General features: G+C 38.3%; 3 protein-coding genes across 4 annotated transcripts; 2 read left to right on the plus strand and 1 right to left on the minus strand.

Annotated features, from left to right (window-relative positions):
* Positions 1 to 23,551: 23,551 nt before the first annotated feature.
* Positions 23,552 to 35,173, plus strand: LOC131920724 (UDP-glucuronosyltransferase 2B1-like). 2 transcript variants are annotated; one of them, XM_059275152.1, is made up of 6 exons: positions 23,552 to 24,275; positions 25,567 to 25,715; positions 29,396 to 29,527; positions 31,264 to 31,351; positions 32,955 to 33,174; positions 34,894 to 35,173. In XM_059275152.1, the coding sequence occupies exons 1-6, from the start codon at positions 23,552 to 23,554 to the stop codon at positions 35,171 to 35,173; spliced, it is 1,593 nt and encodes a 530-aa protein (XP_059131135.1). The 2 variants fall into 2 exon arrangements, with proteins under 2 accessions (XP_059131135.1, XP_059131136.1); XM_059275153.1 differs by having other exon boundaries at positions 23,552 to 24,023.
* A 9,068-nt stretch (positions 35,174 to 44,241) lies between these two features.
* On the plus strand, positions 44,242 to 121,511 carry LOC131920427 (UDP-glucuronosyltransferase 2B15-like). The gene is made up of 5 exons (XM_059274759.1): positions 44,242 to 44,969; positions 52,003 to 52,089; positions 104,474 to 104,734; positions 107,763 to 108,055; positions 121,471 to 121,511. Exons 1-5 carry the CDS (start codon positions 44,242 to 44,244, stop codon positions 121,509 to 121,511), a joined length of 1,410 nt encoding a protein of 469 aa, XP_059130742.1.
* On the minus strand, positions 57,719 to 70,276 carry LOC131920302 (UDP-glucuronosyltransferase 2B31-like). The gene is made up of 6 exons (XM_059274618.1): positions 69,486 to 70,276; positions 67,094 to 67,242; positions 62,359 to 62,490; positions 60,151 to 60,238; positions 59,147 to 59,366; positions 57,719 to 58,104 (listed from the first exon to the last, which is right to left on the minus strand). The coding sequence occupies exons 1-6, from the start codon at positions 70,207 to 70,209 to the stop codon at positions 57,825 to 57,827; spliced, it is 1,593 nt and encodes a 530-aa protein (XP_059130601.1). The 5' UTR covers positions 70,210 to 70,276; the 3' UTR covers positions 57,719 to 57,824.
* Positions 121,512 to 128,307: the final 6,796 nt, after the last annotated feature.

A 128,307-nucleotide genomic window follows, 5' to 3' on the forward strand; every position in this document is an offset into this window, starting at 1 on the left:
ATTTGACTTTGCTGGGTGGGTGTTTTGTTCCACAGATTCTGTTTCCTCTGTAGATTTTAGGAGAGTGTGAGGACTGTGTATTGTCTGATGGGAAACTGTCTATGAATGTAATTGATGTGGTCATCCATGGAAGTTCCAAGTCAAATGTATTTCTGAGTATTGAGAGCTGACACTTAGAATATAGAATAGGCCAGGAGTCTCAAGGGTTTTTTAGAAGGGGGAAGAGCAGGTTGTTCAACCAGGATCTACTTATTTTGTCTCCTTGGAATAGGGATAGAGAATAAGAGAGGTTACTTCAGATGGTTTGATACAGGGCTGGAGATGATCTTTGGATATTTAAGTAGTTCTCATTATATCACCCATCTTATCTACATTTCTTCATAAATTTCCCAGACTTTGAATCTCTACAGAATTTTAATAGATTATAATTTGACATTCTATAGTTCTTTGGAAGTTTGAGAACAAGAAACCAGATTTAACAGGAAACAATACTTACATATGCAAATGGAGGCTTCAAAATGACATTGTTGTAAGACTAGAGAATGAGTAGAGAAAATATGAACATCAATCAATGAGACTAATAATAGTTCAACAATAATACAGTGCACTAATTGAGCATTTGGAAGTGAAATTTCAGAAATAAAATAAAATTTTATTCTATCTTTTCAGCCTTAATAGAAATGAATTATACCACTTGGAATCATTACGATAAAAAAAACCCCAACAATATTTAAGTTTAGCTGTGATTCAAAATTTTCTCTAATTACACGTTAATTCATTCAGTATATTTATCTTTTCTTTCTAAAGTCCAAGTCTCCAAATGCACCGAGAAATAACGTTTTGCTGCATTATGAGTAACTATGTTGTTACTGAAAGAAAGAAACAACCTCTCTTTACACTTGGCCTTTATTGTTCATAAAGGCATCTTTCCAAGTCATTCAGTTTTGCCACACAGCCTTCACTTACTTCTAGGGACTGTAGGTACCTCTTGCTCTGAAGTAACAGAAATTTAAATGAACTTCTATGCTTTTAAAAATATTTATGCAAAAAGTATGGCCCTTGAAGTGCTTTGTATTATGTTACATAACTTCTAACTAATCTTACTGAATTTGTTGAAAATACTGGTTTTTTATCAAATGAGTATATTTGGCACTTTTAAGACACATAATTTCAAAAGTTTAATCTAGGGTTTGTTTGTGACTTTGGCTCACAAATGTGACAGAACATAATGGAGAAAAGCCTGATAGATCACAGTTCTTATCTCATGACAGAAGGATGCATAAAGTAAGGAAAGAAAAAAGACAGGATCTCAATAACAATTTAAAGAGAATGGCTTCATTTCTGCTACTTTAAACCATTTCCTAAATCTCCAAAAGCTTCCAGTAGGTTACCAGTGGCATGCCAAAACCTCTGAACATTGACCACAAGACACCACTATCCAAACAGTAACAGGAGTATATTAGTAATAATAATACAAAGACTTCAACTCCAGGGACAGGCTATCATTTAACAGAGGTGATATGCTTGCATAGTTTTAATGGCAAATCATGGGCAAATTTTTGAGTACGAGTTTATTGGAAATTTCAGATCTTTATCAACTCTGTCCAAACATGTACCTCAACATTACTACATATTTTTTTGTCTGGAAATTATGGTATGTCTTGAACTGTGTGCATCATGACCAATTTTGGACATCATGGTCTTTGACATTGCTTACCGGATAATTCAAGGCCTACATCCATGACATGATAATCTCTGCTGTCTCCATGTTACTGCTGGGGTTCACTGATTACAGTTTCTAGTTTAACTATTTTATTCCTCTAGCTCTTCTCTTTGCATTTCTAAATCCTGTGCTCAAATGTTGCCTGTAGTGAAGTGAAGAGAGGAAATGATTTTATTCCATATTTATTCTCAGTTTTGTCAGCTTTGTGAGAATTCTAAATCTATCATTTCTCCTTAATTTCATAAGTTAATGTCTAGTTTCCTTAAGATATGAAGACAAAGTATATTAGCTGGCAACCCATGAAAAACACCCACGAAGCCCCTTTATAGAGCAATCTTCTGGGACAAGTTTGCCACCAGGAGCCAAACACCTGCTGTCATTTGTCCACTCTCAGTGAAACAACATCGTCTCCGTGTGACTGTGTCCTGTAGGTCTCTATGGAAACCATTATTTTGCTTGCCATAAAATGCCATTTGTTTATCAGAAGATTATGAAGACAGGAAAGAAAAAAATGGAGGTAAAGCCCTTTGATATATAGTGGTGTGATTGAGGAGTGTCAAGGTCATCTTCCACGTTTTACAAGACTTTGAATTCCTGATTTCCCTGTGCACTTTACTCACAGTCAAACATTGAAAATGTACAATTCTAATTAAAGATTTACTCAAATAGTTTATTTAGTGCTGACACATTCACATTATCATTACTGAACATTAGGCTCACTGAAACACCAACGTAGAGGTTAGAGAAGTTCAAGATTAATGTGCCTATTGTTAATTTTCAAAAGAAAATCTATTTGAATAAAACAAAATCAAATGAACTCTTTTGTGTTGTATTGTTTTTATCTATGATTTGTTTATCAAAGAACTCTAGAGCCACATCTTTGTGAATTGTGGCAAGACATGCAAGTGTAGGTAGAGCAATATAAACTGAGCTTAACTCTTACTTACACAAGCTGACTGAGGCTTCAATATGAATGAGCAGTTAGTGAAGAGAATGGAAAAAGTTTGTGCCAAAGAGCATTATCAGGATTTGGAAGTGTAACAGCCCCACAGGCTCATTATCATTTCCCAGTTGGTGGTGCTGTTCTGTTACTTTATGGCCTCTTTGCCACATGAAGTATCCCTGGCAGATGTACAGCCACAGAGGTAAGACTGATTGATCGGTTATAGCCTGCCTCTATTTCCAGCCCATATTTCTGTTTCCTGGGCTTCTGTGATGTGAGAAATCACAACCACAAACCGCTACCACCAGGAACTTTGGTATGTCCTTCTTTCCATGATGAAATGAACCGTCTCAAATTCTGAAGAACAACACAGTCTTCCTCCCTAAATGGCTTCTGTCAGATATCACTCATGGTGATGACCAAAGGAACCACCACAGAAAAGACTTTTGAGCTACGTAGAACTAGAAGATCATGAAAGAAAAGTGGAAACTTAACTGCAAATTTCTGGACCTAAGGATTTGACAATGCTAATTTTATAGTTTCAAACAATTACATTTACAATCACATTTACATGGAGGGTGAGACCTCTTATGAAGACACAGCCCATTAATCAGTATAGGCAGAATCCAGGATAAGTTGGCTCAAGTCTCTCCACACAGTATTAACACATATTCTTTATGTTACTTGACAGATAATATTACATAAGTTTCATGAGATATGTAACATTCCATTATGGGGGCTGGAGAGAAGGTTCAATAGTTAAGAGCACAGGCTGCTCTTCTAGAAGACCTGAGTTTAATTCATCGCACCCACATGGTAGCTTACAAATGCCTGTAACTTCAGTTTCAGGGGATCTGGCATCCTCACACAGACATACATGCAGGCAAACCACCAAATGCACATAAAAATAAATAAATCTCATGGTCTATGTGGATGCCTGAGGCGATGTTGATGTCCATGGTCCATGCTGCCACTGGAAATCATGTTATCCATGCTGCTATGGGTGTGGAAGCTGCTTTTGCAGTGCTTTCGATGACAGAAAACGTATAATTGAGAATGAGAGACTATGAAGGCTTCTGTGACATCCTGCCCTCCAGAGCAACAGAGAGAGAGAGAGAGAGAGAGAGAGAGAGAGAGAGAGAGAGAGAGAGAGAGAGAGAGAGGGAGAGAGAGCAACAATCCAATCAGGAGTCCTTAAAAATATTGATAAGGATGCTGAAATGTACCTCTTTGTAGTTGATGTCTTCTAGCAGGGGTGAGGTGGGGAAGGACTCAGCTATCTTTAATGGGCTGGCCACTGGGAGTTTGACTGTGTTCCAAACATTATATAGGCAACGCAAATTGGACTTGGTGTATTTTTTTTCTTTTGTGGGGGGGAGTGCAAGGATGGGAAGGTGGAACTGGGAGGGATGGGAAGGGAGTGCTATTGGGGTGCATTGCATGAAATTCCCAAATAATTAATAAAAACATTATGTTGGGGAAAAAATCTTTTAAAAAATTATTCCATTTCAGGTATTTCTTATTTCACAAAATCTGTATAGTTCTAACACTTTCCACTCAAAACTATGAAACTGCTGATATTTTTGTCTGAAATACCTTTTGAATGTGAGACCTTAAATACTTTGATTTGCTACTTTTGCTTCACTGAGTGCCTCTATACATTAGACAACAATGTACATAGCATAGTACTTTGAAAATCCATATCTATACATATTAAAATGGTTAAATTAAGCTGATTATTCTCCTTATTTTTATAATTTTATGGTAAAATCCATTCAGAAATTTTCAAACGTATAATAGATTTTAATTATTATAATCACTAGGAAAAGTAGATATTTGGGGTTTATTCCTTGTGTTGAACTAAAAGTTTCTATCTTTAACCAATATCCACCCATCTCATGTCCCACCCCAACACTTAGTGGCCGCCACCATTCTCTATCTATTTGGTTTGGGCTTGCTCAGTGAAATTAGGAGGTATTGATGTCTCTGTACCTGCTTCTTTCATTCACAAAGTGTCCTACATATTCATCTAGGTTGCCACCAATGACAGAATTTTGTGTGTGTGTGTGTGTGTGTGTGTGTGTGTGTGTGTGTGACATGCTCTTTACCCATTCAACTTTTGAATTCTTAGGTTGATTCTGGAATTACCAGAATTATTAATTCATAGTTATTATGAATAATACTTCAGTAAACAAAAAACTGTAAATGTCTTTTGAATTAGTCCTAACTTTTCTTTATAAAAGTGTACCTGCATAATTTCTTAGATGTGTATTGAATTCTTATGTTGTCCCTCCTTCCCTTTCCAAACCCTTCCATGCCACCATTCCCTTTCAAATTCATAGCTTCCTTTTCTCTAGTTGCTAGTGTTACATATGTGTGTGTGTGTATATATATATGAATAAATATATAAATACAATCTATTAGTCCATTAGGTGCTGCACATATATATGCATGTGTGTGTGTGTTTGTACATATGTATGTGTATGTATATACACGTATACGCATGCATGTGTTTTTATTTATTTATTTATTTATTTATTTATTTATTTTTGGTTTTTCGAGACAGGGTTTCTCTGTGTAGCTTTGTGCCTTTCCTGGAACTCACTTGGTAGCCCAGGCTGGCCTCGAACTCACAGAGATCCGCCAGGCTCTGCCTCCCGAGTGCTGGGATTAAAGGCGTGCGCCACCACCGCCGGCGCATGTGTTTTTAGATCTGATCACTTAGATAGCCAGTTGGGAGGTTCCTCTATGCAGAAGACTGAATCTTCTTCAAGGGAATATTTTCAATGAAAAAATTATTTTCAATCGCTTGTTTTTTGTCTCTGAAATCCTTGTCTTTGGACTCAGAATAGTTTGGAAAATAAGCCCTAGAAAACAAAGAATTAAGCAAAGAACAGTCTCCCTACCTAAAAAGAGATACATCAGTTAGTTTAATGGTAGACTTATATTATATCCCTATTAGGTGAAAAAATAATAAATTATTATCAATAAAACTAGTTATAGCACTATGATAATGATGCCCCGAGAAGAAATATACTGTGATTATTTTTGTTAAACTGATTATGCTTATGTGTGGTACCTACTTACACCACAAAGAATAAAAATCTCATGAGAGTAAAGTAATAAAAAGAAAACGTTGTGTGTTACTATTCTTTAACTGTATTTATTAGTAGAAACCTCATGGGTAGTATCACTAAACTTAGCCATCTTTAAGTTTATGATGCATTGTTTCTTTTCCTACACTGACCTCTTGTGGGCAGTTTGTGCTAATGCTCAGTTCAGGGTTGTTAAAACAGCTCGAATACCCAGCAATGATCAGTGTGGCTCAGAGAAACTGACAAACAAATGAACTGAAACAATTGATGACATAAAAAGAAAATAGTTAACTAGAAATCCTAGGTATAGAAAGAAATTTTGAAGTCAAAATCCAATTGTAACTACATGCAGTTTGCAAGAGTAATGATATGATAAAATAAAAATGGACATAAATCACAAATATTTAAATAAAACAAGATGGGTGATTGTGACTGAGAAAACAATCAGAAACAAGAGGATTGGGGATATAAATCCGGGATGAAGGTGGGCCTAATGTAAGGTGCTGTGAAATAATCCTTTTGTACACTGTGAAGATGTTTTGTTAATAAAGAGCTGACTGGTCAATAGCCTGGCAGGAAGAGGTTAGGCAGAGGCGGCAAACTGAGAGATGCTGGGAAGGAGGGGACAGAGTCACCAGCCAGACACAGAGGAAGCAGGAGATGAACATGCTGTGCTGAAAAAAGGTACCTCCATGTGGTAGAGCATAGATAAGAATTATGGGTTAATTTCAGTTGTAAGAGGTAGTAACAAGCCTAAGTTATTGGCTGGGCATTTAGAATTAATAATAAGTCTCTGTGTGGCTATTTGGGAGCTGGCTAGCAGGACAGAAAAACCTGCCAACAGTAAGGTGGTAACGATGCTTTGAATCTGTTTACTGACAATTCCAGGGCACTTAGCTGACTGCTGGGAGCTATTGAAGTTGAGATTCAGTGAGGTAGAAAATTAGTATTTCCTACTATGATCTTGTTCATTCTTTTCCTTTAAGATTTATTTTATTTTTAATTATGTGTTTGGGGTTTGTAAGTGCATGTGAGTGCAGGTGCTCACAGAGGGCAGAGACATCAGGTTCCCTGAAGCCAGAGTTACAGGCAGTTGTGAGCAGCTCAGTACTGGGAATCAAACACAATCCTCTGTAATAGCAGTACATTCTCTTAACTACTAAGCCATCTCTGCAGTTCTTGTTTATTTTTTTTATTATTCTTTCTGTTCCCTTTGAAATCATATATTTTTTACATCCTCTGCAACGGGTGAATGCACTTCTGATAGCAAGAACTTATTTTTTTCTTCTCAGCTCAGTTTTGTTTTCCATAACAATGCATTCCTCTCTGAGCATTTAAATAATAATTACTTTGATTTTATAATTTGATGTTTACTTTTATCTGCAATCTTTAGGTACAAAACTTCCTATTTTATATAGTGGGTGGCGTTTTCTCAGTCACAATCACCCATCTTGTTTTATTTAAGTATTTAAAAACACGCTGACTTATGATTTTATTAGTTCTGTTATCATTATACTGTTACAGTGATCGAAATGAAATTTTGGCTACCCAAATCTGTGTTCCTGTGCTATGTTCACTGTTAGATCCAGAATAAATAACCTTTTGGTGAGCGCTGATTTTTCTTATATTGACAATGGAAACAAACATAATGGAGGAAGGAATTTCAAAAATAAGAACGCGAGTCCACAGAACTAAATAATGAACTTAAGCAGTGGTAAATAGTATGGTTGGCCACAGGAAAAGAAATGTAAATTAAAACTACTCTTACATCCTATCTCACTCCAGTCAGAATGGTTACCATCAGGAACACAAATGATAGTATATGCTGGTGAGGATGTGTGTGTGGAAAGGAGAAGCCTTATATACCATTGTTGGGTTATATATTAGAGAAGCCACTCTGGAAATCAGTTTGGAGATTTCCTAAAACAATAAAAACAAAACTACCGTATGATCCAGCTGTACTGTTCCTGGGCAGACTCCCAAAGGACTTCATGTCCTACTACAGAGATGACTGTTCAGACATGCTCATGCTACTCTGCTCACAATAGCCAGCAAATGCAACTAGACTAGATGTCCTTCCGTGGAATACAGAATCATGAAAATGCGGTGGTGCATATATATCACAGAATTACATTCGGCTGTAAAAAAAAATGAAATTTGCAGTAAAATGTATGGACTAGAAAACATTGAACTGGATGAGATAACCCAGGCTCAGAGACAAATGCCTCACTGCCTTACGCTATCTCTCTTATGCAGAGCATAGCTTCAAGTATTTAGATTTATATTTAACACAGGGTGTCTATAGAAACTGGGAAACTAACATGGAGCCATGAGATGGGAATAATCCTGAAGTAATATTGAAACTGTAGAACATGAGAAATATGAAGGTAGGGGGCTGGAGAAGACCAGACATGGCAATGTTTAGACAAGTAGAGGGACCGAGAGACAGAGAAAAGAAGGGGGTGGAGAGAGATCAAACAAAATTAAGTGTATCTGAAGAAGTCACATGGAAACCTACTACTGTACAAACTACTGGAAAAATATTTTTGAATTGAAGTGTCCTGCCTGAGCTCGTATTATGAGCCATGTGGTTCATGTTACACTTGTTTACTGCGTCATGGTGTAGCTAGAAGACCCTCACCAACTGCCAGTGCAATGCTCTTTGAGCTGGTCACACAATAGAATAATGAGCCTCAGACATTTTGTAGCAATACAAAATAAAGTAAAAACAAGCAAAATACAAAAGGCTTTTACAATCCTGTAAACATGAAACACAGAATTATCAGTTTAACTTAATGTGTTAAGGTATATGTGTTTTTAATCATCAAAGTTTTCAAATACACAATTACTTAATGACATCTAATTAATAATTATGGATTTACTTGCATTTATAATTTTATATAGCTATACACAATACAGACCAGCCAGGAGGGCTTCCAGAGTATGCTATTTTTGACACTGCTCCAAAAATGCTACACACAAATTATATATATAAAACCTATAAATGCAAAGCCATTCTCTTTTGGTTGGAAGATAGCCTTATAGAACTGAAAACGATACAAAACAATTTTTAGAACCTTAAGGTCATTGAAGTTCTGTTTGGCCAACTACATTCCACACCATCAGAAGCTGCCCATTAATAGTGGACTTTGAAGTGTACGAGTTACACATTAATTTCTTGATTGATTTCTTGTTGCGTATAAGCTTGGGTTCATAGGGACAACCAATGTAAAAGAAGCCTTTAAATTGCACTAAGCTACCTACAAATGTTACCTCAGTTCTTCTGCTGATGCCAGTGACATCTTACCTCAACTCTGGAAATTGTGTAAGAGTGCTGATGTGACTGGAAGACAGCCATCAGATCACTATCGCCATATCCTGAATGGACTTGTGCTGAGATCATGAGGTGAATTCGATTGTTACTGATCCCAGCAAACTGGGTTCCTCTAAATTTGATATTTTTCTCTGTATATTTGATGAAATAGGAGTTTGAAGATCACATCATGAAATGGGTCAATTGGTGAATATGTGAGTAATAAAAGTGTTGATTTGGGAACTATCAGTCCCAATAATGAAGAGACTTTGCAGAATATTTGAATATTGTGAACTAGTGATGCAGAGATTCATGATAAAACTACAGGACTCAAACTTTGATGTTATACTTGAAGATGCCACTTGTCAGTGTGGTGAACTGGTGGCTGAGGTTCTTAAAATATGTTTAAAAAAATACCCTCTGCACTTCCTGCTTGGCTGTACAGTAGAAGAGTATAGTGAAGACTTCCCCCTCCTGTGTACCACTGTTCTCTCAGAGCTAAGTGAGCAGATGACATTCATTGAGAAGGTTTAAAAACACAACTTATGTGCTCTGTTTTTGGCTTTTGGTTCCAATCATTTATTGAGAAAAAAACGGAAATAATTTAGAGTGAAGTTCTAGGGATGTTTTAAAATAAGTGTTGCATTATGTTAGTGTTTCTGTCTCTTTGAAGGTGAACCTGTATATTATTTTTATTCAAAAGACTGGATTAGTGTAAATCAATCAGGGAATCTGTTGTAAGATTGTGTCTCCAAGAAATATCAGAAGTTGTACCCATAAAGTCTCACCAACATGGCCACCTAAACATGAGATGAACAAGGACAACAACAAGAGACATGTCAAAGTGGACAGAGAAAAACCAGAAGGGCTCAATGAACTGCATGCAGCTAGCTAAGGAATGCTGAAAGCAGGAGAAATAATCTTCTCCATCGAAGAGCATACCAGTTGATTATCCAAAACCAAATGGTCATCCCTGAAAACATACATACAAGTAACATTATACAGATTTAGGTATAGATTTAGCTGGTTATGTTTAGGTGTGTGTGTGTGTGTGTGTGTGTGTGTGTGTGTGTGTGTGTGTGTGTGTGAAAGAGAGAGGAGAGAGAGAGAGAGAGAGAGAGAGAGAGAGAGAGAGAGAGAGAGAGAGAGATCATACATATATACATGTAACATTTATTGTCACCTGAGAGATAGTTCAGAGGTTAAGAGCACTGGCTGCTCTTCCAGAGGTCCTCAGTTCAATTCCCAGCAACCACATTGTGGCTCACAACTATCTATAATTAGATATGGTGCCTTCATCTGGAGTGCAGGCATACATACAAGCAGAACACTGTATAAATGATAGACAGACAGACAGATAGATAGACAGACAGACAGACAGACAGATAGATAGATAGATAGACCTGTATCTCCATTATTTAAGAGTCCACATAAGAGAGAAAACATGTGATACTGTCTTTCTTAGATTTGCTTAACTACCCTAATACGCATAACTCCAATTGAGTTTATTTTCCTGAAAATGACATAACTTCATCTTTTAAGGCTGAAAAGTCCTGTTGTGTATATAAACCACATTTTCTTTGTTGCCTGTACTGAAACCTAAGTTGGTTCCATAACTTAGCCACAGTGAATAGGGTTCCAACATTGATGCATATACATCTCTGTGATGTGCAACCTTGGAATCTTCAGAGTTCATGCTCAAGAGGGATATAGTTGGGTCATATATAATGTAATTTTAGCTCTGTTACATTGTTTGCTCATTTTCTGTGTGTTTGTATGGTGTGTGTGTGTGTGTGTGTGTGTGTGTGTGTGTGTGTGTAAACAAACACATAAATACAACCTTCTGAAACTCAGGAAACATCATGGTAGAGGGGGTAGAAAAATTGTAAGAGCCAAAATACCAGGAAGCCTGTTGTAAAAACAGTCTCTCCTAGAGATGGCTGTGTAAACAAGACTGGAACAATAGCAGTATCAATGAACATGTTAATATAAAAGGGAGAAATTTTCTAGAGGTCCCTTCCGTAGACAAAAAAAACCCTGCAGGCAACTAATGACTCTTGGGAGAAGAAGAATTAGCCTCTCCCAAGAATGAGTCCCTTTATTGGTTGTCCAGATCAGTGTGGTCAGCACTGAAACCTTAGACACACAAACAACAAGAATATTCCCTTGTTCTGAGAGTGGACTGTTCATTTCATTTGCTCTTTTACTAAGTGGGCTGTCTTGTATTTTCAGTGTTCCATTTTGTGAGTTCTTCATATATTCCGTGGTTTAATCCTCTCTCAGGTATGTAGTTGGCAGGGTTTTCTCTCATTCTTTAGGCTTTTTTCCCTGGATTGTACCCTTCGCTGTGCACAAGCTTTTTAAATATCATGCAATCCCACAGGTCAGTTCCTGATTTCATTTCCTTGTCTCTGAGAATTCTTTTCTGAAAGTTTTTGCTTAACACCATGTCCTGAAACACTTTCCTTGCTTTCTTTAACAGTTCCCTAAGTTCAGGTCTAACATCAAGGTCATTATACATTTTGAATTGTGTTTTGTTCAGGGTGAGGAATATTAATCTAGGTTCAGTATTACACATATTGATGTCAATTTTTCTAGCATTCTTTATTGCAGAATTTTCTTTCCTTCAATGTATGATTTTTGCATCTTTTTTCCAAAAAATAATGGTGGTGGTAGCTGTGCAGGTTCAATTATGAGTCTACTATTCTGTCCCATTGAACTACATGTCTCCTTTGTGCCTGTATCATGTTGCTTTTGCTACTATGAACTGGCAGTGCAATTTCAAATTGGACGTGGTGATACTTTACGAATTATTCTTTTTGCCCAAGATTGCATTGGATATTTGGAATCTTTTGTTCTTCCATGTGAGTTTTATGACATTTTATACTTCTGTATAAAGTATAATTTTTATTTTGATGAGAATTGTACTGGATCTGTAGTTGTGCTAGTAGAGTGATGCTTACACTATTAAATATGTCATGAATATAGTGGGTCTTTCCATTTTCTAGTACCCTCTTACATTTTTTTCTTCAGTGTTTTAAAATGTCTACTGTAGAAATCTTTCCCCTTATCCCTTGGTTGAGTTTATTCCTAGGTTATACTTTGGTGGTAGTGGGTTTTGTTTTAAAGCTGTTTTGCATAGATTTTTTTCTTGATTTCTTTCTCAGAATGCTCATAATTGACATATATAAAGCGTCCTGGATTTTTGCATGTATTTTTGTGTGTAGCATGCATGTGTCTATATATGTGCATTAGTGCATTGTGAGTGTGTCGTGCACATGTGTGTGCATTGTTTGGAAGTCTGAGGTTGGTATTGGGAGTCTTCTTCAATCATTCTCCATGTCTTTCACTGAGCCAGTCTCTCATTTGAACTCAGAGCTCACCAACACGGACTAGTCTAGTTAGCCAGTTTGATCTCAGTTCCTTTGTCCTGAGACCTTTGAAATAATGAAATATAGGTGGGCTACCTTATCCATCTGGGTTTACTCTGGTTCTCATGCTTGAGTGGCAGGTGATTTCACTACTGAGTCATCTCCCTGGCCTACTACTGATGTTTGTATATTGATTTTGTGTCAAAACATTGATGAAATAGTTCATTAGTTCTCAGAATTGTCTGGTGGACTTTAGGTTCTCTTACATGGATCACACAATATGCAAATAGCAGAAAATTTTTTTTCTACTTGTATCCAGTTTTTTTCTTTCTCTTGTGTTATTGCTCTAGCTAAGATTTCAGGGACTATATTAAATACACATGGACAAATTGATCCATGTCTTTATGCCTTATCTCAGTGGTAATGCTTGTTTTTTCCATTTAGTATAATGTTAGCTACAAATTTTTCATATATAGTCTTTCTTACATTCCTTCAATTCACAGTATCTTGAAGGCTTTCATCATGAAGGAATGTTGGATTTGTCAAGAATTTTCTGTATATATTGAGATGAATTAAATCCTTTCTTGACTCTCCAGCCATGGACCTTATGATCATTCTCAAATTTCATTTCTACTGTTCCATTAACAGGACTTAAAATTACTCATTATCACCTTCTCTCTAGGAAAAAAAGTTGTGTTGTCTCCTGACATTGCATTTTCACTCTAGGAAATATTACCCCATACAAAGATTCCAATTATAAACCAATGACCACGTGAAGATCAAAGCGAAACTTCATTACTTGTATGACAAGGCTATGATGTTTGTTTTTTTATTTTTGAGATTATAATATACTTACATTTCTCCCTTCCTCCTTTGAAACCCTCCCATATACCCCTTCCACTTCTCCTTCGAACTCATGGCCTCTTTCTTCAATGATTGTCATTGAATGCATTCATGTATTTGTGTATACATAATTATTCCAAATATAACCTGTTCAGTCCATATAGTGTTACCTGTACTTCTGTCTTCAGGCCTGACTGTTCGGCACTGCACCACCAATGGGTGTGCTCTTCCTGGGGAAGACACTTGTCCTCCTCCCAGCTTCCATCCATTGTCTATAGTTCTCTGTGTAGAGCTGAGGTTCCTGGGCTGCTGTTTGTGTTATTGATTTTAACCATTCTGACAGGTATAAGATGGAACCACAAAGTAGTTTTGGTTTATATTTCCCCTATAGGTAAGGAAGTTGAACATTTTTTTCTCATTTGTTCAGCAAATATTTATTGAACAGCATCTTTGTTGGACATGGTTCTAGGTATCTGGAAAACATCAGTTTCTCACTGGTATCATTGGCAAATCTTTTGACTTTTTAAATTACTTTTTAAAAATATTTTATTTATTTATTGTTCCTTCACAAAACACATCCCAACTGCAGCCTCCTCTTCCACTCCTCCTCCCAGTGCCCCCACCCCACGTCCCCTCTCCCCCAGATCCACTACTCCTCCAGTTTCCTTCAGAAATGAGCAGGCCTCCCAGTATGTTAACCGAAATCAGAATAGTAAGGTGCAATAAAACTAGGCACAAGCCTCATATCAAGGCTGGATGAGGCAACCCATTAGGAGGAAAAGGGTCCCATGCGATGGCAAGAGAATCAGAGACAACACCCACTCCCATTGTTAGGAGTCTAACAAAAACCCTAAGCTAATGAACCACAGCATGTATGTAGAGGACCTGGTGCAGATCCATGAGGTTCTGTGGTTGCTGCTTCAGTCTCTGTGATCCCCTATGAGCCCTGTTTAGTTGATTCTGTGGGACATGTTCTCCTGGCATCCTCAAATCCTTTGTCTCCTACCATCCTTTCTCCCCCTCTTTTGTTGAGTTCTCTGAGCTCTGATTAATATTTGACTGTGGGTCTCTGTATCTGTTCCTATCAGCTACTGGAGGAAGCCTCTCTGATGACAATTAGGCTAGGCATTGATACTATGAGTATAACAGAATATCATTAGAAATCATTTAAGTGTTTCTCAGCCATTTGAATTTCCTCTATTGAGAATTTTCTGTTTAGATCTGTAACCCATTTTTTTAAATTGGAATATTTAGAATTTCCTATATCTAATTTCTTGAGTTCTTTATATATTTTGAATAGTAGTCTATCAGATGTGGAGTTGGTAAAAATCTTTTCCCATTCTGTAGGCTGCCATTTTGTCTCATTGACTATGTCTTTTGCCTTAGAGAAACTTGTCAGTTTCATGTCAAATATCTCCTCTCAGAGCTCTGGAAACCCTGTAAAAGAGAAGGAGGAAAGAGTGTAAGAGAAGAGGGGATGGAGGACACCAAGAAAACAAGGCCCTTTGAATGAACAAAACAAGGCACATAGCAACTCATAGAGACTGAAGCAGCAAGCACAGGGCCTACATGGGTCTGCACCAGTCTTCTGCATATATATTACAGCTTTCAGTTTAGTGCTCTAATGGGACTCCTGAGTGTGAGAATAAGTGGTTCTCTGATTCTTGTGCCTGCTCTTGGGCCTCTTTTCCTGCTGTTGGGCTACCATGTGCAACTTGGATATGATAGTTTTTTCTTTATTTTATTTTATTTTATTTTGTCTTGTTTGGTTGTTATCTCTTAGAAGACTATTCTTTTCCAATGAAAGACAAAAGAGAGTGGATCCAGAGGGAATGTAGGGAGGAACTGGGTGGAGTAAAGTGAGGGGAAACTATAATCAGGATATACATTTGAAAAGAATCTATGTCCAATGAAAGGAAAAAATATTCTGGATAATATATAGTCTACATGGCCATCATTTGGAAACTTTTCTATGTTTCTTTCTTTGAAAATTCTTTTTTGTTGTTGCATTAAACATACATTCTCATGCAAATATTTTGCCATGAATAAATCAATAAATAAGACAATATTGCACGATGTGTTTTTTAAGTGTTTGGCCAATTTAAAAAAAATTTAAACCAATGATTAAAAAGTTTTAGAAAGTCCACATTTCATATACTAAAGAATTGGTAATATTTTTGCAGTGAGAAAATAATGTATAATATGTGGGAACCCGTTTTCAGGTTCCTCGTGGCTTTACCCAGCTGGTCCGCATAGAGAGGATGATTAGGACCATGGGCCTGAGTGCAGGTGTCTGAGATGGTCTGCGCTTGGCTATGCTAGGGGGGAGGTCTTTTGCTCCACCCCTTGGCATCTCTATAAATACCCTGGGGCAGAGACAGACAGGGGCCGTTGGAATAGGTTCCTGGCCCTCTCGAGGCTATCCTTTATTTTCTATCTCTTCATCTCCACAATCTAAATCCTTCTATCTAATATTTCCTGCTGCTCGCACTCAAGAAAACTCTGGGGAGCTGTGGTATTGGTGAGTAAATGCCCCATAATAATGTAAATAAAATAGTTAAAGAGTATTATACAAATTACATGGATTCAATAAAACTTTCGCCACACCTAGTTGTTTCCTTTAGAGCGGTTTGTTTAATTTCTTCTTATTTTGTCTAGACTTTTTTTTTTTGAGACAAGATATTACTGTGGTCTCAGATTCAATATGTAGATGAAATGATCTTGAGTTCCTGGACATCATGCCTTCACCTTTCAAGGACCATTACCTGAAAGGGGAGTGTGTGATGCTTGGACAGGAACTCAGGTCTTTGTGTAAGGGAGACAAAGGCTTTACCAATCAAATTCCAGCCCCATACCAAGATTTGATTTCATAAAATGCTACGAATTGAAGGCTTGGTCTCCAGATCACAGCAATAAACATTTTAAGTGGTGGGGCCCAGTGAAAGGATGTTGTGGCATTTATTCCTAGAGTGAGGTGAGGTGCCTGCTCTGCCCTTCATTCTTCCCATGATGGCCAGAATAAATGCTGTCTCCTCACGAACTAAGTTTGTCAGCTATTGTTCCAGGAAGAGGAAAGTAGCATAAAGGGGAATGGAAATGAGGCAATATAAGATCATTATGTTTGTAGATAACAACTGGATTTTAAAAGGTCAAGGTTGGGACTTGGACATATGAAAAATGCTCAATTTCAAGCACATTTTACCAAGACCAAATGGTCTTCTGTGAATTGCTGATAGACATCTTCCACTGTGGTTTAAGTACTCCCTGTAAGGACAAAGAGAGCTGAGAGAAGGATCTTCCCATGCCAGTTATACAAGGTGCATTCCATGGGGACATTAAATTGATATTAGAGCAAAAGGTGTCTTACACACACAGTTACATAAGAACAGTGAACATAACATTAAAGCAGGTCAATTGGAGTACATACTTCTGGATTACAAATAGGGCTCTTCTACTAAAATTCTAAATTCCAGCAACATTAAACTGAAAGTCAGAATTTCTTCACTTCTTGCCATGAAAGAGTGATTTAGGTGCCAAGACTGGAAAACTTTTACAAACTTAGACAATATATAAAGGAAGACAGAGGCTAAGAGATGAAAATATACTACAATTTTAATTCCAACTACTTCTTACATAGCTCATAATCAAAGAAAAAAGTTATACTCAATGAAATGAGTCCCAGATAACCTAAAAGAATTTTCTAAAAGTATAATGATAAATAAATTTAAAGTAGCTAAAATACCCCTTTCCTTTTGAAAATACATTGTGAGAGCTGAAGAAATGTCTCAGGGTAAGAGTACTTGTTTCTCTTCAGAGGACCAGAGTTTGATTTTAAGCATCTATGTTGGTTGGCTTAAAACTACCTACATAGATTCCTGCTTTGGGGATCTGACATCCTTTTCTGACTGCCATAAGTACAGGCACACTTGTGCACACACGCACACACAGACATCTAATTAATTAATTAATTAATTAATTAATTAATTAAAATGCACACATATCTATAAATGTTAATGGTAAACAATAACATTGTAAATGATAAGTATGAGTAGAACGTTTTCTTAGTGTCCCCAAATAAACATATTCAAAAGAAAATATGCCCAACGCCTGTGAAAATGTTGTGAGGTATCCACCAGAGAAGACTACTTGGATACGAGTTCAAGCCAATAGTAAGCTTTTATTCACTGGCTGGAGAATACACTGGATGTTTGGGACTCCAATGAAGTCCCAAGTCTTTCTCAGGTTGAACTTTGAAGCACAAAAACAACATCCTGGGTTGACACATCTCAGTTAGCAAAACAGTTAGTTGGAAGTAGAACTACAGAAGCCAAAAAGTAATGTTAGTACTTTTAGAGACTTTCCCAGAACTGTAGGCTTTGATGGATTAGGTCTTTGTTCTTGTTTTTTTCTCAGTGTTTCTCAGTTGTTGCTGCCTAAGTGCTGGGTTCCAAGGCCTGAATGACACTTCCACTATGGCGTCAATTCTGCTAAGATCTGAAGGTCTGTTACAAAACACAACAAAGTAACTTTATTTAAGACCATGACAGTTAGTGTCTCTATCACTGCAATCATATTTTCAGTGGGAAGTACTACAGTTTGAATCTGACCTGTCCACACAGGAAATCATGATAAACTTTGGTCATTGTAACAAGGTTGAGAAGCAGTAGAGATTTTTTGACAGATGATTAGGCATTCAAATTATAAAGTTCTCCTGGAAATATCTTAGATCAGTTAGGACTAGAGTAATTACATAATAATAAATTGTTATGAAGTAATCCACATACTTGGCCTCTTTTGCACATACACATTTCACATTTTACTTCTCTGTCATTTTAATATATAGACAAATAGCTGTCATTAGGTATTAACCCCAGGCTGTCTGGACTTTCCAACCACCAGAATCATGAACAAAATATAGCATTTTTCCATGCATTGTAGTATGCCACAAGTATTTTGTTATAGAAACATAAACAGAGGATTTTTTTAATGATAAAAGCTTGATTTGAACAAATGAAATGCAATTTTATAATTCTATGGATTTACTGTGAAACACTGAACTGTAACTTTTGAATTCATGAATTGTATGCTATGTTCATTTTATATTACCAAAATGTTAAGCACATTTTAAACTGGCGATTAAATTTTGACACAGCTGCATTATTTTACCTTTATATTTCTAAGTAAAGGAAAAAATGTAAGCAAAGTGGTTGTGGTTGTGAAAGAGAAAGGAAATGGCAAGCAAACTTTTATGACCTTTGGGTCATCTGAGTTCTATAGTACCCAAGTGTCCACATGATCAAAAGCTAAAAGAGTATTGATTTGTAAGAAGCCATAAAGGTTAGACTTTAACTTTTTTTAATGCTTTGTCCTTAAAGTAAACCAGAGAAGGACAGCAAAATTTGGCAGAAGCACTGGTATTGCAGCAATATTCATGAGCAGTGGATTTCAGTTCTGCTGATATGTACTGGGGCATCTGTACAGAGGTCACAGGACAACTGGAGAGAATTGCTTCTCTCTTTCTACCACGTATTTACATAGGATTAAACGCAGATCATCAGGATTGGCAGCAAATGCCTTCACCAGCACAGCATTCTTTCTGACCGTAGTCATTTTTTTTAAATTGTATCTCTTAATTAAATAAAATGTAAAGTAAGGGTCTAGAAAGATTTTGACAGTCAAAAGAACTGACTGCTCTTCCAGAACCTCGATTTTCCCATAGGGAGGCTCACTCTCTTCTCTAACTCTAATCTCGGAGGGCTCCATTGCCCTCAGCTGGCCTCCCCAAGCACCAGGCACATGAGTGGTATACAAACACACACAGCAGCAAAACACTCACACATACAAATAAATAAACTAAAAATTTAAAGAATATGTGAACTGATTGCAAGCTTCTACACTGGCTATTGGCTAAGTTGCCCAAGCCCACCGGTGGCATCCTTCCTACATTTGTAGGCCTGGCAATGGCCACACAGCTCCCGCACAGACTTTCCCAGGTGAGTGTCACTGAAAGCAAGCCTTCCTGTGTCAGCAGCGAATTCCCATGCCTAATTCCAGTTGTGCAGCTCCTGCACTGGCTTTCCCTAGTAGGTGCCATCAGAAGCCTGCCCAAGCCATCTCGGAACTTCTAGACATAGCTCCTGACATGCAGTGCAGACTTTGTCTGCGAACCTCAACAGAATCTTATGCTTCAATACTGTCCTCAAACTCCAAGGCTCCAGGGGTATATCTCCTACAAAGAGCCCAGGCTGAAGCAGGCCAGAATACTAACTACATCATACAGAAAACAAATGAGAAATGTCTACATGCCCATATCACAATGTGAAACACAAATATGAAAGGTCAAAACAGTATGTCCAACCCTTTAACAGAACAGTCCTATGGAAATGTTCTCCAGTGAAAACTACTTAGATGAGCCACAGGGCACATACAGCTAGGGAAGACTGCTTAATTGCTTTCTCTCTTGGCAGATTTCATAGTATTTTCTGGAACCATTGAAGTTAGACAGTAGGAAGAGGCTTACTGGTCAGATCCAGGTCAAATCCTCTGAGTTCTGTGTCCCAAGTGTGTAATGTCTTCAGAAATGAGGTCCAGGGGCTGCATCAGTAGCCAATATTGTTGGGGAGTCACTTGGACAACCACGACCAACCATTTGAAAGGAGGTTGTCTTAGTTAGGGTTTTTTTTTTTTAAATGGTTCTTAATTTTAATGTCACTATGCATTACTAATAGTTAAAAGCAAATGGTCCACTGTTAAACTCAATACAATTACAGACATGGAGGCATAAGAGAAAACATAACAGCACATTCAAGACATTCATGAATTAACAAGGGTAATGTCTGAAAAAGCATTCATGTTATCTAAACATGTACTGTATACTTTGCTCCCACAGAAACTGAGCCTAACTAGGATTTACATTTCATTAAATGTTTTATTACAATTTTTTAAGAGTCAAAGTCTGAACAACCAAGTTTATATCATGAAATTCATTGCAGATTTATAGGAGTTATGTGTTAGTTACTTTCCTCATTGTTGTGACTAAATATCTAACAAGAAATAATTTGAAGGAGGAAGGTTATTGGGGATTTATTGTTTTAGGGCATAGTCCAACATGGTGGAGTTTGTGTGGCAATAGAGGTCACCCACATCTACACATAAATGAGCAGGGAAAGGGAGATGGCAGAGGCCAGAATGCTTTCTCCTTTCTGTTACTTTATTTAGTCTGAGGCACGAGTCCCTGGGATAGTATCCTTCAGCGTGTATCTTCCCACCACAGTTAAAAACCTCTCAATATTCCCTACAAGAAATATCCAGTAGTGTATCCAGTGTTTCCAAATGCAGTCAAGTTGACAATAAAATGTATTCATGAAGGTGATAAAATGTCTTATACCCTGTGCAAATAGTACTTTTCTTTTTTTTTTTAATTTTTATTTTGCAATACAATTCAGTTCTACATATCAGCCACAGATTCCCTTGTTCTCCCCCCTCCCTTAGTTAGGGTTTTTATTGCTGTGATGAACCACCATGACCAAAAGCAAGTTATGGAGGAAAGGGTTTATCTGGCTTATACTTCCATGTCACTGTTCATCGTTGAAGGAAATCAGGACAGGAACTCAAACACAGCAGGAACCTGGAGGCAGCAGCTGATGCAGAGGCTATGGAGAGGTGCTGCTTACTGGCTTGCTATTCATGGCTTGCTCAGCCTATTTTCTTATAGAACCCAGGACCAGCAGCCCAAGGATGACATGAATCATAATGGGCTCTCCCCCATCAATCACTAATTAAGAAAATGCCTTACATCTGGATATAATGGAGAAATTTTCTCAGTTGAGGTTCCCTCCTTTCAAATAACTCTAGTTTGTGTGTCAAGCTGACATAAGACCAGCCAGCACAGAGGTATAGTGTGCTGGAGAGAAATTATGACTGATACTGGAAACCTAGCCAGCCTCCTGGGGCTAGTGACATTATTGCCCTTAGGGTAAAAAAAAAAAATCATTGAATTCCACTTTGCTAGACCAGCACAATTCCTTACTACATTCTAAATATTATCCTTATACCCATAGGTAAGTGTGTGCCTTAGTCAATGTTCTATTGCTGTGAAGAGACACTGAGATCAAGGCAACTCTTATAAAGGAAAGCATTTAATTGGGGTTGGCTTACAGTTTGGAGGTTTAGATCATTGTCATCATGGCAGAAAGCATGGTGGCATGCAGGCAGACATAGTTGAGAGTTCTATATCCAGATCTGCAGGAAGAGAAAGAGAGACACGGAGCCTGGCTTGAGCATTTGAAACCCCAAAGCCCACTCCCAGGGACACACTTGCTCCAACAAGGCCACAGCTACTTCAAAAAGCCACATCTCCAAATAGTGTCATTCCCTGGTGACCAAGTTTTCAATTATTTGAGCCTATGAGGGCCATTCCTATTCAAACCACCACAATGTGGCTGTCACACTCTACAATAGAGAACTATCACAAAAAAGCACAACTTGGCATAATCAAAATATCAAAATGTCAGAAAGTTCTGCCCCAATAGATACATGTACATCACACCTCCTGTAAATACAGCTCAAGGAATATGATGAAAGAGAGAGCACATGATTGTAAGAGACGGAATGCCAGGAAGTGAAGTCTATGGTGAAACAGGTTTTTTTAGAGCCTGCATAGGCAAGCCTGAAGCCATGGCAATGTCAACAGACATATTAATGTTTAAGGGAGGAAATTTTGTTTGTTCCCCACTGGCTCTAAGAAACAGAAAAACAATTGCATCCCTTTTTTTTCTACTTTCCTTGCCAAATCAGAGACTAGTGAGGAAGCGAGCATCGTCATCTCTCTCTTAAATGCTGTACTACTCTCTGTATAAAAGAAAGTTCTTTATAGATCAGTAGCTGAGTCTCAGTAGCATTTACATCACCCAGAGCAACAGCCATACAAACCACTCTACTAGAGTAATCTTTGATTTTATCTGTATCTGTCCCTCTTTGGGCTACAATTGCATAGATGATTTTTCCTAGAAATATGAGAACAAATGTCTATTAAGATCAGAACAGGCATTGATTCCACTCAGGTATGGCAAGGTGAGCCAAGGAATCTATTTAGTTCTTTACAAGAGCATAGAAGAGTGCATATCTGAAAGGCCCATCCCATCATGGTGAACTCTTAAGAAAGATGCATCTTTGGAATTTCCTATGTTACTTTGTGCTAGTGAGTTTTTAGTCAACTTGACACAAATTAGTGTCATCTGAGAAGAGAGAACCTCAGTAGAGAAAATGCTTTAATCAGATTGTCCTGTGGGTCTATTTTTTGTTTGATGAATGATTAGAAAAGCCCACCCCACTGTGACTGTTGGCATCCCTGGCAAGGTGGTCCTGGATGTAAGAGAGAGCAAACTGAGAGAGCCATCAGGATAAGCCAGTAAATGTTGTTCCTCTATGACCTCTATTTCAGTTCTTCCTTCCAGGTTATGGCCTTGAGTTACTGCCCTAACTTCTCATAATGAATAACAGCTCTAAGCTGAAATAAGCCCCATATTCTCCGGGTTTATTTTAGTCATGATGTTTATCATGGCAATAGAAATCTAAAGAGGACACACTTGTAGATATGTCCACCAAAGAACCTCCAGGATCCAAGTAATTGTGTGTTATATAATCTGGAAGAGATATGTTGTAAATTTTTTTTAGTCCCCTGAGCATTATAGGACTGCATCTTCCTTTCAGGAGGGAATATGGCAATTTGAATATAACATAATGCATCATACATAATCAAAAATTTTGAAAAATACCAAGATCTAAGACATGCTGATCTCCCCATACCCTTGTTTGATCTTTACTGTTATGTAAGAAATAGGAGGTTCTCATTTGTGACTCTTCATATGACTCTAAAATGTTATATTTAAAGCAAGATAATTATACATGGAAAGTGTTTGATCTTAGCTGAGTAGTATCAGGCACCAGAAAGAAAGAAAGAAAGAAAGAAAGAAAGAAAGAAAGAAAGAAAGAAAGAAAGAAAGAAAGAAAAGAAAGAACGAAAGAAAGAGAGAGAGAGAAAGAAAGAAGGAAAGAAAGAAAGAAAAAAGGAGACAAACAAACTTTGTTAACCTTGAGTTCATGTTCCATGTGCATATTTACAGATGATATCACACCACCAGGCTTGTTTACTCATTGATGGTTTTGAAGTTATATGTTAACTTCTTGATTTATTCAAATTTGCATAAAAGCATGAGAACCTGCAAAGAATGATAGATGTCAACAGCATTCCATTTCAGCAAGATGTCTATGAAACAGACTTCAGTTTTGCTGCTGATACAGCTGATATGCTACTTTAGACTTGGAACTTGTGGAAAAGTGCTGGTGTGGCCAATAGAATACAGCCATTGGATCAATATAAAGATGATTCTGGATGAGCTTTTGCAGAGAGGTCATGAAGTCACTGTTCTGACATCTTCAGCTTTCGTCTTTATTGAGTCTAGCAATGAATCTTCTATTAATTTTGAGATTTATCCTGTACCTTTGAGTAAAGATGATCTTCAATATACTTTTGAGAATTGGGTAACTCAATGGACATATGATTTTCAAACACCCTCACTTTGGACATATTATTCAAAAATGCAACAAATCTATAGTGAATATTCTGATATTATTGAAAGCTTCTGCAAAGCTGTAGTTTGGAACAAGAGTCTTATGAAAAAACTCCAAGGATCTAAGTTTGATGTCATCCTTGCAGATGCTGCTGGTCCTTGTGGTGAGCTGTTGGCCGAAGTGCTGAAGATACCTTTAGTGTACAGTCTCCGCTTCTGTCCCGGGTACAAATGTGAAAAGTACAGTGGGGGGCTTCCACTCCCTCCTTCCTACGTGCCTGTGGTTCTCTCAGAATTAAGTGACCACATGACATTTGTGGAAAGGGTGAAGAATATGTTGCATCTGCTATACTTTGACTTTTGGTTTCAACCATTTAATGAGAAGTCTTGGAGTCAGCTTTACAGTGACGTTCTAGGTAAACTGTCTTTCACTGTTACAGTGAAATCCCAACTTGCTGCTTCTTTGAATGTGAGTGTGTGTGGATGAATATACAGTCATAGAATGAGGTTGCTAATTGTGAGCTGATAAAGCAAAAATAGAAAAAAACTAAATAGCCTCAAAACAAGGTAGAACACTGTAGAGTTGTTCAGAACACTCCAGAAATTGCTCTCCATGCAAATTGAGACAAAGATTTATCTTGGTAATCATTTGATGTATTCTATGTTTGTCTTAGTATAAGAAACCCTAGGTTTCAATGAATGCATTAGTGACTGTAGATATGTGCACTAAGGACTTATAATTTGCTACCGTGACTATCTGTATAGCACTAAAGAAAGTATGTTCCCTTCTAAAAGTTTTTTCACTTGCAAATTGAAACATTTATCTAGAATTTCCTGAAAGGTCTTTCACAATTAATCAGTATCTCTAATACCAGAAACAGTCAAGGGAACTTGGTTTTCTTGGAGTTTGAGACGTCTTAGATGCCTAAAACTGATGACTTAAAGCCTAAAATCTTGCTGAAAAAATGCAGGCATTTTTGTTTGTTTGTTTTTGTTTTTGTTTTTTCGAGACAGGGTTTCTCTGTGTAGCTTTGCGCCTTACCTGGAACTCACTTGGTAGCCCAGGCTGGCCTCGAACTCACAGAGATCCGCCTGGCTCTGCCTCCCGAGTGCTGGGATTAAAGGCGTGCGCCACCACCGCCCGGCCACAAATGCAGGCATTTTTATTGGCTAGTTTTTTAAAATACCTTTCCATTAAATAAAATAACACCTAAATTAAGAGTAAGAAAAATTTGAATGTTAAATTTTTTATGGAAAGTATCTAGCTGTAACTTCCACATACACAAATGTTAGTATTACCAATCCCCTTTGATAGACCCAGTACAGCAGTATCTAAAAGGAATTTAGCCATACCTTACAGATTATCATAGTGCATTTGAAGAGTCAAGGATCAAGAAACTAGCTTCAAAAATACATAAACTAGACTAAATATTCTAAGAAAGCTGTTTTTTCAAGATTCTTTGCAGCAGTCAAAAAGCTTTGAAATTATTGGTGTAAGTTTGGAAGACAATGTAGTTTTTACACAAATTATTACTTAATTTTATAATAATATTAATAATATTAAATTTAATATTAGTACATCTATATTATAAACCACGAGTGAAACATTTCAAATTGTTGTCTACATTATTTCAACTCATCACTAGAAATCACATGCTATATGCCAGACAAAATCATTGCATATTTTTATTTGTTTTTGTGGTGCAGGGAGACCCACAACATTATATGAAATGATGGGGAAAGCAGATATGTGGCTCATTCGAACTTACTGGGACTTGGAATTTCCCCACCCACTCTTACCTAACTTTGACTTTGTTGGAGGACTCCACTGCAAACCAGCCAAACCATTGCCTAAGGTAACCCTATATTGTTTCCTTTGATAAATTGCTTTGCCTTTTTCATGGAAACAATTCTTCAACACTTTCAGGATGTTTGGTTTCATGAGAGATATAAAAAGTGGATTAGAATTCTCTGACAACTGACATATGCATTATTTCCATACTGTAACACATCTCTGTGTCTCACTACTGTTAAGCAAAATGTCATATCATTTTAGAATGTGATCAGTGACTTAAGGGCCTTTATGTAACTCATAAAAAGAATTAATATTCTATAAGAACATATAGTAAATGCCAGAGACATATGTTGAAAATCTAAAGAAAGAAGAATAAAATTCTCTAACAAAGAGAACTTATTCTACTTGAACAGATTATAAGAATGAAGAAATGTTGTACATAGTATAATAAATATTGTGTATTGTGTTACCAGAGGAAGACAGATATGTGGCAGACATATCCAACAGAGATCACAGGAGCTGTCCCAGAATACTTGCATAGTTACAATGACCTCACCAGTGTGCAGGATTAGATGAAAGAATGAAAGGGAGAAAGAGGAAAGCAGACAATTCCAAGAACCATTGAGGAAACTCCACACTCAGCCAAGCAGGATGACAAAGCAGGCAGGTCACGTGAGAGCCGCGACTAGGAGCGCTCCACATGGCCTCTTGTTCTTTCCGACTTCCTCGTAGTCTTTCTACAGTTATGTTTTTGCTGGTATTTTGTTTTTGTCTTTGTAGTTTCCACTTATAAAGGAAAACAAAGTTTCTCTTTGTGTGCCTGGCTTATTGCTTAACATGGTGACCTCTAATTAATATCTGGGTAGAACACAATTACGTTTATATACCAACACTTTTTTACACATTTGTCAGTTGAAGACTATCTAAGCTAATTCCATAATTGGGACATTGTGAGTAGTGGCATAATAAACATCGTTATGTGTATTTTTTTCTCTTTGTGACTATTTCTCTCAGATGTCTCATCCAAGAATGGCATAACAGAACTGTATATTTAGAGCTAATGTTATTTGTATGAAGAACCTTCTTTGTGTTTTTCATATTGGTATCATTTCACATTCCTAACTACAAAAAATACATAAATGTTCAATTTCATAATGTCTGTGGGAGTATTTGCTATTCTTTTAATTTTTGTGACATACATGCTAACTGGATTACGATGGAATATCAACATATTTTGAATTGCATTTTCCTAAATGCTAAAACTATTAAAATAATTTTTCATATAATTATAGGTTACTTGTACCTCTACTGAGAATAGTCCCTTCTGGATCATTTATCTATGTTGACTGAATTATTTTTTCTTTTGATATTAGAATTTTTAAAATTCATCTACAGTCTGGACAAGTTCACAGATTTTTCCCCAAGTTTTTAGAGTCTCTTCATTTTGATGATATTTTTCTTTGTTATTCAGAAGTGTCCCACTTGTCAGTTCCCAATTTATTCCCTGGGCTGATGGGATTCTAAGAAATAAATTACTATCTTTTTCAATGTCATTGAGTTCACTTAGAGAGATTTGAACTTTCAGTTTCCATTTGCATGTCTTTTATCCATTTTGAGTAAAATTTTCAGAGCGTGAGAGAGTTCTATTTTCAACCTATATGTGCAGATAAATAGAACTCTCTGCACCATTCTTTAAAAGGTCTGTCTTCAACTTCCATGTGCAATTTGTGCACCTTTGTTAGGATTATAGACAATCTGTAAACTTATTTCTCATACTTAGTCTATGTGTTTCTTTGCTTTTTCCTGGTTCTTTAAGAATTTATAGAGTGTGTTTTCATTATATTCAGCTCTCCCTAACTTCTCCCAAATCCACCTCTGATCCTTACCCACTCTAACTTGTGTTCTCTTTTCTTTTTTCACTCTTTCAGTCAAATTTGTGGAATAAAAAATTTTTAAATAGAAAAAGAAATCAATATAATATGAAATATGATAGATATTGTTGATATACCACTGAGTTTTACTTACAAGTATTTTATTCCATCTGTGTTCACTGGGGGTGTGTGGAAATTCATGTTGTTGTTTTTTTTTTAACCAAATTGTAACAACAGAAAAATACTAGCTTAATAAGAAGGCTTAACAAATATTCTTTCTCTTTCCACTTTATGGAGCTACCTGGGTAGCATTGGTATTATGTATTTATTATAGCTGGACAGCATTCATCATTGAATCTACTTAGTGTGCAGTGTTTGGCTTTGTAACGAATGTTCTTTAAAGTTCATTGTTCGTTACTGTTGTGTGTGTTTACAATGAAGTTCTTATGTCCTCAGTTTTCTTCCATTTCTTCAAGATTTCCAGATGTGTTAGCATATTGATTTACTTTCTTTTTTGAAGCAGAGTTGGAGTTTATTAAAAGACATTTATAACATAGATTTTTTTTTTGAGACAGGGTTTCTGTGTGTAGTTTTGCTGCCTGTCCTGATGTTGCTCTGTAGATCAGGCTGGCCTTGAATTTACAGAGATCCACCTGGCTCTGCCTCTCTAGTGCTGAGATTAAAGGCGTGTGCTGCCACTGCCTGGCCATTAATATAGATTTAAATCACATAGATAAATAGAGAGATGTTTATGCTAAGATGAAGACATATGCAAGTGTGTATATGAACTTTGCAAGGGAGTGTCACAATTGCCTTTACAGTAGCCATACTGGAAAAAATTGGAATTTTTATTCATTCCAAAACTTTTTTCTTTTCTTTCTTTTTTTTTTGGTTTCTCTGTGTAGCTTTGTGCCTTTCCTGGGTCTCACTTGGTAGCCCAGGCTGACCTTGAACTCACAGATCTCCGCCTGGCTCTGTCTCTTGAGTGCTGGGATTAAAGGCCTGCGCCACCACCGCCCGGCCCAAAACTTTTTTCATATAATATATTGTGATTATCTTCTGCCAGATCATACCCACCTCCCCACCCATACTTTATGTTCTCTCTGACTCTCTGTCAGTCTGTGTGTGTGTGTGTGTGTGTGTGTGTGTGTGTGTGTGAGAGAGAGAGAGAGAGAAACTACAAAAATGAAAATCAAAACAATGACCTAAAAATCAATAAGACCAAAAAATGCCCAAGCAAAACAAAGTGAAAGACAAAGCCCACAAAATAAAAAAATCATGAGATTTATTTTGTGTTGACCAAGTACTCCTGGGCATGGGTCCTGCTCTAGGATATGACTGATTTACCCAGTGATATTCCAATAGAGAGAGAATTGATTTTCCCCTTTGCTATCAGGTACCAATTGCAAAAAGCTTCCTATTTAGAAATGGAAGTCCATGTCCATTTTCCACTCTCAGTGCTGGGACCTCATCTGGCTTGGACTGTGCGGGTCTTACGTGTGTTGTCACAGTCTCTGTGAGTTCATATATTCCTCAGTTTTACTGTGTCTGGAAGACACTGGGATGTCACCGTTTCTTCTGGCTTTTACAATCTTTCTGCCTCCTCTTTGTGTTGTTTTTAAAATACCTCCTAATGATCATCTAAATTTCAGTGATATCTCTAGTAACATTACTTTTTATCTCTAATTTACTTATTTTGGTCAGTTGCACTGTAGCACAAATGTACTCTCAATGAATATTGAGTACTGAAGCAATGGAACCACTGATCTTTCTAAAATAATTCCAGTTATTACATGATTTCCTCTCATAAAGTTTGTTGTGGTCCTTCCTATGCTGCCATTCATTTGCGATGTCACATCTCTCTTTGTAGGAAATGGAAGACTTTGTTCAGAGCTCTGGAGAACACGGTGTTGTGGTGTTTTCTCTGGGTTCAATGGTTAGAAATTTAACAGATGAAAAGGCCAATATAGTTGCATCTGCTCTTGCTCAGATTCCACAAAAGGTGAGATAAAGTGTCCACTAGGTGGACAATTGTACTATAAGTTTATTAAACTCTGAAAGGTTTTAAGTAGAGAAAATTCCCGTGTGAAAAGTAAAATGAAGGTCTCTTTTCTATTCATCTCTAACACCGTTTTAAAAAGAAAATTTTAAATTGTTCAGGGTGAAATAGTCTGGTTCTGATTGACCTCATGATCTGAAAGTTTGTAGTTACAGCCATGCATGGTTGTGCATAGCTGTCATCCTGGCTCTTAGAGACCAGAGTGGGTCTTTCTTTCTCACATTTAAAGCCAGTTTATACTTCGTGGTGATTCCCAAGCTTTTCATCTCTCAAAGAAGTGAGAAGAAAAAGAAAGAAAGGATGGGGAGAGAAAGAGGAAATAAAATAATAAGAAATATATTGGAGCAGGTGTGATGACTCAGTGGTTAAGAGCATTGGCTGCTCTTCCAGAGATCCTGGGTTTGATTGCTAACACTTATATACCAACTAGCTCACAACTGTCCCCAACTCAAGTTCCAGGAGATCTAATACATTTTTCAGGCCTCCAGGTGGCATACTTTTAATGCACAGAATTACATGAGGGCAAAACACCCACATACATAAAATGAAACACAAATGTTTGTAAAAAAAAAAAGGGGGAAAATATCTTCTTCCCAATGGCTGATGTAGGAAAACGTAAGAGAAAGGATGATGAAAATAGGTCCTGACCCTGAAGTGAGCCCAGGAGGATAAAATTATGATTGCATCTATAGGAACTCTGCTTCTAGCATATCAAGTGAACATCTTTTTCTGGTTGGTGAAAAAGCATGGAATTTAAGATGGAGTCAGGTGTATGTCAGTATGCCATAGGAAGATTCTAGAAGCTCCTGACTCCATATACTTTTGTATGGTTGACTCACTTTCTAAAAGCATCACTCCTTGGCTGTTTGGGGGCTGAATTTACTCTAGTACTTGATAACAGTTTCTCCTGTTCATGAAGATAATTTTTATATAAACTTATTTTATGAGATAGAGAGCATATAGAAAGTGAAAATGAAAAGTTTGTATTCATTTGTGAGGATTGCTTGTATTTCAGAACTCAGTTTGGCACTAAACATGAATTGTATTTAGAGCAATAGAAACCATGCTTAAAATTTTCCTATTCACATTTTTCCCTTGGGCAGACCTTAAAGTTTCATCTGAAACAAAGTAAATACACTTTCTAGTAAGAAAGAAATTATTTCTCAGAATAGTAAACTATATCAATATGATATTTTTATGCATCAAAAATAAAACTATTATAATGAGTAGACTAGGGAAGATGGGAATATAGGTAAAATTATGTGCCCGTGACTCAAAAAGATATAAATTAATATTGAATTTGTAATATAAGAGCTATAATTTTATATAATATATACATAACCATAAATTGTTACTAGTTGTATATAGTATTCCCATTCAGGATTGCATTAACTGCCTAAAATTTTCATGTATGCTTGAATTTGTCATTAATCATTAGACCTATATAAATTAGCATGATGAAATATCATGCTCAAGTTATTGTAAAACTATGTATAGAAAATGTATTATTTATTTCAGTCTATTAACATCTCATACTATTTTGAAACCCCCTGTCTTAATTTCATTAGCAATCCTTTGGATAATGTTCAACTGAATTATCTCCTTGGTTCTCCAGAATCAAAATATACCAAAGCTTTTGAACTTCTGCAATTGAATAAGGTACTTTCTGTGTGTAACAGGTTCTGTGGAGATTTGATGGTAAGAAACCAGAGACCTTAGGATCCAATACTCGGCTGTACAAGTGGATCCCCCAGAATGACCTTCTTGGTAAGACAGAGGTCAATAAAGTAAGAAAACAAAGGGAGCAGCAGATCCTGAGGACAGTCAAAAATAAAGCAAATTTATTTATATTTATTTTCATAAATACAGAATGGAAAATAGCTACCTATAAATTCTGTCATCCTATTATTAAAAATCATCTTCTCTATGTCTAAAATCTGCATACCTTCAGTTCAGCTGTAATAACTGCTCTAAGAATTGTCCAGAGACTGTATGAATTGCCCCTTTGTCTCTTGTTTCTTAATTTTTCATTATTGTTTATCCTACTACAGGAATATTTCCAATGCCACTGAGAATCTTAATCCCTCCTGTTGCACCAACTCTGTATTTTCTATGCAAACAAGTGTACTATATTTACCACAAAGTGCTAATATATTTCATGACAAATTGTAGCTTGATTGGCCTTAGATTCCACCATCTACTATCCTGGTGACTATACACTACACACCAGACCCAGTGCCACAACCATTTCTATATAAATAGTGTACTTGCCCTCTGGGTTTTAATGTGGTATTTTAATAAATAAATTTCACACAATATATTTTAGTCAAATTAAACCATCAACTCCATTTATCTTAACTCTTCTCATATCTACCCTCTTCCTTCCCACCCACTCCCTTTTTTTCTCTTTCTCATTGGTTATTATTATTGCATCTGTACATATATATGGATATACAATACAATCTGCTCAGTCCATCTAGTATTCCTGCTAGGTTTGTGAACTCACCATTGGTATTGGATAATAAATTTGAATTCATCCCTGGGGAAAACTGACTCTCAGCAGTCATTATGTGTCTGTGCCTCTTCACCTGGGGACAAGGCACTGTAACATTTTCTGCCTTTACATTGGCACATCAACTGGTATATTCATTGTACTGATCTTGTTTAGGCCACCATAAAATCAAGATTCAGTGACTGCAGTCTCCCTGTGCTGTATGAAGACACAATCTCAGAGCAGATTTCCTTGTCCTATGATTCTTACCATATTTCCACCCCCTCATCTGAAATGTTTCTTGAGCTATATATATAGGGGGTTTGTGTTATAGATGTATCATTTGGAGCTTCATACCCAAGGTCAGTTGTTCTCTGTATTTTGACAACTTTGGCTTTTTTTTTTGTCTCTGTGTGCTGCAAAAATAAGATACTCTGATGGGGGATGAAAACTACACATACATGTGGGTATAAGGTAAGGATTTCAAATGCAAGGAGAAATGACATTGGTTTAGAAAAGTGTCAGTTGTGGGTTCTTCTCTATGTTCAGAGCCCCAGGGGAAATTCACAACTGGTACTATAAACCTAACCATGTGGATTCTTTCCCACTGGATCTTTTACCCACAATCTTCCTTTCATTTTCGTATGTTGCAATCTTGTTTCATTTTGCAGTTCTCGAGACACATACTACTTCTTCCAAATACTCTTCTACCTCTCCAGCTCACTTAAGAGCTTCTTGATATAAACTTCCAAAGCAGTTTCGCTGCAAATTTGTGGCTATAGCATGTTTTCTATGAAAACAGTCCCTTTGGAACCCTTATATTTCACTTCTTTTTAAATATTTTAATCAATGATTATGTAAAAATAATTCTAATTGTAGGTCATCCAAAAACCAAAGCTTTTATAGCTCATGGTGGAACCAATGGCATCTATGAAGCAATCTATCATGGCATTCCTATTGTTGGTGTTCCATTGTTTGCTGATCAACCTGATAATATTAACCACATGGTAGCCAAGGGAGCAGCTGTTAGAGTGGACTTCAACACACTGTCAACTACAGACCTTCTCACTGCCTTGAGGACCATCATTAATGACCCTTCGTGAGTACAACTATTTTTTGTTTGAGTTTATTTTTCTTTTTTGAAACAGGGTCTCACTGTATAATCCCATGACTGACCCTGAACTCATAGAGATCTGCCTGCTTCAGCCTACAATGTGCTGGGATTAAAAATTGGTCTCATCATGCTTGATGTATGTAACTACCTCTTTAAAAATATTGATAGAAAGATTATTATCATCATCATATTGATTTTAATCCCATTTGAAGGAGAATAACAGTGAAAAACTTCAAATTATTTTGCATATCTGAAATATGTACTTGTTTTCAAGAATAAAGTTACTCTAAATTCATATTTGACTTCATATGAGAAATGATTAGTCTGAAAATTCTCTGTATATGTGTAAATAATGTTTCAAATATACATCTACTGGTAGCAAGGACATTAAAATATAACAGAATATACATAATGAAGTAATCATGAACTTTAAAATTTATGAAAGAATGTTTAAATGTTTATCCATACTTTCTGAAGCTATAAAACTTTTGGTGAAATTTTATATTATTTCTATCATTTTTTAAACAGGGTCTCATTTTGTAGTACTGAGCTGGCCTCAAATTCAGAAAGATTCTCTTGACTCTGACTCCCAAGTGCTCAGAGAAAAGGCATGTTCTACCAACCCTGCAATAGAAGCTGAAGTGACTAGCTTTGAGAAAATGTGTTCTAGATTCAATTTTATGACATCTCAAAAGCCCTTAGAATAGTTTAGGTCATAAAATTAATATCAAGTCTCACTGAACTCATAGCCAACATCTAAGACTTCTAAGCCAGTGATGGCAACAAAAGAACCCATGTTAGTTGAAATTTATGTTAAGGCCTGGACAATGAGATTAAAACAAGCACACTGGAATGAGAGACAATATTAAATCCATAACATACCCAGGGAACATCATTAGTACTTTCAAGGTTTACCAGAAAACAGATGTACCTAATCAGAAAATCCAGAAGCAAAACAACAGGAGAAAATTATGTTGGTTCTTATAGACACAGTCTCCATGTCTGGGTGCAGAATTGGATTTGTTTTTTCATTATGTTGAGAATTCTGGTGGAAGTTCTGTGCAAGGAAGAATCATACTTCAAAAAGTGTTTTCAAACATAAATCTAGTTTTAGATTGAAATTAGAAAACAGAGGTAGGAGAGGAGATATCCAACATGACACCTTACCCTGTGATGCTTAAGACAATTATATGTCTATTCACTTATTTGTCTTACATCATATGTTACATGTTGCTCACATGAAAAAGATTTAGCTCTCATTATTAATGATTTCTTGCCAATTTGAAAATATAGCTGAACTTCAAAAATTCCAATTAAGAATTAAAATTTTATGGGAATAAAGCAAAAACAGACCCAGCACTTGTAACTGAGATGCCAGTAGATGCTGGTAATCTCATCAGTTGGAAAGTGGATAGAGAGGTTCATTAAGTATTTTTAAGGCCAGTGTAACCTACACGACAAGTTCAGACCAAACTTGTGCTACACGAGGCTGACTCAACTCTCCTCCTTGCCACTCAACTCTTCTCCCTGCCACTAAACTGTCCATCCTGTCCCACAACTATCCTCCATGCCATCTGATAAACACAGCAAATCTATTTGGTTAATTTTGAGTCACTTTGGGGGCTTTTTCCCAAACCAACAAATGTTAGGTAGCTCTGAAAATTAGTTTCATTTTAAATTTAGTTGTACACATTGTCCCTTCAGGTATAAAAAGAATGCCATTCGGCTATCAAGAATCCAACATGATCAACCAATGAAGCCCCTGGACAGAGCCGTCTTCTGGATTGAATATGTCATGCGCAACAAAGGAGCCAAGCACCTTCGTGTGGCAGCACATGACCTCACCTGGTTCCAGTACCACTCTCTGGATGTGCTTGCATTCCTGCTGGCCTGTGTGGTGACTGTGATGCTCATCATCATGAAGTCTTGCCTCTTTTGTTGCCAGAAGTGTGCTAAATCTGGAAAGAAGAAGAAAAGGGAGTAGCTGACGTGGGGAGGACTGCTAACGTGGGTAAAAAGAAGAGAAAAGAGTAGCTGCATTGAAGCCTCATGAGTCCTGAGAGATGAGCATCTCACAGCTGCTCCCAGCAAGAAAAGGTTGAGATGCCAGGTCTTTCCCTCTAAGAGAAGACAGTTTCAGGTCTTCAGTAAAGAAGGCTTTCATGTATTTCATATGTTTAAGATGTGCAAGATTTCATGACAAATAGGCACTCAGTGTTATAAAACAAAAATCATGTGTTCACTTTAGAATGTTTTGATGTAATTGAGGAGCTATCCCCAATAATAATCACTGAGATTAACTGTGGTTCACAAAAGTCACATGGGCATAGAATCTTTGGAAATACCATGTTATGTTATGTAAGGGTAAATATGTCATGTTAGGTAAAGGTAATGTCAGTTACCTTTACAAATATCCAGCCTGTTCTGACTTCATTTGGTGGACTATTTTCTTTCTTGTTTTTACTACTCATAAATAATAGTGTTCAGGAGCCAAACTTCTGAAATAGACTTTCTTTTTCTTTGTATAAGGGAAGCCGTTGTTCTGGTTATTTTCCTGTACACACACCACACATCCTTTATTTATTAAAGGACCTGTGATGAAGGTTCCTCTTCAAAACAGAGGCATTTCTCCATGGCATTCAAACAATTATTTCTACCTGCTTGTGTTAAATTCCATTACTTGGGAGGTTCTACAACTTGACAGGATTATTCATTCACTCTCCATCTTATCCTTTAGTCACAACTGACCTGGACACTATCACTCTTTTTTCAACCTTTTGAAGTAGACATGAGCTTTTAAAAGTTCCATTTCCTCTCACTTATAAAGTACACAGGGTTAGCTACAAGAAGCCGAGTCTCGAGATAAATGCAAGACAAAAGAAAACTGTATCTAGCACATGATGTGGATCCATATGTTATAGATTAAAAAAAATGTGTTGTGCAGTGAAGAATCACAAAAAGATTTACCCCATTGCCACTCTAATCACTGCAATAAAATATCCACACATTCTGAAATGGACTCCTGTAATGGTGAGCACTGAATTTCAGAATGGACATGAGGACTTCTGTTCAAATGTAAGCAGAGCCTCACTGGAGCACCAGGTGAAACTAACACGATTTTATCAACAACAAGAAGGAAGTCCTGAATGAGAAGCACACACACTGAAACTAGAAACCATTCTACTACCAATGCAGAGCTGAGCCCTTCAACCATAAACAGTTCAAAGCTTAGAGTTCAGGAGCATCAGGAATCCTAGTTAGTGAAGATAAAGTGAGCCCTGGGACACCTGTCACACATGTAAAGTATACTGACCCCAAAAGGTTTGGAAATGAATTATGATCAGGTTACCCAGGGAAGGAAGCATCAGTCCTGGACAAGGACAGAAAGGAAGAGTAACTGCAATAGTGCAGAGTGTCCAACAAAAGGAGAGATGAGAAAGCTGGTCAATAAAGAGCCCTTGTTCCTTCTAAACCCAGGAGAGAATGTGACCCCTGTGTCTTAACCCCAGGGCAATACAAACAAGCTGATGCTAGAAATACATGAAATAAGGAAGAGAGCTGAAGCTGGCCAAGAGTGTTCTGTGGATTGAGAAACAGGCTATGTCAATGTGCCCAGGTTACTGGATCTAGCCCTAAAGGCAACACTGGGCAAAAGAAAACTTTGCTTACAAGGCTTAAGAGAACACTGTTCAAAGGGAGAAACATATCTGATAACATGCAGAGGGTCCAGCCTTCTGCAGGTCAGGGAGACTGGGAAATAGATGCAGAGTCGGCGAGAAAAACACACAGACATCTTTTCTGAGGGATTGTAGCATGAATCTTAAAGAGTCTTATTAATAAAATCAAACCTGGAGTCAAGTATTGAGATGAACACTGGAAGATCAGAGAGACAGAATGGGCCACAGCTAACCTCACCTGGCCAACTTCTCAGCTGGTCTTGTTTCCTCAGACTGGAAGCCTCTGTGTCCTCATATCCGAATGGCTCTCAGCTGAATTGTGCTGCTAGAAGCCTGAAAGCTTAACCAGCCAAATGCTTAAGCACCCAAATGCTTCTAGTTTCTGGTCCTCACGCCTTATATATCTTTCTGCTTTCTGCCTCACTCCCTGGGATTAAAGGCTTGCTTTCTGGGATTAAAGGTGTGTGTCACCATGCCTGGCTGTTTCCAATGTGGCCTTGAACTCACAGAGATCCAGAGGGATTTCTACCTCTGAAGTGCTAGGATTAAAGGTGTGAGTGCCACCATTTTCTAGCCTTTGTATCTAGTGCCTGTTCTGTCTCTGACCCCAGGTAAGTTTATTAGGGTGCACAATGTTTTGAGGAACACAATACCACCACAAGGGATAAAAGTTTTTATATTGTTTTCTTCTTCTTCTTCTTCTTCTTCTTCTTCTTCTTCTTCTTCTTCTTCTTCTTCTTCTTCTTCTTCTTCTTCTTTGCTTGTTCTACTCTATTTTTTTGTTCTATTCTTCTACTCTGATATTCCCCTTTCTCTTTCCTGATGACTTCCTTTCATCTACTTCCTGATGTTTTCCTTCCATCTACTTCCTGATGTCTTCCTTCTACATCCTTACTTCTACCTATATCTTTTCTGTTTTTTTCCTTCCATATATCTTTATTTTTTCCCTTACAGTTTATATACCCCAGCAGAACCTTTCAAGCAATATAAGAATTACAATGTGGTTACATTCTATTTTTATGTGAATGATTACAATGAATACAAGTAAAAAAGAGCATATTTTCTATATTCCTTAAATGTTTAAACATTTTATATATTACAAGTGGAAAACAAATTATCCCCAAGAACCCACATACACTTAAACATTTATTTTTTAGACTTCTCAGAGATCAGGAGTCTTTCAGCTATAACTGCTTACATAGGCAATAGTCTTTATAATTGGCAGAAAAACGGATTACTGGTTTCGCTTTTTCATATTTCAGAGTCCAGTCTAATTATCTTAACTAACCATGCAATTCTTTGTTTTCTAGTTACAGAAGTCATTATTTAAAACTTTGTTTTAGCTATGAAGTACACCAAAATTCATGAACACATTTCCCACTATCAAAAAGAGCTAACTTCTGGGACTAGATTGTTTTCGTTAATCATTAACTTAAGCCACTCTCTGTATGGCTCCTCCAGAGAAACTCATAAGTCCTCGCTGTGTGGCATTTCCTTGTTCTTATTTTCTATCCTCTATAGCCCCTAATTATGAGAGGAGAGACAACACTGTATCCTATCTTTACCCATATTAATTTTCCCCATCATAATCCCTTACTATATTTGTTACAAACCCTTAATAATTAAAATTATATTTAAACTAACACCATTATTGCGTATTATATAATAACATATTATTACTTCAGTTAAACAGTACAGCTTAAAATGAAATCATCTGCATAATAATCCACAGGTGAAAATGCCCAGTAGAACAGGATATGTCCATGAGATAATCACACTACACTAAAGGCAGTAAGAATCCCCATGTGCCCATTCACACTGTACCAATAACAGAAAAAAATGGCAGCAGCAAACATGTAAAGGCACAGCAGTAACTAAAGATATTCTGAAGCCAAAGCTGTATCATCTGAGATTGACCCATCAGTGCCCTGCTTCCTGGTGGGCTGAAATTCCTGAATTCAAGTGCCACCTGCTGCTCCTCCGACATGGCCATGAGCAATAACAAAAGCGGGCTCTGGCTCCTGCCAATATTTGGATTCAAAACAATCCTAAGCAGAAACCAAAATTCACCTTAGATGAGATCAAGTGGGTTCAGGGTGATGTGCCCATTCCAAGGTTTACTTTAAACACCATCTTTCTGCCCTGGTTAGCAGTTAATTCCAGTCTCTGCATATCTAGAATTAAAAGGCATATTGCCCCATTAATTTCCATACTTCCGTTTTTATTTTATAAAAATTGCTTTGTAATGGGATTCTAATCCTTCTCCAAGCCTACTTGCTCAGAATTACATTTTAGGTTCCTATTTTTAAATCATATTTATTTAATAAGGATAATAATTTAATAGGATAGCATCAGGATGCTGGGCAGGCCAGGGTATTATCTGCTTGTTGGCCAGGATTCCAAGAAGTAGGTCTGAATGCTAACATTCCTCCCTTTTGATTATTATAAAAAGGTGAGTTATAGATAGCAAGTGGGGGGAGTAGGGGCACTGATTTCTTAAGACTGCTTCCTGCTGACAAGTGGCAAAATGGGAAGGGGAAGTTGGAGGTCGATGTCATGCCTGATGGGAGGTGTGAGTAAAGAAGCTCTTAGTTAGCTGTCATAGTGGAGTCCTCAGGCATCTGTTCCTTGAGAGAGTTGAGAAGGCAGATTGCTAGCAGAAAAAAATGGCATTGGTCCTATGAATGGGGCTAGCCATGGGAAGAGTGAAACCTGCCAGAAAGCATGGAACAGAGAAGTGCCCTGGTTGTACAGAAGAGGCAAGTGTGAATGAGTGAGACACTAGAACAGATATGTTCTTTATTGGGACATCTTGGAAAACTAGGTACCAGTTGCTGGGTTGGTGCCCACTTGAGCCTGGAGAGGGGGTTACCAGCAGTGAATTGAGGGATGATGTGTTTTTCACGAATACTTGAGCCATCCCATCTGCTGTTTCTCTGGAGGTGGAAAACGCCTTTATCCATCCTGGGAAAGTGTCAGAAAATCGGGAGATAACAGAGTTTTTATGAGTGGGCATTTGGGTGACGTTAAACTGGCAGTATTTGCCTGGTTGGTGTCCTCAGTTGCTACAGTGGCTGGTGGTGTATCTGGAAGGTCTTTGAGGGTCTGGCCTTGGCACAAGTCTTGCAGGAAGGGTCAATCTGTGCAGGGACCTGCAAGTGTTTGTAAAACAATTGGCACAGATTTACATCTTGGTGTCATAGCAAAAGCTATGGCTTTGGGTTAAAAAGCATGAACATATCTTTAAATCTATAACCAGAGGAAACTGACTAAATGGAAGTGGTTGAATGAGTGAAGGAGGAGGGCAGATCCCTACCCTCTCCAATACTAACCTGTCTCCTAAAAGCTGGTAACTGTAAAATCCACAGAAGTTTAAGGACTCCCAAGACTGTCTATAGTCAGTGATCTATCAGTTTATCAAAACTGTATTTATCAATGTTAAACTTTTGAACCTCTGAAGTTACATCTGAAACCAGTTTTATCCTGTACCATGGAGTCTGTGAATGAGGTACATCTGCCTGTACTTTTGACAGGAAACTTATTAATGAGCTACCAAGGATTGGGGGAGAGATGTAAAATTGGCAAATCCTGGTCATCAAACACCATCAGATCTGAGAAGGATAAGTAAGTGAACAGAACTGAGACAGCTTTCTAGCTATGTAGGCAGTCCCAGGTTTCTCTTAAATGGGAAGGAGGGGGGGTCCCATCCACCCCTATGACAGGAATTGACAAGGGAACTGTGGGACCCAGGGAAGAGGTTAGAACAGAATAAGTAGCTCCTGAGTCCAGTAGAGGGTCAATGGATTTACGTGCTACCTGCAGTGCCACCACAGGCTTGGAGAGGGAATGGGAGTCACCAAGTCTAGATGCCATCAGTCTTCCACCAGGCTTAGAAGTTCAAAGGCTGGGAGAATCAGATGCCAATGTTGCTGAGGCTGGACTTCCATGGCATGGCATAGAGGATGAGCCAGCATGGGGCATTCAGATCTCCAGTGTCCAGGCTGTCAGTAGACAGGGCATGGCCTCGTGGGTGGCTGAGGGTCAGGGTGATACTGTGACCAGTGGCCCCAGGCTGCATTTGACACAGGCTCCTGGTGGTATTGACTTGGGCTGAGCTCCAGCAGGATGGAGCCTCATGGTCAACTTCCCTTGTCTCCCGTGTGTGGGGGCTGAGGGGTCTAGTGGCCTCAGGGCAGCTGCCAAGGCATGGGCTTGGAGTGTAGGTTTCTGTTGCAGCTGTGCCCATCAGGAAGACTCAGCTGTCTCTTTTTGGGCGTTAAAACAAGCCAATTTTGCCAATTCCTGTATGGGAATTGGGTACCCTCCTCAGCCCCTTTAAAGCTTACAGAAGCATCTGATTTGACCCACCTGGAAACAAGGAGCATTTATATCTGCTGGGTTGGTCCATATCAGCTTTTAGTAAGTCCATGGTTTACAGGTTGAAGTCAGCAGGTAATGGGTATCTAGACTCATACCTTTGAGTCCTAGCAAAATTACAGATTTGGGTTAAAAATATGTACTTTTTTTGTTTAGAGAGTCAGGTACAGATTCGACAGAGATGTCTTTGGCCTGATGAGAAGTTTAGGTTTATATTTAGAAGACAACCAAAACAAAAAAAGTCTAAAATCTTGAGCTTGTGACCCAAACAGTATCAGAATTTTATTAATGTTAAAATCTGAACTTTTGAAATCTTAATATAACAATATAATAGAAGGGGAAAGTAATCTGAAGCATTTAAATCATCTATTTATATCTTTGTAACTGGTATTTATATACTGAATCATTTTCTGAGTCCTTCAAAGCATGCATGTTATATCTTATAACATGTTTTTTATCAAGAGACCTAATAGCTTTAGAACAAGTAAGGCTTGATTTATGATCTATAAAATGACCTGCAAGTTGTCCATAGCCTTATAAATTTAAATATCTTAAAAACTGTTAAGAAAAAAAAAGGTTTAAAATCCCTCAGATGTCTTCCTGTGATATCAAAAATAAAGTACCCTCTTGTTTTTAGAAATAGCTAACTTTCCAACAAGGCAAACAAAAACTTTTTCGCAACCTCTCAAGCATGTTAGTGTTGCTACCCTATCACAGATTGGGAGAAGCCCCACCCACAGGCATGGGAGCTGGGAGGCTGAAGTGGCAGAGCAGGAAAGGTGAGTCCTCTGGGGCTACAGGAGCTGCTGTCCCGCCCATAGAGAAGTGCAAGCTGGTGACACCGGAGAGGGAGAAGACAGTATTGACAAGGCAGCTCAGGACTCACTGCAGGGTCTGGAAGGCAAGCTCTAGCTCAGGGCCTGCCAGGGTCTCAGGGCCCCCTGTTCTTAGGAGCACATTCAGAGCCTCAGTGGAGTGCCAGACTGTGACCAAAGCCTGCAGAGGCCTGCAAGGCTGGAGTCCTCAGCCCTGTAAAATAATGCCTAGCACTGGGCAGAGCTTTCTTGGCCCAGAGCAGATGTCCCACATCCCCAAACAGACGACCTAAGCACTGGGCACCCCACCAATACTTGAGTCATGGACAGGAAGTGACTTTCTGCTGCCGTTAGTAAAGATGGCAATGAGGCCATATGACCTGTCTGGGGGCCTGACCACGTGGTCATATTTTTTTTTTTTTTTTTTTAACAAGACAAACAGTTTTAAATGCAAGCATTAAAAACTCAGACAGAAACACAGTCACATGGCCACATCCATCATACACTTCCATTTGCAAATATGAAATAAACTTTTTTTTTTTTTTAACAGAATGACAGACAAAACTTCCCAGGAAAGGTCAGGTGACAAAAACTCAGAGAGAAGAATTTACAAGATTGCAGGCATACACTGAGAGACAGCAAGGTGGGAGACAGTCAAGGAGAAGAAGGAGATAAGGGAGCCATCAAGCAGTGGCAGCTGGAGCTGCCTAAACGCGGGTGGGTGCCAGAGGCAGGGGCTCAGTTCCTGGAGGCCGCCCTGGTGCCATGAGCGCTGGCAGCAGTGACCACAAGCAGGAGGGAGGGAGGAAGGGATGAGAGTGCAAAGCCCAAGAATCCTTGGATCTGAGTAATTGCCCATGAGTGAGGCAGAAGGTGAAAGCTGCTGAGCAATTCATCAAAAGCAGAGCAGGGGACCGAAGGACACTGAAGTCTGAGAAACAGGACAGCACAGGCTGCTGCAATGTTTCCTCAAACAGAGAACAAGATGCCCAAATAGAGTGCCCCGTACTGGGATTTCAAGGTGAGACAAGTTCTCACTTGTGGGAAATGAACAGAAGCAGGGTAGGGGCTTACCAATTTGAAGGTTCCAGGGATCCTAGGGCGTCTCAGACTGTGTCAGGGGGGCCTCTGCCGAGCCATATAGCACCAATGTTGTGATAGGGTGAAAGAAGCCATATCAATTGTGAAATACAGAAAAAAAAAACTGATTTATTTATCATGATCACTTCAGGAAGAGAGACAGAGAGAGCCAGTCACCCTTAGCCAACTCCATCTTTGGGATTCTGACAAGACATATGCATAGCTAAGCAGTTCAGCCATAATGTGGTCCCTTGCCCAACATTACCTTAGCTCCTAGGCTCTTCAGAAATGTTATCCCACACACACACCTTGTAAATGGCCCTGGAGGACAGATTCTTCTTGAGTACATCCAAGGCATCAGACAATTCTTCTCCCAGCAGGTCACCAGGAAAGTTCAAATTCTTAGTGTCCATTTTTTTCAACAGTCTGATAGTCAAGGGGGGAGGCAGAAGTGTCTCATTAGAATATATTCGCTCCTGCCATGGTGACTACCTGATTGGGTACAGCTGAAACCAATGGAAAGGCTAAAAGAACGGGGCTTCTATCCAGGATAAAATCAGCTCTAAATTTAATTGCAGTGTTTATAATTATAAGGATCTACTCTGGACCTCTGAGTCATATATCTAAAATCATTAAATAGTATGGTAAATTATTGATGTTGCCAACCTCACATGAAAAAACACTAACTATAAAATAAAAAAAAATATGACTCAATAGCTATGTCTTTACTCCAATTTCTTATCAAGGAACCTATATTAGAAGGAGAGAGAGAGATCTCACTTTCTACTGTTCTTCAAGTTCATTATACATTCAAGGTCACTGAGAATCAGAAATCATTTCCCATGTTCATATCTGACACCCCACCCCCATTTTGCATTTGATATCCAGAGGCTGTGACTATCCCATGTAACTGAAGTTTCCTCTGGTCCTGCCCAGCCCCACAGACCCCACAACCGCTTTTAAAATAATCACTTCAGTTATAATCCCATGTGTATTTGCTTTGGTAGGTACAAGTTATACTTTAACTAATTGATTATTACTCTGTCTATATCTGCAAGAGTTGAGCAATCACCATTTGAAAGGCAGCTTTGAATTTAATCAAGATGTCTGTGAAAATGACAGCAGCCCTGCTCCTACTACAGCTGAGTGGCTTCTTTGGATCTGGGAGTGGTGGGAAGGTGCTGGTGTGGCCAATGGAATACAGCCATTGGCTCAACTTAAAGGTAATGCTAGAAGAACTTGTGAAGAAGGGCCATGAAGTGACTGTTCTGAGACCTTCATCTTCCCTTTCTTATGAGGTTGACAACACATCTACTATCGAGTTTGAAACATACCCTTCATCATATTCCATGGCTGATGTAGAGGAACTTTTCATGGAGTCAATCAGGAAACAAATTTATGAGATGCCAAAGAAATCACTTTGGAGATACTTTTTAATGTTGCAAGAAGTGGTTTGGAAGTATTCAGATTATTTTGAAAGTCTCTGCAAAGATGCAGTTTTTAACAAGGAACTCATGACAAAACTACACAATTCAAGCTTTGATGTTATTGTAGCAGATCCTTTCATACCCTGCAGTGACCTGCTGGCTGAGCTTCTCAAGACACCACTTGTGTACAGTCTCCGCTTCTTTCCTGGATCCACATATGAAAAGTACAGTGGAGGACTCCCACTGCCTCCTTCCTATGTGCCTCCTGCTATGTCAGAATTGAGTGATCGAATGACATTCATGGAGCGGGTGCAAAATGTAATCTATGTGCTTTATTTTGACTTTTGGTTCCACACATTTAATGAGAAGAGGTGGAATCAGCTTTACAGTGAAGTATTAGGTAAGTGCCATGATCTGTTTTAGCTACAGCATTCTAAATTTGCTGTGTCATTGAATGTGAATTTGAAACAACAGTGTTGACAGCAGAAGGATTTATCTCTCCTAAGTAAAATGGTAAAATGTCTGGGAAATTCTCTGTCATATTCAAAGCATTGTGGAAAACCTTTTGTCCCAATGTCAAATGCAAAGCCTTGGCTATAAGATGAACAGGAATCTTCAGGAAGGCATACACCACAAACCAAAGCTTTGATAATTTCTCTAAGAAATAACATCCATGGGCCATTTTACCTCATGTTTTAAAACAGTAGGTTTACCTGGGTTGTGGCATGATCATCATCATCATTATATCGATGCCATTACTATTATTATTATGAGTAACATGCAGACTTCTATTACGGGTGTAGTGCTCTGTGTTGTGTATGTGGAAATCAGATTAAACCTTGATGAGTTTTTACCTCCAACTTTATTTGGATTTTCAGGATGAATTCAGGTGTTCAGGCTTGTATGAGGACTGAAAAAGTCGTGCTTTCATGGTAAACACTTTAACCATCTAAAGCATATCACTAGCCCGTAAAACAGTAGCTTTAAACAAATTCAATGTCTTCATGATTTACACATATAGGCTGAGCACTAATATACATTTCTAGATACGTATCTACATAGTATTGAGAAGTTTTCCATTTATATAAATTAGTTTTCTCATTTATAGTTTGAAATATTTTCTTATTTTTACCTACTAAGTTTCTGCACAGCTGTGAATACAATGTTTATGTACCAAGCTCAGAAAATGTGTGAAATCAGGATTTTGGAGAAACTATATTTATTTATTAGGGGTGTTGAAATTGTGTTTAGAATGTTTAACACTGAAGTGTATGAATAATGATTACTAGTTACAGTGTATTAAAATATACCTAATGACCATACATTGCTCTTCCCTTATTTTAAGACTTGCTATCCTTATTATCTGCAAACAAACTTACACATACTTAATTAATACAGTCAATCATGAATCAAGAGCAGCATGAAGACAAGGAACTCAGGCATAATTGAAAATTCTCTTTGAAGTCAGCCAGGGCAATATAGTAAGACCCTGTCTCAAAATGAAATCCTGAAACAAAATTCCCACAAATGTTTACATTGGGCATGGCAGCACACACCTGTAATCCCAGCAGTTGAGACATGGAGGACAAGGATCTGGAGTTCAAGGTCAGTTTTGGCTACATAGTGACATAGGGACCACCCTGGGGTCCATCAAAATATCTCAAAAAAAATAAAACAACACAAAATTCTCAGTTCCCTCAGAGGAGCACACATCAGGAGCACACAGCAGCTAAACAGGGCAAACTAGATGGGGTGTTCCAAGAAAAGCGTTTCCCTGAGCATGACCAATGGGATTCATAGATAATGGCATTGATTATTCTTCACTTCAATGGCATATTTAGATATTTGGTAATCATGAATTTCCAATACCACATCTGGTATTTTCTCCCAAGTTGCTTGCACAGTGACTTTATATATATATATATATATATATATATATATATCAAAGCATAAGAAATATATATATATTATATATAATATATATTAGTATAAGAAATTCATATTGCAAACTTACATCAGACATTATACACAGAGATATAGATAGATAGATAGATAGATGATTGATAGATAGATAGATAGATAGATAGATACAGATATATAGATACATACAAACATGCTTTATAACCCAGCCCCCCCAAAGAAGGAGAAAAACAAAAGAAAATAAAACACATAGCCATTTAAAACTGTGGTATAGAACTAAACAGAGAATTCTCAAAAAAGATGAAACACAAATGCCTGATAAACAATTAAAGAAGCATTAAATAGCCTTAGTCATTGGGGAAAGGGAAATTAAAACTACTTTGAGATTTCATCTAAAACCAGTTAGAATGGCCAAGATTAACAAAAAATTATAGCTCGTGCTGACAAGGATGTGAAGAAAGGGGAATACCCATCCATTGCTAGTCAGAATGCAAACTTGTACAGGAACTATGGGACTTGGTGTGTGGGTTCCTCAGGAAGATGGAAAGCGATATACCTCAAGATTCAAATATATCTCTCTTAGACATATATACAAAGGATTCTATATCCTATTAAGGAAACACTGGCTCATCCATGATGTTGCTACTCTATTCATAATAGCCAAACTGGAAACAGCCTAGACGTTCATCAATAGATGAGTGGATAATGAAAATGTGGTGCGTTTACATAATGGAATATTATGCAGCCTCTAAAAAGAAAAACTAAATTATGAAATTCATAGGTAACTAGATGGAGCTAGAAAATCATGTTGAGAGAGGTAACCCAGATTTAAAAAAAAAAAAGACAATTATTATATTGTTAGCTTTTAAGCCTGCAATAGACATGCTACAATGTGTAAAATCCCTGAAGTTTGGTACAGAGTAAGGGACTGGGGGATGAGAAGATCTCCCAAAGAAGGAGAAATACAATACATAGTTATGGAGAGACAGTGGGAAGAAAGACACAGGATTGAATGATGAAGAGGATCAGAAGTGGAGCATAAGAGATATAATACAGGCAGTTACTACAAATCCAAGGGCCATTTGGTTGTATGGAAACCTTCTACTATAGAAGCCTTTTTAAATATATAGAGATATGAAAGAAATATAAGTAGAATTACAAAATAATTAGGGAGGCTAGACATCTCCCAGCACAAAGAGAAACTCCTGGTGTTACAAATGGATTACATCTAAATGAGTTGTTGGCCAAAGGAGCCCCATGGAAACCCTCAAACAACTCTGACTATTGCCAAGGCTATTGATTTCTCCCCATGAACTGATGGTAAGGCCCTATTGCTGAAGACCACACTTAACTCATGGAAAAATGGAGAAGTTGAGCTAGCACCTACCGAGAGCCTTCCCCTCTACTGTCCAGTGTTCATGGTACTGAAAGGTACTCTGCAACCTATCGGAGGAGAAATACAACCACCAGCTCAGCTATCAACTCTTAAATCTACAGAGGTGACCTGCCTGCATGATACACCAGAGCAACAGTGGCAGAAATGTGGTGGGAGCAACCAACCACTCTGATTGGAGTGATAGTCCACTTTGTAGTATGTAGTCCACATACTACAATTCTGCTAAAGGAACATAGGAATATAATGACATTTTGCTATATCCATAGATCAGTGTCTTGCTCAACCATCATCAGGGAAGCTTTCTCTTTATAGTGGATGGGAACTAATACAGAGACCCATAACTTGGATAATGTGTAGAGAATGAGAGACTTTGGAATACTCAGTCCTGAGTGTGATAAGATTGTAAGACATCAATGAATTTATGCCTCCCAGATACAACAGGAAAGTTATAGCTATGAACTTACAGAGACTGTGGCACCAAGCACCGGGCAGGCACAGGTTCAAGCCATACAGGATCTCAGTGTGGAGAGACGGAAGAGTATAAGCTCCCATCCCTAGTCACGAAGCTAACTCCAACTGATTCAAACTGCTCTCAAAGAAAAAATTACTGTTCTCCATTAGAATGTCTATGGATATATAAACCACAACTAAGGGTAGGCTCCATGCTCAGTAGTAGATGGCCAACACTAAACAAGTTCAATGATGTTTTTGTGGAGAATTTTTGTTTTTTTTGTTTTTGTTTATGTCTCATATTGCTTTATTTGGGCTCTCTTCATCATACTGGTTTTTTTGCTAGTGTGTTATGGTTGCTTTTGTATTTTCATGGTTTTTTTTTGTGTGTGTAGCACACACACTTCTTTTGCCTTATCTTTGTTTTTTCATTTTTAATTTTGGTTTGTTTGTTTGCCTGTTTGTATTCTAAAGAGAGAAAAAGGCATGGAGTTGGATGAGTTGAAAGGTTGGGAGGAGATGGGGAAGAGGAAACTATGATCAGAATATATTGTATGAAAACAATTATTTTCAATAAATAACATCAACATTTATAGGGGACAAATGTGAGGGAACAACAAAGAAATAATCAGTTCAGGAATGAATAAATAAGTGTGGTCTTATATTACAAAATGAGGTTTGATGACTACACAGAACTAATTTGCATGCTTGTTATAACATGAAGAGTCCTCAAAAACTTCAGAAATATTGAAGCCATATGCAAAAAACTACCCATATTATAATATAACTTACGTGATATGCTCAAAATAAGGAAACCATAACATACAGAAGTAGAAAAGAAGTTGGAAAAGACTGAATCAAGTTACAAGTTGATTCAGTAAAAAGACTGTGGTTATATCTGGGATAATAAACATCTCTAAACTTTATTACAGTGGTTTGTTTACAATTAAGAGATTATGTTATGAATTTCAGGAGTATAGATCTAATATGCATGGGTGATATGATACATGATTGCCATGTCAAACACATTCATATGGGAAAAAGTCACTGAACTGTAATAGAAAAAACTCTGCTTCAGCAGTGTTGCCTTTATTTCAGGCCTTATATCAATATATATAATTTTTACTGTTCTAAAACTATTTTAAAATTTCTAGCATACTACTTCACACTATGTGAGCCCCTATGAACCCTGCTTAGTTGATTCTGTGGGCCATGTTCTTGTGGTGTCCTCTACCCCTCGCTCCTACAATCCTTCTCTCCCTCCCCTGTGGGATTCCCTGGCTCCACCTAGTGTCTCTGCATCTGCTCCCATCAGTTGCTGGATGATGCCCTGTCTGATGACACTTAGGCTAGGCACTGATCTATAAATATAACAGAATATCATTAGGAATAATTTTGTGGAGTTTTTTTTCTTGCCACTCATGTTTGGTTCTCTCCTGGGTCTCTAGGCTGCCCTGACTCTAGTTCCTGGCCATCCAGGCAGTGTCAGGTGTGGGATCTCTCTCATGACCCTGTATGTGTCTGAGCTAGGTCCTCTCCATATACCTTATGGTTATGTAGCTTGATATTCTTGTGGGACTCCCAACAGTGGGAATGGGAGGTATCTCTAACTCTTTTGCTTATTCTTGGGACCTTTTTCCTACTACTGGGTTGCCTAGTTGAGCCTTAATATGAGGGTTTGTGCCTTGTCTTATAACTTAGTAGGTCATGTTCAGTGGATATCCCTGAGAGGCCTCCTTTTTCTTTTAAAGGAAAATAGAGGAGGAGTGTATCTGGGGGAGAGGAGAGGTTGGGGGGAGGACTAGGAGGAGTGGAGGAAGGGGAAACTGCTGTTGGGATGTAATATATGGGAGAATAAAAGAAAAAATATCTAACATACCAAAGATAAATTACCCATTTAAGGTCACTAAGAATCAGGAGTCATTTCACATGTTCACATCTGCCTCCTGGAATTACACATGGCATCCAGAAGCTGTGACTATCCCATGTATATTGACTTTGGTGGGTATAAGTTATACTTTAACTAGTTGATTATTACTCTGTCTATATCTGCAAGAACTGAGTGATTGCCATTTGAAAGGCAGCTCTGAACTTAACCAAGATGTCTGTGAAAATCACAGCAGCCCTGCTCCTGCTCCAGCTGAGTGGCTTCTTTGGATCTGGGAGTGGTGGGAAGGTGCTGGTGTGGTCAATGGAATTCAGCCATTGGATCAACTTAAAGACAATCCTAGATGAGCTTGTGAAGAAGGGACATGAAGTGACTGTTCTGATACCCTCAGCTTCCCCTTCTTATGAGGTTGATGACACATCTGCTATTGAGTTTGAGATGTACCCTTCATCCTTTTCCATGGCTAGTATAGAAGAACATGTCCTGGAATCAATCAGTAGATACATTTATGAGATGCTAAAGCAATCATTTCGGAGATACTTTTTAATGTTGCAAGAATTGCTTTGGAAGCATTCAGAATATTGTGAGACTATCTACAAAGATGTAGTTTTTAACAAGGAACTCATGACAAAACTACAAAATTCAAGCTTTGATGTCATGGTAGCAGATCCTTCCTGTCCCTGTGGTGACCTGCTGGCTGAGATTCTCAAAATACCACTTGTGTATAGTCTCTACTTCTTTCCTGGATCTACATATGAAAAGTACAGTGAAGGATTCCCACTGCCTCCTTCCTACATACCTACTGCTCCATCAGAATTAAGTGATAGAATGACTTTTATAGAGAGAGTGCAAAATGTAACCTATGTGCGTTGTTTTGACTTTTGGCTCCAAACATTTAACAAGAAGAGATGGATTCAACTTTACAGTTAAGTATTAGGGAAGTTCCCCATTCAATTCTGATTGTTGCTCTCTCAATTTCTCTTTCAATTTGCTGTGTCATTGAAGGCGAACTTGAAACAACAGGATTGACAGCAGAAAGATTTATCTCTCCTAAGTAATATGGTGAAAAGTCTGTGAAATTATCTGCCAAATTGAAAGCATTGTAGAAAAGCCTATATCCCAGTGTCAAATTGGAAGGCCTTGTCTATAACTTGTACAGGATACTTCAGAATGGCACATACTCACCAAACAATGCTTTGTGGGTTTCTCTAAGCAAGTATATAGCTATTTTATCTCAGCTTTTAAAACAGTTCTACCTCAGTGGTATTTATCATCATCATAATCATCATCATTGTTATCATTATTATTTATTTGTGCACTGACTGTGAGGTTGTATGTCAAGACACACATGTGAAGGAAGTTCAGCAGATAATTTGTAGAGTCTATTCTCTCTTTATACTTTTACACATATTCTAAGGGTTATAGGAAGCTTTTTCATTGGTTGACATCTCACAAGTAAAGACACGTAAGCTTTATAAAGAAGATAGCAGAGTTAACCACAAGAAGACAAGTCTCCAGATAAAAGACAAAAGAAAACTGTATCTAGCACATGATGTGGCTCCATGTGTTATAGATGAAAACTGCTTTGTGCAGTGCAGGATCACAAAAAGATCTACCCCATCTGATTACTTCAATAGAATATCCACACATTCTGAAATGGACTCCTGTAATGGTGAGCCCCAAGTGAAACCAACACGATTTTATTAACAATAAGAAGGAAATCCTGAATGAGAATCATGTGCACTGAAATTGGAAACCATCTTACTACCAATGCCCCGCTGAGACCTTCAACCATAAACAATTCAAAGCTCAGAGTTCAGAAGCAGCAAGAAGAGGAAGTGAGCCCTGGGACACCTGTCATACATGTAAAGTATACTGTATGTGTTACAAAAAGTGTAGCATGAATTCTAATTGGTGTTAATAATAAAATCCTGAAGTCAGATATTGGGGTAAATGCTGAAAGGTCAGAGAAGTAAAGAAGCCAGACACTAGAGAGACTTCTTACCTCTACTGAATCCTCAAACCGAATGGCTGAGCTCCTGTCTCCTAATGCCTTGTATTAATGTCTCCATCTCCCTAGTGCTGGGATTAAAGGTATGAGCTTCCACCACCTGGCTCTGTTTCTCTTTTAGACTGGATAAATATCGTGTAGGCCAGGGTGGCCTTGAACTCCTGATCTTCCTGCTTTCTCCTCCCAAGTGCTGGGATTAAATGTGTGTGCCACCCCTGCCTGGCCTCTATGGTTAACTAGTGGCTAGCTCTGCACTCTGATCTCCCGGCAAGCTTTAGCTGTTAGAGCATAAACAAAATATCACCACAAAAAAAGGTTGGGAAATGAATTATGATCAGGTTACACAGGGAGGGAAGCATCAGTCATGGACAAGGACAGACAGGAAGAGTAACTGCAATAGCGCAGAGTGTCCAACAAAAGGAGAGATGAGAAGCTGGTCAATCACAAGCTCTTGCTCCTTCTGAACCCAGGAGAGAATGTGACCCCCCGTGTCTTAACCCCAGGGAAACACAACCAAGCTGATGCTAGAAATACATGAAATAAAGAAGAGAGCTGAAGCTGGCCAAGAGAGTTCCATGGATGTGGAAGCATTATGCCAATGTGCCCAGGTTAAAGGATCTTTTTTTTCTTATTTGGTTTAGGAGAAAAAACTATAGACCAAGCTGATCTTGAACTCATAGAGATCCCCTTGTATCTGCCTCCAGAGTGCTAAGATTAAAACAGTGTGCCACCACCACCTGGGTACGTAAAATAATTAAAAATAAGAAGTTTAAATTAGCCAGGCAAGATGGTACATACCTTTAATCCCAGCACTGAGGAGGCATATGTAGGTAGATCTCTGTGAGTTCAAGGCTATCCTGGCCTACATAGAGGGTTTGAGGACACCCAGAGATACATAGTAAGAGTCTGTCTCAAGTATAAAAGTCAACAATCAGAAAGAAAAACAAATAAAAGAATAGAAGGAAATAAAAAGAAAGTGATAAACAAATATATGTTTCACTTCAAGCCCTGGTGCTGAAGTGTTGGCTCAGCAGTTAAGAGCTCTGGTTGCTGTTTCAGAGGACCCAGTTAGATTCCCAGCACCCACACGGCTCACAGACATCTATAATCCAGTCTCAGTTTCCTAATCCATCTTCTAGCTTCTGAATGCATCAAGCATACATGTGGTACACACACATACACACTGAGAAAACACTCATGCAGCGTGTATAAATAAATAAGATTTAAAAATAGGGACCTAAAATGTGATTCCAAGCAAGTAGGCTTGTAGAGGAATTAGAATACCTTATAAAGATGTTTCTACAAATTAAAAACTACAGTATGGAAATTAATGGCGTAATACGCCTTTAAATTCTAGATATGCAGAAACTGGAATTAAGTGCTAACCAGGGCAGAAGGAGGGTGTTTAAAGTGAACCTTGGAATGGCCACATCACCCTGAACCTACTTGATCTCATCTAAGTTGAACTTTGGTTTCTGTTCAGGATTGTTTTGAATTCCAAGTATTGGATTCCTATAATTTTCTCCCTGTGAACAGTCAGTGTTCTTTTAATCCTTGCAAGCAAAGTTTTCTTTTGGCCAGTGTTGCCTTTATAGCTCAATCCTGTAATCTAGGCACATTGGCATAATCTGTTTTCCAATCCATGGAACTCTCTTGGCCATCTTCAGATCTCTTCCTTATTTCATGTATTTCTAGCATCAGCTTGGTTGTGCTTCCCTGGGGTTAGGACACAGGGGTCACATTCTCTCCTGAGTTCAGAAGGAGCAAGGGCTTGTGATTGACCAGCTTTCTCACCCCCTTTTGTTGGACACTCTGCACTATTGCAGTTATTGTTCCTTTCTGTCCTTGTCCATGACTGATGCTTCCTTGGGTAACCTGATCATAATTCATTTCCCAACCTTTTTTTGTGGTGCTATTGTGTATATGCTCTAACAAATAAAGCTTGCCTGGAGATCAGAGTGTGGAGCTAGCCACTAGTTAACCATAGAGGCCAGGCAGTGGTAGCACACACTTTTAATCCCAGCACTTGGGAAGAGGAAATAGAAAGATCAGGAGTTCAAGGCCACCCTGGGATACACAAGATTTATCCAGTCTAAAAGAGAAACGGAGCCAGGTGGTGGAAGCTCACACCTTTTATCCCAGCACTAGGGGGAAAGAGACATTAATACAATGCAAGAGGAGACAGGAGCTCAACCATTCGGTTTGAGGATTTGGTAGAGGTAAGAAGTCTGTCTAGTGTCTGGCTCCTTTACCTCTCTGACCTTTCAGCATTTACCCTGATATTTGACTTCAGGCTTTTTATTATTAAGACCAACTAGAACTCGAGCTACATTTTTGTGAAGTATACACTGTATAGTTTACAGGAGTGACAGTTGTCCCAGGGCTCACTTTATCTTCACTAACTAGGGTTTCTGCTGCTTCTGAACTCTGACCTTTAACCGTTTATGGTTGAAGGGCTCAGCTCTGCGTTGGTAGTAAGATGGTTTCTAGTTTCAGTGCATGTGCTTCTCATTCAGGATTTCCTTCTTGTTGATAAAATCGTGTAGCTGGAAGTTTTCCTGTGTCCTGCCTGGCCTGCAGCAGCTCATAAAATAATCACTCAGAGTCTTAATATTAATTACAAGCTGGTCTATGGCTCAGGCTTCTTGCTAGCTAGTGTTTTCATCTTAAATTTACCCATTTCTATTAATCTATGTATCACCACATGTCTTGTGGCTTTACCTGTGTTCCATTATTTCCTGTTCCACTGGTGGCTCTCAGGGTATCCCTAACTCTGCCTTTTTTTCTCCTTGCATCTTTCTTGGATTTCTCGCCTGGCTATAATCTTTCTTGCCATAGTATGGAGCAGCTACTTTATTATCCAATGGTAGCAACACATATTTAAAGCATACAGAGAGACCAACCCACAGCAAAATGTGTTAATTTCACCTGGTTGAGCTTACACTTGAACAGAAGACCTCTTGTATGTTCAATGCTTACCATTACAGGAGTCCATTTCAGAATGTGTGGATATTTTATTGCAGGGTTTAGGGTGTCAATGGCATAGATATTTTTGTGATTCTGCACTGCATAAAGCATTTTTCATCTATAACATATGGAGCCACATCATGTGCAAGATACAGTTTTCTTTTGTCTTGCTCTTATCTGGAGACTTGGCTTCTTGTAGTTAACTCTGCTGTCTATAAAGTGATAACTCTTGTTTTTACTCTTTGCTATTAGAAATTCAAAACTAATTATAGGAACTCTTTTACATCATACAGATAATCTCTGTCTGATGTTCTGGGTCAAAAAATAGAATACCCTGGGTTTTCATAATAAACTCATGTCAACTGCAAACAGAAATCACACTATGCCTTGAAACATTCTTCCCATTTCTTGAATAGCACTATCAAGTTATATCTGAATCAGCTATGATCTCAGGTTAGAATAGTCTTTTTTTACATTTAGAATTTTATCCTACCCATGAGAAACTTAAAGTATATACCCAAATTATAGAACTAGATTCAAAACCATTCACGGAGTGTCCTATTGTGCTTTGAAGTGGGGATACATGAAGAAGACATGGTCTCTGTCCAGGATGAACCTAATATAGAGCTGTTACTGAAAGTAGAAATGAGTGTTACAACTTTTGAAAATGCTGTGACTCGAGTGCCATTGCCTATTTTATTCCTGATGTTTAAGATTCCTGGATTCTTATGAACCAGAACAGAAATGAAATCAGATGGTGGTATGATGACTCATGGCTATATCAGAACAGTAACTGATATGACTTCAAAATAAAGCTGGAGTTGTGTGGCTCCCAGATTCATCCTTAAGTTTCCTTATTCAATCCAGGACCATCATGATATAGAAGGTTCAACCTGCTATGGAGAGGACCGAGGGAGACCAGCTCCCTCTTATTATCCCAGGGTATACTCTTGAGCAGGGAGAAATGAGGGCTTTGTAGATAGAAGTATAGAGAAGAGAGAGATAGTAAGAAAAAAACAGGATATCCTCGGGAAGGCCTGGGTCTGAACCCACTAGAGCTTCTGTCTTTACTAAAGGGCTCTTAAAAGGAATGCCAGGGGGTGGAACAAAAGACCTCCCCCCAGCACAGGCAAGTGTTGAACATTCCAGATATCTGGTGACCATGCACATGGACCAGCCATCCCCTAATGCAGCCCTACTGTGTAAAGCAAGCTCAGATCTCACTAGGAATCCTCTGTGGTCTCCCACAGAGGACCACAGGGGTGGTCCTTCCTGTATCAGGTCATCTCAATCTGCTGTGGGTAGGACCACAAGTTTAGTCCAGTAAATCCAGACTCAAATTCCAGGGTATGGGTTGCGGGGGAAGGCTGGGGGTTGGGAGGAGGTAGGAGAGGGGGATCTGTGGTTGGTATATAAAATGAATAGAAAATATCTTAATAATAATAATAATAATAATAATAATAATAATAATAATAAAAGACCAAGAAAAAGAAGAATCAAAATCCACTCTCACAGACTTGCCTATAGGCCAGAATTTTCTCACAGATGACTCTAGGCTTTGTCAAGTTAGCAACTGGAGCTAAAAAGATGGATCACTAAATATTTTCTAACTGGATTTGAACCACACTCTACTGGGAGGAACCTGACACTATAAACCTGATTAAAGGTCCAGAAAATCCTAGCTTACATCCTACTATTGCTATTTTGCTAAGTGGTCATGTTGGCAAATTACCTTCTAAATGCTTATGGTAACAGCCATAGCCATAGATCTGGCTTGTTTTCAGCTGTTGTCAGAGAAGCTTTTGTTGTAGTGGACACCATTCAATTCAGAAACTTACAGCTGCTCAAAGGGCTGAGAAGGATGAAGTCCATGCCCAGGCTCAGGGAATACTGCAGAAGAACGGGGAAAGAATATAAGATCCCGATGATGAGAAGTGACATGAAACACTTTCTTCTGGATATGCCATGGCTTTTTCATTCATATACACAAAGAACCTGTCAGCTGCACAGGACTTGCGTAAGATCAGGTAGCCAAAATTCCATAGTAAATAGGGAGGATCTCTTAACACTCTACCCATAAATAAAGAGCTTTTGGCAGTCATAGATTCCAGGAGGGGATAAACATTATGATGGGGGTTGGGTGGACACTGGTACATTGGCCATGATCCAGCAATGTCTCCCCATGAATGCACACATGCATCTATAGGCAGAACTAATTGGACTTACTGGGTTATTAAAAATTAGAGGACAGGAAGTTGTGATTTGGACATACTGAGTGATATCCAGTGGGAAGTAGGAATGTGATCATGAGGGATCAATTCAATACTTTCTTGAATCAAAGTAAATTCTAAATGAAGAAATTAAACAAATTAAACATAACAAATTATGAGTCTGTGCGAGACATTACAGAATGGAATATAACTTTGGGACTTAAAGAATTGTGTTTTTCTTTTGCATGTTTGCTTTATAAGTGAGAGGAAAAGGAATGTTTGACCACTCATGTCTACATCAAAAGGCTGAAATAAGAGTGACAGTGTCCAGGTCAGTTGTGACTGAGGGATAAGATGGAAAGCTGGCCTTGCTGGAATGCACTGAGGAGGTCTGTGTGTCCGTCCTCCCCACATCAGCTACTCCCTTTTCTTCTTCTTTCCAGCTTTAGCAAACTTCCGGCAACAAAAGAGGCAACACTTCATGATGATGAGCATCACAGTCACCACACAGGCCAGCAGGAATGCAAGCACATCCAGAGAGTGGTACTGGAACCAGGTGAGGTCATGTGCTGCCACACGAAGGTGCTTGGCTCCTTTGTTGCGCATGACATACTCAATCCAGAAGACGGCTCTGTCCAGGGGCTTCACTGGTTGATCATGGTGGATTCTTGATAGCCTCATGGCATTCTCCTTATAGCTAAAGATAGCAACATGGAAAACAAATTAATTTACCTAAATGCTTCAAGCCTAAGACAGGTTCAGGGAAAACATCATGAGACTCAATAAATGCCATAGATTAGCACTAAGTACAGTGTGCTTTTGATTGGGACCTTTTTGAAAGATTTCCTGAAGCTTGTATTTTCTGAGAAATTCTTTCCAAAACTGAGATGGCAAATCATTTTGGGAAGTAAATCTTTCCAGCAGAGCAAATGTTCATAATCCTTTTCTAGCACTGTCAGTGAGGTGATTCATAGACATTGAGCATGATCACATTGATGCTCTTGAGAAAAAACAGTGTCATAATTCTTTATAATCTCAATAAAAACACTATTGAATAAAAATTGGGAACTGGTATGAATGGGACATACTTTGCACAAGATGACTTGAGGGCTGGGATGCAGCTCATAGATATCTTGCTTAGAAACTATTTCCATCATCAAATTATTCTAAACTAACCTCTCATACAGTACATCTGTAGGGATAGTTTACAGTCTTGATTGACAGTAAAAGCTCATTCCACAGTGCTTATATTGGTTTTATAGTGTTATTGATGTTTACAGACTTAGACTAATGTGCTAGCAAATGTCTTTCTGTGTGCTTTGAATATTTGTTTTTCCCATATTGGTTGATAATTAAAACTCTATTGGCTTAAGGCCAGGCAGTTAGAGGCAGGCATGAAATACAACCAGATAGACAGGAAGAAGAAAAGAGAGGAGAGAGAGACTCCAGCCTGCCACCCAAGGAACAACATGCCAGCAGACTGGTAAACCACAGAACGTGTGGCACAACATAAATTAATTGAAATGGGTTAAGATATAAGAGCTAGCTAGCAAGAGTCCTGCCATAGATTATACAGTTTGTAAGTAATATAATCTGTGTGTTTACTTGCCCAAGAAGCTGCGAGACAGGTGAGACACAGGAAAACTTGTAACTACACTAAAGATCAAATGAATTCTACTGTGACCTTGGAGAGAACCTATCTGGACCAGTACCAACTTGAACAAAATCACTGTACTTACGAAGGGTCATTTGTCACTGTCTTCACTGCATCAGCCAAATCTGCACTGGACATTGTGAGAAAGTCTAGTCTAACACCTGCTCCTTTGGTCTTCATGTGAACAACATTATCAAATTGGTTTCCAAACAAAGGAATGCCAACCACAGGGATCCCGTGGTAGATCGCCTCATAGATACCATTGGTGCCACCATGAGTTATAAAAGCTCTGGTTTTAGGATGACCTAGAAAGGGGAGAAATTAAGGGCAAGAATTAATCATAAGTCTGAGATAGAAAATGAGAGGCAGGAAAAGAGGCACATAAAGTGTATATATTCTCTAGATAACATTATCATAACCATGAGACGGCACTGAATTCCTCCCATGTCTTAGAGCAAGGAACAGTGCAAGTCCACAGAGATTAAGTGAAGGCCACATAGAGGAGGTGCAGTGTGGAAACAGAATGATTTTGTGCAATGGACAAAAAGGGCAGAGCTCCTCCCAAGTGCAGCAAACAGCTTGTGTAAGCACAGGCTGTGGTTCAGAAGAGTGTGTTCTCTTAAAGGAAAAGTGAAGCCACTTCTCATGGTAGGTTGCCTCTGTGTAGTAGGGGGTTGGTTGACCATACTGATGGAATGAGAATTAGGACAAGCAATGCTTCCCCAAATACAGGACTGCCTCATGGTGTGGAGTTTTGGGGGAGCTAGTAACTGAAGAGTCATTAATGAAAGAACATCATTCTCACTGGCATTTGAAATTGACCTGCTGTAGGGGAAAGGGTGTATGTAAAGGTATAGAAATAGGAGGTGAACACAAACATGAAGAAGTGTCTTAAGTGTATCTGAAAGATAATTACAGTGGAGTTAAAAATGGATTCTCCCATCTCCAATGTTACTGTACAGAATATTCACATCAATTGTTTACCCATTTTCTCCAGAAGTAGATCACAGCTGTCCTAAGTACCTTAGCATTGACATTCATTTTCCTGAGCAGTCATTCCTCATGTCTTAGGGATCATCTCATGCTTACCAAGAAGGTCATTCTGGGGGATCCATTCATACAGCCGAGTGTTGGAGCCCAAGGTGTCTGGTTTCTTGCCTTTGAATCGCCAAAGAACCTGTTAAGAGGAAGCTAGCCTCTTATTACTTTGGTCAAATGCAAGTTACTCTTGTTAGAATTTTGGATAGATTAAGAATCAATGGAGACAAATGCCCAGTCTCAAAGAGACAGGAGTTGAGACTGGATGGTGGTAACCGTGAAGAACTACTACGGCAAGGATGCAATACTCTTCACTCTCCTGCATTTATTCTCATGCTTATCCAAGTGTCAGCATGTCACGTTAACATTTAACCAACAGCAACTTAGACAAAGTTAGGTCCAGTAATATCAACCAGGGTTTAAGAAATGTGTCAAGGCTAAAGAGATGGCTCATCACCCACATGAGAGCTCACTACTGCCTATATGTAAGTCCAGGTCCATGGGATCAGACACCCTCACACAAACATACATGCAGGCCAAATACCAATGCACAGTGAAAAAAAAATGTGTGATTGTAATTCCTGTTCAACAATCCACAAATATTACTAATATACACCTTGATTTTTCCAATAAATATTTATAGCAATTTTTACTTTCCAAATTCAATATAAATATTTTTTCAATGATATTTGAGTTAATTCCCTTATTATAAATTTTATCATAGTTATTTTGTTAGATTCGGTCCCTGTAAAATGTCATTGTCTTTGCACAGGGTCACTTCAAGAGCAAGTCCCAGAGTTACCTTCTATTTCAGCATTAAAAGCCACAGTCTACCAGGTGGACTCTGGGTTGGTAAATCCTAGCCTACCTATTGTTTTGAGTATCAAGAAAAACATTTCCATGCACAATCCCATTTTAATATGTAAGTAGTCAAATTTGGCCAAGACCACAAAAAATATTATACTATTATACAAACTCCATTTTAAAAAATTTACATTTTCTTCTTTTTCTATTTCCTTGTTATTGAAAAGAAACTTTTTTTTTACACAATATGTTCTGATTATATTTTCCCCTCCCCTAGATCCTCTCCTTTCATCCAAATCCAAACCCATTTTTTCTCTCTCCTTAGAGCACAAACAGGCCTCTAAATAATAATAATAAAAAATAAGATAAAAGATAAACAAATACACAAGATGGAAAATTTCTACTTTTAAAATAATGATTTATTATTTTTAATGTGTGAGCCATTATGTCTGCATGTGTGAGTATGTGGTAGTTTGAATAGGTAGGAACCTATGGACTCACGTGTTTCAAAGCTTGGCCTATAGGGAGTGGCACTATTTGGATGTGGGATCTTGTTGAAGGTAGTGTGACCTTGTTGGTGGAAATGTGCCACTGTGGGGGCAGGCTTTGAGGGCTCATATGCTCAACCTATGCCCAGTGTGTCACACAGTCATCTCCTTCTGCTGCCTGTGAATAAAGATGTAAGAACTCTGTTGTTTTTCTGGCACCATGTCTACCTGCATGCCACTGGCCATGATGATAATAGACTAAACCTCTGAAATGGTAAGCCAGCCCCAGTTAAATGTTTTCCTTTGTAAGAATTTCCATGGTCATGAGGTGTCTTCACAGCAATAGAAACCCTAACTAAGACAGTATGTGTATACATATGGATGGAAAGTGTGTATGGGTGTCATGACAGGCTGGATGAGGGCATTGGATCCCATGGAGATGCAGTTATGGGCAGTTGTGAGATGACAAATGTGGGGTCTCAGAAGTAAGTTCAGGTCCTCTGGGTGAGCAACACATGCTCTTCAAGGATGAGGCACTTCTGCAGTCCCACAACTGCAAATTTTGATTGCTTTCTTATTGTTACTGGGCCAGTGCACTTACTGGTTATAATTTAAATGCTGTATATTTACACTGTAGTGTGTGGAGAGTCCTTAAATATCCTCCAAGATAATGGAGGAAGTAAGAAGGCACTTTTGTGCCTATAATACTTTCCTAATATGAACTTCACAAACACTTGTTAAGTGTTTTTCTTTCTGAACACAATGATAATAACAAAGTTATTAATCAAAAACACCACACACTATTTGGCAGCTGTCCTTTGTATTTTGATGTCTTAAGTGACTTCAGATATGAACTAGAGCTATCAAGACAGCTTCGGTTTCTCACTAAAGATGGAGGTTTCTACCATCACACCTGAACTGGATATGACAGTCTAAGTAAGGATGCAACACTGAGACACTATCTCACCTTCTGTGGAATCTGGGCAAGGCCTGCTGCAATCATATTGGCCCTTTCTTCTGTTAGGGTACCCACCATAGATCCCAGGGAAAACACCACAACACCATGTTCTCCAGATGACTGGACAAAGTCTTCTATTTCCTGTTAATGGAATATCAGCTCATCACAAACAGCAGCAACTCCAAATATCCTGCATAAAAACTGATACCAACATCCACAGGAAGAAACTGAGCAGCATTAGAAATGACTAGAATACTGGATGCTTTAAAACTATTCACATCCACATATAAGATGTACAGTTGTACTCAGCTATAAGGTTACAGTTCTCTGTGTTACACATCTTCACATTCATTAAAACAGTTCTGGAACATTTTCTTCTTGTAAAGCAAGATTTGTTGATATTAAATTCAAAGTTCTCTTTCTTCCTCCTCGGTCTCTTGGTCACCGAACATCTGCTTTCTGTTTCTATTATTGTGACCAGTCTACAGAGTTTATATAAGGTATACTTATTTTATTTCTGTCTTGTTCATTGGCTAGTTTACTTAGTGTACTGTCATTAAAAGTAATACCATGCATCTCTAGATCATAGATTTTAAAGTTTTAGTGATTTTTTTGTATTGTGTACTATCTAATTTTTATCAACAATTTTAGTGATATCTAGGTTGCTTCTACCTTTCTTAGTTTCTGTTCTAATGTTGTGAGGAGACTCCATGATTAAGGCAATATAAAAAAATCAATTAGTTGGGGTCTGCTTAAAGTTTCAGAGGGTTAGTCTATGAACATCATGGTGGCGAGCACACCTCGCAGGCAGGCAGGCATGGCACTGGAATAGTATTCCAGAACTCTACCTGAACCATAAGTTGCAGACACATAGAAAGAGACCAGACATGGTTGGGTTATTGACACCTTAAAGCCTACCTCCTGTGACACATTTTCTCCAATTAAATCACCCCTTCTAATGCTTCCTAAACAGTTCACCAACTGGGAACCAAACATTCAAGTATATGAGCCTATGGGGGCCACTTTTATTCAACTTACCTGTACTCCTCCCTTCAGAAATAGTGTTGCCATGATAATCCTTGTATTACTATCTCATAGAGGTCCTTCATTTAGTTCTTTTATATACATACTCAGGAGTGGAATTCATGGATCATAAATCTATTTCTAATCTTGTTAAGAATGTCCATTGTCTTTTCATTCATGTTCTTTGTAACAGATATTAGTTTCATTGAAAAAAAATTTAATATATGCTGTTCATTTATGGGCGGGGGAATAATTCTTCTGTGTGCTGTGAATATGTATTCCTTTTATTGGTTAATAAAGAATGAGTATAGACCTTCACCAAAACAAATAAATAAATAATGAAACAGTAGAAGTAATATAAAAAAAGCCACACAAAGATTGGAAATACATAAGAAGTCTGGATCCTGTATGTTGCTGTGTTAAATTTGAATTATTTGATTACTGACAAAGGACAGCTGCTAAGAGACCTGTCACTGAAAGAGGGAATATTGAAATAAACCCACCAAGATACTTTAGGAATGTCTTAACTTTAAAATGGAGTCAAAAATATATTTGTTAAATGGAAATCAAAAATTCTTTTGAGGAGAGGTTATGATTTTGATTCCACAGGAATTGAGAGGCTATGCATTTATTCCAAGTTAACATGGTTTGATTGAAGAAGATCCCCTGAGAAATCTCTGATGGGAATGGATGTCCCAGATGATCCAACATTTCAGAACACCTCTGTTGCAGCTTCCTCTGAGTTCTACATCCAGAACAGCTTGAAAGCTGCTGTCACAAAAGACTCCAGTCAGGATTTGACCATAATTCTAATTTTTCTCAGGGTCCCTCAAAGATTAGCAGCACCCTCCAATCATTGGGAAGTAGTCTAGAAAACTATACCCAAATTCCCAAAATTACCTTTATGAATGTTTGTTTCATTTAACAGTTGTAGCCCACTAGGTTTCCTGGTTGATGCACCCAGCAGGACTGCATAAGAGGTTGATTGGACCATGGGCCTGAGTATCAGGTGTTTGTAAGGGCCTACACTTGACTGTAACTAGCAAGGGGGAGTTCTTTACTCTACCCCTTGGCATTGTTATAAGTAGACCTTTGGAATAACGTTCGGGGCCCATTTGGATGAGGATCCAGGCCCACTTGCATCTATCTTGTGTTTTCTCTGTTTCTCTCCCCTCTATTTCAAACTAAGTCTCTTATCTCCCATTACTCAAGAGTCCCTGGGGTAAATAATAATAGGTGCTGGTCCTCCACAGATGACACCTGAACAGAGACAAGGAAAAGATAAAAAAGAAAAAAATAACCCTAGACTTGGTGAAAGGTGTGGGGGTGAAGCAATGTACGCATGCTGATAAGGAAATGAAAAATGAAGGCAACGGTATTTTATTCATGGGTGTATAGGTTATGCAGTGAAATATCTCAAGGATGCAGCATTAGATTTGTCTCTCTATATTCTCTCTCTGTGTTTTTGTCTCTCTGTCTCTCTTTCTCTCGTCTATCTATAAAAATTAAGGAAGGTAGAAAAGAGAAATATTGGGTTAGGACTATAGAAAAGAAAAGTTTAGGGTAAAGGATAAGATAAGCCTAACTATGTGGCTATGAATGCAAAATCCTGGGGAAGAATCAGAGCAAAAAATCTATCAAAGAGTATAATGGGGAGATATCTAGGAGAGAAGCTCTTTTTTTTTTCTATCAGAGAAAGGAATTTCTGAAACAAATGCTTTCAGTTTGCTTCATTGACCTGGAGTTAAGCCCTAAGGGATTTGACTCTGGCAATAAGCCACAAACTGAGTATGAGGAAAAATAGACACAAAGCTTGGCAACTGGGGCAGGTAAAGTTCTAATTAGAGAGGCATACCTGTTAATGGTGGCACAGGCATTCTAAGGAAGCTTAGGAAAGAAAAATCTCCTGTTGCAAAAGTGAAACCCTGTAAAGGGAACTGGAAAGTTTGCTAGCATACCTGAAAGGCTTTCTGGGAAATGTAGTATTAATGCAGGTTTGAAACAGTGCCTTATGTCATCTAATAGCTGCTCAAAGAGTTTTTGAGCACATGGCATTGAAAATGTTTTAATAAATTAGACTTTTCATGACACTGAGACACATCTGCTCCTGGAAGCACCAATGTACTCCATAAAGTTGGTGGGCATTGAAGAAACTCTGTATGGAGCTTGTTTTCTTTATGGCAAAAAGCTAGACATGTGGACATAAAAACTGTCTTTCCTTCAATAGCTGACTGTTCTTTCCAAACTCTACCAGCAGGACACAAGAAAGGTGACTGCCGAGCTTTGCCAAGACAAGGTACGACAGTCCTTCAAATTTCCCTGCTTCACAGGAACGTCTGTCAGATATGCTAGGCCTATGTCCCAAAGATGGATGCCCCAAAATGACAGAGAAACTTTGGGTGACTTTCCAGGCAGCCAGTTGATTCTGTCATTTGTCACATTTTTGGAAGTAACTTGCCTGCACTTTTTGCTTACTCAGGTAATATTATTTCATTCTCAGTCTTTGATGGAATTGAGAACTAGATAATTATAGGTTTTCTTATTCATGATAAAAAGGTAAGTAAGATATAAAACTTTAAACTCACTAAGACGAGATAAATAATAAAATATTTTCTCTAATTTTGTCAAATATTAATGGACTGGATATTGTAACTGTAATTCTTGTTGATACCTGTGTTTTTTTTATGTAAGTTTACTACATTAAAGTCAAAAATCTTCCATTTTACTAGACAGAAAGGGGCAAATGCTGTGGGATAATCCTTCTGTCAGCTATGAATATGCATTTCTCTCATTGGTTAATAAAGAAGATGCTATGGCCTATAGCAAAGCAGAATAAAGCCAGGTGGAACAGCCAAACTGAAAATACAGAGAAGAGAAGGGCAGTGTCAGAGAGAGACAAGCCAGCCCCAGAAGAAGCAAGATGCTAGAGAACAGGTAAAGCCACAATACCACATGGCAAAATGTAGATTAATAGAAATGGGGTAATTTCAGTTGTATGAGATAGTTAGTAATAAGCCTGAATTATAGACCAAATGTTCTGAAATTAATATAAGCTTTGTGTGATTATATGGGACTGAGCAGCCAGAGAAAAGGAAAGCTCCACCTCCATTTACATTGATGTTACTGTGTCAGTTTGGGCAAATGTATGCTTATATGTATGTTTTCACTTGTTTGTTTGATCAAGAAAGCAAACAGAGTCACTGTGACTCTTCAAAATGAGATTTTCTTTGTTCATACTCCATCTATCTACTCTCAAATCACTTTGTATAGGACTTGGCTTTTGGACCTCTCTCTGCATTTAGTATTTGTGTGTTTGTTACACTCAAATATAAGAAAATGATTTTTATAACAGAATCTTACTGAATTAATTTAATCCACATTTAATTCACATTTTTTAAAATTTTATTTTATGAGACAGTGTTTCTCTGTATAACATTCCTACCTGTCCTGGAACTCAGTCTGTAGACCAGATTGGCCTTGAACTCACATAGATCCACACAACTCTGCCTCCCAAGTGCTGGCATAAAAGGCGTGTGCCACCACTGCTTGTTTGAAATTCACATCTTGTGATGGAATAGATACAGGTGTTTCTATAGGCAGCTTTCTTTATCTAAATTCCTGTGACTCTCTGAGTTTGACAACCATTCTGAAGTAATAAAATATAATCACTCTTGCTGAAAATGCAAGGCAAACAGAAGCAAACAAACGGCACTATATTTACCTTAGGCAGAGGCTTGGCAGGTCTGCAGTGGAGTCCTCCAACATAATCAAAATTTGGTAAGAGAGGGTGAGGAAATTCCAAATCCCAGTAGGTTCGAATGAGCCATATATCTGCCTTCCCCATCAACTCGGTGAGTGTTGTGGGTCTTCCTGAAGAGGGATCAGAACAGGGAAGGTATAACCCATGATATAAGAGTCAGGTAAAAATGAATATGTCAGGAAGTCTCCTGAAACACTTTTGATAATGTAGTCAGAGCCATTTACAAGCATGTGGCTGGAATATGAAACATATTTGCATCCATCCATCCATCTATCTATCTATCTATCTATCTATCTATCTATCTATCTTCTATCTATCTATCTAAAACTGTGTGTGTAATGTTAAACGCAAGTTTACACTATCTATGTTACTCATCCTTATGCTTAGAGATATATGAAGTCACTGTGCAAGTGGCAAGTGATGTAGAAGATACCACATCTGTAAAATACCTTGGAAATTCATGATTACCAAATATTTAGATATGCTATTTAAGTATATTCAGTTTCATTATCTATGAATCTTGTTTGTCATAGTCAGGGAAACACTCTTCACTGCTATTCTTCATCAAGCTTGCTCTGGTTAGCTGCTGCAACCCTGATGTGTGCTCTTCTAAGGGAACTGAGAATTTTGTTTTGTTTTGAGATATTCTGATGGGAACCAAGAATGATTCCTATGTCATTATGTAGCCATAGTTGACCTTGAATTCCTGATCCTCTTCTCCATATCTCATCTGCTGGGAGTATATGCGGAGTATATGCGTGTGCTACCACACCCAGTGTAAACATTTGTGGGGATACTTGCTTCTGCACTTCATTTTGAGACAGGGTCTCACTATATAGCCCTGGCTGACTTCAAAGAGAAACTTCAATTATGCCTGAGTTACTTGTCTTCCTACTGCTCTTGATTCACAACTGACTGTGTAATAATAGTTCTGTGTAAGTTTGTTTGGAAATAATAAGGATAACAAGTTTTAAAATATGGAAAGAGATGTTGGTCATTACATGTATTTTAAAACACTTTAACTAGTAATCAATGTGTACACTTCAATGTCATACATTTTTTAAACAAAATTTCAACCCCACTAATAAATAAATATAGATTGTCCAAAGTGTTAAATATACATGATTTCTGTGCTGATTACATAGACAGCGTATTCACAGCTGTGCAGATTTAGCAGGGGAAATGAGAAAATATTTCAAACTACACATGAGAAAACTAATGTCTATCAAGGGGAAAGTTCTCAATGTTATGTAGATACCTATCTAGAAATATGTGTTAGTCCTCATTCTACATGTGCGAATCACGATGGCATTGAGTTTGTTTAAAGCTACTGTTTTAGGGGCTAGTGATGTGGGAGGGCCGCTCTCACTTTTTCTTTAGGGTACTCTTGAGGAGAGAGGCATGAGAAATCTTTGGATAGAAAGATAGAGGGGAGAGAAGACAGAACGGAAATACAGGATAGCTTCAGAAGACAGAACGGAAACACAGGATAGCTTCAGAAGACAGAACGGAAACACAGGATAGCTTCAGAAGACAGAATGGAAACACAGCATAGCTTCAGGAGGGCCTGGATACACAATCCCTGTTTGTTTCTTCGAAGGGCTTTTTATAAGCATGCCAAACAGCTCCCGCAGCACAGCCAAGTGCAGACCCTTCCAATCACCTGGTAATCATGCATGTGGTCAAATCATCTCTTCATGCAGCCCTGCTGGGTAAGGCAAGCTCAGCTCTTACTAGGAAACCTCTGTGGGCCTCTATACAGCGGAAGAATTAGACGGTCAAAGTGTTTAATATGCAAGCTTAATGACTTGAGTGCAGTCCCCATACAAGCCTGAACACCTGAATTGATCCTGAGAAACCACATAAAGGTGGAGGTAAAAACTCATCAAATTTGAACCTGACCTTCACATATGTTACACAGAGCACAAGTGCCCCACCTATGACACGAGTATGCATGTTCATAGTCATAATACAATAAAAGTAATAGCAGCAGTATAGTAATCATGATGATGATGACTATAACGATGTCACCACACAGGTAAAGCTACTGTTTTAAACCATGAGTTAAAATGGCTTGTGGATATGTTATTTCTTAGAGGCATTATTAAAGTTTTGTTTTGTGGGTGTGTGCTTTTCTGATGAGTCCTATTCAAGTCATAGCCAAGGCTTTGCAATTGACATTGGGATACAGGTTTTTCTACAATGCTTAGAATTTGGCAGATAATTACACCGACTTTGCACCATTTTACTTAGGAGAGATAAATCTTTCTGCTGTCAATACTGTTGTTTCAAATTCACCTTCAATGATACAGCAAATTTGGAATGCAACAATCCCAATTGAACACACACTTACCTAATACTTCACTGTAAAGCTGATTCCATGTCTTCTCATTAAAATTTTGGAACCAAAAGTCAAAAGACAGCATGTAGATTACATTTTGCACCCGCTCCATGAATGTCATTCGATCACTCAATTCTGATGGAGCAACAGGCACATAGGAAGGAGGCAGTGGGAGTCCTCCACTGTACTTTTCATATGTGTAGCCAGGAAAGAAGCGGAGACTGTACACAAGTGGTATCTTGAGAAGCTCAGCCAGCAGGTCACCGCAGGGTATGAAGGGATCTGCTACCATGACGTTAAAGCTTGAATTGTGTAGTTTTGTCATGAGTTCCTTGTTAAAAACTACATCTTTGCAAAGACTTTCATAATAATCTGAATCTACCCAAACCAATTCTTGAAGCATTAAAAAGTATCTCCAAAGTGATTGCTTTGGCAGCTCATAAACACGTTTCCTGATTGATTCCATGAAAAATTCCTCCAAATCAGCCATGGGAAAGGATGAAGGGTATGTCTCAAACTCAATAGCAGATGTGTCCTCAACCTCATAAGAGAGGGAAGCTGAGGGTATCAGAACGGTCACTCCATGTCCCTTCTTCACAAGCTCATCTAGGATTGTCTTCAAGTTGAGCCAATGGCTGTATTCCATTGGCCACACCAGTACCTTCCCACCACTCCCAGATCCAAAGAAGCCACTCAGCTGGAGCAGGAGCAGGGCTGCTGTCATTTTTACAGACATCTTGGTTAAATCCAGAGCTGCCTTTCAAATGGCAGTCCCTCAGATCTTGCAGATATAGGAGAGTAATAATTAGTTAGAGTATAACTTGTACTCACAAAAGCAAATACACATGGGATAGTCACAACCTTTGGATGCCAAGTGCAAAAATGAGGGGGCAGATGTGAACATGTGAAAAGACTCCTGATTCTCAGTGACCTTGAATGTATAATGTACTTGGAGAACAGTGGAAAGAAAGAACTCCTGCTCTTTCTTTGTCTTTCTCCTTCTAATGTAGTTTCCTTGATAAAGAACTTACAGAAAAGACATAACTGTTGAGTCACACTTTTAAAATATCACAGTCCAGTGTGTCTTCATATGAATGTGGGTAACAGCATTCCTTTACTATACTATTGATTGATTTTAAATAAATGGTTCAGAGGTTCAGAGTATAACCTCAAAATTATAAACACTGCAACTAAATTTAAAGCTGATTTTATCCTACATAGAAGCCACATTCTTTTAGCCTTTCTATTGGTTCCAGCTCTACCTAATCAGCTATCTGCTTTCTTGTAACTAGTCACCCTGGCAGGAGTGAATATATTCTAATGAGACACTTTTGCCTTCCTCTAAGAAATTAGAATTTTCCTGGTGACCTTCTGCTGGGAGAAGAATTGTCTGATGCCTTGGGGGCACCCAGGAGGAATCAGTCCTCAAGGGCAATTTCCAAGCTGGAGGGGACTAACATTTCTGAAGATTGTAGGAGCTAAGGTAATGTAGAGCAAGGGACCACTTCATGCCTGGACTGCTTAGCTGTGCATATCTTGTCAGAATCCTGAAGATGGAGGCTCTCTCTGCCTCTCTTACTAAAGAGATTACAATGAGTAAATCTGGTTTTTTTTTTCCTTAGTCTTACAGTTTATTTGGCTCCTTTGATTGGCTTATTTAGGTGTGTGTTTATGGTGATATTTTATTTGTGCTGAAATGTAATTTTATTTGTATGTTAATATATAAAAGTGCCTGGGGGGGGGGTCAGAGCTAATAACAAGCCATTTAGCAGAAGTCTGGCAGTTGTAGCACACACCCTTAATCCCCGATTACATGACAGGCAGATCTCTGTGTGTTCAAGGACACCACCAGCATGGAGACACATGCCTTTAATCTCAATACCAACCATAGAGACCTGGAGGTCTGTATAGATAGGCAGTGACGAGGTCATGTGGTTGGGTTTATAACCAATGAGAAGGCAGATCCTTGAATGTTATTATTACCAACTATTAAGATAAAAAGAAATGAAAGTTAGTAGTTAGACATTACAATAGAACTTATAGTTTTATTAGGTATGTTTTCAAGAACGAGCAGATATATTTTAGATAGACAGGTCATCTTCAAACCCTTCAGAGATCTAAAGAGGATGGCATTTAAAATGTTTTAATAACTTAGAAAATTTTTCTTTTTTGTTATGTCTATGAGACATGTTGGCTCCTGGCAGTACCAATCTACTTCAGAGAAATATGGGCATTGAAGAAACTGCATATGGAGTTAACTTTCATTGTGGCAAATGTTAGCCACTGGACAACAAAGTATCCTCAAATTGACTGCTGACAAATAGGACAAAATGGACAGACAGGACACGAAACAAATGACTACCGATTCTTGCCAAAACAAGTGTGGTTGTGGCTTTAGCAACAGGCATCCTCTGAGGCCAGGACAAAATGGCATCATCCCTGAAGTGGTCTTTACAATCCAGAAAAGGCACAGTGCCTTTTTCTTTGAAGGCAGCTGAACTGGCAGTGGACCGATGACTTCTGATGTGCAGTGGAACAGCAGGTGAAACAGTTATTCTTGAAAGAGTAACTAAGCTGACATAGCATTCTCATGGCATTCTCCTTATACCTAAAGACACCAACATCAAAAACAAATTAATTTACCTAAGTGCTTCAAGCCTAAGAAAGCTTCAGTGAAAGCATCATGAGACTCAATAAATGCCATAGATTAGCACTAGGAACAGTGTGGTTTTGATTGGGACGTTTTTTGAAAGATTTCCTGTAAGCTTGTATTTTCTTTTTTTTTTTTTTTTTTTTTTTTTTTGGTTTTTCGAGACAGGGTTTCTCTGTGTAGTTTTGCGCCTTTCCTGGAGCTCACTTGGTAGCCCAGGCTGGCCTCGAACTCACAGAGATCCGCCTGGCTCTGCCTCCCGAGTGCTGGGATTAAAGGCATGCGCCACCACCGCATATTTGAGTTAATTCCCTTATCGTCACTTTTATTATAAGTATTTTTTTAGATTAGGTCCCTGTAACATGCCTTTTTTTATGCCCATGATCACTTCAAGAGCAAGTCCCAGAGTTACCTTCTATTTCAGCATTAAAAGCCACAGTCTCCCAGGTGGACTCTGGGTTGGTAAATCCTAGCCTACCTATTGTTTTGAATAGCAAGGAAAACATTTCCATGCATAATACCATTGGAATATGTAGGTGGTCACATTTGGCCAAGACCAAAAAGCAATATTATGCTATTATACAAACTCCATTTTAAAAAATTTACATGTTCTTCTTTTTCTATTTTCTTTTTATTGAAAATATTTTTTTCATTAATATGTTCTGATTATATTTTCCCTCCATTAGCTCTTTCACCTCCATCCTAATCCATGCCCATTCTTTCTCTATCCTTAGAAAGCACACAGGCATCTAAATAATAATAATAATAATAATAATAATAATAATATAATAATAATAGAAGATAAACAAATACACAAGAATAGCACAAGTTCCATTTTTAAAATAATGACTTATTATTATTTATGTGTAAGCCAGGATATATGCATGTGTGAGTATGTATGTGTGGTAGTTTGAATAGGTATGGCCCCAATAGACTCATGTGTTTCAATGCTTGCCTATAGGTATTGGTCCTATTGGAGGTGTGGTCTTGTTGGAGGAAGTGTGACCTTGTTGTTGGAAATGTGCCACTGTGGGGACAGGCTTTGAGGGCTCATATGTTCAACCTATGCCCAGTGTGGCACACAGTCTCCTTCTGCTGCCTGTGAATAAAGATGTAAGAACTCTGTTGTTTTTCTAGCACTATGTCTACCTGCATGCCACTGGCCATGATGATAATAGACTAAACCTCTGAGGTGGTAAGCCAGCCCCAGTTAAATGTTTTCCTTTGTAAGAATTGCTGTGGTCAAGAGGTGTCTTCACCACAATAGAAACCCTAACTAAGACAGTATGTGTATACATATGGATGGAAAGTGTGTATGGGTGTCATGACAGGCTGAATGAGGGCATTGGATTCCATGGAGATGCAGTTATGGGCAGTTGTGAGATGACAAACTTGGGGACTCAGAAGTAAGTTCAGGTCCTCTGGGTGAGCAACACATGCTCTTCAAGGATGAGGCACTTCTGCAGTCCCACAGCTGCAAATTTTGATTGCTTTCTTATTGTTACTGGGCCAGTGCACTTACTGGTTATAATTTAAATGCTGTATATTTACACTGTAGTGTGTGGAGAGTCCTTAAATATCCTCCAAGATAATGGAGGAAGTAAGAAGGCACTTTTGTGCCTATAATACTTTCCTAATATGAACTTCACAAACACTTGTTAAGTGTTTTTCTTTCTGAACACAATGATAATAACAAAGTTATTAATCAAAAACACCACAAACTATTTGGCAGCTGTCCCTTGTATTTTGATGTCTTAAGTGACTTCAGATATGAACTAGAGCTATCAAGACAGCTTCTGTTTCTCACTGAAGATGGAGGTTTCTACCATCACACCTGAATTGGACATGACAGTCTTAGTGAGGATACAACACTGAGACACTGTATCTCACCTTCTGTGGAATCTGGGCAAGGCCTGCGGCAATCACATTGGCCCTTTCTTCTGTTAGGGTACCCACCACGGATCCCAGGAAAAACACCACAACACCATGTTCTCCAGAAGACTGGACAAAGTCTTCTATCTCCTGTTAATGGAAAATCAGCTCATCACAAACAGCAGCAACACCAAATAACCTGCATAGAAACTGACACCAACATCCACAGGAAGAAACTGAGCAGCATTAGAAATGACTAGAATACCAGATGCTTTAAAACTATTCACATCCACATATAGGATGTAAGTTGTAGTCAAATGTAAGGTTACAGTTCTCTGTGTTACACAACTTCACATTCATTAAAACAGTTCTGGCACATTTTCATCTTGACAAGCAAGATTTGTTGATATTAACTTCAAAGTACTCTTTCTTCCTCCCTGTTCCCTTGCCCACCAAACACCTGCTTTCTGTTTCTATTATTGTGACCAGTCTAAAGAGTTTACATAAGGTATTCTTATTTTATTTCTGTCTTGCTCATTGGCTAGTTTACTTAGTGTACTGTCATTAAAAGTAATACCATGCATCTCTAGACCATAGGTTTTAAATTTTTAGTGATTTTTTTATTTGCATACTATCTATTTTTTATCAACAATTTTAGTGATTTCTAGGTTGCTTCTACCTTTCATAGTTTCTGTTCTAATCTTTTGAGGAGACTCCATGATTAAGACAATTTATAAAAAAATCAATTAGTTGGGGGCTTGCTTAAAGCTTCAGAGTGTTAGTCTATGAACATCTTGGTGGGGAGCACCATCACAAGCAGGCCTCACACTGGAATAGTATCCCAGATCTCTACCTGAACCATAAATTGCAGACACATAGAAAGAGACCAGACATGGTTTGGGTTATTGACACCTTAAAGCCTACCTCCTGTGACACATTTTCTCCAATTAAATCACCCCTTCTAATCCTTCCTAAACAGTTCACCAACTGGGAACCAAACATTCAAGTATATGAGCCTATGGAGGCCATTCTTATTCAATCCATCTGCACTCTTCCCTTCAGGAATAGTGCTGCCATGATAATCCTTGTATTACTATCTCATAGACATCCTTCATTTAGTTCTTTTATATACATATGCAGGAGTAGAATTCATGGACCATAAATCTATTTCTTATCTTGTTAAGAATGTCTATTGTCTTTTCATTCATGTTCTTTGTAACAGATACTATTTTCATTCAAAAGGAATTTACTATATTCTGTCAATTATTAGCAAGACCAGAAGTACACAAATAATTTCTAAAGTTCTAAATTTATAGTAAAGTTTTGATATCTTGAGAGTTTGAAGTAAGAACTGTCAATGGCTCTTTCAATGCTGGGATTTAGTGAGTTCTGTTGCTGTGGATTTGTAACATTTGTTGCTACGAAGCTGTAAAATTTTTGGTACAAGGCCACACCCCAAAGTTGCCTTTCCTGCCAAGCTCTCTCAGCCATTCCAGAACCAGCAGAGATTAGCTCTCAGTGGTAACCAGTTTCTAGCTAGAGGCTGTCCCTTTACCCAGAGTTATAACAGCTCTGTGGGATAATTCTTCTGTGTGCTGTGAATATGTATTCCTTTTATTGGTTAATAGGGAATGGGTATAGACATTCACAGAACCAAATTAGTTAAAGAAACAGTAAAAGTAATATAAAAAGCCATACAAAGATGATAAATACATAGGAAGTCTGGATCCTGTATATTGCTGTGTTAATTCTGAATTTTTTGATTACTGACAAAGGACAGCTGCTAAGAGACCTCTCATTTAAAGAGGAAATATGGAAATAAACCCACCAAATACTTTAGGAATGTCTTAACTTTAAAATGGAAGTAAAAAATACATTTGTCAAATGGAAATCAAAAATTCTTTTGAGGAGAGGTTATGATTTTGTTTCCACAGGAAAGGAGAGACTGTGCATTTATTCCAAGTTAACATGGTTTGATTGAAGAAGATCCCCTAAAAAATCTCTGATGGGAATGGATGTCCCAGATGATCGAACATTTCAGAGCACCTCTGTTGCAGCTTCCTCTGAGTTCTACATCCAGAACAGCTTGAAAGCTGCTGTCACAAAAGACTCCAGTCAGGACTTGACCATAATTCTCATTTTTCTCAGGGTCTCTCAAAGATTAGCAGCACCCTCCAACCAGTGGGATGTAGTCTAGAAAACTACACCCAAATTCCCAAAATTATATTTATGAATGTTTGTTTTCATTTAATAGTTGTAGCCCACTAGGTTTCCTAGTGGCTGCACCCAGCAGGACTGCATAAGAGGTTGATTGGACCATGGGCCTGAGTATCAGGTGTTTGTAAGCATCTACACTTGACTAACTAGCAAGGGGGAGGTCTTTGCTCCACCCCTTGCCATTGTCATAAATAGATATTTTATTCATGGGTATATAAGTTAGGCAATGAGATACCACAAGGTTGCAGGATTATACTTCTCTCTATATAGGCGTGGACACACTCTCTTCTATTTGTAAAAATTAAGGAAGGTAGAAAATAGGAACAATAGGTTAGGAATATACAAAAGAAAAAGCTTAGGGTAAAGGAGGATAAGATAAGCCTAACTATGGGGCTATGAATGCAAAATCCTGGAGAAGAATCATAGGAAAAATCTATCAAAGAAGAGCTTAATGGGGAGCTATCCAGGAGAGGAGCTCCTTTTTCTATCAGAGAATAGAACTTTCTGAAACATATGCTTTCGGTTTGCCTCATTGACCTGGAGTGAAGCCCCAAGGGTTTTGCCTCTGGCAATAAGCCACAAACTGATTGTCAGGACAAACAGATGCAAGGCTCAGGAACTGGGTCAGGGCAAAGATCTGTTAAAAAGTGGCACAGGCTCTCTAAGGCAAGCTTAGGAAAGAAAAGTCTATTGTAAAAGTGAAACCCTGTAAAGGGAACTAGAAAGTTTGTTAGCATACCTGAAAGGCTTTCTGGGAAATGTGGTATTAATGCAGGTTTGAAACAGTGCCTTATATCATCTAATAGCTGCTCAAAGAGTTTTGCTAAGAGCTTTATAGCAGTTTAGTATGGTAATTTCACTCTCAGCCTGAAGGGAAGCTTTTCAGTAGAGCAAACCAAAAGTACTGCTGTAACAGAAATGTTTGTCTGAACTGAAGCACTTAGGGGAGCTGTTATAACTCTGGGTAAAGGGACAGCCTCTAGCTAGAAACCGGTTACCACTGAGAGCTAATCTCTGCTGGTTCTGGAATGGCTGAGAGAGCTTGGCAGGAAAGGCAACTTTGGGGTGTGGCCTTGTACCAAAAATTTTACAGCTTCGTAGCAACAAATGTTACAAATCCACAGCAACAGAACTCACTAAATCCCAGCATTGAAAGAGCCATTGACAGTTCTTACTTCAAACTCTCAAGATATCAAAACTTTACTATAAATTTAGAACTTTAGAAATTATTTGTGTACTTCTGGTCTTGCTAATAATTTAGTTAAAAAATCTTTTCTAGATGTTAAGAAATATCTTTGCTAAGGTAGTCCTATAGAATTTCTTTAAGAATATCTAAAGCAGTCCTATATTAAGCCTGTAAGAAGTAAAGATGCTAGTTGTAGACTTAGGTAAGGTTTCTTCTAGATGTTAAGGTATATAAAATAGACATAGAATGTAAGTAAGTCTTATGTAAGGTTTATAAAGTAAATGTAAAGGTTTGAGTAGGACTTGGTTAGGGTTTAGAGAGTAGTCCTATAGAATATAAGTAAACTATATAGGCTTGAATGAGACTTGGGTAAAGTTTATAAAGTAGTCCTATCAAATGTAGGTTTAAATAGGTCATAGATTTAGTCAGAAAATGTAGGCTTAGAATACATAGGCTTTAGGTCTAAGGATATGAAGAGTAAGTATTCCTACCTTGGGAAAAAAATATCCATACCAGACTTGGAAGTTCCAGAAACCACCAATAACAACAAGAAGAAGCTCCAGAGACTGCCAGCTTCAGAAAATAAGAGCCAGCTATTATCAGCTGAGACCTATGAAGCGTCATAGCTCCTCAAGCAGCAGACGCCAAGAGCCAGTGCAAGTGCCAGCAGCAAGAGGGTCTCAGAATGTGAGATCCTCAAGGCATCAATGCTGTAAACAAGGGTCTACATGTTTTCTACTGAAAGGAAGCCACTGTGAGAAGGGGACATGCTAAGCTATGAGACAAGCTAATGGCAAGCAGCAGTTTGGAAGCCCAGAAGAGATGCCACACTGTGGGAAAGATGAACAGCAAGGTTCTGCAGCCTTTGTGATGTTACACCTTGAGAAAGGTGAATGGTGGAGAAAGCCCAGTGGATTGCTGTGGCCACAGGAAAGATGAAGAGTGATCAATGGAGACTTCAGAGACCAAACTGCTTCTGGAGGCCTAGAACAGAGTGGTGTCAGTGCTGGATGAGCAGTTGAGACACGTGGGAACTGCTGAGTGCTCCCTGCTAAATAAGGAGAGCAGGGATCTGCGGCTAGGACCCAGTTTGATGAGCACTTGGACTGTCAGTGATGGAGGTAATGGGTTTTCCTCCCAAAGCCAGGGTGGCTGTGGAAAAGCCATGGTTCAGCTCATGACAGCTGAAGGAGCATTGAACCCATGTGGCTGTGAGGTGAAGCTCTCTAGCTTGGTCTGAGAGTGGCCTGGTTGCAGAGGCCTGCAGACTACAGAGCACAGTGGTGGATGCTAGCAGAGGTTTCAGAGAGACTTGAAAGACCTGAAAAGTTTTGGTTGTGGGACTTCTCTTCTTTGTAGCTGTTGCTTCAGAGTCATTACAACTCTGACAGCTATACACAGACTTAAGGGCAGCTGACAAGCCAGGTCCTGACTAGAGTGCTCAGAGGAACTTTTAGGAATGGTACCAGAACTCTTTTTGAACTTTCAGACTTAAGAAATGAAATGGACAGTAATGTTTTCATTACAGTGGGACAGTTTGAATTTACTTATGCATGTAGACTCTATCAACGGTGATGACTTATGAACTGCATATGGAACTGTTTATATAAAAATGGAATTGCTTATAGAGAAATATAGGTTTTCTAACTAGGATCAAGATTTAATTTAAATATAAAGAAAAGGGAGAGTTAATATTCCTCGGTATATTTAATTTAAAAAATATTTTCGTGTTACTTGAGTGAATTAATGTTATATTTTGTATAGTTCTATTAAGAAATTGTTCTTAAATGTAGGTTTGTAGTTTGAGAGCAGGTTTGTAGGAAGGTTGAAAGTAGGAATTATAATTGTTAATAAAAATGTTTATGTTAGAATTATTATGTTAATTTTGATGCAGTTACATCAAGGGTTTTTTCTTTTATAATATAAAGAGGGACCTGTTGTATCCCACTAGTTTTCTTAGTGGCTGTACCCAGCAGAGATTGATTGGACAATGGGCCTGAGTATCAGGTGTTTTTTAAGGGTCTACACTTCATTATAACTAGCAAGGGGTGGGGAGTCTTTTGCTCCACCCCTTGGCATTGTTATAAATAGACCTTTGGAATAAAGTTTGGGGTCTGTTTGGATAAGGACCCAGGCTCACCTGAGTCTATCCTGTGTTTTCTCTCTGTTTCTCTTCCCTCTATTTCTAAAGAAGTCTCTTATATCACATTCCTAAAGAATTGCTAGGGTAAATAATTGTGGGGGCTGGTCCATAACATTTAAAGGGTGTTGGCTACTAATTGTTATTGATCATAGTCAATCTATTTCTAAAAGAAGAGATGGAGATATTATATAAAAATGATGGGAATAAAGGATAGTTTATTGAATCTCCTTTAATTCAAAAAACAACTGTTATTCTCAAAATATTTTACATTGATATAGATTTTAGTTTATTGATTTAAATTTAAGGTTAATTTTTGTTATAATTCATGAATATTTCTACTCTTGTTGTAAGTATTGTGTTTATACAGCTGAATTAAAAATGTAAAGGTGTAATTAAAAAATACAAAATTGCAAAAATATAGTTTGTCATTTATAATAGTCAAACTTATAGTCATGCTAGTTTGGTTTTCTAGATATACAAAGATATATTTCAGATAGATATGTAATCTTCAAACACCTATAGAATATGGCATTTAAAATGTTTTAATAACTTAGACTTTTCATGACAGTGAGACACATCTGTTCCTGGAAGCACCAATGTACTCTACAAAAGATGAAGGGCATAGAAAAACTCCATATGCAGTTTGTTTTCTTTATGACAAAAGCTAGCCATTCGGGCAAAGAAACTGCCCTTCCTTCAATAGCTGACTGTTCTTGTCCAAACTCTACCAGCAGGACACCAGAAAGGTGACTGCCAAGCTTTGACAAGACAAGATAGGACAGTCCTTCAAATTTCCCTTCTTCACAGGAAAGTCTGTCAGATATGCTAGGTCTGTGTCCCAAAGATGGATGTCCAATATTACAGAGGAAACTTGGGTGACTTTCCAGGCAGCCAGTTGATTCTGTCATTTGTCACATTTTTTGGAAGTCACTTGCCTGCACTTTTTGCTTACTCAGGTAATATTATTTCATTCTCAATTCTTTCATGGAATTGAAGACTAGAAAATCAAAGTTTTTCTTAGTTATGATAAAAAGGTAAGATAGATATAAAGCTTTAAACTCACCAAGATGAGATAAATAATAAAATATTTTCTCTAATTTTGTCAAATACAAATGGACTGGATATTGTAACTGTAATTCTTGTTTGATAACTGTTTTCTTGTATGTAATTTAACTATCTTAAACATGAAACCTTCCTTTTTGACTAGACAGAAAGGGGCAAATGCTGTAGGATAATCCTTCTGTATGCTGTGAATATGTATTTCTCTCAGTGGTTAATAAAGAAGTTGGTATGGCCTATAGCAAGGCAGAATAAAGCCAGGTGGGACAGCCAAACTGAAAATACAGAGAGGAGAAGGGCAGAGTCAGAGAGAGACAAGCCAGCCCCAGAAGAAGCAAGATGCTAGAGAACAGGTAAGGCCACAAAGCCACGTGGCAAAATGTAGGTCAATAGAAATGGGGTAATTTAAATGGTACGAGCTAGTCAGTAATAAGCCTGAACTACAGACCAAACATTCTGTAATTAATATAATAAGCTTTGTGTGATTATATGGGACTGAGCATTCAAGATAAAAGAAAAGCCCCACCTCCATTTACATTGAAGTTACTATGTCATTTTTGGCAAATATATGCTTGTATGTACGTTTTCACTTGTGTGTTTGATCAAGAAAGTAAACAGAGCCACTCTTGAAAATGAGATTTTCTTTGTTCATACTCCATCTATCTACTCTCAAATCACTTTGTATAGGACTTGGCTTTTGAACTTCTCTCTGCATTTAGTATTTGTGTGTTTTTATACTCAAATATTGAAAATTTTCTTATAACAGAATCTTACTGAATTAATTTAATCCACATGAAATTCACACTTTTTTTTGGATTTTTTGAGACAGTGTTTCTCTGTTTAACAATCCTAGCTGTCCTAGAACTCAGTCTATAGAACAGATTGGCCTTGAACTCACATGGACACACAAGACTTTGCCTTCCGAGTGCTGGCATTAAAGGCCTGGGCCACCACTGCTGGCTTGAAATACATACACTTTTGATGGAATGGATACAGGTGTTTCTATAGGCGGCTTTCTTTATCTAAATTCCAGTGACTCTGAGTTTGACAACCATTCTGAAGTAATAAAATATAATCACTCTTGCTGAAAATGCAAGGCAAACAGAAGCAAACAAACGGCACTATATTTACCTTAGGCAGAGGCTTGGCAGGTCTGCAGTGGAGTCCTCCAACATAATCAAAATTTGGTAAGAGAGGGTGAGGAAATTCCAAATCCCAGTAGGTTCGAATGAGCCATATATCTGCCTTCCCCATCAACTCGGTGAGTGTTGTGGGTCTTCCTGAAGAGGGATCAGAACAGGGAAGGTATAACCCATGACATAAGTGTCAGGTGAAGATGAATATGCCAGGGAGTCTTCTGAAAGTACTTTTGATAATGTAACCAGAGTCATTTACAAGCATATGGCTGGGATATGAAACATATTTGCACCCCCCTCTCTCTCTCTGTGTGTCTATGTACATCTGAGTGTTGTAACACAAGTTTACACTATCTATATTACTCATCCTTATGCTTAGAGATATATGAAGTCACTGTGCAAGTGGCAAGTGACGTAGAAGATACCACATCTGTGAAATACCTTGGAAATCCAAGATTACCAAATATCTAGATATGCTATTTAAATATATCCAATCTCCTTATCTATGAATCATGTTTATCATAGTCAGGGAAACACTTTTTCCTGCTATTCTTCATTAAGGTTGCCCTGGTTATCAGCTGGAATCTTGATGTGTGCTCTCCTAAGGGAACTGAGAATTTTGTGCTCTTTTGTTTTGGTTGGAGATATTCTGATGGAGCCCAAGTGTGATTCCTATGTCACTATGTAGCCATAGTTGACCTTGAACTCCAGATCTTCTCCCTTCATGTATCATCTGCTGGGATTACAGGTGTGTGCTGACACATCCAGTGTAAATATTTGTGGGGATTCTTGCTTCAGCACTTCATTTTGAGACAGGGTCTCACTGTGTAGGCCTGGCTCACTTCAAAGATAATTTTCAATTATGCCTGAGTTCCTTGTCATCATACTGCTCTTAATTCACAATTGACTGTGTAATAATTATGTGTGAGTTTGTTTGGAGATAATAAGGATAACAAGTCATAAAATATAGAAAGAGATGTTTAGTCATTACGTGTATCTTAAAACACACTTACTAGTAATCAGTGTCTACACTTCATTGTCATACATTTTTAAACTTAATTTTAACCCCACTAATAAATAAATATAGATAGTCCAAAGTCTTAAATACACATGTTTTCTGTGCTAATTACATAGAGTGTGTATTCACAGCTGTGCAGAAACTTAGCAGGTGAAATGAGAAAATATTTCAAATTATAAATGAGAAAACTAATGTATATAAAGGGGAAAGTTCTCGATACCTATCTAGAAATATGTATTAGTCCTCAGTCTATATGTGCAAATCATGATGACATTGAATTTGTTTAAAGCTACTGTTTTAGGGGCTAGTGATGTGGGAGGCCCACTCTCACTTTTTCTTCAGGTACTTTTGAGGAGAGAGGGATGAGAAATATTTAGATACAAAATAGAGAGGAAAGAAGACAGAGAGAAACACAGGATAGCTTTGGGAGGGCCTGGCTCAATATCCACCAGCCCCTTCTGTCTCTTCATAAGGGCTTTTTATATGCATGGCAAGGGGTGTGGCAAAAGACCTCCCCCTAGCTCAGCCAAGTGAAGATCCTTCAAATCATGTGATAACCATGCATGTGGTAAAGCCATTGCTTAATACAGCCCTGCTAGGCAAAGCAAGCTCAGATTTTACTAGGAAACCTCTGTGGGCCTACAGAACTCCCTCTTGATATAATAAAGAACCCCCCAACCCCCTCAGATAGACTGTGCCTGTCTTTGTTCATCCTTCTTGATTAATTTTTCTTACCTATCATGGAGGTACACTTTCCATGAAACATACTCTGGCTTAGGTTGGAAGCTATCAAGAAGAAAGTTGTCCATCTTTGACTACCAGCCACTGGCAGGAGGGTGTATAAAGCTTAACTTAGTTCTGACTCAGGTCCCTATCAAGAACTTGTAAATAGTTGCCACATCCACAGCACTCTCCATAGCTGCCACACCATCCAGTAAAGGAGTAGAGGATAATAAAGCTGGAATATCCTTTTAGGAATGGTTCTACAATGACTACAGCAGTCTTAGCTGCACCAAACCCTTTTCTAAATCAAAACTCTCGATGCAAACACATCAAATAAACTGTATCAAACTTAAAGATTCCCTTAGCTTTTACCAAACAATGTTTCATAAATAAACACAATTCTAATATGAACATGATTATAGATATTTACAACTAACATGAATATCACTGTAATATTTATACTTTTTGCAAACATATTCAAAAGGAAACTCTATAGAACTATTTTACCAACTTTAGCACATATCTAGAAGAGATTTCTTAGCAGGACTATTTATGTTTTCTTCCAACATGAGAGAGAGAGAGAGTAATTTCTTTGAACTTCATTTGAAAAGAAGAAATAAAAGTACTTCTTTTATGATACTATTAATGAAATTCAAAGGTCTAGATCAAGTATATAACATAATATGTAAAACATTGTTTATAAGACATTGCTCAGTAGATCATTAATCTCAATCACCTATAATTGATATTCTTTAGACTTTTCTGACAAAGCAAGCAAAATGTTAGTTTTAAAAGAATAGTGCTGCTGTTAAACAACACTTTATGCATTCCAGAGTTTTTAAAAACTCTGTTGAGAGTGATCTCATTTCTAGGTATGCATACATAGCAAGCCCAAAAGGGAAGAAAGAAGGAAGAAAAGAAGAAGCACCTAAGGAACATTCTGTTTCAGAATTGTACAGCTGGCAGCTCACAACAGTCAATCTCCCCAATAGTTAATCTCCCATCAGGGGAAAATAATTGTCTAAATTGGAGTGTGGTTCCAGATCTGCAGCACTCAGCAGACTCCCCTGCTAGGCTATGCTCTGAAATCTTAATGTGTGGCTGAGTGGCTTCACCACTCTCACAGGCAGCTCTCTGTATCACATAGTAGTGTCATTGCCAGGGGGCTGTAACACTTGTTGGTAAGGGGCTATAACACTTGTTGCCTGGGGGCTGTCACACTCAGGACAACACCATTCCCTGAGAGTCACCTTTCCTGCCAGGGCCTTTTAGCCATTCCAGAACCTGCAGACATGTGCCCAGCAGTGGACAGTCACCAGCCAGGGGGCTGTCCCATAACTTGTTACAGCTCCCCTGACTGCCATAATTCAAACAAACATTGCTGAATGTTTCACTCAGTTACAGCAGAACTTTTGGTTTCCTCTCCTGAGAAGCCTCACTTCAGGGCAATGGTGGAATTACCATATTGAGGTGCTATAAAGCTCTTAGAAAAAACTTCCTGCACAGCTATTAGGAACCATCTTTCTTAAAGGAGCCTGCATTGAAACAGAGGCGGTGTGGCTCCAGGTTTTGTTTCATTCCAGCTTTTCTGGAGAAATGTCAGCAGCTAGGGTATTATTAGAGCTCACATTTCTTTGTTCCACACACATCACCAGACTCAGGAAGCCACCACACTTCATTTAGTACCTGTGGGTACAATTTTTCCTTTTCTTAATTTTTGAAGCTGCTTTTTAAGATTACCATGAGCTCTTTAATGATGCCTTGACTTTTATTTCAATGTTCCCCTCTTGCATCTCAAGCATAACCCAAGTTTATTATTTGCCCTAAGTTTTTTCCACACCTAAAGCAATTTCCAGGTGTACAGACTGCTTTCTCTTGTTTTCTAAAGGACCTTAAAGTGACTTGATATAGGTCATTAGCACCTTAATTGCCTCCTGACAGGCAAGTTTTGTTCATCCAATTCTCAGGAGGTAAGGCTAACAAAGCTTGACAAAAAAAATGCATTTTGAGCTGAAGGGGAAGCAAGCCATTTTTTTTCTGCACTTTCTTCTGGCCCTGCCTGCCTATGCTGCCATGCTGTTAGGAGGTACATTTCCCAAGCAGCCCTTCCTGGTCCGAGCTGTAGCCAATTGTGGCCATTGCACTCCCTGTTCACCTGGCACTGTCCCTGGAGCAGGTCATTCCCATCCAACTGTGTGCACTTGGACAGGTGTTTGGTGGCTTTTCTCCCACTCCTCACTGGGTCAGTGAAAAGAGTACTTGAAAAAAGCTTCTCCAGCTCTAGGCCCTAGGCCCTAAGATACAACCAGCCCCTGGTAACCCCCCACCCATCTCTGCCCCAATTGCTGGCCAACAAAGAAAACTCCTGCAGGCAGGCTCCCCCACCAAACCCCCTCATTGAAACCTACAATCTATAAGACCCATGCCTACCCCAATATCCATCCCCCAGTGGTGACCTCAGTGGTTTCCTGAGACACAGAATCCTCCTGCTGTCATTGGACCAATAGGTGAGCGACTCTTCTCTAACCCAGAGAGTCCTGCCTCTAGGACCCAGGCGTAGGACACAACCAGTTCCTGAGAACTCCCACCCATCTCTGTCCCAGTTGCTGGCCAGCAGGAAAAACTCCTGTGGGCAGGCTCCCCCACCAAAACCCCCAATCAGACCCTGCAATTGATAAGACCCACACACTACCCCAGTACCCATCCCTCTGGGACATCAGTGGCTTCCTGAGACACAGAATCCACCAGCTCTGACTGGACCAAGAACCCTGATAAGACCAAGAGTGGCCCTCTGAGCCATAGAATCAGCTAGCTTGGATTGGACCAAGAACAGCTCCCTGAGATACAGAATCTGCCAGCTCCAATTAGACCAAGAGTTAAGATTAGACCCAGAAGGCCCCCCAAGACACAGACACAGCAAGCACAGATTGGATCAATAGCAGCTTGCTCAGACACAGGCACCTCTTGCACCTATTGGAGGAAGAGATGTGTAGATGCCAGTGCAAAAATACATACAACAACATAAAGAGCAATATGGCATCACCAGAACCTAGCTCTTCTACAACAGCAAGACCTGAACATCACAATGTAGAAGAAGCAGAAGAAAGTGACCTTAAAAATAACTTCATGAAGATGATAGAGACTTTTAAAGATGAAATCAAAAATTCCCTAAAGAAAATTGAGGAAAAGACAGACAAAAAATAGGAAAAAAAATCAATAAATCCCTTAAAGTAAGCCAAAAAAGATGAAAGAGCAATTAAACATGTGAAGTTAACACTTCAAGACATGAAAAGTGAAATAGAAACAATGAGGAAGACACAAACAGAGGGAATGCTGGAAATAGAAAATCTGAGTAAACAGAAACTACAGATGCAAGCATAAGCAAATTATTACAAGAGATAGAAGAGAGAATCTCTGGTGTAGAGGATGCAATAGAGGAAATAGATTCATCAGTCAAAGAAAACACAAAAGCCAAAAAAGTCATAAAACAAAATGTCCAGGAAATCTGGGACAGCATGAAAAGGCCAAACCTAAGAATAACAGGGATAGAAGAAGGAGAAGAATACCAACTCAAAGGCACAGAAAAGATATTCAACAAAATCATGGAAGAAAACTTTCCCAACTTAAAAGAAGGAAATATCTATGAAGATACAAGAAGCTTACAGAAAACCAAATAGACTAGTCCCTCCAAAAAGTCCCCTCACCACATATAATTAAACCACTAAACATACAAAATAAAGAAAGAATATTAAGAGAAGCAAAGGAAAAAGCCAATAGACTTGTAAAGGCAGACCATTCAGAGTAACACCTGACTTCTCAATGGAGATTTTGAAAGCCAGAAGGTACTGGACAGATGTAATGCAGACACTAAGACCATGGATGCTAGCCTAGATTAATATACCCAGCTAAACCTTCAATCACCATAGAGGAATGAACAAGACATTCCAAGACAAAATCAGATTTAAACAATACCTAGCCACAAATCCAGCACTACAGAAAGCACTAAAAAGAAAATTCCAATCTAAGGAAGTCAGATACACCCACAAAACACAGGCAATAGATAACCCCATGGCAGTAAATCCCAAAGAAGGGAAATACACACACACTACCACCACCAAAAGATAACAGGAATTAACAATAACTGGTCATCAATATCCCTTAATATCAACGGACACAATTCACCTATAAAAAGATAACAGGCTAACAGAATGAATATGAAATCAGGATCCATCCTTCTGCTGCATACAAAAGACACTACCTCAGAGTTTTTATGGCTGGGAAAAGACTTTCCAATCAAGTGGACTTAAGAAGCAAGTTAGTGTAGCTATCCTAATATCTAACAAAATAGACTTCAAACTACGATCAATCAAAAGAGATCAGAAAGGACATTACATACTAATCACAGAAAGATCCACCAAGATGAATTTTCAATTCTGAACGTTAATGCCCCAAATACAAGGGTAATCATATATGTAAAAGGAACATTACTAAATCACACATCAAACCCCACACATTAATAGTATGAACACCCTACTTTCACCACTGGACAAATCTGCCAGATTGAAACTTAACGGAGAAATAAGGGACCTAACAGATGTTATGACTCAAATGGACCTAAAAGATATGTACAGAACATTCCACCATAACAAAAAAATACACCTTCTTCTCAGCATCCCATGGAACCTTCTCTAAAATCGACCATATACTTAGTTACAAAGCAAATCTCAACAGATACAAAAAATTGGAATAGCCTCCTGTATTCTGTTGGACCATCATGGCTTAAAGTTAGATTTCAACAACAACAAAAATTATAGAAAGCCTACAATCTAATGGAAACTGAATAATGCTCAACTAAATCACCAGTGGGTCAAGGAAGAAATAAAAGAAGAAATTAAAGACTTCCTAAAATGCAATGAAAATGAATGTACTACATACCCAAGTTTACGGGACACTATGAAAGCAGTGCTAAGAGGAAAATTCAAAACACTAAATGCCCACATAAAGAAGTTGGAGAAATCTCACACTAATGTCTGAACAGCACACCTAGAAGCTCTAGAACAAAGAGAAGCAAATTCACCCAAGAGGAATTGCTGTGGGATGTTTTGTATGGCAAATGTGTTGCTAATTAGTCAATAAATAAAACACTGATTGGCCATTGGCTAGGCAGGAAGTGTAGGCGGGACAAGGAGGAGAATAAAGCTGGGAAGTGGAAGGCTGAGTCAGAGAGACACTGCCAGCCGCCATGATGACAAACAGCATATGAAGTTGCTGGTAAGCCACGAGCCACGTGGCAAGGTATAGATTTATAGAAATGGATTAATTTAAGCTATAAGAACAGTTAGCAAGAAGCCTGCCACGGCCATACAGTTTGAAAGCAATATAAGTCTCTGTGTTTACTTGGTCGGGTCTGAGAGGCTGTGGGACTGGCAGGTGAGAGAGATTTGTCCTGACTGTGGGCCAGGAAGGAAAACTCTATCTACAAGGAATAGATGCCAGGAAATAATCAAATTGAGAGCTGAAATCAATAAAATAGTAACAAAGAGAACAATACAAAGAATCAATGAAACAAAGAGTTGCTTCTTTGAGAAAATCAACAAGATAGACAAGTCCTTATCCAAACTATCCAAAATGCAGAGAAAGAGCATCCAAATTAATAAAATCAGAAATGAAAAGGGAGACATAACAACAGACAAGGAGGAAATCCAGAGAATCATCAGGTCATACTTCAAAACTTGTAGTCCACGAAACTGGAAAAACTAAAATAAATGGACAATTTTCTTGATAGGTACCACATACCAAAGTTAAATCAAGACCACATAAACAATTTAAGTAGACCAATAACACCTAATAGAAACAGTCATTAAAAAACCTCCCAACCAAAAAAGTACAGGACCAGATGGTTTCAGCGCAGAATTCTACCAGATTTTCAAAGAATAGTATATACCAATACTCTTCAAATAGTTCCACACAATAGAAACAGAAGGAACATTACCAAACTCCTTTTATGAGGCTACAGTTACTCTGATTCACAAACCACAAAAAGATGCAACAAAGAAAGAGAATTACAGAACAATATCCCTCATGAACATTGATGCAAAAATACTTAATAAAATATTGGCAAACCAAATTCAAGAACACATTCAAAAATTATCCACCATGATCAAGTAGGCTTCATCCGAGAGATGCAAGGATGGTTCAACATATGAAAATATGTCAATGAAATATACCATATAAACAAACTGAAAGAAAAAAAACCACATGATCATTTCATTAGATGTTGAAAAGGCTTTTGACAAAATCCAATAACCTGTCATGATAAAGGTCTTGGAGAGATCAGGAATACAAGGAACATACCTAAACATAATAAATTCAATTTACAGCAAGCCAACAGCCAACATCAAACTAAATAGACAGAAGCTCAAAGCGATTCTATTAAAATCGGGAACAAGACAAGGCTGTCTATTCTCCCCATATTTATTCAATATAGTACTTGAAATTCTAGCTAGAGCAATAAGACAACAAAAGGAGGTCAAGTGGATGTAAATTGGAAAGAAAGAAGTCAAACTTTCACTATTTGCAGACGATATGATAGTATACATAAGTGACCCCAAAAATTCTACCAAAAAAAACCTCATGCAGTTCATAAATAACTTAAGAAATGTGGTAGGATACAAGATTAACTAAAAAAAAAAAAAAACAAAAAACCAAAAACAGCAGCCCTCCTATATACAAATGATAAATGGGCTGAGAAAGAAATAAGAGAAACATCACCTTTTACAATAGCCACAAATAATATAAAATATCTTGGGTTAACTATAACTAAGCAAGTGAAGGACCCATATGACAAGAACTTTAAGTCCCTGAAGAAAGAAATTGAAGAAGATATCAGAAAATGGAAAAATCTCCCATGCTCCTGGGTAGGTAGAATTAACATAGTAAAAATGGCAATCTTACCAAAAGCAACCTACAGATTCAATGCAATCCCCATCAAAATCCCAACACAATTCTTCACAGACCTGGAAAGACCAATACTCAACTTCATTTGGAAAAACAGAAAACCTAGGATAGCTAAAAGAATCCTGTACAATAAAGCTACCTCTGGAGGCATCACCATCCCTGACCTCAAGCTCTACTGTAGAGCTATAGTAATAAAAACAGCTTGGTACTGGCATAAAATTGGACATGTGGACCAATAGAATCAAATTGAAGACTATGACATTAACCCACACACCTATGAACACCTGATTTTGACAAAGAAACCAAAACTGTACCATGGAAAAAAGAAAGCATCTTCAACAAATGGTGCTGGCATAACTGGAGTCAACCTGTAGAAGATTGCAAATAGATCCATATCTTTTGCCATACATAAAACTCAAGTCCAAGTGGTTTAAAGACCTCAATATAAATCCAGTTACACTGAACCTGTAGAAGAGAAAGTAGGAAGTAGTCTTGAACACATTGGCACAGGAGGCCACTTCCTAGTTATAACACCAGTAGCACAGACACTGAGAGCAACAATTAATAAATGGGACCTCCTGACTGAGAAACTTCTATAAGGCAAAAGACACAGTAAATAAGACAAAACAACAGCCTACAGAATGGGAAAAGATCCTTACCAACCCCACATCTTACAGAGGTCTGATCTCCAAAATATATAAAGAACTCAAGAGATATGGGCTACAGAGCTAAACACAGAATTCTCAACAGAAGAATCTCAAATGGCCAAAAGACATTAAGGAGTAGCTCAACATCTTTAGTCATCAGGGAAATGCAAATCAAAATGATTCGGAGATACCATCTTACACCTGCAGAATGGCTAAAATAAAAAACACTACAGATAGATTATGTTGGGGAGGATGTGGAGCAAGGGGAACACTCCTCCACTGTTGGTGGGAATGCAAACTTACACAGCCACATTGGAAATCAGTATGGCTGTTTCTCAGAAAATTGGGACTCAATCTTCCTCAAAACCCAGCTATACCACTCTTTGGCATATACCCAAGGAATGCTCAATCATACCTAAAGGAGACATGCTTAACCATGTTCACAGCAGCATTATTAATAATAGCCAGAACCTGCAACAAACCTAGATGCCCCTCAACTGAAGAATAAATTAAGAAAATGTGGTACATATACACAATGGAGTATTAATCAGCAGAGAAAAACAATGACATCATGAAATTTGCAGGCAAATGGATGGAACTAGAAAATATCATCCTGAGTGAGGTAACCCAGACTCAGAAGGACAAACATGGTATGTACTCACTCAAGTGGATACTAGATATAAAGCAAAGGATAACCAGACTACAACCCACAACTCCAGAAAAGCTAGCTAACAAGGAAGACCCAAAGAGGGACACATGCATTGCCCTGGGAAGGAGAAATAGATGAGATCTCCATGAATAAACTTGGGGTGAAGGATGGGCAACAGAGGGTAGGGAGTAAGAGTTGAGAACATAAGGGAACAGGATGGTTGAGCTGGAACAGGGATGGAGTGGGAAAGCAGTGAGAGTGATACCATGATAAATGAAGACATCACGGGAATAGGGAGAAACAGAGTGTTAGGGAAGTTCCCAGGAATCCACAAGGATGACCGCACATTAGACTACTGGCAATAGTCGAGAGGGTGCCTGAACTGTCCTACTCAGGTGATCATATGGCTAAATATTCTGTCAACACAGAGCGTTTCTCCAGTGACTAATGGAAGCAGATGCAGAGATTCACAGCCAAACACCAGGCAGAGTTCCTGGAGTCCAGTCAAAGAGAGAGAAGAGGGATTCTATGAGCAAGTGCATTAGGATCATGATAGGGATACCTGCAGAGACAACCAAACCAAACTAGTGGGAACTCACGAAAGTTGGATCAATGGCTGTGGAGCCTTCATGGAACTGGACTAGACCCTCTGCACTGGGTAGCTTGATTTGCTTTGGGGCCCCCTGGGGGTAAGATCAGATTCCATCCCAGGTGCATGAGGGGGCTTTTTGGAGCCCACTACTTAAATGGGACACCTCACACAGCCTTGAGGCATGGGGAGTGGCTTGGACTTGCCTCTACTGGATGTGCCTCCCCATGGGAGGCCCTTGCCTTCTTCTGGGGAGGGGTAGGGGTTGGGTTGGGAGGGGAATGCTGGGGGGAGAGGAGGGAAGAGGGAGATTTTGACTGGTGTGTAAAATAAATGGAAAATTTTTCTTGATATAAAAAGAAAAAATAATAATAAAAAAGCTTTTTTTCAGAGTGATTCTTTTGTTCCTCTCCTCAGCCGTGGGCACTGTGTGGCCCCATCAACCCACTTGGGCTTTGTGGTAAGGCAGGTTGCTCCCGCCATCCTCACCAGCCTCATATGTAAAGCCAAATTTTGTCTGTATTTTTCCCGTGATGTCATTGCAGCTTTGCAGCTACTGCTAGGAACTATGACCCTGTTTTTTTCTGCAGGGATGATTTCCAAGGCCCCACTGCTTCCTCCATGCCATCAGCTTTTCTCCGGGTCCTTCACAGCCTCTGCTGCAGCTCCACACTGGAGGGAAGGTGCCCCATTCGGCTCTCTGCCTGTGCTCTCTCAGGCTCCTCTCCCTAGGCTCTGATCATAAGGGACTCTGGCTATGGTCCTAAGTTTCTACTGTTTTTCTAATACTGGCTTGAAGGGAAGACAGGACTAGCAGAGAGGGTTTACCATGTTCCAAGAAGTTATTTATTTATTTTTTTTCTAGGGCAATTGCAGGAGACTTTCCCATTCTGATAGATGTTCATTCCTGGTGAGTCTAATTTTGCTCTTACAGAAAGAAAAGAGTTCTGAGAAAAAAAATCTGAAAAGCTTTCAGTTTTTGAAAGAGAGATTACTAAATTTTCCCCATGATTTCTGTTCTTTATTCTCAGCTTCATGGCCAAGAGGAAACTAATTCTGATGGTACGATGTTTTCACACAGTGGCAATATCCGCAGAGCAGAGGGTTTTGTCTCGCCTGCATCTGTCTCAGAGAAAATTTTTTTAGACAGGAATCTTTTTCTGCATATTTTCCTCATAGTGTATTTTCCTGACTCTGATTCTTCTACAGGAGTCTGCCTTAATAGTCCCATAGTTTGGAGAATCAAGGACATAGCTCCTCTGTCTTGTTGCTTTTCTTATACTAAGTTTTTTTTCTTACACCATATGCCTATATTTTACATTACCCCAAGTTTCTCAAACTTTCTTCAAGTGAATCATTGAAGACCTGTTTACTATTTTCGTGCCCCATTTCAGCACAAGGGAAATTCTACTCTTATCCTTAGTTTCTTCTTACCCAATATTCCTACATTTAACCCTATATTTTTACTTAATTTGTATAGATAGAAATGAGAGAGAAACCTAAAGAGAGAGAGAGAGAGAGAGAGAGAGAGAGAGAGAGAGAGAGAGAGAGAGAGAGAGAGAGAGATTCACTGCAGCCTCTTTTTTCCCTTTGACATTTTTTTCAGCCACTCTACTTCCACTCCCCAAAATAGAATATGCCTGCCTTCAATTATACTACAAAATTGGACATGTCCACTGCTTCCTATGGGCCCCAACCCTCTTTTTGCCAAGTCCTTGTCCCTGTTCATGGCACTATCTGTGGGAGGCCATCTCCCACTTTTCCCCCAGGGTACTCTTGAGGAGAGAGGGGTGAGAAATATTTAGATAGAAAGATAGATGGGAGAGAAGACAGACAGAACCACAGGATAGCTTCAAGAGGGCCTGGAACAATATACATCAGCCTCTTTTGTCTCTTCAAAGGGGCTTTTGGTACGAATGCCAAGGGGTGGGCAAAATAGCTCCCTCTAGATCAACCAAGTGTAGACCCTTCCAATCACCTGTTAACTATACATGTGGTCAAGCCATCTCTTAATGCAGCACTGCTGGGTAAGGCAAGCTCAGATCTTCCTAGGAAACCTCTGTGGGCCTCTACATAATGAAATGGATTAGATGGTAAAAGTGTTTATCTTGAAACCTTAATGACTTGAGTTCAGTCCTCATACAAGCCTGAACACCTGAATTGATCCTGAGAAACCACATGAAAGTGGAGGTAAAAATTCATCAAATTTGAATCTGACCTTCACATATGTTACATAGAGCACAAGTGCCCCACCTGTGACACAAGTGTGCATGTGCGTAGTCAGGATAATAAAAGTAATGGCAGCAGTATAGTAATCATGATGAGGATGATGACGGTGATGATATGCCACCACACAGGTAAAGCTACTGTTTTAACACACGAGTTAAAATGCCTTGTGGTTATGTTATTTCTTAGAGGCATTATCAAATATTGGTTTTGTACGTGTGTGCCTTTCTGACGAGTCCTGTTGAAGGCTTTGCAATTGACATCAGGACGTTTTTCTACAATGCTTTGAATTTGGCAGATAATTACACCGACTTTTCACCATTTTACTTAGGAGAGATAAATCCTTCTGCTGTCAATACTGTTGTTTCAAATTCACCTTCAATGACACAGCAAATTTAGAGTGCAACAATCCCAATTGAACACACACTTACCTAATACTTCACTGTAAAGCTGATTCCATCTCTTCTCATTAAAATTTTGGAACCAAAAGTCAAAACAAAGCACATAGATTACATTTTGCACCCTCTCCATGAATGTCATTTGATCACTCAATTCTTACATAGCAGGAGGCACATAGGAAGGAGGCAGTGGGAGTCCTCCACTGTACTTTTCATATGTGGATCCAGGAAAGAAGCGAAGCCTGTACACAAGTGGTATCTTGAGAAGCTCAGCCAGCAGGTCACTGCAGGGTATGAAAGGATCTGCTACAATAACATCAAAGCTTGAATTGTGTAGTTTTGTCCTGAGTTCCTTGTTAAAAACTACATCTTTGCAGAGACTTTCAAAATAATCTGAATATTTCCAAACAACTTCTTGCAACATTAAAAAGTATCTCCAAAATGATTGCTTTGGCAGCTCATAAATGCATTTCCTTAATAATTCGATATAAAGTTCCTCCAAATAAGCCTTTGGAAAGGATGAAGGGTATATCTCAAACTCAATAGCAGATGTTTTGTCAACCTTATAAGTAAAGGAAACTGAGGGTATCAGAACAGTCACTTCATGTCCCTTCTTCACAAGGTCATCTAGGATTACCTTTAAGTTGAGCCAATGGCTGTATTCCATTGGCCACACCAGTACCTTCCCACCACTCCCAGATCCAAAGAAGCCACTCAGCTGGAGCAGGAGCAGGGCCACTGTCATTTTCACAGACATCTTGGTTAAGTTTAGAGCTGCCTTTCAAATGGCGATTACTCAGATCTTGCAGATATAGGAGAGTAATAATTAGTTAAAGTATAACTTGTACCCACAAAAGTAAATACACATGGGATAGTCACAGCCTCTGGATGCCAAATGGAATATGAGGGGGCAGATGTGAACATGTGAAAAGACTCCTGAATCTCAGTGACCTTGAATGTATAATGTACTTGGAGAACAGTGGAAAGAAAGAACTCCTGCTCTTTCTTTGTCTCTCTCCTTCTAATGTAGCTTCCTTGATAAAGAACTTACAGAAAAGACATAACTGTTGAGTCACACTTTTAAAATATCACAGTTCACTGTGTCTTCATATGAATGTTGGCAACAGCATTCCTATACCATACTATTTAATGATTTTAAATAAATGGTTCAGAGGTCCATAGTACAACCTCAGAATTATAAACCTGCAACTAAATTTGAAGCTGATTTTAACCTAGATAGAAGCACCGTTCTCTTAGCCTTTCCATTGGTTCCAGCCCTATCCAATCAGGAATCTGCTTTCTTGTCACCCAGGCAGGAGTGAATATATTCTAATGAGACACTTTTGCCTCCTTTCTCGACTATCAGCCTATTGAAAGAATGGACACTAAAAAACTAGAATTTTCCTGGTGATCTTCTGGTGGAAGAAGAATTGTCTGATGCCTCGGGGGTACCTAGGAGGAATAGTTCCTCAAGGGCCATTTACAAACTGGAGGAGACTAACATTTCTGAAGTGCCTAGGAGCTAAGAAAATGGTGGGCAAGGGACCATATAGTTGCTGACCTGCTCAGCTATGTCTTGTCAGAATCCTGAAGATGGAGTTGGATAAACATGATGGGCTCTCTCTGCCTTTCTTACTAAAGTGATTACAATGAGTAAATCTGTTTTTTTTTCTCATTTTACAGTTTGTCTCCATTGATTGACTTACTTAGGGGTGTGTGTGTGTGTGTGTGTGTGTGTGTGTGTGTGTGTGTGTGTAGCTGGCTTGTTGGGACACACAGGTTGAGACCCCTTAGTCATGAAACACCCTTTTTTCCCCTTATTCTGAGCTTTTCTTGTAGCTGGTATAAAATAGGTGGTACTTTGTGACTGGCTTTGATTATTATAAGGTTTTAATGTACTGTCATGTTATAGGAGGTAGCTGAGTTTCTTTTATGTAATGTTCAATCCATTTTGTAACAGAAAATCCACTCTTACTCATTTCTAATTTGATTGACATTAGCTTTGTTCCCAATTTTTGACCTCTATTTTTTTTTAATATTCACATACCATCATTGTGTTCTGTTCTATATTTTGATCTCAACCCTTTCCTGAATCCTCGTATCTTTTGTAGACATCACCGAGAACATAATCCCTTATTTTCATTATTCCCTCATTGAAGCAAAATATCATTAGAAAAAGATCAGGGTGCCTCCCTGCTGAAGCTTCCGTGGTGTCCTACACACAGCACCCAGCAAATCATGAGCTCCTATGTGGGCTCCACCTCAGAGAGCAAAGGCAAGAGGTCTGAGCAAGCTGGGACAGGAAAGGGGGAATAGGTGAAAGCACCATCGTGCTCTTGCTCATAACCCAGTTTACCTTGATCTGTGCTGTCTTGGTGCTCCTCAGTGGGATCCACCTAGCAGGATGGCAGAGTTGCTCCTGAATGGGCATTGAAGAAAGGGACACCCGGTTGAATTCTTGGCTGTCCTAGGGGAAGCATGGAAGTAGGGTGAAGCAGGTAGTCCTGCAGCTGGACAGGCAGGAAGTGTGGACAGAGACTTCTTGCAGTTCTTATCTAGAGTTTAACAGGCTCTGGGCAGGGAAATTAGGGATCCACCCTGCCTGTCCAGAGGGTGTTTAAAGTGAACCTTGGAATGAGGAGGTCACCCTGAACTCACTTTATCTCACCTAAGGTGAACTTTGGTTTCTGCTCAGTATTGTTTTGAATCCAAGTTGGCAGGAGCTGGAAAGTGCTTCTGTTATCCTATAATGTTCTCCCTTTGAACAGTCAGTGTTCTTTTAACTCTTGTAAGCAATGTTTCCTTTTGGCCAGTGTTGCCTTTATAGCTAGATCCTGTAACCTGGGCACATTGACATAATCTGTTTCCACATCCATGGAACTCTCTTGGCCAGTTTCAGCTCTCTTTCTTATTTCATGTGTTTCTAGCATCAGCTTTGTTATATTTCCCTGGGGTTAAGACAGGGAGATCACATTCTCTCCTGGGTTCAGAAGGAGCAAGGGCTTGTGATTGACCAGCTTCTCATCTCCCCTTTTGTTGGACACTCTGCACTATTGCAGTTACTCTTCCTTTCTGTCCTTGTCCATGACTGGTGCTTCTTTCCTGGGGTAACCTGATCATAATTCATTTCCCAACCTTTTTTTGTGGTGATATTTTGTATATGCCCTAACAAATAAAGATTGGCTGGAGATCAGAGTGTGGTGGCAGTGGTGGCACACTCCCTTAACCCCAGCACTTGGGAAGAGGAAGTAGAAAGATCAGGAGTTCAAGGCCACCCCAGGCTGCACAAGATTTATTCAGTCTAAAAGAGAAACAGAGCCAGGTCATGGAAGCTCACACCTTTTATCCCAGCACTAGGGAGATGGAGACATCAATATAAGGCAGGAGTAGACAGGAGCTCAGCCATTCTGTTTGAATATGTGGTATTGGTGGAAACCATACAGAAAACCACAACCAATCAAAATACAGAGCACATGTGATTATCTGGTGCCCAGCCAGCCCCAGTTGACACATCTACAACACAACACCTATACCTAAGGCTCAGGAAACATCATGGAAAGGAAACAGCAAAAAATATAAGAGTCAGAGAAACAGAAAGTCTTCTGTGAGAATTTGTCTTCTAGAACTGTCAAGGAAACTGCATGCATGAAGTCTCATCAACTTGACTTCCTAAACATGACCTGAAGAAGGAGCAGACCAGTAGACAGGCTACCACTAAAGGGAGAAATTGCATAGGGCCGCAACCCTAGACAAAGAACTGCAGACAACTAAGAAATACTGAGATTAGGAGGAATAGTCTTCCCTAGGGAATAGTCCCCAAATTGGTTATCCAATTCCAAGAAGCATGATCTGAAATCATCTACATAAAAGTAACATTATATGGCATTAGCAGGTTTTATTTATATATTTAGGTGAATATATATGTCTGTGTATGCGCGCGCGTGCGTGTGTGTGTGTGTGTGTGTGTGTGTGTGTGTGTGTGTGTGTGTGTGGAGAGAGAGAGAGAGACAGAGAGACAGAGACAGAGACAGAGACAGAGACAGAGAATGTGTTGAGAGAAAGCAAGGAAGGGGAACACAGAAGAACTTGGAGAGAAGAAAAGGAAGGGAGAAATATTTTAATTTCTAAAAGTAAAAATAAGAATGTAACAGAGCTATTGCAGAGGGTTTGTATGTTGCAGATGACTGAATAGGGTTGGAGAGGCTATTAAGTCTCTTTGGAGCCCATATGACCACATCACAAGCCGTGTTGTGCTACAGACATTGATGTTTTCCTTTCTAAGTGTAAATCTTGCTTGAGCCTGATCTTTCCATGCTGTACTCCTATTTATCTCTTTGAAATGGGAATGCTTATTGTGTGGCATTGTTTAGGGGGACTTTGAAACTTGGCTTTGATTTTATACAAATTCTCAGGAAATGACTGCTTCAAGCATCAGGAGACATTTTAGACTGTGGTCTTTTAAACATTGCTGGAACTGTTAACCATGGCAGGTTTTCAAAGTCTAAATGAATGCATTTTAGTTTACAAGTTGGTCAAGAGCCTATGACATCAAGGAGTAAACTCGTTTCTTGGAAATGACATGTTAGAGTTTCAAGTTAGTGGGGGAAATGATACACAACAATAGATAATATTGTCTATTTGACAGGATCTAAAGTACCTTCATAGTCAAGCTTCCAAACACTTCTTAGATTAGGATAATTGAGGTAGGAGGACTGTTGCTTTAACTGTGCTGTTCGTTACAAGATATTGTTATGTTCACAGGCTGAATTTTGCATAGGCCAATTGCAGGCTGTCGAGGTGCTGGGATAAAATGACTACATAGGCTATGCTAAGGCCAGAAGAAAGTCCACAGCCTTCCTTTCGACGTTTAGGGTCACAATATTGTATTCTCTTTTCTATGATGTTTCCTCAGCAACAGATATGATTGTGCAAATGTCCTGTCTTTGACTGCCACTCATTCTCAGCACACTGAGCAACCATGCTTCTCTGCATGAATAGCTTCTCTGATTAAGAGAAGCTTCTCTGATTAAGGCTAAGAGTAACATTTGCCCATATGTAAAAATGTTGAGGGCAGGAAGCTGGTATTGTTTGCTTTGAGGAGTAGAATATGAAGAGGGGTAGTCTTTTTCTTCACTTTTGGAGCATGATACATGCTAAGTGATAAATTTTGGCTTCATTCCTATGTAGTGAGTTTTTTTTCAGATACTGACCCCAAATAATGACACAGATGCTTTTTATTAATTGTGAAAGCATGGCCTTTAGTTTAGGTTTGTCTCAACTAGCTCTTATAACTTAAATTAATCCACTTATGTCAATCTATGTTCTATCACACGGCATTACCTCTCTTCCATCCTGTTTCCTCTCTGTATCTCCTGGTATCTCCCCTGTGCCTCAATTATCTCCTCCTGCTTCCTCTCTCTGCCTAGAAGTCCCACCTATACCTCCTGCCTAGCCATTGGCTGTTCAGCTCTTTATTAAATCAGTCACAGCAATATAACTTCACACAGTGTACAAATATTCCACATTTTCTATGAGCTTCAATGATGTGTGAATAGTAGGAAACATGTCATATGTGCACTTACTTTTCAACAAAGATATTTAATCAAAATTTTCAGAGGGGGTTGCAGCACATTGTGTGTTGGAAGAAATTAGGATATACATTACATATACAAACCAAAGAAAGAATACTAATGACAAGTGGTTACTATCTGATGCAATTTCTGTATGTACTGCTTAGTCCTAGCTTCATTTTCTGACTTAAATGGTGGGTACAAGCTGCCACTTAGGCTAGATGGGCTCCCTTATATACATTTTTAAGATTGAAGATTATTAGTGAGGGATAGGAAAAGAGGGGTTCAAGAGAAGGTTCAAAGTTGAATCATCCTTCAGAAAAGAGCTTTATTAACCCTGGCAGACAGATGAGAATCACAGAACAGCAGGGGTCTTCAGTAAGATGATTCAGTCCCATCAGGCAGAGGGATGTGTCTACTCTTCAAAGTTTATGAGGAGGAGTTTCTGCACTAAAAAACTTAGTACTATGTGACCTGTTCAATGTGGCAGAGGCAGGAGAGAGGGACACACTTAACATAGGCTACATGGCAGGTCTCGTTCTTTGGATAGGGCATTGAGAATGGTTACAGTGTGGTCTGTAAGACAAACATAGTCAGATTGTTCTTGCATCTGGGCAAGAAAGGGAATAGTGTTGATTCCTACCCTGTTTTGAATCTTCTTTGTTTAGGTCTTGAAGGGGCCATGTTCTCTCACATTGTCCATTTAAGTGTGTCACTCTAATTTGGAGCAGAGAAACAATTTAAACTTTATCTGACTTTAAATAGGTCTCTCACCAATGTTAAATGTTATGTGATATTTTGATTGTGTTCTGACAAATGAAGCTTGCTTGTAGTCAGAGGGTGGAGCTATCTACTAGCTGACCATAGAGTTTTGGAAGACTGAAGAGAGAGGAGACAGGAAGTGGTAAGGTGAGGTGTAGTGATATTGTGTCCCCCAATATATTGTGTACCTTAATAAACTTATCTGGGGTCAGAGAACAGAACAGCCGTTAGACAGACATAGAGGCCAGAAAATGGTGGCACACACACCTTTAATCCTATCACTTGGGAAGCAGTGATCCATCTGGATCTCTGTGATTTCAAGGCCACACTGGAAACTGCCAGGCATGGTGACACACAACTTTAATCCCAGGAAGTGATGGCAGGAAGCAGAAAGGTATATAAGCTGTGAGGACCAGGAACTAGAGGATTTTAAGCTTTTAGGCTTTTAGCAGCATTTCAGCTGAGATCCATTCAGATGAGATTTCTTAGGCTTGCAGTTTGAGGAAACAGGATCAGCTGAGGAGTTGATGAGGTGAGATTAGCTGTAGCTTGTTCTGCTTCTCTTATCTTTCAGTGTTGACCTCAATATCTGGCTACGGGTTTGTTTTTATTAATAAGACTTTTTAAGATTCGTGTTACAGTAAGGCTGAGAGAGGATCTCAGCCATTTTGGTCAGAGGAATCAGAGGAGAGGAGGAGAAGCCACAGTTACTTCCTACCTCTCCAGTTCCTCTGACCAAAAGTACCAAGATCTTATCTCAGCACTGCCTTAACCCTTCCTGTCCCTCTCTCCACAGTCCTCTAAACCTGTATGGTTAACTAGTGGCTAGCTCTGTCCCCTGACTCCAAGCAAGCTTTATTTGTCAGAACACAAACAAAATATCACACAACAATTAGAAATTCTTTTTTAAGACATAGCTCATCTTTCCCACTTTTCACATGGATTATGGTTTCTACTTCACATGCATTTTCCAAGTTATTGGCAATATTTTATCCAACTTTTTTTGTGACTTTAGAAGCAAAAGATGAAGCTGAAAGTAGTGTCCTATTCAATTAGTCCAGCACATAGTTAGTATAAGCAGGAAGATCATAATTTTAAAGTTGAGATGTCTATGTTGTTAGAGGAACTGAAAAAAAAATAGATTCAAGAGAAGGTTCAAAGTTGAATCATCTTTCAGGCAAATGCTTTATTAACATTGGCAAACAGAAAGACATCAGAGCACAGTAGAGTCTTCAGTAAGATGATTCAGTTTCACTAAGTGAAGAGAGATATCTTCAAAGTTTATAGTTTGCTTGTGGCTAGTTTGGATGATCTACATGGGACAAGCATCTATGTTGGCAGGTTAACTGGTACTATCATTGTGCAGGTCTTATTTAGGCAACCACATTGTTGAGATTTCCTGGATGCAACATCCCTGTAATATCTACAAAACACTTTTTTCCATCAGATATCCTGGTCCTTTGGCTCTTACATTCTTCTCACACCTTTTCCAAAATATTTCCATAGCCTTTGATTTATAAGTTTAGCTGCTGTAAGTATACTGGTTGATCTTGGGCATCCAATGGTCATTTATTCTCTTCATTTTGACAAGCTGTGGATCTCTGCAATATTGTCCACTTGCTGCAATGGAAGCATTTTGATGAGGTGTGAGAGCTACACTTACTGTGGGTATAAGGATAAATGTTTAGAATGTAGTTAGAAATTATACTTGTTTTGGAAAATGGCAGTAGGAGGTTCTCCTTTGGGGTCTATGATCTCTCCAGACATGGATAGTTGATTAGGCTTACAGTACCAAGCATGAATTTCTTACTACTGAGCTGGCCTCAAATCCAATTAGACAATCTCTGGTCACTCCTAAGGTAAAAGTGCCATACTTTTGCCATTATTGATATCTTGCCATGCCAGTCATTGTTATAATTTATAGATTTGAAAGCAGATAGGACTATTGATTACATTTCTCCCTAGAGATCTTATGTAGCATGTTCTAATACTATGAAAGTCCTTAGAGAGGAAGTATCCAAGTCAATTGCATCTCAATTCCTCCAGGTCCTATGTCTGAAGTATATAATGTCTTCATCAATAGGTGCTGTGGAATGTCGTTCTGTATGCTGTGAATGTGTGTTGCTCTGACTGGTTGATAAATAAAATGCTGATTGGCCAGTAGCCAGGCAGGAACTATAGGTGGGGCAAACAGAGAGGAGAATTCTGGGAAGAAGAAGAACAGAGTCAGGAGTTGCCAGCCAGACACAGAGGAAGCAAGATGACAAGGCAGAACTGAGAAAAGGTGCCAAGCCACATGGCCAAACAAAGATGAGAATTATGGGTTAACTTAAGTGTAAGAGCTAGTCAGTAATAAGCCTGAGCAAATGGCCAAGCAGTTATTATTAATATAAGCCTCTGTGTGTTTACTTGGGGGATGTGAGTGGAAGAGTTTGTCCTGACTGCCAGCCATCCAGGACACAGGAATCTTCCAACCACAAATATCTTCAAGTTCTGGGAAGCAGTCAAGGACAATGGCTAGGGTCTGTATTGTTTGGGAAGAGTCTTGGACACAGACCCCCACCCCAAAACCAACAACTGATAGTGAAGTTTTCCATTTCTGGCACTGGATTTTTTGATAACAGTCTATGGTTCCTGAGACTGCCAGCATCACCACACTCAGCAAAACTTCTTTCAACCCTACCCTCTCCACACACACATGCACACACATGAGTATGTATGTACTGATAAGCAAGCCTACACAACAATGTCTCCCTGTTGATTCCTCAAGCACCTTTGGTTTCATTTGTTACCCTGGGAAGAGGGTGATGGAAGGAAGAAGCAAGAAAGAGATAGGTGGCACTAAGAACATATGAACTCTTTAAGTCAGTAAGTTATAACAAACACATGGCATCCTTAGACATTCACTTTCTTCCATCCGGTATGTACTCTATGTGTTCAACTGAAAATCACTTCCCATCATTCTAGTGTCATCTCATGTCACATCTGTCATTAATCTCTCAACTAATTCTTCTGTAAACCCTAGCATCAGATTTAAAAGAAAGCAGTAGTTGCAGCTCTCTCTGTTACACTACCGTGTACCTGGGTGATTTTTGCTCTGAGATATTAAAGGAATTTAAGGAATTCAATTTAATTTTTATGTTAAAAAATACTCTGGCCCTTTGATCACTTTATTGTAAATTTATACTTATGTCTAAGAGTTGTAATTAATATATTTTCTGTTGTTCTTCTGATCCTAGGTCATCCAAAAACTAAAGTTTTTGTAACTCATGGTGGAGCCAACAGCATTTATGAGGCGATCCATCATGGGATCCCCATGGTTGGCATCCCTTTATTTGCAGAACAACATGATAATGTTGCTCACATGGTGGCCAAAGGAGCAGCTGTTGCAGTTCACTTTCATACAATGACAAGTGCAGATTTGCTTAATGCACTGAAGACAGTCGTTAACAACCCTTTGTGAGTATAACCATGTATCTATTTATTTGTGTTGTATTGGAACCTGGGACTTTACACATGCATGCTGAGCAACTATCCTGTCACTGAGCTATGCCACTAGCCTATTTAATATAGATAATTTTTCACCAGAAGGTCCAGAGAGCAGCAATTAACCTAAAGAAACAATGATACATATAAAGACCTACATTGGATAGTGAGGGAATGTCAATGTTTTCTCTCATTATTTTATTTTAGACAGAGTCTGGATTTAACTTGACGTCTTCCTCATTCATCCTATAAAGTTCTAGAATAAAAAATACGTTCCAACACCCTAGACCAAAGTACTTTACAATTGTTTTACTAAAAAAAAATTATCAGAGATTTAATTTTAGAATAAATACAGTTTTATTTGTTAAAATACCCACTGATAGTTGAAATTGTAGTATAGTGAAGCAAATGAACAGAGCCACTATTTTTCTTTTACTTAAAAAAATCTCCTCAAAATGGCTTTTTGTTAACCAGTAAGATAACATTAATCTCGGATTCCAATTATATTTAATTTTACAAATTTTTATTTGCCAATATTTGATTCTATTGCTGATCTGTGGTTAAAAAAATAGAGCTTTGATTTTTATCCAATTAATAACATCAAAAAAAGGGATTCTAGTTATAAATAGTGCATATCCTTAGATTTTTAAGTTGTGGTTGCCTTGTTTAGAAGAATTATGTAATTTTAAAAAATTGCTTTGAAAGAGAGTTGCTGTGGGATGTTCTGTATGGCAAATGTGTTGCTGATTAGTCAATAAATAAAACACTGATTGGCCATTGGCTAGGCAGGAAGTGTAGGCGGGACAAGGAGGAGAATAAAGCTGGGAAGTGGAAGGCTGAGTCAGAGAGACACTGCCAGCCACCACGATGAGAAACAGCATGTGAAGATGCCGGTAAGCCACGCGCCATGTTGGAAGGTATAGATTTATAGAAATGGATTAATTTAAGCTGTAAGAACAGTTAGCAAGAAGCCTGCCATGGCCATACAGTTTGTAACCAATGTAAGTCTCTGTGTTTACTTGGTCGGGTCTGAGTGGCTGTGAGACTGGCGGGTGATAGAAATTTGTCCTGACTGTGGGCCAGGCAGGAAAACTCTAGCTACAAAGTTGGGGGCCAAATGTAGATGTAACCAACCATCTTATTAAATAAGATACACAGAGTCAATTCAGAGAAGAAAGCCAAGAGGTCAGAGCTAAGAGCCTCACCCTTCCTGCTTCAGTGATCCTCTTCAGTCAAGAGAGCTCTCCGAAAGGGGCCTACTTCCTGTGTGTATATCTTTATATACTTTAGCTGTTCTGCCTTCTCATTGGTTGTAAACCCAAACACGTGACTGCCTTGTCACTGCCTGTATGTACCGCCCTCCAGGTCGCACTTGCTATGGCTCTAATAGCTCTGACCCCCAGGCAACTTTATTTATTAACATACAATTAAAATCACATTTCAGTACAAGTAAAATACCACCACAGAGAGTACTTGGTCTATTGCTGTTTAATTGCCAAATATCTTACACAATAATGTTTTACTTTCCAAAATACTTCAGAACATTAAATTAATTTATGCTTCCTCACTATAGTCTTTCTTTCATCAACAATATTATACATATATTTCATGCATAAAAATTTTGTTTAGAACTGTAATGGTGAAGAAAGAAAGAAAGAAAGAAAGAAAAAAAGAAAGGAAGGAAGAAAGAAAGAAAAAAGAAAGAAAGGAAGGAGAGGAATGGAGGGAGGAAGGGGGAAGGGAGGAAGGAGAGAGATTGGTGATGAACAACAGATAGATTTTAAAGCAACTTAACTCAATTTAAATAAATTTTACTTATTATAATAACCACTTTGTGAAACACATTTTCTTTTTACAGTTTTTGAAAAATAATATTTTTCTTGATGATTAGATAAAACCCCTTTTTTATGGATACTTGCCTACATTTCTAATCCTTAATCCATATAATGATGGTACTAGATGAAGCTGATTTCTTAAATAGATGATACATTTTGAAGGTTTATGACACATACTGAATTATTCAGTAAACTGTACAACATCCTTATTATAGGCCTCATGTCCTGTATAACATTACTGTTTCTGCCTTTGTCTGAAAACCACTGTCTTCTCTCTGTGTATATTATGGCTGACTTTCTCTAACATATTATAAATAACAAGGAAGGAATTTGCCTCCATTGCCATTGGTACTCTGTTATGATACAGCATGTTAAGCTTTACACTTGATGAGACATGTCCATAAATAGACCCCTTTCCCATGTATTCTGGTCTGTAATCATTTCACCATTAGAATCAAATATCTCTTTAATATTTCAGTGTAAAATATTGAGTAGTCTCAATATTGAAACGTCACAACATGTAAAAGAAAAGCATGAACAGTAATTGCAATAATAATTCTAGTTTACAGTAAGAATGATTCACAGTGTTCCAAGAGTCAAAAGCATTTTCCTACAAATAAATAAAAATTAGTAAATGTCTTTTACTAAGAAGAAGCTAGCAAATAAACAATCATTGCATATCTATGTTTATAATCAATAAGCACTGATAAGTGGTCAATATAAATTCCTCATCAATCCCAACTCCTTATCAGCTTTGCCCAGATATGGACCACAGTGAAAATGGCATGCATTGGCTGTGCATCTTCAAATTGTTCTACTGTTCGGAATTCTTCATACCAGCTACACTAGTATTTGCTTTCTAAGTGACTCATGTTTCAAAACTTCAAAGGATAACTCATTTTGATTTTGTTTATTTGCTTTGGGGTGTTAACTGGGTCCAATCTCTTATTTATGAATATTTGCTTTTCCTAGCATTTCTCTTCTATGTTTAAATCCTGTGTGTTGAAGAAGTTGTAGCTAATACATTATTTAATAAGATCTTTACTGTGATGAACACATAATTTTCTTTATACTTCCATGTGACCATCTTTATGATACACAGAAATTTATACACATATGTGTTCACCTTCATTCTGTAAGTCAATGCCCATCATGTCTCCCTTTAGCTATAAAGAAAATGTGATGTGGTTGTCAACCATTCACCATGACCAGCCTATGAAGCCCCTGGACAGAGCTGTCTTCTGGATTGAGTTTGTCATGCACCACAAAGGGGCCAAGCATCTGAAGCCACTTGCCTGTAACCTCAGCTGGTACCAGTACCACTCTCTGGATGTGGTTGGATTCCTACTCACCTGTGTGGCAGCCTTGGCTTTCCTTGCTATAAAATGCTGCTTGACTGTTTACCAATTCTTTGTAAAGGTGAAAAAAAAAATAGGAATAGGGTTCTTCAAGAATGAAGGCAAAGCCAGGCGGTGGTGGCGCACGCCTTTAATCCCAGCACTCGAAGGCAGAGCCAGGAGGATCTCTGTGAGTTCGAGGCCAGCCTGGTCCACCAAGTGAGCTCCAGGAAAGGCGCAAAGCTACACAGAGAAACCCTGTCTCGAAAAAAACAAAAAAAAAAAAAACAAAAAAAAAGAATGAAGGCAAGACTCTCCCATTCAGCTCTAGCACTGTGTATCAGGTGCCTCTTGTTTTAGGAGATATAGGGATACTTGACTTATCTATATATTTTACTCCTTAAAAATTAAGAAATTAACCATTTTAAATACTTATTTCCTCATGTAACTAATTTTGTGCTGATTTACTGATGTAATAGTCCTGAGACCAATGATAACCACAGAAATACCATCTTATTTATGGGAGAAGAATAGGAAGCCTGAAGTTTTATTGTGAATTTTGCACATTGTGGTGGTATTGTGTTCCCCCAAATATTGTGCACCCTAATAAACTTATCTGGGGTCAGAGAACAGAATAGCCACTAGATACAGAGGCTAGAAAATGGTGGTACTCACACCTTTAATCCTAGCCTTCTGGAGGCATGGATCTCTATGGTGATATTTTATTTGTACTAAAATGTGATTTGTATGTTAATAAATAAAGTTGCCTGGGGGTCAGAGCTAATAGTAAGCCTTAGCAGAAGCTGGGAGGTGGTGATGAACGCCTTTAATCCCAGCTCTTGGGAGGCAGAGCTAAGCAGATCTCTGTGTGTTCAAGGATACAGCCAGCATGGAGACACATGCCTTTAATCTCAATACCAACCATAGAAGATCTGGAGGTCTGTACAGACAGGCAATGACTAGGAGGTCATGTGGTTGGGTTTACAACCAATGAGAAGGCAGAACAGAAACACTATAAAAAGACAGACACACAGGAAGTAGGTCTCTTTCAGAGAGGTAGGGCAACAGCAACAGTGAAGGGTAAGGTTTTTAGCTCTTAGCTGTTGCTCTGACCTCTTGGCTTTCATCTCTGTGTTGACTCTGTGTTTCTTATTTAATAAGATGGTTGGTTACATCTACAGATCTCTGTGAGTTCAAGGCTACACTGGAAATAGCCAGGCATGATGACTCATGACTTTAATCCCAGGAATAATGACAGAAAACAGAAAGGTATATAAGGCATGAAAACCAGGAACTAGGCTGGTTAAGCTTTTAGGCTTTGAGCAATGCAGATCAGCTGAGATCCATTTGGATGAGGACTCAGAAGCTTCCAGTCTGAGAAAACAGGATCAGCTGAGGAATTGGCAAGGTGAGGTGGCTGTGGCTTGTTCTGCTTCTCTTATCTTCCAGCATTCACCCCAATACCTGACCCTGGGTTTGTTTTTATTAATAAGACCATTTAAGATTCCTGCTACAGCTCATTTTTTAAACATCATTTTTAAAACAAAATGGAATGAAATGAATTACCAGTGTCTGTCAAAAAAAATGATCTATTTAAAAAGTGACAAGGCAGATTTTATTTAAACTACCAAAGTAGAGGACAGAGGCTTCGGGATACAATGAATCCAATTCTATAAGAAAAAAGATGATTTTATAGAAACAAATATGAAGGGCAGCAAGATGTTTCAGCTGGTAGGGGCATGGGTCACACAAACCTGTCAACCTGAGTTCAAGCCCCAGAATCCACAGATTATGAAAGGAGAGATTCAACATCTCAGAATTGTTCTGTGCCTTAATTCTGTGTCTCTGCACACACATGCCCATGTGCCTATATACACACAGCATACACACACATACACACTCATACACCACCACCACCATCAACAACAATACCAACAATAATAATGACTATAAAGTGAAGTTTAAGGAACATTAAGACATGAGTAGAGGGGAATAAAGAAGTATGAATTAAAAAGGAGCCCTAGAGTTAGTGGAGAATTACAAAAGTAGGTGGAAAATTAATTTATGTGTCCTGGTAAGAGGGAAAAAAATATACAATTCACAGTTTCACATAAATACAGATGCATGTACATAAACATTGAAAATTAAATCACCTTTAAAGACAGAATACAACTGAAAATTAGGATAACTTGCTCTAGGTACATTGTTAATCAAGTCCTATGTGCTACATGAGCCTAGAAATACATCTTTCTTAAATACAAAATACTTTGCTGATAATTTTTGTTATTTATTACACCAACTCAAGATTTTTCCTAATGCATTTCCCACAGCTCTTCACAGTTGATGGCTTTTGGCAGGGGTGTGGGGAATGACTCAGTTACCTTTAGAGAGCTGGCCACTGGGAGTGTGAGCATGCCCCAATGAGTGAATGGACAGCACAGACTGCACTTGGTGTATTTTGGGGGGTAGAACACTGGGGAGGGTGCGTGGACCTGGGAGGACTGGGAGGGGAGTGTGATAGGGGTGTCTTGTGTAAAATTCCCAAATAATCAATAAAAATATTACACTGGAAAAAATTAGATCATCTGATACATTTTTTGGTTAGAAAAGTGGAAGCCATTTTACCACATGGTGCCTTGACTAGTCTTTTCATTGAATAGCTCTGTGCAATTGGATGGTACGAAAATACACAATGGAAGATGGCCTGCTTAGCTCAGGACAATAGCTGAGTACCCCATGCTTAATTGAGTCTGCTTAGTGTTATAGCACATTTCCGTCCTGTGGCAACAAGGTGACCTGTGCCTTCCCATTATTCTAGCTGCTTTGCTACCCAGAACAAGTATGTGAAAAACACAAACTTTTACACTTTTACTTATTTTGCTTTAACAACATGTAAGATAATAATTGCAGAAGGAATAAATAGTAAAGATTGAATGGAAAATTTTGATATCATAGCATCTTTGCCAGAGAGAATAGCTTACATAGTAAAGGTTCTTAGGACCTGACCTACAATATCTACAATTAGAATTTTCCTTCTCAGGGCATAGTCTGCAAAGCAGAGCACAGTGAAGACAGACCACAACTAAACAGCATTTCTTTTGCTCAATAAACATATCGTAAAGTTGGATAGGGGATGTAATTATCACATTTGATATATGAAAAGATTTCTACAGTGTTCTTCAATGCAAAACTTGAGGACAATTATTAATCATACTAGATATAATAATGTACAGGAAATAAGCAAGGATTTTTTTTTTACTGAACTCGAAATATAAGAGAATCAGTTAGATACAGCCTTCTTGTCACTGTGCAAAATCAAAGTTGAAGCTACTTTCAATATTTACACAGCAAATTAAGGTTAAATGGTGCTCTTTTCCATTGCCTTACTTTGAGAATGAGACTGAGCATGGAAACCTTTGTTTATAGCAGCCCATATTAATCTTCATTCTATATACTTTATAATTCACCTCAACCTTCACATTGCTGTGTCCTTTTAATACAATTCTCATGTTGTAGCAACACAAACTATAATTCATTGCTACTTCACAACTGTAATTTTGCTACTGTTATGAATCATAATATAAATATCTGATATGCAGGATATTTGCTATGCGACCCATGTGAAGGGGTCAGTTGACCCTCTGCAACCCACAGGTTGAGAACTGTCTCTGTAGACAAATAAACAGCCAATTAAACAAATTTTCATAGCTCTGCATTTTGGAAGTTTTTCAAAAATAAGCATTTCCCATCATAGCAACATGTGTAATGTTGAAAATTTCACTTATAGGTTTCCTAGTAGTGCTTACATAGTTGTTATTAATTTGTTATTAATATTTAAGTTCAGCTTATTATCTCATGTACGTTATTGAACAAACTTAAGGAGATAACATTTTGACTATTCTGGCAAGAGGGAAGATATTCTAAAGACAGACACCCCTGCTCCTTCTTTTGGCTATTAAAACTCTTCAAACAATAGACTCCAAGAAAGTCTGCTTCCCCAGGAGTTTCACACTGAGAGAAAGAAGAGGCTGAGTCCTTGATGTCAGCTAGTGGGCAAGCTTTTCTCTTGGGAAGAAACTTCACAGAGTTCTGGCAAATTTTCAGACAACCTTACAAAAGAGACTAGAGCCAGTGAGACAATGATCAAAGATGAGCAAACCCATTCCCTTGGAAGGCTCCTATTGGATGCTTATTTCATGCCCTGTATATACCTAAATCTCTTAAGTACTCCCAGATGGACTGGGCAGGTAGGGTAGAGGCTACTGGAACTATATGCTCATCTTTCCAGTATGACCACATCAAATAAAGTTCCTTCCTCTTCTCATCATTACTTTTCTCTTTCATTGGTTTATATAGGACAGGTTGCTAAGCTTGGAGTTTTAAGATAGCAGGCACCCAAGCTTTGTCCCTAACCACTTTTGTAACAGTTTCTGAAACTCGGTGAAATTTGAAAGTGCTGCAGTTGAAATCATAGAAAAATATACTTTCATTACATAATGAGTCTTACAGAAATTTGAGGGTAAGAAATCAGAAAAATTAAGACTCAGTAGCCAGGTATATAAATGGATATTCTACAACGACCTGCTTAGTGAGACACTGGAGAACAAATGGTTGTTATAAGGTTGATAAGACTCAGTGGGTATTATATACACATATATTCAATGACAATAATTATTAAAAAAAGATCATGGATTCCAGATGGATTGGGAGGAGGGGTAAAAGGTTGGAGGAGGAAGATGAAGAGCTAGAGATGATTCCAAAACACTGTATACATAAATGAAGTTTTCGAAAAATAAAAAAATCCCTAAAAACAAATAGAAAACATTGATTGAAGAGTTTTGACTCAAATATTTTGTTTTATTTTTATTGTATTTTATTGCAATAAATTACTGTGGATATTGCTCTGTATCAATAAAATACTGATTGGCCAGTAGCCAGACGGGAATTATAGGTGGGACTAACAGAGAGGAGAATTGAGGGAACAGGAAGGCAGAGAGGGAGACACTGCCAGCCACCGCCATGACAAGTAACATGTGAAGATGCTGGTAAGTCACGAGCCACGTGGCAAGGTATAGATTAATAGAAATGGGTTAATTTAAGATGTAAGGACAGTTAACAAGAAGCCTGAGCCATTAGGCCAAACAGTTTAAATAATGTAAGCGTCTGTGTGTGGGACTGCAGGGACTTGGTGGGCCCTGGAGAGAAGCTCTCCAGCTACAATAAATTTATTGCACTTTTGAAATAATGCTGATAATAATATTTCTTCCTTTCCTCTCCTCCCACCAAGCCCTCCCATAGAACCTTCCCTACTATCCTTCAAATTCATGGGCTTTTTTTCCACTAATGTGCTTGTGTGTGTGTGTGTGTGTGTGTGTGTGTGTGTGTGTGTGTGTGTGCGTGTGTTTGCGTGTGTGTGTGTGTGTGTGTGTGTGTTTGTGTGTGTGTGTACATATTCCTAAATATCACCAGTTCAATCCATGTAATGGTATTTGTATTTATGTTTTCAGGACTAACCTTCTGACACTGGACAATCAATTGGTGTGCTCTTCCTTGGGAAGACCACCTTCTCCCACTCCCAGCTTTCTTTGGGTGCCTATAATTCTTCGTGCAGGATGTGGACTTTTCTCCAGACATGTCCAGCATGTCCGTTAGTGTCCTTGTTCAGCCCACACTTGAGCGGTCATGTTAGTCAAACTTTATGGTGTAGCTTCTGATATTACTAGTTGACACAATCTCACAGTAAACTCGCTCTCCCTGTATGTAATATTGTTAAGACTTTATAAGATAGAGTAAAATCTTAAAAGTTTGCCCTATCTTCAAATACCTGCAGTCATTATTTCATAGCTGAGAATACTTTGCAAAATGAATGAAGAACAAGGAAACTAAATTAAGAAGACCTCTTCTGTAGAAAGAGGTATGTTCTAATAACTCAAAGAAAGACTCAGTGTCACTCTTTACAAATCAAAAGTACATTCAGGTAGGCAAATAATACTTAAAATTAATTGATGTAAGAAATCATAACACTAACATCAAGGACAAAGCAGACAGTGCTGAATTATTTGGAATATATATTGAATATTTTATCATACAACTAAATGGGCAAATTTAAATAAACAATTGACCAAAAGAACAAAAATAATTAATTACATGTTCTTTCACTATATTGATATATTTTTAAATTATTTTTATTATATTTTTGTATGATGTGTGTATTTCTGTTCTCCATTTATGTGCAGTATCCAAAGAATGCAGAAGATCCCCTGGAATAGGAGTTACAGACGGGCATAAGCTACAACTTGGATGCAAAGGATTGAACTCAGGACCTCTGGAAGAGCAGCCAGTGCTCTTAACTGCCTAGGCATCACTCCAAGCCTTGTAGATGTATTTTTAAAGAGGGAAGAAACCTATACAACTACAGTGTCCAGAGGCAAAATAAGATCTTAAGAGGTCTAAAAGCTAAATTTCCAGTGTATATTTATTTTATTTTATAATTAAAATATAATTACACAACTACCTACAACCCTTCCCATGTTCTCCTCTAAGATCCATGACACCATTAGGCACAAAATAATTATATCATTTTTTTCTTTACAGCTGAATAGTATTTCACAGTGTATATGTACCACATTTTCATTATTCATTCATCAGTTGAAGGACATTTAGGCTGTTTTTATTCCCTATTATGAATAGAGTGGCAATGGACACGGCTGAGCAAGTGTCTGTGGAGTTGGATATCACTTTTCTATTGCTGTGACAAAACTTACAGAGGCAACTTATATGTAAAAGAGTTTATTTTGACTTATAGTTCCAGGAGGTCAAAGTCTATAATGGTGGGACACCATGGAAAGGCAGCAGGCATGGTGGCCAAAACAGGAAGCTGAAAGCTCCCATTTTAACTACAAGTACAAGCAAAGCGAGAAAACTCAAAGTAAGGCAAGGTTTTATGCTCTCAAAGCCCATCTCTAATAACATACTTCCTCCAGCAAAGCTACACATTCTAAGCATCCCCAAATGGTACCACCAACTGGGGGACAAGTATTCAAATACATGAGTTTGTGGGAGGGCACATGGGATCATTCTCATTCAAACCACCAGAGATGTGGAATCCTTTGAATACATATGAAGGAGCAGTATGACTGGGTCATGTGATGTAATTTTAGCTTTTTTTGAGAATTCTCTACGCTGATTTCCAGAGTAATTACACGTTTGCAATCCCAGCACTGAACATGGGTTTCCCTTTCCTCACATGCTCACCAGTACTTATTGTCTGTTGTTTTCTTGATCTTAGCTATTCTGCCTGGAGTAAGATGAAAACCCAGGGGAGCTTTAATTTGCATTTCCGTAATTGTTAAAGACAGTGAACACTTCTTGAGAGATTTTCACTTCATCATTTGAGAATTCTCTGTATGTTAATGGATTATTATGAAAACACCTCTCACATTCTAAGAGACTGTGACTTTTTTGGACCTCCAGAGTTAATAATGCAACTTGAGGTCACTTAAGACTCAAGACAGATATTGTGCTGTCTCTTCAACCTGTTTGTCTAATCTGCCTTTATGAGAACAGTGTACCAACTGATCTTAATTGCCTTGGATTCCCTATGCAATCAGCTTTTACAACCTTAGGTAAAGTGTAGCTGTGATTTTGTATCATGTACTTTTCCACAGCCTAAACCAAAAGTAATGCATATATATACGTGTGTCACAGCAGTAATGCCAGAAACCACAAATAGGTTGAAGGAAACCATATGAAATGAATATCCAGAATAAATGCTGGAATGCAACATTCAGATAATACTCAACAGTGTTTGTTTGTTTGTTATTTTGGTTATGTGGGGTCATTTAGAATCACTGACTTAATCTCTTGTAAAGCCATGTTGAAGATTTCTGTGAAGTACCCCTCATTCCTTTTCCCATGTGATGCTTTCTATGGTGTTTAATAAATATGGAGCAAAAGCCCTTTGTTAGGTACCCAGAGACACACACACACAAGTACAGACACAGGGGCAGATTCACAAGAGAACTTTCAGGTAGACACAGATATTTCATCATATATGATAAAATAATTCATTTATTATAATTTTGAAATCTTTACACATAAAGCAGTATATATGTATGTATATATACATACATACATACATACATGGAAAAATACATGCACATCAGGATAAATTTTACATGCTCTGAAAAATTCAATTATATACTAAGTGTTTTGAGTTTAACTAATACCCAAAATTGTTTCAAAACAGACTGTAGAATATTCCAAATGTGTCATCTATTAAAAGTATTTTAGTATGGAAAGCTGTAAATTGTCATATATAAGGCCAGAAATGATGTAACCTTATTTATTATTTCAGGGCAGCATTATTTTTTTTTAACAGCAATGCTTAAAGACAGGATTATAAAAGTAACTACAGATTCGAAACAAAATTAAGACAATCATGTGTTGGAAACCTTGCTCCAGATGTGTTCGATGACCGGAAGGGATGTGTGAAGTTGGAGCCAAGAAGAGACTGTGACCACCTGCTGTTGTTCAAACAAGTGGTCCTGGATAGTCTGGGCTGTCTTTATTTATGCAATTTCAATATCAGTTTTACAATCAGTTTTGCTTCCTGAGTTTCTTAAAATGGTTATAATAATTACCAGTTTGTTCCTTGCCACTTCCCCCTTCCATCCCCCAAATCTCCCACCAGTAGCCATTACCTTTTTATCTATGTCTCTACTGTTAGAAGCATAAGCAGTCTTGTAAGCTACAAAGGAACTTCTCTAACTAGGCACATCTACAGGTAGAACAGTGTGCCCAGTTGGCAGCATATATGGTTACTGTGTCATGTGGGGTGAGAGACAGTTTTGTCTCTTGGGGTTAATATTTACATCTGGTAGAGTCTGGGTTCCCAAAGCTGGATCACTCTAGTCTACATTTTGTACTACTCTATCTCCTCTGAGGGCATACCAGGTTTTTCCATTTATCCTATAGTGAACATAACTTGGAAACTGACTCTTAATAGCTGGCACTGTTCATCCCTTGTTCTTATGTCTATCTCCCTTAACTTCTTAGGATATTGGCATAGTTATTAGAAATGAGGGAACTTTGGGTTTCTATGATTCTGCTTCATTCCCTGTTCCTAGACCATTTCCATTAACTCCTGATACCATCTATTTAATAACATTTCTCAAAGACTCTTGTGGTAAAGTCAATCTTTCCAGAATATTACAGCAAATATGGAATATTAAACTGCATGACCTACTGTGACTCATTCAGGCCAGCAGTATGGCTATCATAGGGAAAGCAAGGAGAGCATGTAGCACACGCATTCCCAAAGTAATTCCCAGAATCATGCAGCAAACTGTTCACAGGTCTTTGCCAATTGGGTCAGGGTCTCCAGGGTCTTGCCACAAGGAGAGCTGTTCGTACTATTCTCAGGCCATGTTTCCCAAAGAAGTCACATGGCTCCTGCCAATCATGGATTCATATCTGAAGATGGCACGTGAAGCTGAGACATCAATGTGAGGGTGTACAACTGTTAAGTGAGAGTTTCCTGCACTAGGTTACAGACTGAATGCAATATGAATATGAAAGAATGGATGATACAAATGTGCTAACTGGGTGTCTGCTTCCTAATGCTCTTTAAGCACAAAATCCAGCATTAAACATCTCCCACAGAAAAGATATTCTTGAAACGAGCAAGAGCTAGAAGCATTACTACAGAGCAAAGAAGATTGTCTGCTAGTGATGAAACATTCAGCCATCAGAAAAAAAAGATGAATGTCTGCATACCAGATTCAATTGAACAAAATGATACCAAGACCTAGAAGATGATACACAAAGTATCAATAGTTCATCTGTTATCACCCTAAGCATTGTTGTCTCCTTGGGTAATTTGGGAATGTGTGGAATATATATATATATATATATATATATATATTCATATAAAATTATGATTGTAACTGGAGACAGTGTACTCTTGAAAGATGAAGTTATTGAACAAGGGATCGAATAGATAATCTGGCAGAGGTGAGTTTAGTCAGCCATTGGTTCTGCATTTCTAGTGGTGGGCCCTGATGCATTCACCTGATACCCTGACATGTGATTAGACTTAATGTTTATCAACAGATATTGTTGGATTTTGGCTCTAGTACTACTTACCTGCATTCTGGTTAGAGAGAGCCAATGCAGATGAGTTCAGCTGTGTCCTTCATATGCAGTGATCTCTATGTACACTCACAAGCCATCATTTCGGTGGCCAAGTATTTGTTACCTCCATTATGGTATTTACTTTTCTAAATATAAGATTTATGAAAACCTTTCAGATGATCTGAATAATCATTCTAAGTTTATGATACCTTCATGCACTTTTGCTTACATCCTGCACTCATATTCTGTGGGATTGTTCTGTTGGATGTGTTTTGGTGAAGTTAGAATAATCTTGCCTTTGCTCAAGCTTCTGAGTCACAGTCTAATAGTCATGTGCTGAGAAATGACATCAATTAAGGTTTGATAAAAGGGTAATATTTAACAACAAATAACTGGTCACATAAGGTGAGACCTAGGAATGATTTTACTTAATAACAGTGAATACATGTAGGTTACAAGTATTAAAAACAGTTTTCTTTTTCTTTCACTGCTCTATTTCCTTTACTTGGCAATATTATGCTTTGTTATTTCTGCCAAGGTTTCTTCTATGATCTTTCAGAGGCTAATTATGCAAAACATATCATGTACCCGTGAAAACTATGCATGTATTCTCACACATTCCTTCATGTCTTTGATAGACAAACTATGCTGCTTGGCTGTAATATACACAAGTCGTATTACCCCCTTTGCCTAAATGGCATAAAATGACAACTTTTTTCCTCTTTCCTTTTAATCAACATCTCGTGGAATGCATATGAAATTAGAATTATAGCCACTTCAATTTTGTTATTGCACTGAGCTATTATGAAAAGTCCTTTTTTTCACTAACTGGTTTTCTATTTCTCCATGGCCTTTGAAAGTAGTTTCCAGTTTATTTTACATACATTTTGAGATTGTATCTCAGTCTGTAACTCAGTCTACAGGCACAAGAACCAAAGACCTACTCATTCACACAAACCACAAGTCCTATAAAAATACTAATCTGAAATGTATAATATATATGCAGAGGAAGTGGAGCAGATCTATGTGGGCCCTGTGCTTGCTTCTTCAGTCTCTGTGAGTTCATATGAGTCTTGTTCAGTTGATTCAGAGGGCCTTGTTCTCCTGGTGTCCTCCATCCTTTCTGACTCTTACATTCTTTCCTCTTCCTCTTTCTTCAGTTTTACTACTCTAAGGAGAGAAAGATTTAATGGAGATATCTCATTTAAATGTCTGTTTCAAGGACTTGCTCCCCCCTCCCCCGCTCTTTTTCTCCCTCCCTCCTTCCCAGCATCCTTCAATCCTTCTTCTCTATGCATGTCTGGCTGTGGGTTTCTACTTCTGTTCCTGTCTGGTCCAGAAAGAAATGGCTCTGATGATTACTTAATAGGCACTGACCCATGATTATAGCAGAATATTACTAAGAGTTGTTTTATTGATACTTTTTTCTTTAGATAATATGGTTTGGTTTTACCCTAGGTTTCTGGGTTCTCAAGTTTCTGGTTCTTGGTCACCAAATTGTCTTGTGGAATGGACCTTAAGTCAAACCAAACCTTGCCTGGCTATTCCCATAGGTTCTATGCCAACATTGCCTTAGCATATCTTGAAGTCAGAAGAGATAGTAAATCATAGGTTTTGTGACTAAATTGGTATTTATATTTCTATTTGTTAGCCTACAGAATATATTCTCATAACAAAGACATTAGAACATAGGGATGAATGCTCCATGTAAGAACCAGCTTGACTAACCCAGTTCAGTAAGTTGTGTGGATGTTGTCCTCAGCAATGGAGCCCAGCAGTCAGTCTCCAGAGAGCAACCCATTATCTTAGGAATGATCTGAGTTGTTGGCCATTTCCAACAACTCAATTTAATGCAACCCAGTTTGGATACTGAAAACTTCCTTTGGTGTCAAGACATGGTCAGTTTGAACTCTGTCACTCTCATTATTAGGAGACCTCATTTGGATCACCTTCATATATTTTAGGGAATTTCCACTGCACTAGGTTTCCATACCATTCCTCAAATGCCTCTCAGTTCTAGCTGTCTCTCTCTGCATTCCCTCCCTCAATGCTGTCTCTCCTTCCTCTCCTCACATGATCCTCCCTCCCCACTGCCCCCTTCTATGGTCTACCCATAAATCTATTCTATTTTCCCCCTTCCAGGGAAATCCAAATTCCACCCAATACCCAGTCCCTTATTCTATCCCTAACCTCTCTGTGTCTATGGATTGTAGGTTGGTTACCATTTATTTAATGGCTAATATTCACATATAAGCAAATACATACCATATTTCTCTTTTTCGGTCGGGGCTATGTAGCTGGAGTTTTCCTGCCTGGCCCACAGTCAGGGCAAATCTCTTTCACCTGCCAGTCCCACAGCCTCTCAGACCCGACCAAGTAAACACAGAGACTTATGTTGCTTTCAAACTGTATGGCCGTGGCAGGCTTCTTGCTAACTGTTCTTAATAGCTTAAATTAATCCATTTCCTTTAATCTATACCTTGCCACATGGCTCATGGCTTACCGGCATCTTCACAAGCTGTTTCTCATCGTGGCGGCTGGCAGTGTCTCTCTGACTCAGCCTTCCACTTCCCAGCTTTATTCTCCTCCTTGCCCCGCCTATACTTCCTGCCTAGCCAATGGCCAATCAGTGTTTTATTGATTAATCAGCAACACATTTGCCATACATCCCACAGCAGGGCTACCTCACTCAGGATGATTTTTTTTTCTAGTTCCATCCATTTGCTTGCAAATTTAATGAAATCATTAACAGGGCCTTCTGGGAGACTGTTAATGACAGCTTCTATTTCTCTACAGGTGGTTTGTCTATTTAAATTGTTTATCTGATCTTGACATAAGTTTGGTAAGTGGTACCTATTGTGAAAATTAGCTGTTTCTTTAAGGTTTTCCATTTGTTGAAGTACAGGATTCTTTGGTTTGTTTGTTTGGTTTTGTTTTTTTTTTTTTTTTTTTTTGTGGGATGGGAGGGGTTGGTAAGCTTTTTATTTGTTATTTATTTATTTATTTATTTATTTATTTATTTATTTATCTATCTATCTATCTATCTATCTATCTATCTATCTATCTATCTATTTTTTTATTTGTTCTTCTCTCATAGAATACATCCCAACCACAGTTTCTCCTCTCTCTACTTCTGCCTGTTGGGTTTTAAAGTATGTCCTTATGATTCTCTGGATTTTCTCAGTGTCTGTTGTTACGTTATTGAGAGCTTTTGGTGGGTATAGTAGTCTGGGCTTGCATCTTTGGTCTCGTAGTCTCTGCAGCACATCTGTCTAGGCCTTTGTGGCTTTTAGATAGTATTGACTGTTATTAATTAATCATTCCTAGGTCTCATCTTATCAAAGCAAGAATTTGTAGTTAATTATTACCCTTTTGTCAAATCTTAATTGACCTCACTTCTCAGAGTGTGACTATGAGAAGTGTCACTGTGACTTGGCAGTTTGAGCAAAGCCAAGGTTATTCTAACTTCATACCAAAACAGATCCAACAGAAACTTCACATAGAATATGAGTGAAGGATGTAAACAAAAGTACATGAAGGTATCACAAACTTAGAATGATGATTATTCAGATCATTAAGTATAGATTTTCTACTTACATCTCTGAAAGATTTTTATAAGTCTTACATTTAGAAAAATAAATACCATAGTGGACCTCCAACTAATACTTGGCCACCAAAGTGATGGCTTGTGAATGTGCACGGAGAACTGCTTTTCCTTCATTGCTTTTGACTGTAACAAACCAAAGTCTTATTATGCTTTGTTCTTTCTGGTCATTGTTAAAAGTAGATAACCACTGTACAATATGATTAAGTACATTAATAAATACCTCTAACTTAAAGTCCATCAGTCATTTAGATTCAAAGCAAAACCCACTTTTTATATAATACAATCATGTAATACTCTAGTGTGCTAAGAACCAGTAAATATCATCTGTTCTTTATAAAGTTGACTGAATGTGTTATTCATTGTTGATTTTTCTTTATGGTGTATATATATTTGAAGAAGTGGGAAAGTGTGGTGTCCATATTAATCATCTCACTCTATTAGACCAATGAGACTGAAAAATATGTATTTAGATTAAGTGATATTCTCACTCTTTTCTCTCATCAATCTCTTAATTTATTTCTATGCAGATTTATATCATGTAAGCACGTTAAATTTGCCAAGGTTTCTTCTATGATCTTTCAGAGGCTAATTATGCAAAATATATCATGCACCCCTGAAAACTAAGCATATATTCTCGCACATTCCTCTGTGTCTTTGATAGACAAACTATGCTGCTTGGCTGTAATATACTCAAGTCATATCATACCACGTTTGCCTAAATAGCATAAAATGGCAACTTTTTTCCTCTTTCCTTTTAATCAACATCTTGTGGAATGCATATGAAATTAGAATTACAGTCATTTCAATCTTGTTATTGCACTGAGCTATTATGAAAAGTCTTTATTTTCACTAACTGATTTTCTATTTCTCCACGGCCTTTCAAAATAGTTTCCAGTTTATTTTACATACATTTGAGATTGTATCTCAGTCTGTAACTCAGTCTACAGGCACAAGAACCAAAGACCTACTCATTCACACAAACCACAAGTCCTATAAAAACTCTAATCTGAAAGGTATAATATATATGCAGAGGAAGTGGAACAGATCTGTGTGGTCCCTGTGCTTGCTGCTTCAATCTCTGTGAATTCATGTGAGCCTTGCTCAGTTGATTCAGAGGGCCTTGTTTTCTTGGCAGTATATTCTTAAAGTAGAATATGAAAGTCTTGGATCAGGTCAGGTTTATTAAAGGATGAAATCAATATGGTATACTAACAAATACAGAATGAAGCGGCACCCCTGCCTCTTTGCTCTCAAGGCAGAGATGGGGACGGAAGGCCCATTGGGCCAAGATGCTCCAATACAATTGGCTATTGGACCAAATTCCCACAACATATTTTCACACCAAAGACGTTAGAACATAAGGATGAATGCTCCATGTAAGCACCAGCTTGACTACCCCAATTCAGTGAGTTGTGTGGACGTTGTCCTCAGCAATGGAGCCCAGCAGTCAGTCTCCAGAGAGCAACCCATTATCTTAGGAATGATCTGGGTTGTTGGCCATTTCCAACAACTCAATTTAATGCAACCCAGTTTGGATACTGAAAACTTCCTTTGGTGTCAAGACATGGTCAGTTTGAACTCTGTCACTCTCATTATTAGGAGACCTCATTTGGATCACCTTCATATATTTTAGGGAATTTCCGCTGCACTAGGTTTCCATACCATTCCTCAAATGCCTCTCAATTCTAGGTGTCTCTCTCTCTGCATTTCCTCCCTCAATGCTATCTGTCCTCACATGACCCTCCTTACCCCCTGCCCACTTCTACACTCACCTGTAAATCTATTCTATTTTCCCCCTTCCAGAGAAATCCAAGTTCCCCCGCAACACTCAGTCCCTTATTCTATCCCTAACCTCTCTGTGTCTATGGATTGTAGGTTGGTTACCATTTATTTAATGGCTAATATCCACATACAAGCAAAATACAAACCATATTTCTCTTTCTCGTTCTGTGTTATCTTATTCAGGATGATTTTTTTCTAGTTCCATCCATTTGCCTGCAAATTTAATGAAGTAATTTTTTTTTTGGCTTGGAGACTGTTAGTGACAGCTTCTATTTCTCTACAGGTTGTCTGTCTATTTAAATTACTTCTCTGATCTTGATGTAAGTTTGGGAAGTGGTACCTATAGAGAAAATTTTCAGTTTCTTTTAGATTTTACAATTTGGTGGGGTACCTAGTTTTTTGTTTGGTTGGTTTTGTTTGGGTTTTTGAGGGGGTGGGAAGGGGTGGCAAGTATTTTATTTATTTATTTGTTCTTCTTTCATACAATGCATCCCAAGCACAGTTTCTCCTCCTTCCACTTTTTCCAGTTGGTTTTTAAAGTATGTCTTTATGATTTTCTGGATTACTTCAGTGTCTGTTGTGTTACGTCTGTTGGTGTGTTATTGAAAGTTTGGTGGGTATAGTAGTCTGGGCTGGCATCTGTGGTCTCTTAGAGTCTGAAGCACATCTGTCCCAACACTTTTGGCTTTTAGAGTCTCTACTGGGAAGTTGGGTGTGATTCTAATAGGTCTGCTTTATATGTATTTTTCCTTTGCAGCTTTTAATAAACTTTCTTTGTTTGGTACATTTAGAGTTTGATTATTATCTGGTTCCACTTATTTGGTGTTCTTTATGTTTCTTGTATTTTGATCAATATTCTCTTCCTTAGGTTAGGGAAATATTCGTATACGATTTTGTTGAAAATATTTTCTGGCCTCTGAGCTCTGCATTTCTTAACTTTCCTCCATTGCTATCATTCTTAGATTTGGTATTTTCATTGTGCCCCAGATTTACTGGATGTTTGGTTTCAGGCACTTTTTAGATTTAACATTTTCTTTTACCAGTGTATCCATTTCTTCTATTGTATCTTCAATGCCTGAGGTTCTCTCTTTCGTCTCTTGTACTCCTTGGTGAACTTTGCCTCTGTAATTCTGTTCAAATCCCTAAATTTCTCGTTTCCTCAGTTTGGATTTTCTTTATTGATTCTATTTCCATTTTCAGGTCTTCAAAAGCTTGTGTCCTCCCAATGTTTGCTTGTGTTTTCCTTGATCTCTTTAAGGGTTTCACTCATTTCCTCTTTAAGGACCCCTGCTATCTTGATACAGATGGTTTTAAGGTCTTTTTCTTGTGTTTTGGTTATGTTAGAATTTTCAGGGCCTGCTGTTGTAGGATGGCATGGTTCTCGTGGAGGCACATTGCCCTTCCTTTTGTTGATTGTGTTTTCATGCTGGCTTCTGAGCATCTGGGATTATAAAGTCTAGGTGCTGAATTCTGGATTTGACTTTGCTGGGTGGGTGTTTTGTTCCACAGTTTCTGTTTCCTCTGTAGATTTTAGGAGAGTGTGAGGACTGTGTGTTGTCTGATGGGAAACTGTCTATGAATGTAATTGATGTGGTCATCCATGGAAGTTCCAAGTCAAATGTATTTCTGAGTATTGAGAGCTGACACTTAGAATATAGAATAGGCCAGGAGTCTCAAGGGTTTTTTAGAAGGGGGAAGAGTAGGTTGTTCAACCAGGATCTACTTATTTTGTCTCCTTAGAATAGGGATAGAGAATAAGAGAGGTTACTTCAGATGGTTTGATACAGGGCTGGAGATGATTGGATATTTAAGTAGTTCTCATTATATCACCCATCTTATCTACATTTCTTCATGAATTTCCCAGACTCTGAATCTCTACAGAATTTTAATAGATTATAATTTGACATTCTATAGTTCTTTGGAAGTTTGAGAACAAGAAACCAGATTTAACAGGAAACAATACTTACATATGCAAATGGAGGCTTCAAAATGACATTGTTGTAAGACTAGAGAATGAGTACAGAAAATATGAGCATCAATCAATGAGACTAATAATAGTTCAACAATAATACAGTGCACTAATTGAGCATTTGGAAGTGAAATTTCAGAAATAAAATAAAATTTTATTCTATCTTTTCAGCCTTAATAGAAATGAATTATACCACTTGGAATCATTACGATAAAAAACCCCAACAATATTTAAGTTTAGCTGTGATTCAAAATTTTCTCTAATTACACGTTAATTCATTCAGTATATTTATCTTTTTTTTCTAAAGTCCAAGTCTCCAAATGCACCGAGAAATAACGTTTTGCTGCATTATGAGTAACTATATTGTTACTGAAAGAAAGAAACAACCTCTCTTTACACTTGGCCTTTATTGTTCATAAAGGCATCTTTCCAAGTCATTCAGTTTTGCCACACAGCCTTCACTTACTTCTAGGGACTGTAGGTACCTCTTGCTCTGAAGTAACAGAAATTTAAATGAACTTCTATGCTTTTAAAAATATTTATGCAAAAAGTATGGCCCTTGAAGTGCTTTGTATTATGTTACATAACTTCTAACTAATCTTACTGAATTTGTTGAAAATACTGGTTTTTTATCAAATGAGTATATTTGGCACTTTTAAGACACATAATTTCAAAAGTTTAATCTAGGGTTTGTTTGTGACTTTGGCTCACAAATGTGACAGAACATAATGGAGAAAAGCCTGGTAGATCACAGTTCTTATCTCATGACAGAAGGATGCATAAAGTAAGGAAAGAAAAAAGACAGGATCTCAATAACAATTTAAAGAGAATGGCTTCATTTCTGCTACTTTAAACCATTTCCTAAATCTCCAAAAGCTTCCAGTAGGTTACCAGTGGCATGCCAAAACCTCTGAACATTGACCACAAGACACCACTATCTAAACAGTAACAGGAGTATATTAGTAATAATAATACAAAGACTTCAACTCCAGGGACAGGCTATCATTTAACAAAGATGATATGCTTGCATAGTTTTAATGGCAAATCATGGGCAAGTTTTTGAGTACGAGTTTATTGGAAATTTCAGATCTTTATCAACTCTGTCCAAACATGCACCTCAACATTACTACATATTTTTTTTTTGTCTGGAAATTATGGTATTGTCTTGAACTGTGTGCATCATGACCAATTTTGGACATCATGGTCTTTGACATTGCTTACCGGATAATTCAAGGCCTACTCCATGACATGATAATCTCTGCTGTCTCCATGTTACTGCTGGGGTTCACTGATTACAGTTTCTAGTTTAACTATTTTATTCCTCTAGCTCTTCTCTTTGCATTTCTAAATCCTGTGCTCAAATGTTGCCTGCAGTGAAGTGAAGAGAGGAAATGATTTTATTCCATATGTATTCTCAGTTTTGTCAGCTTTGTGAGAATTCTAAATCTATCATTTCTCCTTAATTTCATAAGTTAATGTCTAGTTTCCTTAAGCTATGAAGACAAAGTATATTAGCTGTATATTAGCTGGCAACCCATGAAAAACACCCCGTGAAGCCCCTTTATAGAGCAATCTTCCGGGTCACGTTTGCCACCAGGAGCCAAACACCTGTCATTTGTCCACTCTCAGTGAAATAACATCGTCTCCGTGTGACTGTGTCCTGTAGGTCTCTATGGAAACCATTATTTTGCTTGCCATAAAATGTCATTTGTTTAAGGTTATGAAGACAGGAAAGAAAAAAGTGGAGGTAAAGCCCTTTGATATATAGTGGTGTGATTGAGGAGTGTCAAAGTCATCTTCCACGTTTTACAAGACTTTGAATTCCTGATTTCCCTGTGCACTTTACTCACAGTCAAACATTGAAAATGTACAATTCTAATTAAAGATTTACTCAAATAGTTTATTTAGTGCTGACACATTCACATTATCATTACTGAACATTAGGCTCACTGAAACACCAATGTAGAGGTTAGAGAAGTTCAAGATTAATGTGCCTATTGTTCATTTTCAAAAGAAAATCTATTTGAATAAAACAAAATCAAATGAACCCTTTTCTGTTGTATTGTTTTTATCTATGATTTGTTTATCAAAGAACTCTAGAGCCACATCTTTGTGAATTGTGGCAAGACATGCAAGTGTAGGTAGAGCAATATAAACTGAGCTTAACTCTTACTTACACAAGCTGACTGAGGCTTCAATATGAATGAGCAGTTAGTGAAGAGAATGGAAAAAGTTTGTGCCAAAGGGCATTATCAGGATTTGGAAGTGTAACAGCCCCACAGGCTCATTATCATTTCCCAGTTGGTGGTGCTGTTCTGTTACTTTATGGCCTCTTTGCCACATGAAGTATCCCTGGCAGATGTACAGCCACAGAGGTAAGACTGATTGATCGGTTATAGCCTGCCTCTATTTCCAGCCCATATTTCTGTTTCCTGGGCTTCTGTGATGTGAGAAATCACAACCACAAACTGCTACCGCCAGAAACTTTGGTATGTCCTTCTTTCCATGATGAAATGAACCGTCTCAAATTCTGAAGAACAACACAGTCTTCCTCCCTAAATGGCTTCTGTCAGATATCACTCATGGTGATGACCAAAGGAACCACCACAGAAAAGACTTTTGAGCTACGTAGAACTAGAAGATCATGAAAGAAAAGTGGAAACTTAACTGCAAATTTCTGGACCTAAGGATTTGACAATGCTAATTTTATAGTTTCAAACAATTACATTTACAATCACATTTACATGGAGGGTGAGACCTCTTATGAAGACACAGCCCATTAATCAGTATAGGCAGAATCCAGGATAAGTTGGCTCAAGTCTCTCCACACAGTATTAACACATATTCTTTATGTTACTTGACAGATAATATTACATAAGTTT

Source organism: Peromyscus eremicus, chromosome 10 (genome assembly GCF_949786415.1).
Source record: "Peromyscus eremicus chromosome 10, PerEre_H2_v1, whole genome shotgun sequence".
Taxonomy (NCBI): Eukaryota; Metazoa; Chordata; class Mammalia; order Rodentia; family Cricetidae; genus Peromyscus; species Peromyscus eremicus.

Excerpts from the sequence above, each read along its gene's own strand:
- LOC131920302 (XM_059274618.1), bottom strand. The coding sequence starts at position 70,209 with ATGTCTGTAAAAATGACAGCAGCCCTGCTCCTGCTCCAGCTGAGTGGC. Across the intron at positions 62,491-67,093 it reads CTGCCAAGCCTCTGCCTAAG|GAAATAGAAGACTTTGTCCA; the intron begins GTAAATATAGTG and ends TTCCATTAACAG. Across the intron at positions 58,105-59,146 it reads ACAGTGACAAATGACCCTTC|CTATAAGGAGAATGCCATGA; the intron begins GTAAGTACAGTG and ends TGCTATCTTTAG.
- LOC131920724 (XM_059275152.1), top strand. The coding sequence starts at position 23,552 with ATGTCTATGAAACAGACTTCAGTTTTGCTGCTGATACAGCTGATATGC. Across the intron at positions 24,276-25,566 it reads GCTTTACAGTGACGTTCTAG|GGAGACCCACAACATTATAT; the intron begins GTAAACTGTCTT and ends TTTGTGGTGCAG. Across the intron at positions 29,528-31,263 it reads TTGCTCAGATTCCACAAAAG|GTTCTGTGGAGATTTGATGG; the intron begins GTGAGATAAAGT and ends TGTGTGTAACAG.
- LOC131920427 (XM_059274759.1), top strand. The coding sequence starts at position 44,242 with ATGTCTGTGAAAATGACAGCAGCCCTGCTCCTACTACAGCTGAGTGGC. Across the intron at positions 52,090-104,473 it reads ACACCTGTCATACATGTAAA|AGTTGTAATTAATATATTTT; the intron begins GTATACTGTATG and ends CTTATGTCTAAG. Across the intron at positions 108,056-121,470 it reads AGGGTTCTTCAAGAATGAAG|AGTGTGACTATGAGAAGTGT; the intron begins GCAAAGCCAGGC and ends CTCACTTCTCAG.